Source organism: Moschus berezovskii, chromosome 6, assembly GCF_049115385.1.
Source record: "Moschus berezovskii isolate FMDL1 chromosome 6, NW_MosBer_1.0, whole genome shotgun sequence".
In the NCBI taxonomy this organism is placed as follows: domain Eukaryota; kingdom Metazoa; phylum Chordata; class Mammalia; order Artiodactyla; family Moschidae; genus Moschus; species Moschus berezovskii.
The window spans coordinates 108,471,135-108,615,313 of record NC_142465.1 but is presented as its reverse complement, the minus strand read 5'-3'; the positions used below and the strand labels follow the sequence as shown (position 1 = coordinate 108,615,313).

Here is a 144,179-nt window from a genome sequence, read left to right as displayed (position 1 = left end):
AACTGGAAACCTCATACATTTTTGGCACAATGGTAATATGGTACAGTCAGCTTTAAAAATTGTTTGTCAGTGCCTCAAAAAGATAAACACAAATTTACCATATGATCCAAAAATTCCACTCCTGGAGAAATGAAAACATATGCCCACACAAAAACTTGTATACAAATGTTCATAACAGTATTACTCATAATCGAGAAAAAGTGGAAATGGAGACACTCAAATGTCAATCAATCAAAGAATGGATAAACAAAATGTCATATATCCATGCAGTAGAATCATTTTCAGCTAGGAACAGGAATGCAGTACCGATACACGATACATAGAGGAACTTTGAAAGCATGATTCTAAGTGAAAGAACTGGACACACAGCACCACATATGGTACGATTCCATTTGCCCACAATGTCTAGAATAGACAGCTTTATAGAGAAAGGAGATAACTGATCACCAGGGTCTGGGAGGAGAGGCAAGTGAGGAGTGATAGTGAGCACGGGATTTTGCTTTGGGGTGATGAAAACAGACTAGAATCAGATAGTGGTGATGGTCGCACAACTGTGTACACTTAAAACCCCTTCATTGTACAAATTCACTCTTCAAATATCCTATGTATTTAAAATACCTTCTTTCTATTTTGAAAGAATGTTCTATCAATGAAGTAGGACTCTTTGGATTACAAGTAACAGAAAATCCATTAACTTACTTAACCAATAAAAGGTCCATAATTTGTCAGCTCATAGAACAAAGGGCTAGGGCTTCAAGAGTGACTTATCTCGAGTGATTCTGGCAGGGCTACTGCTCCCGTTGCGTTGGTTTCATTCTTAAATCTTGTTAGCAACAGCCTCGGGTTCAGGTCTCTAGGGGAAATTTCCCTGCCTCTCTCAAAAATCCTAGGAAAGGAACTTCCCTGGCTGTCCAGTGGTCAAGAATTTGCTTTCCAATGCAGAGGACCGATCCCTGGCAGGGTAACTAAGATCCCACACGCCTCGGGGCAACTATGCCTGCATGTCACATTGAAAGATCCCTCATGCCACAACAAAAAACTGACACAGGCAAAAATAAATAAGATTTTTAAAAAAATCCTAGCAAAAATCTCATATGACTGATTGAGTCATATGTTCATCTCTAATCCAATCACTTTAGCCAATGAAACACATGATTGGTCATCCTATGACATGTGTGTCACCCATGTACCAAGGAGGGGGCCCCACTAGGAGCTTCCCATCTGAGAGAGGAAATTCCCAATACCGTTACCAAATGGAAGAAAAGAGATGAAATGGATACTGAGGAGCCATACAAGAAGGATCTACTATGAACAGTTAGAAAAAATATTGCCAAAATAGGAAATCAGTCTGAGGGCAGCTCATAATCTCAGTGGGAAAGATCCCCTGGAGGAAATGGGAACCCACTCCAGTATTCTTGCCTGGGAAATCTCATGGACCGAGGAGCCTGGCGGGCTATAGTCCATGGGGTCACAAAGTGTATGACACAGTTTAGTGATTGAACAACAGCAACTATAATCTTCATAGAGCAAGTACTCCAAAACACATAGCCTCTCTCAGTTTTAGCTCTTTATCTTTAGAATCCAAATCCTGTTTGAGTTACCATCTACATTCAATGCTTAAATTCGCTATTCAAAACATGAAGATTAATCTTTTACCATAACATTCTATTAGCTCACCCTCGGTGCTATGGATATTAAATTAAATAAAAACAATAGTCCTGTAAATTATTTAAAAATTTTTGAGGCAGAGCACCTCAGTTAAATTTCCTTTGGGTGATTTTAGTTTCTGACAATCCCATTCCCAAACATGTATAGAGTAGATCATAAAAGTATAGGATTTTAGCTTTGGAATAAGAATCCTATGTGTTAAGGCTTCAAATATTTTCTCTTTAAGAAAAAAAAAACTCTTCTTTTTGAAAAAAAAGAAAAAACATCTGACAGTAATTACAAGTGACAATGAGATTCAGGATGAGGTCTGGACATACAAGGCTGAAGCAGAGTGGACCCAGTGGGTCACGGTTTCTCAGCCCACCTAGTATCTTCAGAAGTCACTGAAGGGCCAAAGAAGCGTGTAGTTGCCGCAGAGTGAGATTCCCAGAGTACCAGGTCAGGGGCTCTGAGGTCCCGCAGAGGGACAGGCAGGCCAAAGCTGAGGGTTGTTCCAAGAGAGGTGTGGGAGACCGTATCCCAGGATCCTCTCACCTGGGACTCACCTATGGCACCTCCCTGCTCTGCAGTCAAACTGTGAGTTCCATCAGAGGAAATCCTCCCATCTGATCACAAGGTAACAGAACCACTTTATCTCAACCCATCCCTGTTGAAGGAAAAACATGTTCATTTCATGAAAATGCTCCCCAGAACCATCTCAAGGATTTCTGTGTCCCATTCCAGCAACTGATAGAGCCAGGATTTCAACTCAGATTCCTTTGACTCAAAGAGAAGACTTCCAAGCAGCTGAAAATGATGGACAACAAGGAAGCATACAACATAGATAGCTTAGGATCCTTCTGGCGATAGGTTCAAGAGCTGGGAGGAGGCTTATAAGAAAGGACAAACACTTCTTCCAGGAAAATCTCAGAGTGGAAGGCTTGTACAGACAGGCTCAGTGGCCAAGTAATCACCATTTTCTGAGAACTTTCCTTAGAAAACCCAGAGGGGGGAGGGGCCACAGTTTCCAAGATTACAAAATGCATTTCTTACTGAGTCCAAGCTTGTTCTGCTTGCCACTTGTCACATAACAGGCCAATGAATCCGATAGACCAGGTGTTGAGGCAAGGTACACAACTTGATTCAGAAAGTTGAATAAATAGCCATTTTGTTGGGGTCCGGATGCCAGGAGCTCTTTTGGATCAGAGATGGGGGCAGGGAGGTGAGGAAATAAAGTAAAAAGGCTCTTTACTCTTGCAAGTATCTCCTAGGATGGCAAGCCTCGGGCAGAGGGATGTGTTAATTTCTTCCTTCCTGCCATCTTCAGGTGGACAGTGTTCTTAACAAAGGCACTTTAACAGTCAGCCAGAGGGGCAGGATTCTCTGAGGCAGGCCATCAAGTGTGATTCCCTGATGGCTCAGCAGTGAAGAATCCATGGGCAGTGCTGGAGACACAGGAGATGCAAGTTCAATCCCTGGCCCAGGAAGATCCCTTAGAGTAGGAAATGGCAACCCACTCCAGTATTCTTGCCTGGGAAATGCCATGGACAGAGGAGCCTGGCAGGCTACAGTCCATGGGGCTGCAAAGAGTTGGACATGACTGGGCACAAACAGGCAATAATAACAAAAGCAACGTCAAAGAAACTGTTATAACACGGAGTCAGAATTGACTTCTCCTTGTAAGAATTTCAGTGAAAGAAACAGAAAACTCCTTCTAAGGTAACAATAGTTGCTCAGTCCTGCCTGACAGGAAGGTAACTGGCTAAACGTGGATAGTTTTACTGGTGACCAAGAAAATCGGGAAGACCCAGAACTTAGATGGCTCTATCCCACCCCATAGATGCCCCCAGAGCCTACCTCTCCCTCATCTGCACACAAAGACACCTGCAAAAGATCGTCTATAGGGCCGGGAGTCCACGGAGACCCAGGCAGAGTTCTTGCCAATGACTTGCAAACCTGTTCTCTGAAGCAGGATCATTTTCAGGAGCCAGAATAAATCCTTCCCATGACAATGAATAATTTTTATGGTCTTTCTACAGCCATCTAACTAATTGCATATCTCACATTTCATCATTTTGCCTCCCCCAATGGTACAAGAGTAGTAGTTAGCGATGACCTTGACCTCTTCTTCCTCAAAACCTATTCAAAATTGTGAGAAGTGGGGGAAATGTAGCTGGAGGCTACAGAGTGCTTTCTCCTTTTTTTTCCCCCTCGTCCTGTGTGGTTTAATCAGCCAATGTGGGTTAAGACTATACGCATTCTCTGAAATGGAGAAGGGAATGGCTACCCACTTCAGTATTCTTGCCTGGAGAATCCCCATGGACCGAAGAGCCTGGCAGGCTACAGTCCATAAGCTGGACATGACTGAGATGCCTGGGCTCTATCAGAGGCACAGTTAGCCTTTCCCCACCCTCAACTCTGATGTTGCCCTTTTCAAAATTCGTTTCAGCAAATTTCCATAAGCAGACCAGATTTTTTAACTTTTTATTTTATAGTGGAGTATAACTGATTAACAATGTTGTGATTGTTTCAGGTGGACAGTGAAGGGACTCAGCCATACGTATACATGTATCCATTCTCCCCCAAACTCTATTGCCGTACACACTGGCACATAAAATTGAGCAGAGTTCCTTGTGCTATACAGTAGGTCCTTGTTGGTTATCCATTTAAATATCAGAGTGTGTAAATGTCCATCCCAAGCTCTCTAATTATGCCTTCCACCTTGGTGACCATAAGTTCCTTCTCTAAGTCTGTGAGTCTGTTTCTGTTTTGTAAATAAGTTCTTTTGTATTCTTTCTTTTTAGATTCTGCATATAAGGGATGTCACACTAAGTGGGCCAGGTTTGAAGGATGTAGAAATTCAGACTTGGGAGTGAGAGGGAAAGACACACTCATAAACAAATAAATGCCTATTGATGAGATGAATATAACTCAGAGACCATGGAGGTCAGTGGGGACCAAAAAGAGAAGGATGTCTTTAGCCTCCCAGTGGTCAAGGGAGGTGATTTTGAGTTGAGTCTTGAAATTGAGTAGAAATTCTCCAGGGAGAAAAAGCCATGGAACAGAGTATGCAATGGTTTTCAATGGTTCTGTGAGTTTCAGTTCAGTTCAGTTCATTTCAGTTGCTCAGTCGTGTCCGACTCTTTGCAACAACCCCATGAATCACAGCACGTCAGGCCTCCCTGTCCATCACCAACTCCCGGAGTTCACTTGGGGACCACAAACACTGAAAATGGTACTGCTAGTTGACAGGGATCTGGGGTGGGCAGTCAGCAGAGCACAGTTCCTGAAGACATTATAGTCCGTCCAGGGTAGTTGGGAGTTTAACCTGAAGTCAATGGGAAAAGTTCAAGGTTATTTTTTTTCTTTTTTTGTAATGAGGAAGCAACATAGTATTTTGGAAGACAACTGCCTGCAATGTGGAGGAGGGGCAAACCAGAAGGAGGCTGTTTCATAGATAAAGGCTGAAAGGATAGAGAAGAGGAACAAATCTCAGAGAATTCCAAGTGTGAGAGTCAACCGAATTTAGCAGTTAATTCATTTGTGTGAAGGAGAGAAGAGGACATGGCATGAGTGCCCAGGTGAAGAGTGGGACCATTCATCAAGAAAAGGAGATCTGGTGAAGACGATATTAAAAATAAGTTCAGAAGTGTGAAGTGGGAAGTGTTGCTAAGACAACCTGCTTATTAAAAAAGTAATTAATTAAATGAGTTCACCTTCATTCATTGCTGGTAGGAATGGAAAATGGTAGAACTGCTTGGAAGATTGTTTGGCGGTTTCTTACAAAGCTTAACATACTCTTAAGAATGTGCTTCAGCGCATTTGGTGTTTACCCAAATGAGATGAGAACTTAGGTCCACGCCGAAAACCACTATTGCTACTGAAACCATGTACACCTTCCCACGTCCTCATCTTTCAAAGTAAAACGCTGACCCAAGAGGTAATGATCGGGAAACGCGAAACACGAAGAGGCAGAAACAAAGAATAGATGTTGGGCTGTGAAACTGGTAACAATTTAGCCTGGAATTCTGCCACATAGCAGAATCGCTGATCTCCCAGTTCCCTGAAAGATATAGATAAAAGCCTGATACACCCCTCCAGATGAAAACTGCTGATTGCAAGAAGGTAGACCCTAGGCTGGCTGAAACCAGAAGGCTGATGATGCTTGCAACTTCATCTTGATGCCAACCAATCTGAGAATTGTCCATGAGCAGATCACACCTTGTTCCTTGAATGCTATAAAACTCCTCACTGCCCCCTCCAGGGTGGGTCACAAAGTCTTGAGGGCATTAGCCCACTGTGGCCCCCTTTGCCTGGAAGTGTAATAAAAGCCATTCTTCCACTTCACCCAAAACCCTGTCTCCAAATTTCTATTCAGCACTGGTGAACAAAGGCTGAGTTTTGGCAACACGACTAATCAGGACTTGGTTTATCATATTTTTGACTATCTAGATTTAACAAAGTGATGGAGAAAATGTTACTAACGAAAGCTAAATTAGGAGTGTATGGTGTGTGTAACTGTTACCTTGTGACACACACACAGAGATACAAACCCTGAGTATTTGAAAATGGTTTCCAACTCAGCAAAGAAGCACCTCATGTCATGGAGGAACACATGAGACTGTGGCGTGTCTTTGTTGTTTCACTTTCATTTTATTCATTTAAAGATCAATCAGAATTCATATCAGAACAACACGTTTGTCACCTGTAGTCATAGTTTGTCTATAGATATAAGAGTCTGGCGAACATCAATGAAAGTGTTTCATGATCATCAAGTACGTAAAACTTACAGTTCAGTTCAGTTCAGTTCAGTCACTCAGTCATGTCCGACTCTTTGTGACCCCATGAACCACAGCATACCAGGCCTCCCTGTCCATCACCAACTCCTGGAGTTCACCCAAACCCACTTCCATTGAGCCGGTGATGCCATCCAACCATCTCATCTTCTGTCGTCCCCTTCTCCTCCTGCCCTCAATCTTTCCCAGCATCAGGGTCTTATCGAACAAGTCAGCTCTTCACATCAGGTGGCCAAAGTATTGGAGTTTCAGCTTAAGTATCAGTCCTTCCAATGAATATTCAGGACTGATTTCCTTTAGGATGGACTGGTTGTATCTCCTTGCAGTCCAAGGGACTCTCAAGAGTCTTCTCCAACACCACAGTTCAAAAGCATCAATTCTTCGGAATTCAACTTTCTTTATAGTCCAACTCTCACATCCATACATGATCACTGGAAAAACCGTAGCCTTGACTAGATGGACCTTTGTTAACAAAGTAATGTCTCTTCTTTTCAATATGCTATTTAGGTTGGTCATGAAAAGAGTATTATGTATTTTATTATTACATGTAAACTGTGTACTACCCATTCTTCATATCAGTAAAAAGTTTAATAAGCTCATGTATGTGGTGAGCATCCTTAGTTCCCACTCATGGAGAACTTGTTCCTAAATGCCTACCGTCCTACCACTGGATTCAGAGAAGGGAGACTTTAGAAAAACTGGAATAGGTACTTACCTGGAGGTCCAGTGGTTAAGAATCTGCATTGCAGTGCAGGGAACGCGGGGTCGATCCCAGGTCAGGGAACTAAGAACTCACATGTGTGGGGCAGCTAAGCCCACGCACTATGTACCACAACTAGAGAGTCTGTGCACCCCAATGAAAGATCCCACAGGTGGCAACTAAGACCCAATGCAGCCAAATAAATAATTTTATAAAAAGGAAAGAAAGGACCAGAGTGGTCAGGAAAGGCACATTTATGGAAGAGGTGGGACTTTGATGGGAGGGGAAACAGCACCATATTCCTGTTTTCAGTCAAGACTCTACGCCTGAGCTTCACCTAGTCCCCTACAATATAACAGCAGGAGCAAAGGCACAGCAGTAGGGAAGGCTGGGTCTGAGCAGGAAGCAGTGAGGAGGCTGGGCTGCTGGAAGGAACGAGATCATGCTGGAGTGGCTGGGACGGACTGAGTTCTGAGAGTTGATGCAAGTGAGGCAGAGAAGCCGGCTTTGATTTAGCAGGCAATAGGGAGTCCCCTCCGACTCCTTAGAAGGGGAGTGATGAGAAGTGAGCCATGATTTAGGAGGACAGATGGGATCGTGGTGCTCAGGACGGATGGGAAGAGGGAAAACCTGGCCCCGTCCCTCTGGAAAGCAGAACAGAGACTGCAAAGAAATTCAGGACCACAGGGATGAGGTAATGTAGCCCTCAGCCTCCTTCCCCACCAATTTCTCTCCTCCTTTCTCCCTGCCAAGCTCAGCCACATCTCCCTCCCCCGGGCTTCCCCTCCAGACTCCCATTTTCTCTGGGGTCTATGATTAATTCTCTCTTTAAAGTATCTGGTGATAGATCCAAGGGGGCATTTCATAAATTCTGCTTCATTATGTGATGCCTAGTTTAAAAACTTCCTTTTGTCTGGATCAATGATGATATCATAAAATCTGACCTGAACCTAAGCCTGCATCTTTTCTTTCTCAGAGAAAAGTGTTCAGCAATGATCAAAAAAATCCAAAGAAGGAGAAAATTTGATTCTGTAGTCACGAGAGCCCAAGAAGTTAAGTAGCTTGATTAGCATTTTTGAACGTTCTTCAAGATCAATTGTAGGGATTTCTTCTCTATTCAGTGTTCGCGTTTGTGTGTTCCACGTCACACACATACACAAGATGACACATGTACTCAGAGCTCATGTGAGAATGGTCATTCCTAGAATCTTAGTATTTTGGTTTATTCTCTGTATATTCATGTTGCACTTACTGAGTGCTAGGTGGCACTTCATGACCAGGAGACATAGTCCCTACCCCTAGGGAGCCACAGGTCAATTTCTCCAAAACTACACATTACAAAAGAGGAAACTAAAGGCCAGAGGGGATGAGTATTATAACGTAATCAAGGCCATGACACTAATTGCTGGCAGAGTTAGAACCAGAATGACTATCACATCTATACTCTGGGGTTCTGAATAAACCGTGAACTTGGGTTCATTAGATTTGGGTTCCCCTCCTGGGTGCCCACACACCTCCACCTTCTCAGATCCTGGGCTTTGTGTCTGTGTCCAGGAGTGAACCAGGTGAGCCCGCTGCCGCTGTGGACGTCTGCTTTGTGAGCGCGAGAGTATTTCACGGAGATGTTTCCCCTGACAGGTTTATGGTGGGTGTTGGCTCAGTGCCTTGAAAACACTCATCATGTGATGAAACAAGAATGTCATCCTGCCAACTGTCGATAAACCCCACCATGCTTCCCCTCCCTCCACCCCACTCTCCCTACCAAATCCCTTCACATCCCCAGATCATCTTGTTAGGAAGTGACGCCCAGCAGGATTCATTGCTTCTGATCAGAAACATGGCCAGAGCTTGTCTTACAGATGCTGAGGCTTTGTGTTAAATGCTGGAATTTGGAAATGGTAGGATACACGTCTAAAGGGAACCCAGGGAGCATGTTTGAGTTCAGGCTAGAAAACCCACAGAATGGCCATCAGAGAATTGTTAACAGGCCCTAGAACAACAAATCTCATGTCTTGCCTGAAAATGTATATCATTGACTTGAAAGAGGCCTGGTCTCTGCATTCCAACCCAGGTGACTCATCCTGGGACTTCCCTACATGGAGGCAGAGTGGGTTTCCCTGAAGAAACTGCATGTGGGCTTGAGTTCCTGGGATGCAGAGTGAAGTGACTGCCCCTGGGCTGAATTCTGACTGTAATCCCAAGAGATACTGGACAGGAGCTAAAGATTCCACAGAGGCACCCAGGAGTGTATCTGAGTACTGTTCCAGACCCTCCATAAGTGTCACATCCACCCCTTCCCACCCACTCACCTATTCCCCTTGTCTAGGACACTGGCCCTTCTAGAGAGGGAGAGAAGTGTAATTCCTGAGGAAGCAGGAAAAGGATAAAACAGGAAGGTATTAAATAGATAAAATACAAAGTGAGAAAATGGAGCTGAAACCAATTTCCAGTTTAAGTAAGCGATGGGGGTGTATGCACAGCATGGCCACTGTATTAATAATACTGTATTATACATGTGTACCTTGTTGAGAGAATAGATTCTAAAAGTCCCCGACACAGGAAAAAAGGAGGTAGCTACATATGGTGATGGATGTTAACTAGACCTATTGTGAAAAGTGAAAGTGAAGTCGCTCAGTTGTGTCCAACTCTTTGTGACCCCATGGACTATACCCTGCCAGGCTCCTCTGTCCATGGGATTTTCCAGGCAAGGATACTGGAGTGGGTTGCTATTTCCTTCTCCAGGAGATCTTCCCAACCCAGGGATCGAACCCAGGTCTCCCGCATTGTAGGCAGATGCTTTACCATCTGAGCCACCAGGGAAGACATATTGTGGTGATGATTTTGTAAATAAAAGCAGATATTGAATCATTATTGCACACCTGAAAGTAATACAATGTTATCTTATATGTCAGTGAAATTGTTACTTGCTCAGTCATGTCTGACTCTTTGTCATCCCATAGACGATAACCCACCAGGCTCCTCTGTCCATTGGATTCTCCAGGCAAGAGTACTGGAGTGGGTAGCCATTACCTCCACCAGGGGATCTTCCCAATCCAGGGATCGAATCCCAGTCTTCTGCACTGCAAGTGGTCTCCTGCACTGCAGGCAGATTCTTTACCATCTGAGCCACCAGGGAAACCCCATTATGTCAATCATATCTCAGTAGGGACTTCCCCGGTGGTCCAGTGGTTAAGACTCCATGCTCCCAATGCAGGGGAGCCAGGTTCCATCTCTGGTCAGGGAATTAGATCCCACATGCCACGACTAAGAGTTTCCATGCCACTAAGACCTGGCAAAACAAATAAAAAAATTAAAATATTTTAAAAATCATACCTCAATAAAAAATGAGACAAAAGTTTTTTAAATTAAAAAAATATAAGCATGGAGACCTCTCGGAAAATCATTGTATACAAATATTGTTGTTAAACCACATGCTGTTACATGTGATAATCACTGTGCTTTTTATTTTGTAATTATTGGGTAGTTGTAATAAGAAAGGATACTATTGTATACCTACATTTGTCTATTACCTGTCTGCATTAGAGTTACTAAGTAATCAAATGTATTCCCACCTTCACCTTTTTATTAGTAAGATGCTCTATGATACAAAAGCAATAAAATTATATTTAATACAAAAAAAAGGCTATATAGCACAGGGAACTATATTCTATATCTTATAATAGCCTATAATGGAAAAGAATCTTAATATATATAATATATTATATATATTATATAAACAATATAATATATTATTATATTGGAGCTTTCACAATGACTCAGCGAGTAAAGAATCCACCTTCAATGCAGAAGACACAGGAGATTCGAGTTCGATCCTTAGGTTGGGAAGATCCCCTAGAGAAGGAAATGACAACCGCCCCCCAGTATTCTTGACTGGGAAATCCCATGGATAGAGAAGCCTGGTGGGCTATAGTTCGAAAAGTCACAAAGAATTGGACATGACTAAGCAACTAAGCATATTATTATATTAATAAGATCATTTATTATTAGGAATGACTATATTATTTATAATATAAATATATAACATGTCATAGACTATATAAATATAATAAAATCATATTAATATGTATAATATATACTATATATAATATATGTAACTGAACCACTTTGCTGTACATCTGAACCATTGTAAATCAACTCTACTTCAATAAAATAAAAAGACAATAAAGCACATTCACACCCAGGAAAGAAAAAAGACAACAGTATCTTCCAGACAGGGAGCAGTGAAATGTTGAGTGGTTGACAGAGGCTGAAAGAACAGTAAAGCCAGGAGACACCAAGATCATGAAATCGCCAATACTGTTCTGAGCTAGGACTCAAGCCACACTCCCTCCTCACGGAGCAAATGAGGAGGTTTCCCATTCTGAAAACCCCGACCTAACGGCCACAACAGCAATGGCAGAGTGGTATGAAAAAGACTCTGAACTGGGAAATAAAGGAGGAGGTCTGGACGCCCAGTTCCCCACTCTGTTTCCTTGGGCAACTTGCTTCACTTCTCAGGGTGTTGATCCAACACCTGGGGATAACAGTACAACTCCCATGATGAGTTTGAAGCAAATAAAATGATAGATTTGGGAGGAGCCTCATTCCCTGTAGAACACTGTCCAAGTTGCTGTCACTGGTTATTTCCTGCCCTTTTCCATCTATTTGATCTCATTGCTGAAACTGTGGTTGTTTAGATTCCACGCTCTTCGCAGGGCCCAAGGGGGCTTGCATTTCCCTTTGTCTACTGGGTGCTCACTGGAAGTTTCTGAATGAAGGAGTAGCGAATAAGCGATGAGCAGTCACTGATTCCTGTCCCCTGCCTGCCATCGCCAGGACCCGGGAGCCTGTATCAGCACAGATCTGGCTGACCGATCGGATGGGGTCATGCCGGGCTAGAGTCCAGCAGAATGTCTTTGCTCTGACTGTCCATCTGTTCTGTCACTGGAGCCAGCACTAAACTTAGCCGAAGTGACTCATGAACACAGAGCCGTCCCAGGCCCCACAAGTCATCTCAACAAGCCACGTGACTGCAGTCAGTATCTCTCCCCATCCCCTCATCCCTTCAGCAAGCTCCCTGGGCCAGTCCCTGGGATGCACAGCTGAGAGACAGAGAGCCTGCAGGGGTGGCCTTCCATGTGGACACTCCCCTCTCCCAATCCATGGTGCCCAAAGCAGAGGCTATTTCAAAACTCATTAAGCAAATGTTCAGTGGCTCCCTTGGAGAGCCATTCCTCAGGTGAATGGCATCCTTAGGGGGATTGCGGTGCTGATTCAGCCACACTGAGATGGAGGAGGTGGGGGAATCTGGAGTACGGAGGAAACCGCTTAACACACATCGTCCATTTGTCCATTCAGTGGTTCAGTCCTGTGATCAGCACGTCTTCTCAACACTCCTCAGTGCCTGCAGGGCTTCATAGCAAAATCTCAAATAAAGCGAGGCTGTGACTTCATCAGCGGGCAGCCAGAGATGTCCAGGCACATTCTTTCTGACCTGATTTATTATGCAGTGAATCAGAGCTTCAGCACTTCGTAGGTTTGCATGAAGCATGCAGAAAGGGCTGGAGGTAGTGGTCTGTCCTGGGTGTAGGCGGTAAGGGGACACACTGCAGACAGAGGATTTAAAATTAATCATAAAATATATCAAAAGTCGATCTGCTTTTTATTATCACCATGAACTAAGCAATCAAAAAAGCTCAGCGATACACTCCGCTATGTTTAAAATGGATAACCAGCAAGGACCTACTGCATAGCACAGGTCAATATTATGCTCAGTATTATGTAATAACCTAAATGAGAAAAGAATTTGAAACAGAATAGATACAAGTATATGCATAACTGAATCACTTTGCTGTACACCTGAAACCAACACATCGTTAATCAACTATACTCCAGGATAAAATTAAAAGGTTAAAAAAAAAGGGGGGGAATTCCCTGGCAGCCCAGTGGTTAAGACTCCAGGTTTCCATTGCAGGAGGCAAGGGTTCAATTCCTAGTCTGGGAACTAAGATCCCACATGCTTTGAGGCCTGGCCAAAAGACCAAAATAAATGAATGAAAAGAGATTAAAAAAAAAGGTTCTTGTTGGAGTGGGTGTCTTCCCCCATTCCCCACCTCACCTCAAGACGTCTCTGAACCACATTCTTCAAGAAGTCATCCTTTGATCAGTGCACTCAGCCAGTCAGTGATTAATACAAACACTTTAGGAGCATATACAGGAGAAAGACATGGTGCTTGATGCTGCGGACACAGAAACGGCTGGGACACAGTGCCGGTTCTTGGTGGGCTCACAGGATGGGGGAGATGGTCAAGGCTATCAACGGCTATGACAGAAAACATCCACGTCCCTGGCCCCACCAGCCTTGGAGGGGAGAGTCACTCTTCAGTTCAATACTGAAGTACCGTATTTCGTCAATTCTGAGTGACACGTTTATTCACACGTTTAAGATGTCTGAAATCAGAATCCACCATACAGTTGATGTCTTACCACTGTAATCGGCAGCATTTTTCTTTCCTAGTGGTGCACAGAGCTGTGGTCCTCTTGCAATCATTCGGCTTTTTACAGTCCAGGTAGGATGGTAACAGGCTTCCCAGGTGGCACAGAGGTAAACAATTTACCTGTCAATTCAAGAGAAGCAGGTTCAATTGAACAATCCCCCTGTCAATGCAAGAGTTTCAGGTTCGATCCTTGGGTTGGGAAGATCCCCTGGAGAAGGAAATGGCAACCCACTCCAGTATTCTTGCCTGGAGAACCCCACGGCCAGAGAACTGGAGAGTTACAGTCCATGGGGTCACAGGACTGAGCACGCGTGCACTAGGATGGTAACACAGCCCAGCTCTAGGCTATGTGTCTGTGGGAATCCAGGATTTGTCAGGTCCCCTTCCTGAGGGTTTCTGGAACCCCCCAGGGATCAGGCAGCCAGCTTGCCACCTCTGTCAGGGTTCTCTCTGCCCACTGGGGGCTCAGTGTTGTTTATCAGCTTGCTACTCCTTCCTCCCCACTTTGCCCTTCATGCCCCAAGTGAGATCTGACTTGGGGGTTTAACAGACATGTCCAGAGGGTGGAGCAGAAATGGACAGCATGATGTCAATAGCAGTGACCACACCCGCTCAAGTGTATCCACCATCCCCTCCAGTCCTAGGCTGTGACTTCCCACCTTGGTCACCCCTTTTCCGCCCTTTTTAGCCCAGGACCCTAAATCCCCAGAGAAGCAACACTTCACCGGTATGATCATGTCTGTGCCTCTGGACAATCCCTGCTAAACAGTTCAGCTCACGGACATCATTTTTCCATTCCTGAATAGGATCTGGCCTATAACCGGAGATGTGTTAAGGAGTTTTTCTTAACAGAATCACAGTCTTCCAGGACTTCCCTGGACCCCTGTTCCAGGAGTTCTGTTATAGCCTAGAGAGTTGTTGTTGTTGTCGTCTAGTCTCAAAGTCGTGTCCGACTCCCAGGTTCCTTTGTCCATGGGGATTTTCCAGGCAAGAATAATGGAGTGGATTGCCACACCCTCCTTCAAGGGATCTTCCTGACTCTGGGACTGAACCTGTATCTCCTATATTGGCGGGCAGGTTCTTTACCATCAGTGCCACCTGTGAAGCCTCTTATGACTTCATTCAACCTTAATTACCTCCTAAACGCCGTGTCTCCAAATACAGCCCCGTTGATAATTAAGACTATAGATTCCTAAAACTTATTTGTGACATAGACCCCTCTGGGAGTTTGATGAACCTCTGAACTCAGAAAAAAACTTTAAATGCATATATTACATGGGATTTAACATTTCTAAGTGCATACAACACATGGGTTTTATTGAGATACAGTTGTCAAAATAATTTTAAAAAACCAAATGCGTGATACAATAATAGATGTGCTTTTTTTTTTTAAATAACACATTAAATAACATGATCTACAGCCAGGTCTAAAAATTACTACAATTTTGAAGTAGTGAAGAATGTAAAGCGTCTTTCCAGATATCTGCAAAATCTGTAATATACATAAAAATATCTTATGGATGGCAATGTCACAGTTACTGCTAATTCTACCTTGGCTTTTTGCCTATTTCATAATTGAAGGAAATGCTAAATTTCAACTAGAGTTTAGTGAAAGCAAAGAATGTCATTTTTTACCAACTCAAGTTCACTGATCCCCTGAATTCCATCAGGGAAGATTATGAACTTCTACCCTAGAGGAGAAGGCACTAAATACTGGTAGTTGGACTTCCCTGGTGACACAGTGGATAAGAATCCGCCTGCCAATGCAGGGTACACAGGTTCGATCCCTGGTCCGGGAAGATTTCACACGTAATTAAGCCCATGTGCCACAACTACTGAGCCCGTGCTCTAGAGCCTGTGCTCCACAGCAAAAGAAGCCCCTGCTCACCACAACTAGAGAAAGCCCGCCCACAGCAGTGAAGACCCAGCACATCCAAAAGTTGATTAATTAATTTAAAAAACCTGGCAGCTTGAGGATGCCATTTCTCAGTGCAAACTGCTACCTGTATGCGTGCAGTGATAGAAGGAAACAGGAGCTGCTTGGTGTGCTGTGGAGCCTCTCTTTGCCCCTCCAGATCCACTCTCTGCCCTCTATTGTAGCATCACCTAGCTTCCCAGGTGGCACTAGTGGTGAAGAATCTGCCTGCCAATGCAGGACCCACGGGAGATGTGGGTTCCTCCTGGGTCAGGAAGATTCCCTGGTGCAGGAAACGGAAACCCATTCCAATATCCTTACCTGGAGAATTCCAAGGACAGAGGAGCCTGGCGGGCGACAGTCCATGGGGTCGCAAAGAGTCAGACACGACTGAGTGACTAAACCACCATCAGTGGATACAGAAGGCAAACTCGGGGAAGGCTTCAGGCCCTTGTGCAGGAGAGGAGCCAAGAGGCCCAGAGAGGGCAGAGCTGTCTCCTCTACCCTCCTTATCTCTTGAAGCTGCCTTGTGTAATTGAGAAACTGAATCGAGGGATGAACTATGGCCCATTCTTCTTGCTGACAGCAGTGACCTGCTTCTGCCCAGTGCTCTAACTGGCTGTTGGAGAACCAGAGGGGAAGATAGCAGACTGACTCTACTACCTCTGAGACCCTGTCCTACAGCTGTCCAGGCGAAGTTACGCTAAATTGTGTGGGGGACCAAGGGAAAACTCCACTGGCCAGCCAGCCTCACTGTTGACTTGAAATGTCTAGGAGCAGAGGGAGGGGACAGAGAGATAAGGATGGAAAGACAACGCCTCTTGCTACAGGCCCAGGGGTCAGTACCAAACGGAAGCAGCCTGGCCTCCTGAAATAACTTCTCGGTGATTCCTTGCATTTCACACTTTCTCTAGGCCATCCATTCTACCAGTTCAGATGAATCTTCCCTAAAAAACCCTTCCAACACACCACTGAATGGTTTAGATGCCTCCTCTTTATCATCCGTGAGAGGAGGCTTCTAATCTATCCTCTTTCCTTTTACAGAGGAAACTGAGGTTGAGAGATCCCAACATTGGTTCAAGATCATGTGGGTGGTTAGGACAGAGGAAGTCCAGACTCTTCGGCCTAAGATACCAACTCCTTGAACTATTTCTGGCTTTCCGTCCACCTCTCAGTGTGTTCCAGCACACTAGGCTCTTTACTGTCCCGCTCACAACACAACATTGTCATCCTATAGGTCTTCTCTTTTTCATCCTCTCATAGGCTGGTTAACTAGATTAAAGTACAACTCCCTGGGTAGATACTTCTACAATGGGAATAGAAGAAGCAGTGGAAATTGCCACCCCTGGGAATGGTCTGCACAGGCCCTCAGTGACATGGGACCATCTCACCACATTTTAAACGTGTATGAACAGTGTCTTGGAGGAGTTCAGGATGGCCTCCGGGAAAAAAATGTCAAACTATAGGGGCAGAAAATGCATTTGACCAAAGACCATAGGAAGTTGCTTGGTAACAGCCAGCAACAGGTGCAGGAACAAATATTTCCTTTCTAAGTCAAAGAAAAATTTTATGGGGTAACTGGGTTTAATAACAATGGTGTGCTTCAGCCTCCTGATGGGATTGGGGTTTTGGGCTTTTTTAATGATCTCCAGTTGTTTTACACACACACAGGACCAAAACAATAGTTATGATTCAGGATTAACGCTTGGATAAGGGTCTGCAAATCCAGAGTAAGCACGAAGTGGAATATATTGAATATTGAGCAAATATTCAATATTCTGAACACTCGACACTGCTATCTGCGCATTCATTGGATGCAGGAGCAGGACAGTCAGCAGTTGAGGCTTACCCGGCTCCTGTGCGTGCTCAGTCGCTCCCGTCGTGTCTGACTCTCTGCCACCCCATGGACTGTAGCCCACAAGGCTCCTTTGTCTATGGGATTCTCCAGGCAAGAATACTGGAGTGGATTGCCATGCCCTCCTCCAGGGTATCTTCCCAATCCAGGGATCAAACCCACATCTCTTGCATTGGCAGGCAGATTCTTCACGGACTGAGCCACTTGGGAAGCCCTTTCAGGGCTTATTGATTGACAATAGAAGAGAAAAAGATTTTCTGTAATACAGAGATAAATTCATGCCTACCCTTGAAAAACTTCATACCTAGAACAGAAGTCAGTTGACAGAGTGAATCCTGGATCCTGTCTCTCCAGGAAGAATTGGCCTTTGTGCCCCCAAGGAAGCTTGCATCCATGTCACCCCTGCAGCACTCGATGGTGTGTGTTTCTCTGACCCGTCTTCCCCCTTCACAGAGCACACATGAGCTCCTGGAGAGTGGATGCTGGTCTCCTCGACCTTGACCCCATCCTCGGTGCCATGCTTGATGTAGTAGAAACTTAGAAACTCCTTAAATAAATGAATGATTGAATGAGAATAAACTTCAGTAGCTCTTCTGGTTATTTGATAGGAAGATTATCTGGAACTGTGATCTTTCTTCCCTCAATTTTCTAACCATCTTTGAGATCGTTTGTTTGTTTCTTTGTCTCTTTGTAAGGGGAATGGGAACTGAGAAAAACTATAACCCGTCTGTTTCTATCTGTTCACAGCTCATTGAAGCTACAGGGAGAGGTAAGTGCCCATGGTCATATCGTCTTATGGTGATGAGATTACTGGTGAGTTTTAGGTTTACAATATGCCTTTTCCCTTCCTCCATTTATTTATTTATTATTATTATTGGCCTCGCTGCATAGCATGTGGGATCTTAGTTCCTTGACCATGGACTGTACCCAAGCCCCTGCAGTAGAAGCACAGAGTCTTAACCATTAGACCAACAAGGAAGTCCCCTCTTCCTTAATTTAGTAACAAATAATTATCTTTTCTGTTGGGAACCATCTCACACTGTACACATGACCAGATATTCAAGTAGGTTCATTTTGGTCAATATTCTATCTAAAATTTCAGATACATAGAATGGTCATAGCCAGGTTTTTGCTTAGTCCTGTGAAATAAGAAGCGATATTCAGAAGAATATCTTTAGGGTTATCAGTTCAGTTCAGTCGCTCCGTCGTGTCCGACTCTTCGCGACCCCATGAATCACAGCACGCCAGGCCTCCCTGTCTATCACCAACTCCCGGAGTTCACTCAAACTCATGTCCACCGAGTCGGTGATGCCATCCAGCCACCTCATTCTCCGTCGTCCCCTTCTCCTCCCGCCCCCAACCTTTCCCAGCATCAGAGTCTTTTCCAGTGAGTCAACCCATCGCATGAGGTGGCCAAAGTATTGGAGTTTTAGCTTTAGCATCAGTCCTTCCAGTGAACACCCAGGATTGATCTCCTTTAGGATGGACTGGTTGGATCTCCTTGCAGTCCAAGGGACTCTCAAGAGTCTTCTCCAACACCACGGTTCAAAAGCATCAATTCTTCGGCGATCAGCTTTCTTCACAGTCCAACTCTCACATCCATACATGACCATGGGAAAAACCATAGCCTTGACTAGATGGACCTTTGTTGGCAAAGTAATGTCTCTACTTTTTAATATACTATCTAGGTTGGTCATAACTTTCCTTCCAAGGAGTAAGCGTCTTTTAATTTCATATTTAGGGTTATAGTAAGGCCTTTTTTACTCATCAAATAAACTTTTAACTATTTTAGTATAATTTTAAGTTTTATTATTTTCTCTCATGGTCCGTTAAATAATATAATCTAACTAAAGGAACCCAGCACTGTGCCTGACACATGATGATTGCTCAAACAATGATGGTTGAAGCAAACAATGTGGGGTGAATGGCAGCATTTAAACCTGTAGATTAATGGATTTCAAACTAAGGAGCATCAGAATCACCTGGAGAGATTATTAAGAAGCCAACCGCTTGTTAATTAATTATGAATCATTGATGCTGGAGCTGAAGCTCCAATACTTTGGCCACCTGATGGGAAGAGCCAACTCATTGAAAAAGACCTTGATAATGGGAAAGATTGAAGGCAAAAGAAGAGGGTGGCAGAGGATGAGATGGTTAGATAGTATCACCTATTCAATGGACATGAATGTGGGCAAACTCTGGGAAATAGTGAAGGATAGTGAAGGGGAGCCTGGCATGCTGCAGTCCATGGGTCACAAAGAGCCGGATACGACTGAGTGACTGAACAACAACAAAACTATCCTCAGGGTTTCTGATTTAGTAGGTCGAAGGCAGAGCCCAAGAGCTTGCATTTCCAACAAGTTCACAAGTGATGTTGAAGCTACTGATTTGGTGGCCACACTTTTAAATCCACTGCTATTGACTCTTCTGGACTATATGAAAGACTGTCTACATTTGGCTTCTATGGTAGACACTCCTGATTGCTTATCCAATATCCATTTCCTCTTTTACTTACAGACTCTGATTTTATTCCAGGCAGCAATGCAAATGCTATCTTTCCCAGGTTCACTGCTGCTAAATGCAGCCAATAATACAGAAGCAGAAGTTGTCTGAATGGACTTGTAGGAGTATATCTAAAAGCACTGCAATGTCTAAAAGCAGTGTCATCTAAAAGATGACACAAGTATTTTTGCCCTTCCCTCTTTCTTTCTTTAAAGCAATGTGGACATGACAGTTGGAGCTCCAGCAGCCATCTTGGACCATGAGGCAAACTTTAACAGGGAATCCATGTAATACAAACATTTATGGAACAGATAATATAAACATTATGGAACAGGGCTTCCCTGATAGCTCAGTTGGTTAAAAAATACGCCTGCAATTGTGGAGACCTGGATTCGATCCCTAGGTTGGGAAGATCCCCTGGAGAAGGGAAAGGCTACCCACTCCAGTATTCTGGCCTGGAGAATTCCATAGACTCTGTAGTCCATGGGGGTGCAAAAGAGTCGGACACGACTGAGCAACTTTCACTTTCACTTATGGAACAGAAGCACAGAATGAGCCAGAGCCTTGATGAAAACACGAAGCAGCCGCATCAGCCAATTGTTTATCTCAGATTTCTCCTCTATGAAAGAAAAACATCTCTAAAATTTTAAACCATTGTTATTCTGGTTTTCCATTTTATCCAACAAACCTAATCATATCACGTCTGATTCAACTTCCAATGAACTGTAGCACTCTTTGTCCCCAAGCTTCTCAAATTACCCCCTTTTGATCCCACCTCCTCCTCCTTCTTCTCCTTCTTATCTTCTCCAATTTCTCTTCTCTTTAACGTCCTTTTTTTTTTGCCTTTAAACCATAGCTTATCTAAAGATCTGACCTCCCCACTCCTTTCTTTTCTACTCCATTCTTCTCCTCTTCTTTCCCTAGACTTGTTTTTGACAAACTAGCCAGGTTGATTGCTCTAATTAGAATCTCTTCTGCAGACTCTTGGTTCTGAAACGTCAGCCTCACAATTACAGAAAAAAGAGCTGCAACGCATCCCCACTTCCATAGCCCAGTGGGCTGACACAGTCACTATTTCCAAGACTGAACATCTGATCTTCCCTCCAAAATCACTGCTCCATTGCAACCCAACTGTCCTTCAGGGAGGCACTTGCGTGCTCTGAAATGATCGATGTCTTTTGAAGACTTCCGGATGCTTACTGGAGAGCAAACCCCCTCTCAGCTTCACTGCAACAGGGAAGGGAGAAGTTAAGAGCAAAAAATCACAAGCTAGGATGCAGGAACTGTATGGTACACAGAGTGGAATTGGAGATCATATCCTCTTCTTCAGCTTCATGGACAAGCGGGCTTCCTAGGTGGCATGGTGGTAGAGAATCTGCCTGCCAATGTAGGAGATACAAGAGACGTGGGTACAATCCCTGGGTCAGAAGACCCCCTGGAGTAGGAAATGGCAACCCACTCCAGTATTCTTGCTGGAGAATCCCATGGACAGAGCCTGGTGGGCTACAGCCCATGGAGTCACAAAGAGTTGGTTAGGCTTGAGAGACTGAGTACACACATCCCTTGCTTGGCACCTACCCCCAACCCCCAGAGACCATACAGGTGGATTTTCTGTCTCCTCCCAGGAGCACAGAGACAATCCTGTATAGGCAGGAACACACACTTACTGTTCTGGATCCAAAATTCTATTTTACCATGATGCTATTAGTGGAACTTTTGGGTCTCAGTTTTCTTATATGAATATAATCTGCATGGAAGACCCTAGTTTACTTTCCTTAAATAGTCCTTAAGATGCCACTTAAGGACTATTTTATTTATGTTTTTTCCAGTTGGTTCAGTCTGAGGGCAAATACTTCTTGACACCCAATAATCTGTGAAGAGGGTATAGCTTATACCTGTTAGATGACCAGAGGATTGGGGTGGGGAGGGGAGGGAGTTCTGGACAATGCTTGAGGGCAGAGGGAGAAAAATGAGGGCAAAAGGCGGTTCTCTGCACTCTGACAATTTTTCCCTAGGAAGGATCTGAAAGTAGTGTGTCATCCCATGATGAGGATTAATGTTGTTCCCAAGACTCTTGTCGGGTCTTCGTGAGAAATCTGTGTTCGTTTCATGTTGCTAGCAAGATACCGATCTTCACCTTCTTTTGAGGAGCCCCTTCCTCAACCTGTGTTTTACCATGTGACTGCATCATATTCAGTGACAAGGAAGAGTGTCTTTCCCAGATCGTTTCTCTTGAATGCTCCAGCTCCATCTGTGATCGTGGCAGGGGAAGGGGAGACCCTCTTCATCCATCCACATAGATACATAGCTCTGGGCTTTAGGTGGTGGGTTACAAACCTGTGAAGTAGCGCCCTGCATTGTTAATGAGCTTCCAGGTGACATGGAAGAGGCCCACCTCTGGTCAGTGCTCAGAGAGCATGGATAGAATGGGTTCCTCCACCATCTGATGGGGACCAGAGGCTGCAGGTTCTGCCTGGGTCATTCCAAGTTTCAATGAGCGTGTATTTCCCCATGGTCACTATTACAGACCAGACTCTGTACATACTCAGGGTAGTTTACAGAAAACTGTTAAGCTGATAGGGCTTCCCTGTGACTCAGATGGTAAAGAATCTGCCTGCAAAGCAGGAAACCCAGGTTCAGTCCCTGAGTCAGAAAGATCCCCTGGAGAAAGGAATGGCAACCTACTCCAGTATTCTTGCCTGGAGAAGCTCACAGACAGAGGAACCTGGGGCCTGGTGGGCTACAGTCCATGGGGTCACAAAGAGTCAGACAGGACTTAGTGACTAACACACACACACATACATTAAACTGATCATTATTCAGACATTTTCCAAGCATCTCCAAGGGCCTACCATGTGCCAGAATATTTAACCTGATTTCTCGAGCAGTGTAGGCAGTGAGGGTCATTCATGATGAGACAGGCAGTGTGGACTAGAGTGTTTAGGGAAATCTTCCGAACACAGTGGGAACTGAGAGTCTGTCCAGAAGAGGGTAAACTTCATTTCCCCAAAGTCATCAAGAGCCTAGCACTGAAGAACCAGGCATATTTATCTTTTGTCAGTTTCAGTCCTGAAACAACACCCTGTTGGATGTTTTTCTGGCTTCAGACTATGAAGGAGAGACAGCTGGACTATGACGATGACAGTCCGTCCTAGCTGTGGACCCGGCTCTGCACTGGCCAGCACGTCACTGCCAGGCAGATGCTTACACTCCTCCAACACACGTCAAGAGTCAAATCCAGGGCTTCCCTGGTGGCTCAGTGGCAAAGAGTCCTCCTGCCACAGCAGGAGACATGGGTTCCATCCCTGATCCGGGAAGAACCCACATGCTGTGGGGCAACAGCCTGTGAGCCACGACTACTGAGCCTGTGGTCTAGACCCTGGGAGCCACAACTACTGAAGCCCAAGTGCCTAGAGAAAAGCCACCGTGGTGAGAAGCCTGCGCACGGCAGCTAGAGATTAGCCCCTGCTCGCTGCAGCTAGGGAAGCCTGAGCAGAGCAATGACAACCCGCACAGCCAAAAATGAAATAAAGAAGTAATTAAAAAAAAAAAAAGCCAAACCCAAGGACCTATTGATTCCATCCCAAGATTTTATCCTAAGGCATGTTTTTCCAGTCACATCACTATTGACATTTTGGACCAGAAAGCATTAGCTGTGGAAAGATGCCCCGTAAGTAGGAAGTTTAGCAGCATCCCTAGCCTCTAGCTGACATGTCTCCCAACAACTGATTGTTAAAGTCTTCAGACCTTGCCGAATGTCTCACCCCCGGTTGAGAATTACTGTTACTGCAGTGAAAAGGAAAAAAGAGGAATGAGGGATTTTACTTTTCTTTCCTGAGAACAAAGAAGATGACAGTGAGAAAGGCTGATCACTCCTAGCTTTTATGGAAGCCTGGCATGCTGCAGTCCATAGGACTGAGAAGAGTCGGACACGACTGAACATCTGAACACCAATCAATGAAAGTGCTAGTCGCTCAGTTGTGTTCGACTCTTTGCAACTCCATGGACCATAGCCTGCCAGGCTCCTCTGTCCATGGGATTCTCTGGGCAAGAGGACTGGAGTGGGTTGCCATCCCCTTCTCCAGGGGATCTTCCCAACTCACAGATCCAGGGAACCCAGATCTCCTGCACTTCTGGCAGATTCTTTACCATCTGAGCCACCAGCTGAAGCATCTTGTAGCCTGTAACTAAGTTTGCTTTTCTGCTCCTAACTCCGCAGGAACTACATTCTGCGCCTATAATCCTTTGACTCTGTCTTAATCACATCCTGTGTCTGGTGCTCACCTTTACCGCACTCTCTTTGCACACCAGCCCTTGTAGCTTTTTTCTGTTTTTGCATTATAGAAAGAAGGCCACAGTACAATACATGGAAGACAGCGGACCCAGCTATGGGCTACCGGACTGCCAGACCCAGTTTACCTGGCTACCTGATGCCAGCCTATGACTGTTTTTGAAACAGTGTAAGAGGAAGAACAATACAAGATCCTGACACCTTTGTTCCTCATCACCGACCCCTGATTGAGAGCCTTCATCTTATAGAAGCCCTTATAATCCTCATGGGAGGGGTCACAGTTCTGGAGGCATTAGCCTACTGTGTTTCTCCCCTCTGTCAGCTGAGGATTAAAGCCACCTTTCTATTTCCTCCAAACTCTGTCTCTGTATTTTTTTATTTGGCTTCACTGGGCTGAGAAAGCCAAGGTTTTGGCTGCAACACTGTCAAAGGACATCAAATGAAAAATAGTTGCTTGACTAGGGAGGTCTGCAGTGACATTATTTATAATAGTAAAAAATATTTAAATCATTTGCATCATCAGTATGAAAATGTTAGGAAATGGTGATACTTTCATTTGATGGCATATTAAGTAGTCATTACAGACAAATAAGTGAAATTGTATGTGTAGCCTATAAAATTATATTAAATATAAAAGCCAAATGTTAAATTATAAGCACATAATGCAGTTGAGTAAAACCCTCTGAGTTATAAAATCTGAGAATTAGAAAGAACCCTGAACACAGCCAAATGACCCGCTTATGTATTTTTATTTATTTTGCCCATGGCATGCGACATGTGGGATATTAGTTCCCAGACTAGGGATCGAACGCTTGCCCCTGGATTGGAAACCTGGAGTCTTAACCACTGGACTGCCAGAGAATCCATGATCTCGTTTTCTGATTCTCAGATTCCTTTGGAGACATCCTTACTAGTGGGGCACAATGCTCTGCTTAAACACCCTGTGTTAGTTTCCTATAGCTGCTGCAAGAAGTCACCACAATCTCAGAAATTTTAAACAACAGAAATGTGTACGCTCACAGCCTGGAGCCCCAAGTCTGAAATCAAGGTCTTGGCCAGCAGATCCTCTCTCCCTCAGAGGTTATGTCCTTGTGAAGATGGAGGCAGAGATGTCAGGGATGCTGCATGAGCCATGGAATTTCTGGAGCCACAGGAAGACTCTCCCCTAGAATCTGAAGAGAGAAAGTGTACTTCTAGCCTCCAGAGCCGTAAGAGAATCTACTGAGTCTGCGGTCATACATATGATGGCCCTTAGATTCCCTGGTGGCTCAGATTGTAAAGAATCTGCCTGCAATGTGGGAAACCTGGGTTCGATTCATGGGTCAGGAGAAGAAAATGGCAACCTACTCCAGCATTTTTGCTTGGAGAATTCCATGGACAGAGGAGCCTGGAGGGCTACAGTCCCTGGAGTTGCAAAGAGTTGACAACACTGAGACTAACACTTTCACTTTTACTTTCAAGATGCTCACGTAGAAAACCTGGCATGTTGGAGAATTCAAGTCTCACTAAAACCCATCAACATGTTGTCATTGAAAGGTACAGATATGGGTTTCAGATAGACCCGGATTCAAATCTCATCGCTCCTGTTTTGCAGCTGAATGTCTTGGGCAGGTATACAGCCTCTGAAGTCACAAGGTCTTTAGCAGCAGAAAGCAGATGGTAAGACCTCCCCTTGGGGATGTCCGTGCATGCATGCTCAGTCGCTTCAGTCATGTCTGACTCTTTGCAACCCTCTGGACTGTAGCCCGCCAGGCTCCTCTGTCCATGGGATTCTCCAGGCATGAATACTGGAGTGGGTTGTCATGCCTTCCTCCAAGGAATCTTTGAGGAGCAGCAGCTGAGATCAGGCCCCTGGGCTAATTTTCTTCACCCTCCCCTTCAGCCACTTCTCTTCTTCCCCTGCTCAGAAAGGACTGGTGGTTCCTTCCAGTGATCTGTAGAATCAAGCCCAAACTCCATGGTATATGTTGAAGATCTTTCCTATTTTGGCTACTTCTCACCCATCTGCCAAATCAACTTCTCCCTTAAAACCTCCACTCTTGGCATTAACTTGTCCCTAAACGAGTCTCCTTGTAACCAGGCAGGACCCTATGAAGGCTTCTTGGGAGAGAACTTCCCCCACAACCTCTGTTTTAACTCCTCTCTTAAGTGTTTGATGCAAATTTCCTGAGTTGTTTCGCAGATGTGAAAACCCCCCACCAAATGGATGATGTTAACTACTTGATGACCTAGAGCACGCAGTTCCAGGCCTCCTGGAGCCTAAGGACTGATAATGTTCACCCCTGTGACACCACCCTGCTCCCTCACCATCATCCCAGCAGAGAACTCTGCAGGAGCTGATCACAGACCCTGTGGACCCCACCCCCTTCACCTGGCTTTTAAAAATGCTTCGCCAAAGACTTTGGGGAATTTTGAGGCTTTTTAGGGCATGAACCACCTGTCTCTTTGCGCGTTGTTCTTGTTTGGTCACTCAGTCGTGTCCAACTCTTTTGTGACTCCGTGGACTGTAACCCACCAGGCTCCTCTGTCCATGGGATTTCCCAGGTTGACATTTTCTTCTCCAGGGGATCTTCCCCATCCAGAGATCAAACCCTCGTCTCTTGTGCTGCAGGTGGGTGCTCTACCATTGATGGGTAAGGACAGGGAAGTCTGGCTTGCTGCAGTTCATGGGGTCGCAAAAAGTCAGACATGACTTAGCGACTGAACAACAACGCTGGGAAAACCTCTCTCTGTTCCAAACTGTGAAGTTTTGTTTGTTTGACCTCACTGTGCATCAGGCACACAAACTTGCGTTACCATTTGCCTAGCTCCCCAAATCCTCACATGCTCTCCGCCATGCCCCCCCACCTCCACCCATGCTCTGCCTTCCTCAAGCTTCCTTCCCGAACCCCTTCCTGTGTTTCTGGGGCAGGACCCTGAACCCCCCAGATTCAGCCACAGAGCACTAAGCTAGGAGTGATAGAGACCACAGTGATATTTTTCTGGGTCCTCAACCCTAATTCACTCCTTCTCAGCCTCCTCTCATAGCCCCTACCTTGCTTTCTCCAGGTATAAATTTCCCCCCTCCCCACCACACCATCTCACAGCTCATTTACACTGAGGTGTCAAACAGTGACCACAGCTTAAATTATTGTCTCCCATGGAGGGACTCAAAATCCTAAACCTAAGTAATGAATTTCATGCATCATCAAACATGGAGATGCAAGATCCACGGGGAGAGAGGAAGGCCTTTCTTAAATCACACTGCCTGCCTCCACCCTTGGCTGTACCTGGTGCTGGGGTATGCGGGCTGCTGGGATGCCCCCAACCCCACCCCACCTCCATCTCTGCTCCTCTGTGTATCTGCCTTATTCTGAGATCTGAACATCACCAGCGCTTTCTCTCCATGCTTCCCTTTCTCCGTCCCCACCCAGGCTTTTCCTTCCTCTTTCTTTCTGCTACTTCAACTTCTAATTGCTCCCTGGGTGGAGGCGGGAAGGGGCGGGGAGTGGACCATCCATCTTGTTCACAAGGTATTCAATTAGAGCAGGCCTCAGCCGCCCATCTCCCTCCCCCATTGCCCACCCCCTCCCTCCCACCCTGCCCGCCCCCAGTGTCACCCTGCAGGAAGCAATATATAACACTCTCCATCCACCACTGGCTCTCCGCCATCTCAGCCTGCGTCCCCATTAACTCCGCCAAGGCAAATGAATAAATAAATCTCTAAGGGGGAAAGGGAGAGGAGGAAGAGCTTGATTCAGAGCTAATGAAGGTCATTCCCAGCCAAGTCTCCCACTCCCACTTCTGTGAAAGGAGCCCTGGACCGGGGACGGACGGGAGCTGCCTGCTCAGACGAGAAGCCGGCGCGTGTGTCTGCCGGCAGTGTGCGTGCCCCGGCTCAATTCCAGGAGCTCAGGGCAGCATCAGAGCGCTGCTGTCCCTGTGCACCCTATTCTAGGTCTTCAGACACCTCAAGAGCTCGGGGACAGAAAGGGGCAGTGCCTCCCGTCCAGCTCAGCTCATGAGTGAAACGACCCCTGTGTACTTGACACAAGGTTGGCCTCTACACAATGGGCAGATAGACAGTATTATCATCGCTCGAGGGATGGGAACCATCTTGCCCAAGACCGGAGATGACGGGGAAGCCAGATCCACTGGTTCCTGTTCTGATTTTTATTCATGTACAGTCATATTTCTCAGAACGGGAGACACATACCTCTGAAACAGCCTGGCTGTATGCCAGGTGGTCCATGAAACCAACATATAAATGAGACATTTTTTCCTGGATGGTCAATTTCACTTGACTGTGGGTCATTCGAAACATCATTTAATATTAATAATATTAATCTCGTTACATATACACATACACGTATCTTACACATAAATACAAGTACATATTAATATTATGGAATAAAAATATTCACATTAGCTTTCCTGAGACAACAAAAGACAAAGTAATTTCAAGACTGTTTTCCCCATTGCATGGGCCCCCTGGGATACCCTATCAATCTCCTGGAACTTAGGGTCGGTCCTGACCAGCATAGCTTGAGCATCTCTGGATTGATCTTGTGAACTGACTTCCATCCCGAAGAACCCCTCATTGAGGAATTTGCAAGGTGCATGTGTAACCTGCATGCAGAAAGCTCACTCAGAGTGGGTCTGACCTCATTTTGTTGCCTTGCAGCCGCTACCCTTGTTTCCAAATCTTTGCAAAGCCCACTCCGCTAATCACCTTAATTCATCATCTTCAGCTGGTGCTTCTCTCTGTCTCAGCAACATGTACCATCATCCGCCAAGTCCTTCAACCAGAAACCTTGGAGAGCCGTTCCTTCTTAAATCAGGACCCCGTCCACCCTGCCGTCTGCAATCCAATCTATCACTCAACCCCAAATGGGTTCCAGTCCACACCTTCCACCCTCATTCCCCACTCCCTCACCCAAACCACCATCCTTTCCCATCAGAACCACTGCAAACAGTTTCTTTAAAGTTTATTTTCAGCTGTGCTGAGTATTCATTGCTGGATGGACTTTTCTCTAGTTGCCGCAAGTAAAAGCTACTCTTCGCTGCTGTGCATGAGCTTCTCATTATAGTGGCTTTTCTTATTGAGGAGGACGGGCTACAAAGGCACAGGCTTCAGTAGTTGTGGCTCCTGGGCTCTAGAGCACAGGCTTAATAGTTGACAAGCACAGGTTTAGTGGTTTTGCAGAATGTGGGATCTTCCCAGGCCAGGAACCAAACCTGAGTCTCCTGCTTTGGCAGGCTGATTCTTTACCACTGAGCCACCAGGGAAGGCCTACAATAGCTTCAAAACCTTCATTCCTTTTTCTCTCTTATCATCCCCGTTCTCTTTTCCAGACATCAGCAATGAGGTCTTAGTAATATGTAAGTAGATCATTTCTCTCCTGCCAGTGTCCTGAGTGAGCAAGACAAAGCTCCAATCTCCCTAAGACAGCCTCCAAGGCTCTCCCTGGCCTGACCTGGGCCGTCTAGAACATCCTCATCTCCTATAGGTTTTCCCTACTCATCAAGCTCCAGCTAAGCTGGTCCCCTCCCCACGCCTTGATCATGCCAAGTTTCCTCCTGCCTCCAGCCTTTGCCCAGGCTGGTCCCTCTCCCTGGAGACTTCACATTCTCATCGTGTTCCCGCTCATATTTCATAGCGCAACTGAGATGATGCTTCTTCAGGGATGTCTGCTCAGGGCACTCAGTCTAAAATAAGTGCCTCTTCCCAGTGTTTTCTCTTGTGGCGGTACTACACGCGTGTGTGAGTGCCTGCTAAGTCGCCTCAGTCATGTTCAACTCTTTGCAATGCCTGCCAGGCTCCTCTGTCTGCCGGATTCTCCAGGCAAGAATACTGGAGTGGGTTGCCATGCCCTCCTCCAGGGAATCTTCCCGACCCAGAGACTGAACTTGCGTCTCTTATGTCTCTTGCATGGGCAGGCAGGTTCTTTACCACTAGTGCCACCTGGGAAAACTTCGGCGCTGACAGTAGCATCTCTGTGGCTCTAGCATTCAGGGTTTCCTTGATTTTCTCAGTTCTCTGCCCACCGCTGAGTCTTGAAGTTACACGTTCAAGCAAGTCAGTTCCCTTTAGCCGCAGGCAACATCCAATCAACCAACACAATCTGTGTGTGTGTGTGTGTGTGTGTATGTGTGTGTATATAGGCATAAGATGGAAGTAGGAAAAACTAGGTCATCTCATTCATTCATCCATGCAAGCATTTGCGGGACATCTACAAGCATCAGATGCTAAGTCAGGCAGTTCCACCTTGAAAAAAAGGCTTTCTGAACTTGGTCAAAATGTATATATACTAACAAGTATAAGTTGGAAGCCCTCACAAGACTATGCAAGTGAATGTGTTGTGAGGATACAGGTAGAAGAATCTCACCAGAGGTGGGAAAGACTGAAGGCAAAAAGAAAAAGGGGCAGCAGAGGATGAGATAGATAGCATCATCAGCTCTACGGACGTGAAGTTGAGCAAACTGCAGGAGATAGTGGAGGACAGAGGAGCCTGGCATGCTACAGTCCATGGGGTCGCAAAGAGCCGGACACCACTTAGTGACTGAATAACGACGACGGCAACAAGAGGGTGAAATGGGAACATTAACCCCAGAAGACAGTCTGGAAATGTTGTCATTTGAGGAGGAAGAGAAGGAAAAGGTCAGGCCGGGTATAACTTGGCTCCAACGTTAATTTTCCCTCAAGTAGAAAAGCAGTTGGCTCAGTGAGAAGCAGAGTCCGCACTCTTCCCCTATAAATGGGCTACGATCTTTCGCCAAAGCGCAATTATGCATCGGACATTCTCTTACTATATTTATATGGGAAAGAAAGAAAGCAGTTCACAGCCTCCCGGGTTCTTTTTCTTGCAGCTCTCCATTTGTCTTTGTTGCTGGCATGTTATTTCACTGAAGAGGAATGTCCTATTTTTAAGAGGTAGAAGGCAGTATGTGGGGTGGAGGTTAGACTAATAAAGTTTGACATGGAAGAAAGAAAGGAGACCTTCTCTTGTCATCTTATGATAAAGGGAAAACCAAGTCAACAATCTGGCAACTCACCATCATCCCCAAGGGATAGGAAGGTCTTCAGGAGGGAAGCCATGTCTTCAGAGGGTCCCTGAGCACCCGCCTGGCTGGTGATGTGAAGTGATCAAAGTTGCCCTGAACCCTTCTCATGTTCCTTACGGCCCTGCACTCCTGGGAACTCCCTGGTCTCTCTGCAGCTGAATATGCCCTCTCCCCTAGAATGTGGGACTTCCATCCAAGCTCTGCCAGATGATGCCAATCGCAGATGCTTTCTGCCCTTTGATATACCTTTACTGATTACCTGCTATGTTCCAAGAAGCTTTAAGTACTCAGAATTTAAAGCATTCCTAGATGAATAAGAACAATTTGCTTGTTATAAGTATATATTTTTGCTAGGACTCACATTACAAAATGCCACAGACTGGGGGTTTCAAACAACAGACATTTGTTTTCTCACTGTTCTGGAGGCTAGAAGTCCAAGATCAGGGTGTCATGATTCTTTTTTTTTTTTTTACTGAGTCAAGTCCCCTCGGCTTGCAGACTACCGTCTTCTCGTTGTGTTCTCACATGGCCTCTCCTCTGTGTGCGTGCACTCCTGGTATCTGTCTGTGTGTCCAAATTTCCTCTTCTTATAAGGACACTTGCCTCGTTTTTAACTTAACCATCACTTTAAAGGTCCTATCTTTAAATATAGTCACGTCTGAAGTCTTGGGAATTGGGGCTTCAATGTATGAATCTGGTTTATAATAGCAATTGTTGTTTAGTTTTGCTAACTCATGTCCAACTCGTTGCAGTCCCGTGGACAGCAGCACACCAGGCTTTCCTGTCCTACACTATCTCGCAGTGTGTGCAAACTCATGTCCACTGAGTCAGTGCTGCGATCCAACCATCTCATCCTCTGCCACTCCCTTCTCCTTTAGTGCCTCCAGTCTTTCCCAGCATCAGGGTCTTTTCCAGTGAGTCAGCTCTTCAGATCAAGTGACCAAAGTATTGGAGCTTCAGCTTCAGCATCAGTCTTTCCAATGAATATTCAGGGTTGACCTCCCTTAGGGTTGACTGGTTGGATCTTCTTGCAGTCCAAGGGACTCTCAAGAGTCTTCTCCAGCACCACAGTTCAAATATATACAGTGGATACCTTATCTGAACCTGTGAGCTAAGGGGACCACAGAAGAAGAGCCACACCCAAGTGATGGCCACCCTGAAGCATCCAAAGTTGTTCATGGTGTGATGATTTACCAGGATGCTGGGGTCAGATGTATGGTTCATTGGCCTATATGGGTACCAGGAATTCCCTGGTAATTAATTAGTTAATTAATTGGATTAAGGTCTATTTACATCTTAGAATGTTGTTACTCTAATGATATCCTAATATTTCAGCTCAATCACTTAAAATAACTGTTCATGTAAATGAGATGGAAAGACCTATGACTGAGAGTCCATTAGTCATTCAGACATTTACCAGCCACCGCTTACCTCACATGTGCTAGATTTGGGTACCACAGGGGGATGCAGAAAGGGGAGAGAGGGAAGCGAGTGGGGGAGTTCGCCTCTGTGGACTGCCAGGCCTTACCCCGGTAATTTGGTGTGTGCTCCATCACTTATTTTTGAAACAAAGATGTCACTACTATCGCTATTGTACAGGTCAAAGTATGGGTGACGTGAATTGCCCAAGTTGACACAGACTGCAATGGGCATTGTCACTGTCATTCTGAAACAGGAGGGAATCGGGCAAGACACAATCTTAAAAAAAAAACTGACATAGCCCAAGGACCCAGCATAAACTGGTTAGAAACAAATGGGCCCAAGATGGTGTGGTGTTTGGCTTCTAGTGGGCTTTGAGCCTCACCACATGCTCTCACCAGCATAAGCTCAGTGACTCATTCATAAGCATCATCACAACTCCAAATGTGTGTGTGCTTAGTCGCTCAGTCATGGCCAACCTTTTGTGATTCCGTGGACTGTAGCCCACCAGGCTCCTCTGCCTATGGGGGTTCTCCAGGCAAGAACACTAGAGTAGGTTGCAATTTCCTCCTCCAGGGGCTCTTCCCAACCCACAGATTGAACCCAGGTCTCCTGCACTGCAGGCAGGTTCTTTACCATCTGAGCCACCAGGGAAGCCCAATTCCAAAGCCAACCATCAAAGGCCTAAAAGAAGGCAGTGGCCCAATTCTTGGAAATCTTGGCCTTTACCCCCAAATAGTTGTAATAGTCCTCCCACTCACTAGCCTGTGAAATTACCCAGCCCATAAAAATTAACTTTGCCATATTCTGAGGCCATTCTAACCTTCTGAGATGACCCCCGCTCTGTCTGTGGAACGTGTTTCTCTCTAAATAAATCCACCTCTTATCTATCACTTTCTCTCTCACAAAATTCTTTCTGTGATGAGACATCAAGAACCTGAGGTTCATTAAGTCCTGAGACCAGGTAGTGATCTCAGTTAAAAGACCATGGATTTCGAGTTCCAATCTGGCTTTTGGTTTTTTCTTGAGTCCCAACTGCATGGATTCAAGTCTCGATCAGAGGTGCAGTTTCAATTCTAAAGCCCATGTCCAATGCATCACACTCTTAGGTATTCTAGCAACAGTGCTAGGGGTATATTTCATAAGAAGAGGAAAGGGGAGAGGGAAAAACCCTGGTGTGAAATGAAGCAGCAGCCTGGGTATCCAAGTGGGAGGGGACATTCATTGCAAATCTCATCATGGCCTGATTTTTCCAGTGCAGAGCTCAAAGCACACACAGAAATATGTCTGAACACTGCTGCCTCTGTGGTCTTCCTAGGTCAGTATTACCCACTGCTGCACACACATATATTTTGCACATGTCTGCCACTATTTTTCAGAGGGATGTGCATGTTAAGATTATCAAAAATAAACATCCCTTTGAAAAAACGGTTGAATTTATATCTTTCTGTCATCATGAATATTCTCAGTTAATGGATCCTAGACGAGCAGGCACTGTTCTGTGTAGGGTATGATGACATTTGTGTTTCTTGGCATCAAACCAGGGTCCTCATTTTAGAACAGGTTACGTGTCAAAGAACTAGAGAAACTGTACATTTCCCTCTGGTGAAGATCTATCAAGGTCAGAGATCCTACAGGCTGCAGACACTATGATAAGAACTCTGTACATCGTCTTGCTTGAGCTTCACAGCTGCTCTGTGCATATATGCTCAGTCGCTCAGTCATGTCCGACTCTCTGTGACCCCATAGACTGAACCCCGGCAGGTTCCTCTGTCTGTGGGATTCTCCAGGCAAGAATATTGGAATAGGTTGCCATTGCCTGCCTCCAGGGGATCTTTCTTACCCAAGGATCGAACGTGCATCTCCTGTGGCTCCTGCATTGTAGGCAGATTCTTTACCCACTGACCCACCTGGGAAGGCTAGTATTGTCATCCCTGTTTAACATAAGAGAATATCAAAGCTCAGAGATTTCAAGGTCACAAATCTGTTAAGTTCTTTTTTAAAGCTTTTTTTTTTTTTAATACCTACTTATTTTTGGCTGCACCGAATGTTTGTTGCTGTGTGCAGGTGGGCTCTCGAGTGCAGGCTGAGTTGTGCATGGACTTAGTTGCCCCACAGCATGTAGAATCTTCTCAAATCACGGATCAAACCTGTGTCCCCTGCATTGGCAGGTGGATTGTTAACCACTGGACCACCAGGGAAGTCCACAGCTGTTAAGTTCTTGAACTGTAGTTTGGCTGTTACTGAACTTGACCCGCAGAGCCCAGCCCTTAACCACTCTCGCCCCTATTTGATAAACCAGGATTCTTCCTTCCTTCTTGATGCAATTTCAGACTCCGGACCAGGACTGCCTGCCTGAATTCAGCGTCATCTCCTGGGTGTGAAATAGACCCTCGAGCACATTCTCTGAGTGATAAAGCACTTTGCCTCTAAAAGCTCTTTTGAGCTGCTGCTAGAATGCTTTTAAACGGAACTATTCAATAAATTGGGAAATTTCAGGGGAGTTTATTTGTCATCCTAATGGGCTGGTGCTCTGGACATAATCATGTACAAGATAAACTATCCAGTGGAGAGAAAAGGAAATTCCTTGCACTCAGAGCCAGAAGGCACAGAGATGAAATGTTGCACAGAGACTCGCAGGATGCTTTGCTATCAGCTGAGAGGGACTTTGGATCCTGAGCATGTCTGCCAATTCCATCTCCTCTCTACCTCCAACTTGTCTGACCAGTTTCCCTGGGATTGTTGTTTAGTCACTAAGTCATGTCCGATTCTTTTGGCCCATGAACTGTAACCAGGCTTCTATGTCCATGGGATTTCCTGGGCAAAAATACTGGAGTGGATTTTCATTTTCTTCTCTAGGAGATCTGCCTAACCCAGGGATGGAACCTGTGTCTCCTGCACTGCCAGGTGGATTCTTTACACACTTAGCCACCAGGGAAGCCCTTTCCCTGGGCTTAGCTCCCTTGAAATGGAGCTAAACTCATTTAATGCAACCCGTGGTTGAATCACCATCTTGGTTCTGTGTTCTTCTGACCCTCCCACTCTAATCATCATGAACCACTCACTGTCAAGCCTGTCACTGAACTCCTATGCCTTCGCATTGAAATGCAGGACTTGATATTTTGTCCTTTCTCTTCCTTTTACATTTGATATTGTTAGTTTTCACTCAGCATTAGAGGTCTCAAAATTTTTTGAATATTATTTCTGCCATTGAAAATATTAGCAAATATTTCCAAGACTGGAGTAACCCATAAACTTGGAAAGCTTGAACACTTATCTTCTTCCCGGTCATTGATGGAAAGTATGGAACACAGACACAGTCCTCTGTTTATGTCTCCTGGGACTTCACTGCAGGTTGATCTCAAGGACTTCCTTAGTGGCTCAGTGGTAAAGAATCTGCCTGCCAGTGCAGGAGACATGGGTTCGAACCCTGGGTTGAAGATACCCTGGAGAAGAAAATAGCAACCCACTCCAGTATTCTTGCCTGGAAAATCCCATAGGCAGAGGAGCCTGACAGTTTCAGTCCATGGGGTTGCAAAGAGTCAGACATGACTTTGAGACTAAACAACAACAGCTCAACCCACGGAGACAGCCTATTTTCTTGATGACCAGCCCAGCTTCTGTGCCACTCTTTCAGTGAATCTCTCTTAGATCCTAGAGACTGTCTCCTTCCAGTCTAAGAACTGGGAGCCATCAATTTAATAGTCTTCTCTAGAATTTCAGTTGCATCTGTAGAGTCCTGAATCCTCTTTCTCACCTATTTTGAAAATAAAGACATTTGTCCATTTCAGTATCTAGTCTCTTTTTCCATGAATCTCTAATGTGATAAACAACTGTCTAAGATCATAAATGCTAATTCACTTCATATGCTAATATGTAGTTTAGCGAAGCCAGATTTGAATTCAAAGTGACTGAGTGTCCTCTTTTTGTCTCTTTGTCTCTTCCCCCCATGAGGGTTCCAAATAGATTTGGAATCTATTTATTTCCCCTGTATACACACAGGAACACCTCTCCTGTTATCTGTTTATCAAGGAGAATAGAAAATGCTAGTTATTCACCCAAGACCCAAGATGAGAAATGGAAAAGATGCCCCATGAGGTCAGCTGGTCACACCATCATCAGGTCATGACGTGTTCCAAACACATCCATCATCTCAGAGTTTGAAACTGATCAGTAAATTGAAAGGGAAGCTCAGGTCGCTCAGTGTAAAGAACTCACCGGCCAGTGCAGGAGATGAGAGAGATGTGGGTTTAATTCCTGGGTTGGGAAGATCCCCTGGGGAAGGAAATGGAGACCCGCTCCAGTATTCTTGCCTAGAGAATCCCATGCACAGAGGAACCTGGTGGGCTACAGTCTATGAGGTTGCAAAAAGGGTGGTAAAACTTTAGAACCCAGAGGAAATTTGAGGACCGTCTAACACAGCCCCTCATCTTGCAGATAAAAGTGACCCTCACAGCGGGTGGGGTGGATAAGGGAATGGCCTATTGAGTATGCTCCTGGTGGAGATAAGCTTAAAAGTTCTAACTTCTGACCTCTAATCTGAAGCTCTTTCCATGACACAGGATCACTTGTCTAAGTGGCTTTTCAGAGGAGACAGTTATCAATGGGGCAACTGATTCTGGCAAAACAGAAGCAGAACGTTAAGCAAGTTTATGAAAGGACTCTGTGAGTAGGGTACCAGAAATAGAGGCAGACATGACTCTTGCAGAAATTCCTTAGAATGGTCCTTATACCTCCTCCCGCCGTCCTTTACAAGCCCCGCCCACCATCTCCCTTTCATGAAATGGAGGCACAGGGAAAGTTCAATAATTTTTTTAAATCTGCAGAACAGCTAAGGGATTTGAATATAAACAGAGGGGCTCTAGAATTAGTGTTCTTAACCATTAGACAAAGCTCTCTCTCCGACTCACTGATGGTTCCTAGGGGTACACCAACCGTGCTGTCCCCCTAAGAGGGGTAGCTGTTCCTTTCAGGCAGAAAGTACCTTCCTTACCTGACCCAGCTGATCTGATGCCCTGATAAGTGCCAATGAGCCCAAAGGAGCACAAATGGTCCCTCTCAATTTGTACTTTGTCATGGAGATCTCCTGGAGATGATGTCTTTGCATGAACTTACCTCGGCAAATACTTTTGGAGTACGGGCCCCAGAAGGGGATCTGTGAAAGAGTTTCTCAGGAGAGTTTAACCTTGCCCTTGTCCTCATCAGCTGGGCGTGTGATGAATAATAATGCCCCATGCCTGAGATGCACAACACGAGATCACTTCCTCCCGCTTCATCCCTGACTGATGCATCGGACGCTGAGTGAGGCAAAACCCGTTAATTCTGCAGTGCCTGCGTCCTAGGCGCTGCGCCAGGGGCCTCACATACGTTATCCTGCTTAATCATCATCGCAGATGAGGAAACGCTGGCTCGGAGAAGCAATTACAAGTTAATGATCCTGACCAGGTTCTCCAGCTAGAAAGTGGCTAAAAAAGCTGGGATTCAAAACAACTTTGGTTCTAAAGCCCTCGCTTTGCTTTTCCTTTTCTTTCCTCTTTTCTTTTTTCCTCTTCCTTCCTTCCTCCCGTGCTCTCTTTCCTTCCTTTTTTCTTTCTTTTCTTCCTCTCTTCCTTTCTTTCTTTCTCCCTTGAATTATCCTATGGTCTCTCACCTATATAAGCCCTTTTAGGATGGAGATCATCCAGGATGGACTGATGAAGGGATATCACAGAAGCAGGATGGAGGCACATGTCAAATTCACTAAGCGTTATTGAAATTTGAGCGGAATGAAGGCTGGACTAGCAACTGGAGATGTTACATAGTTTAAAACATCCACTGTTGCTTAATATTAGGGGAATCAGACAAGGCACTCACTCAAGTGTAATGTGGCCGTGAGGGCAGCAGAAGAGTGAGGGGCTGGAAATACCTAGAGTCAGGACAGTCTGTCTTTTCCTCCTCGATCTAATCAGGTACCAAAAAAAAAAAGATGAGAAATGCAGAATGTAGGTTGCCACAAGTTCAAAATTTCCCAAATGTCTGTCTTTTGCAAGCCACATAATGATTTTCCCATATATGCATATCACTAAAGTTATTAGAAACTTATTTTTTCTTTAATTAACTAGTGTATTTTACTTAAAGAGAGGGATTCCCTGATAGCTCAGTTGGTAAAGAGGCCACCTTCAATGCAGGAGACCCCGGTTTGATTCCTGGGTCAGGAAGATCCACTGGAGAAGGGATAGGTTACCTACTCCAGTATTCTTGGGCTTCCCTGGTGGCTCAGCTGGTAAAGAAAGTGAAAGTTGCTCAGTCATGTCCGACTCTTTGTGACCCCATGGACTTTACAGGTCATGGAATTCTCCAGGCCAGAATGCTAGATAGGGTAGCCTTTCCTTTCCCCAGGGGATCTTCCCAACCCAGGGATCGAACCCAGGTCTCCTGCATTGCAGGCGGATTCTTTACCAGCTGAGCCACCAGGGAAGCCCAAGAATACTGGAGTGGGTAGCCTATCCCTTCTCTAGAGGATCTTCCTGAACCAGGAATCGAACTGGGGTCTCCTGCATTGCAGATGGATTCTTCACCAACTGAGCTATTAGGGAAGCCAGCTGGTAAAGAATCCGCCTGCAATGCAGGAGACCTGGGTTCAATCCCTGGGTTGGGAAGATCCCCTGGAGAAGGGAAAGGCCACCCACTCCAGTATTCTGGCCTGGAGAATTCCATGGACTATATAGCCCATGGGGTCACAAAGAGTCAGACACGACTGAGCAACTTCAGTTCACTTAAAGAGAATTTTTTTTTTTCTTCAAAATAGTACTGAACTATAATAGCTCAGATGGTAAAGCGTCTGCCTACAATGCTGGAGACCTGGGTTCAATCCCTGGGTCGGAAGATCCCCTGGAGAAGGAAATGGCAACCCACTCCAGTACTCTTGCCTGGAAAATCCCATGGACTGAGGACCCTGGTAGGCCACAGTCCATGGGCTCGCAAAGAGTTGGACACGATTGAGCGACTTCACTTCACTTCATAATAGTCATGCAGAAGTGCCCTGATGATAAATACATGACTTGATAAATTTTTGAAAAGGGCTTCCCTCATAGCTCAGTTGGTAAAGAATCTGCCTGCAGTGAAGGAGACCCCAGTTCGATTCCTGGGTCAGGAAGATCCCCTGGAGAAGGAAATGGAGACCTACTCCAGTATTCTTGCCTGGAGAATCCCATGGACAGAGGAGCCTGGCAGGTTACAGTCCACGGGGTCGCAAGAGTCGGACATGACAGCGACTAAACCACCTAAATCACCACCAAACAGTCATGTAATTATCATCCAAAGCAAGAGATGATCAGCCATACTCCAGACCATCATTCTGCCTCTCTCTAAGCACTACATTTTTTTTTTCCTTCAAGACAATCACTATCCTAACTGCAAAATACACAAATTAGTCTGGCTTCTTTCAGAAATTTATTGAAGATGAAATTAGATACCGTGCAATCTTACATATATTTTGCTTGTTTGTTCAACATTTTGGCAGTCAGTTTGTTGCATGCAGGAGTAATTCATCAAATTTCATTTTCTATAGAGTATTTCATTGTACAAGTACACTGCTACTGCTACTGCTACTGCTAAGTCACTTCAGTCGTGTCCGACTCTGTGTGACCCCATAGACGGAAGCCCACCAGGCTCCCCCGTCCCTGGGATTCTCCAGGCAAGAACACTGGAGTGGGTTGCCATTTCCTTCTCCAAGGCGTGAAAGTGAAAAGTGAAAGTGAAGCTGCTCAGTCGTGTCCGACCCCTAGCGACCCCACGGACTGCAGCCTACCAGGCTCCTCCATCCATGGGATTTTCTAGGCAAGAGTACTGGAGTACACTACGGTTGGTTTATTCCTCTATTTGAGGGGCATTTAGGTTGTTTCTAAAATATTGCTACTACATTTTTGTGCATGTTTTGGGGGCCATATTGCAACAAGTTTCTGAGGAGTTTATACTTTAGAGCGAAATTGCTGGGCCAAAGATAATTATGTGTTCAACTTCTATAAACATTTACATGATAGTTTCTTAAAATGATTATACCTACTTATGTTACCTAGATTTTACTAGCATTATTTTTGGATATAAATGTTTTTATTCTATTGAAATGGTATTTTTTTAGATTTCATTTTCTAATCATTTGCTAATAAATAAATGGATTTGTGTGTGTGGCATCCTTGTGACTACTGACCTTATTAGTAAGATTAGTAAGTTTAGACTTACTTTTGAATATAAATTATCTAGAGTTTCTTCTGAAATTTATACATGCACAATAATATTGTCCATGAATAATGACAAGTTTATTTCTTCCTTTTCAACCTTTATATTTTATTTATTTGTTTACCATCCTGAGTAGGATTTCCAACTAAGCAGACAATGTTGTCCTGTTTATGGTTTCAAAGTGAAAATCTTTCCATTTTTCACCATTAAATATGTTGTTTGCTGTAGGTTTGTAAGGGGGTGTGTGTGTGTGTATAGATGCCTTTTTATCTTAGTCAAGAGATTTCCTGCTATTCTTAGCTTTCTGGGATGTAGTCAGAGAAAATACTCTGGATAATTTTAAACCTCACAAACTTTTTGAGACTTACTTTATGAATCAGCATGTTTTTAATGCTGTTTATTGCTACACGTGTGCTATGCTTGGGAAAAATTATAGGGTGCAGAGTTTTAATTATTTGTTGTCAATAAGTTTGAGTTTGTTTAATATGTTACACAAATCTTTTATAAACTTGTTAAATTTTTGTCTATTTGATCTACCAACTATGGAGATAGATGAATTAAAATCTCTCACTATGATTGTGGTTATGTCTATTTCTCCATTGTGTGTGTGTGTGTGTGTGTTATATTGTTTATACAATATATACATGATACCAAGTGCATGAAATTTTAGTGTACAGAAACTTAATGTTATAAAATGTCCCTCTTTATTTTCAATAATGAGTCTTGACTTAATCTTTTTTATGTTATATTAATGCAGTTACATCATTTCATTTTGAAAATATTTTCATGGTCTTGCTTTCCCTGGTGGCTCTGATGGTAAAGAATCTGCCTGCAATGCAGAAGACCTGAGTTCAATACCTGCCTGGGTCAGGAAGATTCCCCTGCAGACAGGAATTGGCTACCCACTCCAATATTCTTATCTGGAGAATTCCATGGACAGAGAAGTCTGGCAGGCTCCAATCCATAGGGTCACAAACAGTTGAACACAACTGAACAACTAACACTTGCATGTAATTGCCATGTAATTTTTTATTTAAAAATTCAGTTATTCTCCTTTAATTGAGGTAGTTGCTTTCTTTCAATATATTCATCCATAAATATATAAATACATATATTTGTGTTTAATTTCCTATTGTTGTTTAGTCGCTAAGTCATGTCTGACTCTTTTGCAACCCCACAGACTGTAACCCACCAGGCTCCTCTGTACATGGAATTTTCCAGACAAGAATACTGGAATGGGTTACCATTTCCTTCTCCAGGGGATCTTCTTGACCCAGAGATCAAACCTATGTCTCCTGCTTGGCAGGCAAATTCTTTACCACTGAGCCACCTGGGAAACCCACTGAAAAATAGAATTGGTCTAATTAATCCTGTATGTTCAGAAAAATTGATCTTATTGTCATCCAAATAGGAAAGTATCCATTTCACTTTTTTTTAACTTTTTTTTTTTTTGATGTGGACCATTTTTAAAGTCTTCATTGAATTTGCTACAGTATTGCTTCTGCTTTACACTTTCGTTCCTTGATCCCGGGGCATGTGGGGTCTTAGTTCCCTGACCAGGAATCGAACCTGCACCCCCCTGCATAGCAAATGTGAAGACTGGATCAACAGGGAAGTTCCTTCCATTTCACGTTTGAAGCTGTCCTTTAACCTCTCCATGATTAAAACTCTTTTCCATGTCCTTCTAAAAACTTGCCTTCTGCATGTTAAGTTAATTTTCTCTTTTCTTGCCAATAGTGCTCAATGGGAACAAAAATAAGATAATGAAATATTAGAATAAGTTGAAGTAAATAAAAAAGAAAAGGTTGGGAATTAAAGGGGGAAAATGGGGGCATTTCCAGAAGGAAAGCAGTAATTGTGTCTATTTCCTAGGGATTGTATAGACAGAGCAGGCAAAGAGCCATGTCCTAGGAGTCAGGAGCGTGGGGTCCACACTCTCACTGACAAGCCTCAGTTTTTGCATGCCCCTTGGCTGCTCCCCTCATTACCCTGAGTCTTAATAACGTCCTCTGTGAAATGAATGATTTCACTAGAGGAATCTCAGGCACCTTCCAACTCTGAAAGAATTTAAGTCAGTCACGCATTGATTCCACATTGCAGCCAGTCTGTTTTCCAGTTTGAGATACACAGTGTGGACCAGTGATTCTAAATCTATCAATAAGCCTCTTACCAGTAATGGTTCCGTTTCCATCTTGACCATGGACTCCCTGCTAAACCCTGGGAAGATATACTGGGTTAGGGGTTTATCAGTATCCACGTATTGGTTATTTCCAACTTTGTTTTGAATCTCTTTTATTAACCTTATTTTGAAGATGTCCATAAAGTCAGTGGGGCAAGATGGATACAGGTGGAAAGATAATCACTGTCATTATTTGCAAAGTTATTCTTTCTCTCTGCGCCACAGGGGCTAATGTCTAACTTTGGGACTCATTGTTGAAAACTGTTGGCAAGAGACCTTGGAAGCAGTGGGAGAAGGACTGGTGGAAGTCTCTTATCCTTGTTTGGAGGAAGAGAGGCTGGACGTGGTGGAACAGTAAAATAGAAATCTGAAGCCTCATGGTGACTGTCTTGGCAGCAGCTCCGGATTTGAAAGCTCATTCAAAGGCAGGTTTGGACTGCTGGCTGGCCCGTTGTGTCTGAGTGCTCAGTGGCATTCAAGTCTCAGTCTAAGCTAAAGGAGGAGACATTTGCATGAGTGTACATTTGTGACTGGATGGGATTCAAAAGAAACAGGTAACAATACATCAGTTGTCCACAATGTTATAAACCAGTGTTCCACAGTTTTGGAGTAAGCATTTACAGACCTAAGACTTAGTAGAGATTAAAGGCTCAACTTTTTTTCTCTGTTTGTCTTGATGCTGCCAAGGCTAGTAGTTTGGATTAGAGGCCTTTTTTAAATCTTTGGAGCAAAGCCAATGGTCTGCCCCCTTGGAAGAATTTCTTAGCAACCCAGCACTGCGTGGTTTTCTCCTGCCTGCTTGTGGGACTTCTCTTAACCAGGACTTGCATGTTGTTATCTAGGCTGTGTCCTGGCAAAGAGACCTGCTGAGGAGCTGGGAGGGTGCTGAAATCAGTCTTTCTTCCATGTACCATGTCCTTGCTCTGGAAGAAGGGTCCTCCATCTACAAAGGCTCTACAAAAGACTTGACCCTACTCTACCCCATCATCCATCTCCTTTCTTCTCTCATCACCCTAGGATGACCTTGAGGCCTGGAGAATTGACGCTACGAATATTACAACCCACTACTGCTGGTCTTAGCGCTGAACCAGAGGCAGGAGACCTCACTCCCATCTGAGCTCCTCTGGGTGATCTTAAACAATTCGCTTGTCCCCTCCTAGGCCTGCTCCCTCACCTGTAAAAATAGCACCCTCTCAAGGTTGGACGGAGTAGAGCTAACACGTGCTGAGGGTCCAGATCTCTATTTTGCAACTCTTTCACTGCCGAGGTATCCTTGAGAAAGTTATTCTCTACACCTGAACACTTGAAATCAATAAAGTGGAGATGATAGCCATATCTACCTATACATTGTTTAATTGTCAGAAAATCCTACAAGTTGGTGCTATTATTATCTCTACTTGCCAGATTTTTTTAAAAATGAAGACTAGGAAGGGATAAATAACTTGCGCTTCCCTGGTGGCTCAGAGGTTAAAGCGTCTGCCTCCAATGCGGGAGACCCGGGTTCGATCCCTGGGTCGGGAAGATCCCCTGGAGAAGGAAACGGTAACCCACTCCAGTATTCTTGCCTGGAGAATCCCATGGACGGAGAAGCCTGGTAGGCTACAGTCCACGGGGTCGCATAGAGTCGGACACGACTGAGCGACGGATCGGAACGGAAGGTCACACAGGAGCTCAGACATGAACCAGGCTTTCTGCGTCCAGTTCTGGGAGATATATATATAGTGTGTGTATATATATGAATCTATAGCATATAACATATGCATATATGGTAGAACATGTGCACATACATGTGTGTACATATATATATATGTGTGTGTGTGTATCTATCCATGTATATAGATACACACACACAAATACACACCCATGGTGCTTAAAAAGTGCCTGGCATATAATGCTAATATTATTAATAATACCTAGCACCCATTAAGCACTCAATAAATGCTATCTATTATTAATATGGGCTTCCCAGGTGGCACTAGTGGTGAAAACTCCACCTGCCAACGCAGGAGAGGTAAGAGCCACAGGTTCTATCCCTGGGTGGGGAAGGTCCCCTAGAGGAGGAAACGGCAACCCACTCCAACGTTCCTGCCTGGGGAATCCCATGGACAGAGGAGCCTGGTGGACTACAGTCCACAGGGTTGCAGAGAGTCAGACTGGGTGACTCTCACACACACACACACACACACTGTTAATATGATTAAGATGAAAATCTGTAAAGAAGTTTCCCGCCTGCTGCATTTAGGGTTCTCCAGGACCCCAGTTGGGGGTCCTCTTTGTGGCTGGAGCATTACTTGCATTCTGAATGGGGTCCTGAGGACAGCCTGCTCTCAGGGTGGGGACAGAGACAAATCTGCCCACGAATGGACTGGTAAATATAGCCAAGCTTCAGAGGGCGGCCTCAGGGTTGCGTCTGTATATATTTGCGTGCTTGGGGAGAGAAGTGGTGCCTACTTTAACTTGAACTCAGCTGTCCTTGGCCCCCAGGAACTGCTAACATCTCTTTCGAGTGCTTTGTGGGGAGTTTGAGCACAAGATCTTCAAAGGAGAGAACTTGATGATTACTTCCCTGTTCTTAGTGTTTTTAGACTGCTGGTGGCCTTCCCAGGTGGCTCAGTGGGTAAAGAATCTGCCTGCAATGCAGGAGACACAGGAGATTCGGGTTCAATCCCTGGGTCAGGAAGATCCCCTGGAGAAGGAAACAGCAACCCACTCCAGTATTCTTGCCTGGAGAATCCCCATGAACAGAGGAATCTGCCAGGCTATGCTTCATGGGGTTGCAAAAAGTCGGACCTGACCGAAGCAACTGAACATACACACATGGAGGAAAGAAAATTTTTAAGGAGACGTGGACAATGGGAGGAGACTTCTTGGCTCCCCACCCCACACACCCTGCACAATTAAAGCAGGTCTCTTGGGTGGTGAGGAAGGATTGGTATTGGGGGCAGAAGAACAGATTAGGTGGCCTTTGTCAGTGCCCTTCACCTGGGATTCTGAGGAGGACGGTACCAGAGGAGAGGACGCATGAGACATTCATTGTGTATGCTGTCAAACTCATGGCTGGACCGGATGGGGCTCTTCATTAAGAGTAAGGAGACCTGGGATCCTGCCCTGCTGCTGCTGAGTCACTTCAGTCGTGTTCGACTCTGTGTGACCCCATAGACGGCAGCCCACCAGGCTCCCCCGTCCCTGGGATTCTCCAGGCAAGAACACTGGAGTGGGTTGCCATTTCCTCCTCCAATGTGTGAAAGTGAAAAGTGAAAGTGAAGTCGCTCAGTCATGCCTGCCCTACTTTTCCTTAAGTCCCTGGGAAAGCTGCACCTTTGGATTGCTACAGATTCACCTCCCAGACTTTCCTCGCCCCTGACTACCCAATAAGGGCAGTGAAGGAAGGGAAGGGTGTAGTCAGAGACTTGTCTAATCCTGAATCCATCCCAAGTCCCTAAACAGAGGTAAATCCCCAAGTGACTTCAACAACCCAGTGGAAGGGGTTGTGTGATGGAAAGGGTTCTGATTTTCTAGTTGACTATTTCTCCAAGAACTTGCATTTTGGGATTTCCCTGGTGGTCCAGCAGTTAAGACTCCAAGCTCCCAGTGCAGGGGGTGGGGGTTCAGTCCCTGGTGGGGGAATTAAGATCCCCATGGTGCAGCCAAAAGTGAAAACAACAACAACAAAAAAAAGAATGAACTTGCATCTTGTGTCCTTTTGCCAGCAAGCCACAGAAAGTGCAAAAGTCAAGCTTCATCCTAAGCTGCAGTAATGGGTAGGAACTCTCCAGCCATCGGGAATCAACAACTCACCGAGTTGCACAGAGAAGTCACGTGGCTGTGGCTTGGAAACAGCCTCAGTCTCACTGTCACTCGAATTCCTTTAGATGGAGGAGAGCAGATGATATAAAACTCCCAAGTGTACCCCAATCAGCGTGTTTCTTTATTTTCTTATTTATATTCCCCGGGATACAAGAAAATGAGGCCAAGTCCCTTTTATATGAGGTAAAACCAAAGAGCTGAAAAGTTCAGTAAATTCTCTGGGCTCACAAAGCCAGTGATGAGGCTGTTTTCTCTCCAGTGTTCCTGTTCTCTGAATCTCCTTCTCACTGGGTTCCTGGATTGCACTGCCTTTTAGGATGGCCCAACATTCTTCCAGTAGTCATATACGGATGGTTTTTCCGGTAGTCATGTATGGATGTGAGAGTTGGACCATAAAGAAGGCTGAGCGCTGAAGAATTGATCCTTCGGAACTATGGTGCTAGAGAACTCTTGAGAGTCCTTTGGACAGCAAGGAGATCAAACCAATCGATCCTAAAGGAAATCAGCCCGAATATTCATTGGAAGGACTGATGCTGAAGCTGAAGCTCCAATACTTTGGCAACTTGAGGTAAAGAGTCAACTCATTGGAATAGACCATGATGCTGAGAAAGAGTGAAGGCAAAAGGAGAAGCGGGCAGCAGAGGATGAGATGGTTGGATAGCATCATTGACTCAATGGACATGAGTTTGAGCCAACTCTGGGAGACAGTGAAAGACAGGGAGGCCTGGCATGCTGCAGTCCATGGGGTCACAAAGAGTCGGACATGACTGAGCGACTGAACAACAATGTTCTTAAAGCATAAGTGGAAACCTAAGCTCCTCCTACAATCTTCCATGTACTCCTAAGCATTCATGGGCTCTTTAGCATCCAGACCCTTTCCCAGATGAAGGAAGCCACAGTGAAAAGACCACCAGACTGGAGATTTGGAAATCGGACACGGACCCTGTCTGTTCAACACCAACCCAGGGAATGTTCCCCTGAGGCTAACAGCCCTGCTCCAGTGAGCTCAGCATCTATATGATCGCATGCATCTGAATCTCTTGAGCCATCCAGATGGACAGTTTTCACTCTCAGCACTTGGTGATGTCTAAATATGACTGGATGGCATCACCAACTCGATGGACATGAATCTGAGTGAACTCCGGGAGTTGGTGATGGATAGGGAGGCCTGGCGTGCTGTGATTCATGGGGTCACAAAGAGTTGGACACGACTGAGTGACTGAACTGAACTGAACTGAACTGAAGTATCCCTTGCGGAGAAGGCAATGGCAACCCACTCCAGTACTCTTGTCTGGAAAATCCCATGATGGAGGAGCCTGGTAGGCTGCGATCCATGGGGTCGCCAAGAGTTGGACATGACTGAGCGACTTCGCTTTCACTTTTCACTTTCACACATTGGAGAAGGAAATGGCAACCCACTTCAGTGTTCTTGCCTGGAGAATCCCAGGGACGGGGGAGCCTGGTGGGCTGCCGTCTATGGGGTCACACAGAGTTGGACATGACTGAAGCGACTTAGCAACAGCAGGAAATATCCCTTGAAGCCCTCAAGAAACAGCTGGTTGGTGAGTGGACACAGCTCAGCAGATGAACAGTTACTCTCAACATCTGTAACTCTGAGCCTGGACCAGGAGATGCTGGCACACGTGATTGGAGAGGTGGGGGTGGGGGGACCCTAGAAAGTCTTTTATTGTCCGAAGATGGAATTAATGGTGGTGCCACAGCTATGTTGAACCCAGCTAATAAAACTTTATGAGTTCTTACCCATGAAATATTTTGTTTATGTCACATGGGTCTAAGCGAATGTTTTTTTTTTTTCCTTTTTCTTCACTTCCCCACCCCCACCCCTTTCCTTACCCCCTTTGTCTCCTGAGGCCTATGCCCTCTGGAAATGCATTAGTTACCTAGGAAACCTTAATGTCATTTTTTTTATGAGTGGAGTTTGGTGCAACGTAAAGCTAATTTATAGGGTGGTGAGGAATTCATGTCATGACTGGTGAAATAGGAGACTTTATTAGGATTTCTATATCCACCTGTGTGGTAGGAATACATACCGTCCCTCTATTATTCTGGGTATTTTCTTGAAACCTAATTATGAATCTGTATGCTATTTCACAAAATGAGTTGATCCATCATTGTTCAGTGTAACTCTAGATTGTTCAATGTGAGCTCTAGAACATAATTAGCAACAACAACAAATGGAGAATATACTGGACAAGTTGCTAAGAGTTAAAGGACACGATGGAATTTCCTAAAAAAAAAAAAAAAATGAGGTGGTTCTGCCTTAGAGAACAAATGAAAGAATGAATAAGATGAGATCTTGAAATCCTTCAACTATGTCTTCCAGGCTCTTTGAGGTCCATATTAGGAAGCTCTAAAGATTCTAAATATGTCCACTACCTCATCCTGCTGATTTCTTTCTGTCTTTGTCCAAAGAGGAAAATAAACCCATGGAGTTACATTAATGAAATATTTAAGACTGCTAACAAACAACAGACATGACAGTCTTTCTAAAGGCTGATCCCCTTCCAGTGGGATGGCAGGATTTCACTACAAGTGCCTTTAGACTGGGAGTCAAGGCTTCCATGGTGCCAGGCACTGTGCTGAGTGTTTTAAATAAATAAATTCATTTGATCCTCATAACACTCCTGTGGACTTCTTTGGTGGCTCAGTTGGTAAAGAACCCACCTGCAATGCAGGAAATCGACTGTAATGCAGGAGACTCAGGTTTGATCCCTGGGTCGGGAAGATCCTCTAGAGAAGGGAATGGCAATCCACTCCAGCTTTCTTGCCTGGGAAAGCGCATGAGAAACCTGGCGGGCTACAGTCCATGGGTTCTCAAAGACTCAGACATGAGTGAGCGACTAAACCACCGCCACCAACACTCCTATGAGGCTGGCACTCAGAAGCTCAGAGCCTGTCCAAAGACACACAGCTTCGAAGTGATGATGGTTGCATGAAACCTGGGTTGGGATGACTCCAGAAGTCTCTCTTTCAATGAGCCCTACCTCCTGATCTGTTACTAGGCTTTTTCTGTTTCCCTGGGGAAAGTCACTGTCCAGTTGGAACCTCAGTTTCATCAACTATTCAATGCAGAGTGAGGACACAGAGGCTCAGTGAACTTGACCTCTGAGATCCCTGCTCGGTCAGAGACCAGTGCTGATAAAGATGACAGAAATTTTAGGGAAGACCTGGGGACACAGTCTCTGTGGACATTGCACCCATCTTGGGGGGCAATAAAAAGAATCCCCAGGAGTCCCTAGGGCCTTTGGAAGGGGCTGCTAATGGGTGTGATATTCAAGTGACTGTTGGTTAATAACTCTTTTGGACCTGTGCAGTGATAGGTGGGCAGTCAGTAATCTCTTGAGCACCAGGAAGCACGGGAGTGCATGGTCCTCCCGTAACCCCTAAATTCCCAGTCCCTGGGCAAACACCTTTTGCCTTCACTTCATTGTGTCAGAAACATAGACTTTGAGGCTCCATTGGCAGAGCAGCAGTCTGAATGACTGGGGGTGGGGAGAGACAGGCTAGGACCCAAGAAAGGAACTGTGGCCACTCCGCCAAACTTCTCCACCATGCTTTCCAGCCACGGAAGATGCAACGTGCAAATATTTGAGGATCAGCTAAGATGCAGAGGAGCAACCTCTGAGCAGAAAGAAAAGCAAACAAATGAAACAAAACAAAAAAAATGAGAGAAGCAAATGTTCAAGACTAGCTAACTTTTCATGGGGAAAATCACCTCGCTCGTCTTTGCCATGTTTGGTCACAGAGGAGAGGGTCCTCCGAGACCACTCAGCCCACCTCTCTCATTTCCTGGGTCAATACGTCACAATGAATTAACCGCAGGCAGCTAGAACACAGGACCACACGCTGAGCATCACTCCCCACTCCCACCACCACCACCAACCCACAGTCCATTAAACTCAAACGTCAATCCCAGAAATGCTGCTTTTTACAAGGGAAAGGCACGCTTCAGGCCAACCTTTCCATTCTGTTTCTGTTCAGTGTTTCAACCACAGAGTGGTGCTATTGCAAAAGACAAGGGTGGGCGGCAGAAATTTGCTTTTAGGAACGAGTTTTCAAACAGGTCTCCAAACACCAGATCCAGTCCCCCTCTCACACAAACCCACAAGCCGCTTTCAGGAGGAGGGTCTTCCAGATGTAGCAAGGAGAAAAAGAAAGTTCATCAACCTAAAAATACAGCCAACAGATGGACACCAAGGTCAAGACTGCGACCAGAGAAAGCAATCCAAAAAGACCTAGTCTTCATGGACTCCAGCAGGACCCAGCTCTGCCTTGGGGCAGGAACCACCCAGTTTACTTCCCAACTCTCTTCTTTGCTTTAGCAATCTGCAACCACTCAGATCAGTCTCTATTCAGAAAAATGGATTTGCTCAGAAGTCACAATGTTCCACAGTTCTAAGTGAGTCCATAAGACATGCTACAGTCTTTTAGTTTATCTTTAAAGAAATACACCTTCGTACTTCTTTTTCTGGCCACCCTGTTTCCTGGTTACCTTGTCCCTCTCCTGGGAGTCAGAAGGAAGACTCAAGCAGCAGTATTTGGAGGGGGAACGAGAACAAATAGCTCTCAAGTGGAAAGAACAGCAGTCAAGGAAAAGGCAGCTTGCTGGCTCAGGGAAGATTGTCTGAAAGGGGCCTTCAGCAAGGGAAAGGGCCAGGGGTCCTCCGTTTGGGAGACAGTAAGCAATGGCTCCAATGCGGGAGAGGTAGATGCGATACCTGAATGGGGAAGATCCCCTGGAGAAGGAAATGACAACCCACTCCACTGCTCTTGCCTGGAGAATCCCATGGACAGAGCGGCCTGGTGGGCTGCATACAGTCCATGGGGTAGCAAAGGTGTGAGACTCGACCTAGCGACTAAAGAGCAGTGGCAAAGTGCATCCTTCTCACCCTGCCTCTGCCTGGTCCCGTCCTCTTCCTATCCCCTCCCTCAGTCCCTCCCTCCCTTCCTGCCCCCTCCTCCCCAAGGCACCACGCATATTTGGCAAGATTAAGGTGTCACCTCTCATATTACAAGGCGTGTTGATTGCACGTAAAGACAGACCCACTAGCTCAGGACAAAACCCCCCTCCAGTTGGGAAAAGGCACAAACTTTTCCCGAGGTCGCCTAGGTCCTGGCAAAACGAGGCAGTCACCCAGCGCCGGGCATCTGCAGAACAAATCGGTTTTAAACTCACGCTGCCTCCTCTTTTTCTTTTTTCTTCTGATTTTTTTTTTTTTTTTTTCCAAATTTAAGTTTGCCCCCTTCTCCCTTCCCCTCCTCCCTCCAGACTGCGGGTGACCGAGGTGCGGCAGGCGGAACAGCCAGGACTTGTTTTTAACCCATTCCTCGCTGCAGCGGGAGCCAGTCACCTCTCTTCTGGCCATCTTCGGGGTCACGGACGACCTGGAGCTCCAGCGAAGAGCCCATAGAACTTGGCCAGTGGAACTGGATCTGGGACCCGAATCCCGCCTTTGACTGCTCGGCAGCCGAGGTGGGGGTGGGGTGGGGGGTGCAAGTGCGGGAAGTGGGGGCGGGCAGGGGGGCGGGCCAGAGCCGAGGGAGAAAACCCGGACCCAGCAGCGCACGCCCAGTCCAGACCTTCATGGTGCCGCGCGCCGGCTGGAGGGGACAGCTCGGCAGCCTAGTCTGGCCCGGAGGAGGACCCGATCCTATTGGCGCGAGGGAGGCACTGAAGCGAGACCCTCCCCTCCCCAGGGACCGCGCGAGGTGACGCCCCTGGGCCTCAGTGGGCGCTTCCGGCCGTTTTCGATGTGGCAGCCTTCTGCAGCCAACAAAATGATGAGGCAGGTACAATCTATCTAGTACGCAGACCCCAGGCTCCCCATCCCTTCCCGTCTCCCCTCGGACCGGCGGCCTCACTCCGCGGCGGGTTCGGCCTGATCTGGTAGGTGCAGGGCCCTTCGTACTTCTTGGTGTCTGACCAAATGCTCCAACAAGTCAAAGGAATTTGGAGATAGATATATATATATGGGAACCTGGACCCCAGCGGAAACGTAGCGTGTGCTGCTTAAGGCAGGGCTCGGGGAGAAGTGATACCTACTGACTCCCCTCCCCCAGTGGCGCGCGAGTCCAGAGGTCCTGGCAAGAGATGGGGTGAGGGGTCGCGAAGATGGCACGGAGGAAGAAGTGGGGGGACATGGAGATAAGGATCCCCACGCCACGACCCGGGGACTGGAGGGCGAAACACTGAGACTCTGCGTTAACTCATTGACCCCTAAGTGACATTTACCCGCCCCCCCCCACCACTACTTCTCTTGATGGCAAATGGGCCAAAGCAAGACGACTTAAGTTGGTAAATTTAGAGACCGAGCTCGCCGCAAGCGGGGTCTAATGGGCAGCTAAAATTATCTCGAAATAAGAGACTTTTGCCCCCTGTCCTTCCATTCCTCGAATAATCGCCGGGTGGGGAAGTGGACGTCACTGCTTTCGGAGCGCTTAGAAAAGTCGGTCTGTCGCTGGTCTTCCCGCGCGGTCCCCGCCTGCAGATCGGTGGGTGCTGGAAGGGCGCAAGGCTGCAGGGGCAGACCCTCGTTTGGATGGAAGGGACTTAGGAGGAACTGAAGGCTTCGTGGAGTGGGAGCCTCCGATTCATCCCCCCCTCCCTTCCAAGCTCAGGCTCGCACAAACACACACGGGCGCACCCACAACCGACCGTCCCTGGGTCCCCTGACTCCCACCCAACACCTCTATGGCTTGATCTCCCTGCACCGCCGGCTGCTCCCTAGGAGCTGGTCCCGAGCGGCGAGCACCCTGGGGAGCGGTACCTGGGGCACGCTCGGGTGGCGGGGAGGGGGTAGGACCCACCGGTGGGCTTGGTAACGGGTGGGAAGAGGTCTGGAGCGGGAGGTTCTGAGGGGTTTGCACATTAGACCCCCAGCCGCCTTGGGGAAAGGGGCAAGAAAGATCCTTCCGCTTTGTAAAGAAAAACCTTAAATAAAAAGCAAAAAGAAGTTCAAAAAGAATTTTTTTCAAGAAAAGGAACAAATAAGACAGGCTGAAGGCATGAACGTGTAAAGTGCAGTGAAAAGTTGAATATCTCGTTTTTGTTTCTTTCCTGGATCTCTAGAAGGGAGATCGAGGGGGCAAACCGAAGCACACATCCCTGGGAAGTCGGGGGTATTTTTCTTTAGGAGCGGCTATGGGAAATGACCCGGTCCCCCCACTGGCCCCGGACCCCAACCGGAGGGGCGCTGGGGCGCAGGCGTGCGCGGCGCGCGGGGGCGGGCGGCGCGGCGCCGAAGGGGTTAAGGCGCTGAGCGCGGAGCCATCTGGCCGGGTTGGCTGGTTATAACCGCGCAGATTATGTTCGCGGGACTCAGAGTTGAAGGCTCCTCTCCCTACCGAGCAGCTCCGCGCGCAGCCCCCGAGAGAGCCCGGCGCAACTACTTTCTTCCCTTGCCTTTCTTTCTCCTGCTCTTTTTGTCCCCTGCTGGGGGGAGGCGGCGGCGGAGTGGGGGAGACTTTGGATGACCGAGCTCGCGTCCCCCTTTCTCTTCATGTCGACGTCCCTGGAAACAGTCACACGGATGCCATGGTTACTTCTGCCACGGTAAGGGGAGGCGGGCGCGCTGGGTGGGCAGGTTCAGGGGCCCGGGGGCCCGGTAAGGGGATGGACCTGGGGACCCGCGCGGGGCCCCGGCTCTGCACCCCGCCCCCACCCCATCGCGCTGCGCTCCTGCACTTTCCCTGGCTCTTGTCTTCCCGAAGTTTACGCCGGGATCTGCTCAGGCCATGGCGAGATCACAGCTACCCCTGCGCGCACACACACATGCACACACTCAAACACACACACACACACACACACACACACGCACGCACTCTTCCCCACCTCCTCTCTCCCGTCCCTCGGCTGCCGCCGGAGAAACCGCCCAATATCTGGGAAAGTGATCAGGTTTAAGGGACCAGGATTGGAAATGGGGGGCGGAGGAGAGGGGAAAGGGAGACGACGGAAGGGCAAGGAAGGGCTTCGGCAGAACCGCCAGCCCCTCATCATCACACCCGTCTGTTCGCGCAGAGGAGCTCCCCGCGCACCCCGTAACAAAGGGGGTGGCAGGCGGATCCGGGGAGGCTAGGGAGCCGCCGCCGCTCCCCGCACGCGCCCCCGGCGCCGGGTTCGCCGCGGCGCAGGGCTCTCGACTCTCCTCCCCCTCTGGGCCCCGGCGGGGCTGGGGGAGGGGATGTGGAGCTCCGGACCTGGAGAGACGCTTCCCAGTTTGGGGAGTTGAGACTCCTCGAGGCGCGGCTACCTGCCGGAGTCCCCCTACCTCCGCTCAGAGCTTCCTGGGAAACAAGCCTACACCCCGAGGCTCGTGCAGGCCGGTGGCCACCCCACCCTGGGTCTTTGAGCCGCCGATGTCGGAGCTGCGCGCGCGCCCCGCGACTCTGGGTCCCCTCCGGGGAGCGGCGGGCGCGGGGGGCCTAACGATCCCTGGGGAGTCCGTCCGGTTCCTCCGGGCCAGCTCTAGGAATCGGAGGTGCGGGGAGGCTGGGAGGCCCGGGGCGCGACGCATCTAGGTCGGACTTCAGACCCCCCCACCCCCCACCCCGCCAAGGACCAAAGTTCTCCGTGGCCCCAGAGCTCCAAGTCACACTCCGAAGGAAATTTGGGAAGTTTGGGAGTTGAAGGTTCGGGAAAAGAGGGGCTGGGTGGGGGAGGAGACAGTCCTGGTGGCTTTCGGGCGCGAGTCGTTGCACGGAGACCCTGCTTCTTTGGGGGAGTTGGGCGGCTGCGTTCCTCAAAGGCACGCGCGCCGAACTGGGAGGGGGCTGCTGACTAGTTAGGATCCCTCTCGCTGGATCCCCGGCTGGGAGCTTCCAGGTGCAGGAAACTCCGAACTAGGCAGCCTGGTCTCGACCTCTGGCGGCAGGTTAAGAGGTCTGAGTGCAGGCAGCTACCCTGAGGCAGCCAGAGCGCAGGGCTCGGAGCTGGAGAGCTGGCGTCTGCGCGCCTTGGACTTGTTTATGTGCCGACGAGCAGGGGGCGGGAGCTCGGAGGTGGGGTGGGGTGGGGTGGGGGCGGGCTAAAAGGGGGTGGGTGTCACCCCAGGACTCAGCCGCTTACCGACTGTGCTGGGAGACCTGCTTTTTACTAAAGAGATACCCCCTCCCACCCTGCAGAACCTAGAGCCCTATCTCAGCCCACCGTTCCAAACGTCAGGATGGAGAAAGTTGTAACGCGAGGGAACTTTGCCGTCGGTTCTGTTTTCCCAGCGCTCAGAAATTCACCGACGTCCTCAGCCTGTCCCCGCTTAACGCCCACCACCCCCCCTACACAAAGAAGGTGGAGGGGTAGGATTCAGGGGAGAAAATCCAACAGCCTCTGCGCTGGCCTTTAACGCTCAGGCCTGGGTATGGCGTTAGAAGAGGGGGAGATGATAAGAAAGGGGACTCTGAATAGTGTTGAGGGACAGAAGGAAGTCTGCAGGGCTGCAGTAGGAGCGCGGACGGGTTTGTGTAGCTGTGGACTGTTTTGTAGCTGAAAGTGGAGGGTTTGGCTCTGGGCTAACAGGATCTGGGTCCTATGGAGGGCCATCGCGGACCCCTGGGCGCTGGTTGGTCAGGGAAGGAGGTTGTTTGGAAAATCAGAGTGCTGGCGCTCCCTCTGCTCAGTGTGCAGGTGGAGATATTTGTTTCTGAGGGTCTCTTTCACGGGCACACAGCTGCCAAGCAGCAGGTGAGAGCATGTGGGCACATAGGTGTACTAATGAGAAATCTGTGCCCGCTAAGGGTGTCAGAGCAGAAGGAGAGGTACGGTGTGTTACAGCAGATGGCTTCTGCGTGCCTGCGCAGACACACGGAGTGGGTGTGGTATGGAGGGCGGCCGGGGTGGGGGGGAGGTGGGACGTGTGTGGAAGGTTGGGCTCCGCGCTTTCCGGTTACCAAAGGGATGGGGAGGGGGTTTTATCTGCGAATATCAGAGTGTGAACTTTGTGAATGAGTTCTGGGGAATTTGGCTGGAATGGCACTGGGGTCTGTGGGGAACAGGAAAGTGTGGGCTCAGACACTAATTCTAGAGAGATGGGGCATCTGCAGAAAAAGATGCTGAAGTGGTTTTCGCTTTCTCCTCCTCTGCATCCCTCACCCCAGAGAGGAGGGGACTGGAGAAGGCTTAGGGTGAGGGATGCACATTTAAGGGGAAAAGTCTTCTGTGTGTTGGCACAGGGTGGGGATGTGCAAGATTGGAGTGAGCAGAGAAATGTGCTTTGCATGCCTAGTGGTGGGGATGTATTGTATGATGGTTATAATAGGTTTTTCAATTTAATAAAGGAATTCACCATCACCAATTATTATTGATCATCAGTTAAAATGTATGAAATGCCCGCTGGAGGCTCAGCCCATTCCTGGGCTCTGGGGCATGGCATGGTGCCCTATAAAAATTCTTCCCAGGGCTCATCCAACTCCTGCAGTTTTGCCAAGAGGAACCAGGAGAGCTCGGTGCTAGAGGTTTCTTCAAGAACTGTAATTCAGTTTCGAGAGATGTTTATGGATCTCAGAGGTGAAAGGGAAGCTGACTTGAAATATATCTGTGGTTTTGTAGAAAGATAGGGGTGATGGATAGTTTTGTGTGTTGAGGAGGGAGCTGAGGGCTGTTACTATTTCTTGCAGGGAATGTGGGCTGGGAATGGGAGGGGGCAGCAAGCCGGGTCAGAATGCAGGTCCTGATACACCTGAGGGTGGAGTTTCTGAGAGCACAGCAGGGATGAGGCTTCCTGTGTAGGGCTTCGTAAGGGTGAGGCAGTGATCAGGAGGAAGATGCAGCTTGGGAGTGTTAGTCTCGGATGACTTCTGAGCTGAGTGGAAATCTGACATGTGTGCACACACCCTGCAGGGCTGGAGTGAAGAACCTGGGAGGAGGCTAGCCTGGAGAACCAGAGGGGTGTATGTTCTGGCTCTGGTGGGGGTGGTGGGATGTATGTTTTTGCAGGAATTCTTTGGGTCCGAGGAAGGATGCAAATCATCTTGGACGCTCAGATGTGTATGATGTGGATCAGAGTTTGAAAGGTACAGTTAGAAGAAGGGTTGCAGGCTTTTGGAAGCATTTAGTGGAGAAGGAAATGGCAACCCACTCCAGTGTTCTTGCCTGGAGAATCCCAGGGACGGGGGAGCCTGGTGGGCTTCCGTCTGTGGGGTCACACAGAGTCGGACACGACTGAAGTGACTTAGCAGCAGCAGCAGCAGCAGGGAGGGAGGGGAGTGTGATGTTGGTTGGGTTCATACCAGCAGGAGCTGGGGAGGTAACTGGGATGGAGCAGGGTGAGGGGTGTGCTCTGGCTGCACACCTGCTGACCTAGGACCTCCTTTTTAATGTCTGTTGCTAAAAGGGCATAAACAAACCTCTTGATTTGACTCAAGACATTTTTGAATTCCTGAAATGACAGGTGTGCCACTTTGAGGTTCTACCTTATCTGTAGAGGAAATTCCTCTTTGAAAGAGGGTTGATACAGGGTCTGAGCCTTGGGCAAAGGCTCTCGCAGTGGTGAGAGGATGGTGTGGTGGAGATGGAAGGCTTCCCATTGGGAATGCCTCAGTTCCAATCCAGTTCTGCCACTTTGGAGCAGGGTGATTTCAGGAAAGTTCTCTAATCTCTCTGATCCTTTCTTATTTCTTTTTGTGTAAAATGATACTGTCTGCTATGACTCGATGAGAGGAAAGTTCACTCTGCTCCCACAACCCCCCCCCATCCCCAGTCAAACCTTGGTGTGTTCAGCAGTATCGAGTCTTACTCCGAGATGACACCGATTTGAACGCAGGCGCTAGCATGGGTGTGAGCCATTGCAAAGATGGGTCCTGAGCCTCTTTCTCTACAGTACATGTTGTGTCCACTGAGCATCTGCTGCTCATCCACGGTGCAAACAGAACCTTCTGTGGCTGCCTCAGTTTACTCATCCATAAAATGGAGATAGCCAAGCCTAGAAGATTACTGACAGAGATCTGTATTCCTAAAAGGTCTTTGGAGGATTCAGAAGAAAGGCGGTCCACGAATCAACGTTAGTAATGATATGAGACAGACGTTTTCCTTTGCTGTGGACCGTGACGCCAAAAGAAATGCGATTTTGAGAACAGAGAAAGTAGTCATTGTTTTTTAGCATGTTAGAATTAAAGAGGCGCAAAGTCCAGGCATCCTGTGTTGCCATGAAGGGCGGTTTTTCTCTGGGCTGTGGATCCTGAGGGGCACGGGCTGTGGATCTGTGATATGGCAGACACCCAGTGCAGCAAGTTGGCGTGGCCCACTTTCCCAAGAGACAAAAATGGAGACCAGAGAAAGAGGGGCCAGAAAACCCACTCAAGCCTCCGAGTCCTCCCAGAAGTCAGCACATGCTGTCAACTGCTGGCGCAGAGTCAGGCTCCCATCCTTGAGTTCAGTGGCCATAAATAGTCAGGAGCTAAGCTATTTCCATGAGGCACTAAACCAATTCCGTTGCTTTTCTTGGCGAGATTGGGCCAATTAAGTTGATTGGAAGAGGTCACTGCTGATGGCGCTCACATTCCCCAGGCGGGACAGGGCCAGCAGAGTTTAATTACATAACATTTCCCATCTCCGCGGCTCCCCTCCCCAATGGATCAGATGTGCAGGCCTCCCCCTTAGCCCCTCCATCCAGGAGGGCTAATGGAGCAGGCGGTTTCTGCTCCAGCTTCTCCAGACCCTTCCCTGAGCAGTTAAAGCACTCCCTCCCTAACTGCGAGGAATGTAAATCCACGTGTTGACTACAATGAACCCACCACCCTGCTTCCCAACCTTCCCCAGCTGCTGTTTTACTCTTTAATGAGGCAGGCAGTTTCTGGCAGTGGGAACTGGGGATGTTGAGCTAGTGATTGTTACTAGGGTTTTTGATTTAGCGTTCTTTAAAATTGGGTCTGTTGGAGAAGGACCAGATCGACTGGAGACCAGCCTAAGACCCAAGGGGGCTGATGATACCTGAGGGGGCTGTGGATGTACTTTGTGAGTGGATAGGCATGAGCAGAAAGACAGGAGGATGGGGCTGTGTGTGGAGTGGGGGCATGGGGGCATAGGAGGGTCCTGGGTGGGCAGGAAGCATTCCTAGAGCTTGTGACGTGGGTGGCAGGTGTGTGGGTGCCTGGCTCAGATTGAATGGGCATCGTATTGTGTCTTGCAGAAGAGCCAGCTTGTGGAAGAAGCTGGGAGCAGCTTTACTTTTCTTTCCCGATCATTTGTATCTGGGGATGGAGGATGTGTGAGCTTCTAGGAAGTATGAGGTTGGTGCAGATGGAGCCTCATTCGTGCCTGAACAGATTTCTATTAAGATCGAGTTTGGACAAAGGAAGTCTTCCAGAAGACTCGCTTAAAAACCTATGAAAGCGCATGTAGATGGACCAAGATCTTAAAAGTCTTTTCTTGTGTTGCTGAGAGCTTTCCATACATCAGCCTTTCCTTCCACCTAAAAACACCAAGGGACTAAGTGTGCAGCCACCCCTGGGTGGTGAGAATGCACGGGCTGTTTTGTGTCCACATCTTTGTCGTGGTCCTTCTCAAGCAGGCTTAACTGGAAACCCCCAGAGGCTGCCTGTCTCTGGGCATCCTCCAAGGACTGATCTCTGGCTGGCTGTGTGGTTTCCCTGAAGAAGGATCTTGAAGTGAAATTTGGTGTGGTCTGTTGTGATGACTCGCTTTTCAGCAGCATCTCCAGAAAAGGTGTCTGTTGAGTCCCAGACCTCCTGCAGGTTTGTTTGGTCGGGAATTTTTGAAAGCATTGAGGTTCTTGCTCATCTAAGACCATACTGATCTCAAAAGACTCCCAGGCCAAGGTCATCTTAAGCAGCCCGGGGCAGCAGAAAGCCTGCTGACTTGGAGATAGGGGACCAGCTTGCTGCCAGTCACTAATGAGCTGTTGCTTTGTGACTCAGGCCTGGATGTACCCATCTGTCAATGGAGAGCTTGAACTAGAGGATCTCAAAGTCCATCCCAGCTGTACCATCAGAGGATTTTACAGTAGCTTCAATCTCTTCCTTGATCAGCACTAATGTGCTTTGGTTAGAGTGCATCTTGGCATATCCTCAATAAGATCCCTTTTTTTTTTTTTAATCTTTGGGAAATGGCTGAGTCAAAGGCAGAAAAGCTTGCAGAGAATTTGTCATAGCATTTTGTTTTGGCCAAGAACATTCTTAAAGTTGGCTCTGCCTGTGCAGTGTGTACAGAGCTGGAAGGGGTGGCGCTTGGCTTTCTGGTAGACCCGATGCTACTCGTCCAGCATCCATGTGAATGCCTGTTCGAATCAGTGTTTCTGACTGTGAGAAGTACCCACTTTGAAAATGATTGATGAGGGCTATAGTTAATGTTTAAGTACCTTCTGGACACCAGGCGTTACTGCAAATATCGCATGGTGTTATCTCAGAGCCCAAAATAATCTCTTTTGCTGCTAGGGAGACTGAGGTTATGTGAGGTTAAGGGGTCCGCTTAAGATCTCCATGTGCTGACTTTGTAGCCTGAAACCCATGGCCATTCCAAGTCCGTCACCTGCAGTCAGATTCTGTTTCTGCATTCCATGATGTCATCCAGGTGGGGGTTGCTTGATATCCCCTGCAAAGCCTGTCATCCCACAGGGTAGCCTGCTCCACCAGAAGGTTCATTTTCACCTGCAAGACAAATGTTGAGGCTTTCTAGCCACCTGCTGGAAAGCACGTGTCAGGTCTGTCTGAGCTCCTTTTGCCCTTCCCCTGCACTTCCCATCCTGCTGACAAGGGAATCTGCCCTTCCAGAATAGGGGTATTGATTTAAGCCACAATTGCCTCCTTGTAAACTCTATAAGATTGGAGTCAGACATCTGGTTTTGATCCGCTCGCCAATGAGAGGTGGTGGGTCCCAGCGTCCTTGAGACCTGTGATGAGGGTTACACAAAGTCAGAGTGAAAGAGAATAAAGAACAACGGGAGGGCTTTTCAGAATTTGGAGACCCCACAGTCCTTGAAGGTCTGGGGAATTCCCTCCATGTATACTGGGGCCAAACATAGATTTCTTGTTGAGAGGTTGAAGGCAGGAGTTGCTGCCAAAGACTGGGGTCCCCAGGCTCTGCTTGATGCAAAGCAGAGCAGTTGTAGGGTCCCCCATCCCTGGCACTTGCTTGCTGTATGCCCTTCTCTGGGCAGTCACAAAAGTAGGGGAGCCAAAGAGGTTCTCAGGGTGCATATTGCCATCCCTGGAGGGTGTGACTTCAGGCTCTTGTCTTTTCTCCCTCCACTGACTTTCCCATCACCATTACCATACACACATTTTCAAAGTGATGAATGAGAATGACTTTGTTCTGTTACTGAAAGATATTTGCAATGTGCTTGTAAATATACAACATTCACCTAATGCCTGTGCAATTGTGTGCTCAAAAGATTCGTGTTCCCTTTGTTTAAGATGACGTTCCATGTGTAGGGGGATGCTTTCTTCTTTGTAATAGCCCTATTATTATCACTTTTATGATAGAGAGCTGGGTCTTGTGCCCCCTCCCCCTCTCCATGTTCTCTCTGTTTTTAGGTCTGAACCCCTGGCATTTAAAAATATCCTCCCCCTCTGGCTCCAGATCATCCCTTAGGGAATAAAGTTCAAGTTCCTAGTCTGGGATTATTTCCATTCTGTGTCTAGTGGACCTCCTCCTGATGGGGCTCTTCCATCCCGTACTTTCACTGGATCCAGGAGGGAAAATACAGCTCTCGGAACCACTTGGTTCCCAACACGTGTGTCCCAGGATAGGAAGGACCCCAGCCCTCCTGACGCCCACCTTGTTCCTCCTTGAACAGCTCCTGTCACCTCTTGTTGCCTGCAGCTCCATCACGTCCGAATCTCACATCTGACTCCGTGTGACTGCATGTACTGTAGCCCACCAGGCTTCTCTGTCTGTGGGATTTTCCCAGGCTAGAATACTGAAGTAGGGTGCCATTTCCTCCTCCAGGGCACCTCTCCTTGAGAAGGACTCAAACTAACCGTGCGACCTTGAGCAAACCATGCTCCCTCCATGGGCCTCTGTTTCCTCTTGCAGAAAAAGGAGTTAGATTCACTGGAAGGTCAAAAGGCCCCTGCCCATCTTGACAGTTCACACGTTCCATGACTCTGCTGCTCCTCAAGCCTCCCTGTGGCCCTTGCCTGGGGATTTCCAGGTATCCCTGGTGCTCTTGGAGGACTTATGTGCAGAGCTGCGGAGGGGGTGGAGGAGGAAATTAAGTTATGTGATGCCAGATAAGTTTTTGAACATATGGAGGAGTGCATGTTTATAAAGTGCTGAAGAAGCAAGCTTGCCAGATTTGTGGCAGGTCTTGGATTGGGAGTTGGAAGTGTCAGGAGAGGTTTATGTGGGATAAAATGGGCAGCTGATTTCGGTGAGCAAAATCGGAAAGATCCTGAACCTTGAGCAGGGACCCCACACTCCGCCTCTGACCGTTTGGGGAGTCTCTGCTCTACATCAGGTCCCACTTTCCTCCTGTGCTCTGTGGAGACTGAAGGGCTCCCGGAGGCTTTGGTGATCCTCTAAACCTTTCCTGGCACATCACTAATTATGGGAACTGAGGTTTAGTAGAAAGGCCTGGATGGATGAATTAATGAGGAATATGGCTTCAATGTAGAAGGAAATGTCCTCAGATCACAAGAGGATACAGGTGGCAGAAATAAACCTCTGTTCTTGAATTTGCGATGGCCTTGGATGGCCAACATTCTGTGTGTGTGTTGGACTTAGAAGGCTCTCCCTTCCCCACCAGGGATATTGAAAGCATCTTTCAACCTTTCACTTTTTGAGCGACTAACACTTTCACTCTGGGGCTTCCCTGGTGGTTCAGACTGTGTAAAGAATCTGCCTGCAATGCAGGAGACCTGGGTTCAATCCCTGGGTTGGGAAGAGCCCCTGGAGAAGGGAAGGGCAGCCCTCTCAGGTATTCTTGCCTGAAGAATCCTATGGAGCCTGGTGGGCTACAGTCCACGGGGTTGCAAAGAGTCAGACATGACTGAACGACTAACACGGACACTTCTCGTATCTTTGATTCACCGTCCGTTCTCCTAGCATCCTTCCTACACCCCTGTCTTCTCACTAGACGATGAGCACTGCAAAGAAAGGCATCTGATCTTTTCATCCCTGTGTCCCCAACCCCTGTAGTGAATGCACAGCTGGTCATCAGGGAGTCCAGCGGTGAGAGGCCAGGCTCAGAGAGGTGACGTGCCTTTCCATGGGTCCAGAGTTGTGTCCTGTGTCCCATTTTGGCCTGTCCTGAGGCTGAGATCGGGAAGCTTACGCCCTGCCCACCAGGAAGGGCTGTTCTTGCTCTCTTCAGAGACCCCCTCCTCACCTCCCCTGTCTTAGTCTGCCAAATCCTTCTGCAAATACAGGTTTTCAAGACAGAAGAACTGGGTGTCACTGCACATGAGTTAAGGGGCTTCCCAGGTGGCTCACCCATAAAGAACCTGCCTGCCAATGCAGGAGACTTAGGGTCAATCCCTGGGTTGAGAAGATCCCTTGGAGAAGGAAATGGCAACCCACTCCATTATTCTTTCCCAGAGACTTCCATGGACAGAGGAGCCTGGTGGGCTACAGTCCCTGGGATCACAAAGAGTTGGAATTTGTGACTAAACAACAACAACGTCTCTAGACTTAATGAAAACACATGTTCAAAGATTATTCATGGCAGAAGCCAATGCAGTATTGTAAAGCAATTGTCCTCCAATTAAAAGTAAACTTTAAAAAAGAGGTTATTCATTGAACAACCTGTTGTTGGCTGACAAGTCTCAGGCCGTGTGCTCAGTGCTGGAGAAGGTGCAGAGATGAACACTGCAGCTCTGAGCTCCAGGGTCTGGGAGCTGCTGAGGGCAATGGACCACGTGCCATATACTAAACATATTTTGGCTCATATCACTGAGTTCCAAGGAGGGGCGGGCTGAGCATGGACATTCAAATGCAGGGCTCCTGGCTGGAGTGTTGTTTGTTGATGTGAACAATGATAGGGAATCCTCTTGAGCAGCAGCAGGCTGGAGAATCCATGAGGGCCTTCTCTTCTGCTGTAGGACAGTGGTTTTCTCTTCCCTGAGTTCCCCAAGCCAGACCAAGCCTCAGGTGAGGGATGCTCAGAGCTGGGTGTGATGGGAGCTCTTGGTTCTTCCCAGTGAGAGCTTGCTGAAGGTGCATGTTGTACAAGGCGTTGGGTCTGGGCGGATGTATAGGTGTGTGTGTTCACGAGTGTGCTTTCCAGTAGTCGCCCTGCTCTTGGCTGTCGTTGGCTCAAGCAGGGGAAGTGCATCCGCCGGAAGCTCTTCAGAGCCTCTTCTCAAGGCTGCGCTCTGTCCTGTCTGTGGCCACTGTTGACACAGGGACAGACTGCCACCTACTGTCCACTCCTGTCCTCTAGGAGTCCCTCCTGCTCAATGAGCTCCTCGGCACTTTTTTTTTGTTTTTCACATCCTGTTTTTAATCGGTCCAGATACCAGCAGAAAGAGAACAGACATCAGGTCCTTAGTAAGTGACTTCTTTTGGAATTTAGAAGGGGTTTTTTAAAAAACATAACACATCTGTTGGATATTTTTCTTATCTGCTTAAGAAAAAAGTTATTTGAAGGGGGCCTTCTGCCTCTCCTTAATGACCCTGTTGGGTACCTGGGTGCCTGGAGATTCCCGAGAGGAGGAAGGCTAGGCCCTGCCTTCAGGAGCCTTGCAGTCTAGCTGGGAGTCGGGACAGATCTGCGAAGAAACAGGCCACAGGGTGGGGCAAGATATGTTTGGTACTTGGCATGTGAGTGGCTGGGACCACAGAGGCTTTGGGGGTTTGGGGGAATGAGGAGTCCTTGTAGGCGGGGTGATGGGGGAAAAGCGAGTGTAGACAGCTTGAGCAGGTCTGCTTTAGCAAGCCCAGGGTTTGGTGAGTGGCTCCTGAGATCGCTGCTGACAGGCTCTGCTCGGGGATCTAGCAGCTCCCTGTGACTGCGGGTTGTCAGTTTTGATGACACCTGGCAGCGCCTCCCACGTTTGCAAACAGTGGGAGATGGCTCCTTGTCTCCACCTTGTCAAGGACCAGTGGAGCCAGAGTGCCTCTTGCATCTGCTGCAGGGAGGATGTCTCAAGGTGTGGTCCTGTCCTGACAGCCCCACACACGGTGAGAGGGTGAGAACGTCCCCAGAGTCACGACAGGTGCTGTATGAGGAGGTGATCGGCTTTCAGGAGGCTTCTGCCCGCTGCTTCTCTCCTGGGCCATCCTTCCAAAGACACATCTGCACAGTGCTTGAGTTGAGGAGTTTTTCCAAAAGAAACTACATTAGTTTTCTCATGTAGGTCATAGCTCAGATCTAAGATTCTTTCATGGTAGAATTCATTCTACCATTGCCTTTATGGAGTTGTTTTTAAAGTATCTTAGACTTTTTTTTCCCTTCTTTTTTCTTTCTATTTTCAATTTTATTTGTTTACATATTATATCACATAAAAGGATACACAAATCCATTAGCTTTTAGCCAAATCAGAACTGCAGTTTTTCAGATTTTAAAAGGTCACCCATTTGTATAGATTTATAGAGAAAAAATAATTGTGACTTTCTTTGAATTACTCAGCTTTATGTAGTCATATTGGAGAAGGAAACGGCAACCCACTCTAGTATTCTTGTCTGGAAAATCCCATGGGCGGAGGAGCCTGGTGGGCTGCAGTCCATGGGGTCGCTACGAGTCGGACACGACTGAGCAACTTCACTTCACTGTGTAGTCAAGTATAATTTATTTAGTCATATCATATGACTTAATTTATATAGTCATATCAATTTTAGCAAATAGAAAACATTCAGACTTGGTAATAATTTTAAAAGTTTCTAACAAGATTAACTATTTTTCTGCTCAATAAAATACCAAGTGATAAGTCTAGTTGGGGACAGTCCAGTGAAAAAAACACTGGCGCAATATAAAGTATCTAAGACTTTTGATGCCTGCAGATTAAAATGGGGGGAAAGTCGCTTTTCATAACTCACTCTCCCATCCTTTCTTTTTCTCTTTCTTTCTTAGCATGCCAGTGATCATCCAGGAAACCTTCGGTGCATTTATTCCATGTTCTTGTCTCCCGGTGTGTCTGTGTGTGAGAGAGAGAACAGAGAGAAAGATATTTTAGATTGTGGTCTATTAGAAAGTCTAGGAAATCAAGTTGGATTGGGGTTGAGTTACTGGTAGGGAGACCTGAGCTTGTCACTCTAATCCTCTGGCGTTTCCCGCTAACATTTTGGCTCTCTATGAATCAGGACTCTCTCTTCCCAGCCCCCCAGCAGTGTTTACATCTGCTTTGGGGACTGCTGTATTACGTTACTGTCTGTCTGCAGAAAGTCTTCTGAGTTCTTGGGGGACCTTTCAACAGAGGCACAGTCAAGGATGGAGCCATAGCGCGGGTCTGAGTTTTGACTGTGAAGGGAAAAAAGCTGGGGGCTTTAGCAGTTGGAGAAGAATTGCCATTGTTTATCATGTGTTTTCCGTGGCACAGCGGTGCCCGTGACTCTGACCTGAAGAGAGAGAGTGAGCAGAAACTGAGCTCGAAGTTGAAAGGGAGATTCTTCCAAGAGCCGCCAGTAGGGAGGGAGAGGCTTGCTCAGGCCCAGCCTGAACATGGGAGGTTTTCTGATGGTCTGTGGTGTGATTTGTAATCATGACTGAAAGAAGGAGGAGATGGGGGGAGGGGAGACTTCCAGGTGAGGAGGCAGGTGGAAAGAGGCCCCAGGTGAGGGAAGAAAGTGAAAGTGAAAGGGCTCAGCCATGTCCAGCTCTTTGCAACCCCATGGACTGTAGCCCGCCAGGCTCCCAGTCCATGGGATTCTCCAGGCAAGAATACTGGAATGGATTGCCATTCCCTTCTCTAGGGGATCTTCCCATCCCAGGGATCAAGCCTGGGTCTCCTGCATTGCAAGTGAATTCTTTACCATCTGAGCCACAGGTGAGGGAAACCAGGGACTAAAAGAGCTGAAAGCAGTCCAGGTCCTAGGGCACACCGGAGCAGCACGGGGCGATGTGTCAAGGGAGGGAGGCGGTAGGACGGAATGCCAGCACTGAGCTTCCTCCTGACCCCAAGCACAATGGAGCCAGTGGAGGTGGCCCAAGGGAGGGTAGGGTTAGCCTTTTGTTTTTGAAAAAGATCACTCTGGTGCCATATGGGGGATGGCTCTTCATAAAGAGTTGTTCGGTGGAAGAAGGATCACTCTGGTGCAATATGGGGGATGGCTCTTCATAAAGAGTTGTTCAGTGGAAGAAAGATCACTCTGGTGCCATATGGGGGATGGCTCTTCATAAAGAGTTGTTCGGTGGAAGAAAGATCACTCTGGTGCCATATGGGGGATGGCTCTTCATAAAGAGTTGTTCGGTGGAAGAAGGATCACTCTGGTGCCATATGGGAGGTGGTTCTTCATAAAGAGTTGTTCGGTGGAAGAAGGATCACTCTGGTGCCATATGGGGGATGGCTCTTCATAAAGAGTTGTTCGGTGGAAGAGGATCACTCTGGTGCCATATGGGGGATGGCTCTTCATAAAGAGTTGTTCGGTGGAAGAAGGCTGGTGGTCGGATTGATGGAGGAATGAATGAATGGGTGAATAAGTGAAGGAAAGGCAGAGGGGGCATCAAGCTAGACGTGGCCACTGGTCACTCTGACCACTGCCGGCTCCTGGGGAGGTGAATGGCTGGGAGGAGAGGGGACAGGTCACGGATCAGCGTGGCTCTGACTCCAGGGAAATGGGTACCAGTACAGTAACAATACTGAGAGGTCAGTGGGCCATGGAGGTTCTCCCGACCTTTTTGGTTTTCTTACATTTCTGTCCTAGTTGATTTCATTCCCGATCAGGAAAGAAAGTGGCTTTTTGAGTGGTACCCCAGAAAATCTGAAACTGTAATAGTGACTTTCTCTGGAGGGGGTTGTTGGCCCTGCAGACTTTTCATAGGATTGGAGGAGCAGGTGGACCTTTGGTGCAATTTCTGGGATGTCTAGAGAGTCCTAGATTCTGGACATCAGATCCATCTATTGATGTTTCCTATGGATTAGTGTGTGTGTGTGTGTGTGTGTGTGTGTGTATTTCAATCTCCTAAATACCCAATTCCACAAAGCCTCTTTTGCTCACAGTGGATCCATATAGAGAATCACTTGTGATCATGTTGGTTACCACAGAGAAGGAAAGTATTTATGACAGTGACCCAGACAGACACTTGGCATGCCATCCAGTGACTTGGCCTGCGATAATGCAGGAATGCCCCTTGGTGAAGGCGAGGGAACCAAAGAGACGCTCCTGTGTTACCTTGAAAGACTTTGCTCAACAAAGACTCTCCCTTGTGCTTACTGTCCTATTCTTGCTTCACACTTTGCTATTTTATAACTTTGGCCAACTCAAGTTGATTGTCTAGGAACAGGACAGAGGCATCAGTACTTTTAAAAGCTCATCAAGAGAACCAACTCATTGGAAAAAACCCTGATGCTGGGAAGGATTGAAGGCAGGAGGAGAAGGGGACAACACAGGGTGAGATGGTTGGATGGCATCACCAACTCGATGGACATGAGTTTGAACAAGCTCCGGGAGTTGGTGACGGGCAGGTAAGCCTGGTGTGCTGTAGTCTATGGGGTTGCAAAGAGTTGGACATGACTGAGTGACTGAACTGAACTGAACTGGAAAGTTTCAACATGCAGCCAAGTTTGAGAACCACTCGCTCAGAGTAGGACTCCCTCTGCCCCACCCCTGCCCCTCTGAAGCTTCACTGTGGCATCTGTTCCATTCAGTGAGGTCCCCATGAATCCATTATAAGTTGAAAATGTAGTAGTTTGAAAATGCACTGAATAATACACCTCAGCTATCAAACATCACAGTTTAGCCCCGTCTACTTGAAGCGTACTCAAAACACTTCCATCAGCTTGTGTGCGTGCGTGTGTATTCAGTCGCTCAGTCATGTCCGACTCTTTATGACCCCATGGACTGTTGGCTTCTCTGTCCATGGGATTTTCCAGGCAAGAATACCGGAGTGGGTTGCCATGCCCTTCTCCAGGGAATCTTCCCGACCCATGGATCAAACCTGAGTCTTCTGTCTTGCAGGTGGATTCTTTACCACTGAACCACCAGGGAAACCCCATTGAATACTGCACTGCAAGTGAAAAGTTGGATAGATGCTGGATAGAGAATGGCTGAAAGTATTTCGTCATTGAGGGGTAGCATTATGAGAGAGGAACTATGCATACTGTCAGCCTGGGTAAAAGAGATAAAAATTCAAAAGTACGGTTTCTGCTGAATGCATATCACTTTCATGTCCTCTTAAAGTCCAAAAATTCTAAGTCGAACTGTCCTAAGTCAGGAGTTTGTTGTCTTATTGAAGGATGTTCAGATCATTAGAGTTGAGCTCTCCTACTCCCTGCTCATCTGACATCCGCTTCAGAAAGTGGAGCTCAGAAGGGCAGATTACAGGGCCCAGCCATTCCCAAAATGCCCCAACCCTGTCTTCTGAAGGGGATGTTGAGGGTTAGGCTGGGGAGCAGAGAGAAAGAGAAGAGACTGGCGTTCCTAGCGCCCAAGAGCTGTGCCAATACCTTCGTGCTCATCATCTGGTTCATTCCCGCAACTGCCCCTCAGAGGCAGCTCTCACCCCACGCTGGAGGGCGTAGTGTCCACAGTGCATCCAGAGCACAGAATGGTTTGTGGTCACTGAACGGTCAGATTTCCTGCCCTGCTTCTCCCTGGCAACTTGCACATCAGTCAGAGGCCCCACTTGGTATAATCATGGAGCAGGGCTGGCGATTCCAGCATCGGTGGCTCAGCGAGAAAGTTAGCACCTCTGTCCCCACTTGGGCCTGTGGGATCCACCCACATGCCAGGCTTAGGATGATGGTGCTCCCAAGAGGTCCACCCTGAGGACCAGCTTTAACCCACAGGCCTCCTGGTCAGAAGGCAATAGTTCTCTTGCCATTTTCCCATGAGGAAAGATGTGAGGAGGGCAAGGGAGTGGAGGGTCAGAGAAGGAAGCTAAAATTCAAGGTCTGAAATGCAGAATGAGTTTACGCTTCCAAAGACATGTTCCTGAATTGTTAGGTGGACCATGTAGAGTGGTAGCCATCCTGAGGTTTCTAGTTTTCAAGAAGCGCTACCTATGTCTGCTGGCAGGCAAGGTGGGGCTGGATGTCCAGCGCCAATGGCTAAATGCGTGCTTCTCTAAGCCTCTGGCTTTGGAATTCTCCAGTCCAGACGGCTGAGCTCTGGGTTGTAAAATCATTGTGGATGGTGACTGCAGCCATGAAATTTGAAAGCTATGACAAACCTAGACAGCATATTGAAAAGCAGTGGCATCACTTTGCCAACAAAGGTCCATCTAGTCAAAGCTTTGGTTTTTCCAGTAGTCATGACAGATTTGAAAGTTGGACCATAAAGAAGGCTGAGTGCTAAAGGATTGATGCTTTTGAACTGTGGTGCTGGAGAAGACCATTGAGAATCACTTGGAAAGCAAGGAGGTCAAACCAGTCAGTCCTAAAGGAAATCAGTCCTAAATATTCATTGGAAGGACCAATGCTCAAGCTGAAGCTCCAACACGTTGGCTACCTGATACAAAGAGCCGACTCGTTGGGAAAGACCCTGATGCTGGGAAAGATTGAAGGCAGAAGGAAGAGAGGGCGGCAGAGGGTGAGACAGTTGGATGGCATCACTGATTCAGTGGACATGAAGTTGGGCAAACTCCAGGAGATAGTGGAGGACAGAGGAGCCTGGAGTGTGCAGTCCATGGGGTCACAAAGAGTTGGGCATAGCTCAGCGGCTGAACAACAACAAGACTGCCGAGTGAGCCTGAGTGTAGTTGGGACTTTGATGGAGTGAGCTGCACCGACCAGATGTTGGGCCCGGGAACGTGGTTCCTGGGAGGAGGCTAGATGGTGGTAGTGGAATCGGGATCTGCAGCAGAGGGTGAAGAAGGTGTAGGCAGGTGAGGGATCACGTTCTACATGAGGCACTGCTAGGGAATTGCCCATCAGAGACAGAGACGAGCCCTGCAAAAAAAACACAACGGAAGCAGAAAGCCACAGGGCTCTCTGTGTCTATCCTGCGGGTGGAACTGAAGTCATTCTTGGCAGTGGGCAGCTTCCACTGCCTCCACCGCCCCCCGCCCCAACACACACACCCCACCCCGCATCACACAACCATCACCCTCGGCAATGGCTTTCTGTTTTTAAATCCAGGGACAGTGATGTTTCGAAGGGGAGGCAAGATATGAGCTGAAACATTTATATCTGGGTTTTTATTGAAATGCAGTTGATCTATAATGCTGCTCGCTTCAGGCGGACAGCAAAGTGACTCAGTTGTACATATGGTACCTCGTTGTTGTTGTTGTAGCTGATCAGTTGTGTCTGACTCTGCGACCCCATGAACTGTAGCTCGCAGGCTCCTCTGCCCATGGAATTCTTCAGGCAAGAATCCTGGAGTGGGTTGTCATTTTCTTCTTCAGGGAATCTCCCCAACCCAGGGATCGAACCCATGTCTCCTGCATTGGCAGGCAGATTCATTCTTTACCACTGAGCCGCCTGGGAAGCCCCAGAGATCGTGGTGAAGGAATGCAGACTTCATGACAGTGAGCTATATGGAGAACTGATACTTAAGCAAGAGAATCCAGGTTCTAGTCACTCATGGTCACAACCTCCTGGAGCCTTGGTATCCTCTTTGGTAAACTAGGATTATAAACCCCAGGGATTTAGCATATTAGGGTAAAGTTTCAGATGAGATAATGCATAGGAAAGTGCTTTGCAAGCTGTAAATTCCTTTACAAACACATGTTGCGGTTGAGACTGGTGTATTCTGATGTTAATAACATATTGTTCTTTTTGGTAGGCAACTTTCCTCCAAGTCAGCCTGGGAAAATAGTCCTTAAAGGAGATGCTGCAGCACTGAAAGCTGGGGAGAGAGCCTTCAGGGGCTCCATAAGAAATGGGAAGAAGTGTTACCACTGTGTCTTGGAAGCATCAATGTTATTCCTTGACAACTTTCTGATGGTGTCATTTGGGGTGTAAGTTCGGTGAAAGTGGACATGTTAGTCACTCAGTTCTGTCCGACTCTTTGCGATCCCACCAGGCTCCTCTGGACATGGAGTTTCCAGAATACTGGAGTGGGTTGCCATTCCATTCTCCAGGGGCTCCTCCTGACCCAGGGATTGAACCTGGGTCCCCTGCCTTGTGGGCAGATCCTTTACCGTCTGAGCCACCAAGGAAGCCTGTAATCTCAGCGGGCTGGCATTCGGGAGGGACAGATGGAAGTGCCCATTGGAAACGGACAAGCTTGTGGCAGTTGACATGTGGTCCAGGAAACTTGAGTTCATGTCGTGTGGGATCTTCTTCCCTTCTGCAAGGCCATTCCCTGAGTCTGTCCCCAGCTGCTGCTCCTCGTCATCCTCTCTGCAGTGTTATCTCTGCACCCTTGAGACAGAACTTCCGTTCCAGCAGCATCATGGGTCTGGTCTCAAAGTTCCTAGATGACTTGCCCTGCCTTTTTGTTTATTGTTTCATCAATATGAAAACCCCCTCGAGACATCCCTGCTCTCGCTTTGTGGAGGAGCCGCCTTGTATCTGTGAGATTATGAAATATTCAAGGTCCTTTTCTCTTTGCCCTTTTAGCTGCCTCCAGGGGGTTGAGTTTTTCCGGTAGTAGAGTTTGTTGTTTCTTTTCATGGTGCCGGCTTTCCTTGGAGAGTGGTTGGTTACTCTTATCGCCGGGCTATCTTACATTGCAGATTCTTCTACCTTCATTGCATGTGGATTCAGTGCTTGGTATCAGCTTCTAGATGCTCTGTGGCTTTTTGAACGTGTGCCTTCTTTTAGAGATTCCTTAACAGTTCCTGGTCAATGAAAATCTCCCTTCTTCTTTCCAAGCCTAGACAGTTATAAATGTATTTTTAATGTGTTTTCTGTTATTGTATGGACTTGATACAATAACACCTGGACCACACCTCAACTGCCCCATGCTTGTCCGCTTCCAACAGGCAGTTCCATCCACCCTTCCCGAATGGCAGAATGCTGAGATTACAGGCTCAGATGGTAAAGAATCTGCCCTCAAGACAGGGTGATTGCAGTGGGTATGCAATCTGCCATCTTAAAATAGGAATCCCTTCAAAGTTCTTAAGAATCTTAAGTGGAATGTTTAAGCCAAAGTGGAGATAACAGTGATAAAATTTCGACTGCTTTGCACAGAGCTTATTGTAGATAGACAAAGCTGTTGTGTTAGCTGTGCATTATTATAATCAAAATAGAGCATCAGCTGGAACTTCCCTGGTGGTCCAATGGTTAAGAATCCTACCTTCCAATGCAGGGGATGTGGCTTTGATCACATGGGTTTAATCCCTAATTGGGGAACTAAGATCCCACATGCTGCAGGGCAACTGAGTCAGTGCGCCCTAATCAGAGAGAAGCCCATAAGCTGCAACTAAGACCCAATACAGCCAAAAATAAATAAATGAATAAATTTTTAAAAATAAAATAGAGCATCAGCCTGGTTTTACCATCTCCAATTGTTAGCTATGAGTTATTGACAATAGTGCTAATATTGTCAGTTTCCTTAAGTGTAAAAGGATATTACTTTCTTAAAAAGACTAAATAAGTTATAGTAGGTAGACTCAGAAAGTCTGGAACATAGTCAAGTTTCAATACATGCTAGCTATTTTTTATCATGATATTATTAATTAACCCAAAGGGGTAAATAACCACATACATTGCTATCTTAGGGAATCCATGGGCAGGAACCTACACACCTTTCTGCAAGAAACACAGTTTCATTGGTGAAATTCTTCTCTTGTTGTCCTTTCATCTAATTGTTAGATTCATTTTTGAGTTAACTTTACATATTTAATTCGTTTTCATGAGCAACCCTGATTTTTAAGAATATTTTCTTCATTATCACACAAAATGAAAGTTGGAAATTCCAAAACCAGTGTAGAAACTGGGTTGCCTCTTACTCTTGTCTTTGTTTCCTGCATTATCTGGGATTTTTGTGGATGGACAGTTTTGTGGCTCACAGAGACAGGGTGAATGCACCCACACTGCCCAGCAGGTGTGGGATTGAACAAGCTTTGTGGGAGGCTCTCTGTCCCCCGTCAAGCAAAGCCCATGACACACTTGACCCCATGACCCACTCTCCCTTCCCCCCATGTTAGGCTTGAGTATCCTGCCTCCATTCACGTTATTCTCAAAGCTCAGGACCTCTCTCCTGACTCTGTCTGCCTGGTTGACCATTACAACTGCTCACTCAGGAAACCTTCCTGAAGGCCAGAAACACACCTCTGGTGCATCATTTGCTACATTATAGATCCTGTTGGGTCTGTCTCCCCCATGAGTCTGTCCACCCTTTGTAGGTTAGGGCCTTATTATGTGTTCGTGCTTGCTAAGTCACTTCAGTTGTGTCTGACCCTTTGTGATGCTGTGGACTATAGCCTGCCAGGCTCCTCTATCCATGGGATTCTCCAGGAGTGGGTTGCCATGCCCTCCTCCAGGGAAATTTCCTGACCCAGGGAATGAACACACATCTCTTATGTCTCCTGCACTGGCAGGCAGGTTCTTTACCACTGACACCACCTGGGAAGCCCATTATAATTATATCCGCCAGCAATTAATACAGCTCATAAGAAATGTTGGTTACACTGAAGTGAACTACAACAGCACAAGGGTGTCCCAGAAATTGGCAAGACTTCTCCAGCACTGATGAATCTATCTTCGTTGAGTGTATGTTTGTGGTTGTCTTAAAAGCTTTCTTTTTTCCATGGGAAATTTAAACTGGATAACTTAGAAAAAGCAACCGCTTCATTCCTGGCCAGGGCTATAAAATCTTGGCTCTGCTGGTAGGTGATTCCTACATTAGTGTCCAAAAAAGAGTCTCTGTCCAGAAATATTTAGTAACCTCCTGCTATGTACTGGGACACGGTTCTAGGTGCAGGAGACAGAGCACAGAGTGAAAAAGGCCAATCTTCTGTTCTCAAAGAGCTTAGATTCCAGTGCAAACAATGTCTGAATGCAGAAATGAATAAGCAGATAGATGAAAAGAAAGGAAGGGACGAAGGAGGAAAGAAAGGGAGAAAGAAAGAATTTCCCTGTGGGCATTAGTGTCAGGATGGATAATAAAGCCAAGTGATGTGATACACAGTGGGAGAGGGTATTTTATTTTATTTTGCTTTCCAGGCTGTGAGCCATGCAAGATCTTAGTTTCCTGACCAGGAATTGAACCTATGTCCTTTGCTGTGGAAGCATGGAGTCCTATCCACTGGACCACTAGAGAATTCACAGAAGATATTTTAGATCTCTATGTTCAAGACACAGCAGAAGGCTCGAGCGGCTGGGACAGAGTGAGAGAGGCCGGCTGGATCCTGTAGGGTTTCATGGGTCAGTACAAAGTTTATATTTCGTCACAAGCAGAGGTCTGTAGTTAGAAACCACGCCCCCTCCAAATATGGTGGGAAGCCAGAGTCTTTTGCAAGAATGATGGGAAGTCACTGGAGGCTTTGGAGCAGGAAATAATGTCATCTGCTTAACATTTGTAGATGGTCGCTCGGCCTGTTTTGTGAGGGACAGGCCTCAGAGGCAGTGCGACAGTGGGCAAGTGCGGATGGTGGCCTGACTTGGGTGGTCTCGAGAGGCATGTTCAGGAACCAGAAGACTTCGGATCTGATTTGGAAGTAAGGCTGGAAGGACCCGATGGTCCAGTGAGAGAAGAGAGTATGAGAGGAAGAAACCTGTCAGTGGAAGAAGGAACAAGTCCAAGTTTGGGCATGGAGATGCACCATCAACGATGTGGGAGTCCTAAAACCCCCAGAAAAGCTGACTTTCCAGCCTGAGCATTGTGTGTGTGTTGTGGCAAGGTACACAAGAGAGAAAAAAACGGAACATTCACTATGCTTCATTTATTTCATCTGGAAGATGAACTCTGCTGGGTGATCTGTTGGGTATAAACTCTGGTGCTGAGAAGCCCGCTCATCCAGGCGCTGGCTCCTGAGTGCCTGGTGCAGTGAGACGTGTGTCCTTGCTGGTGGGAAGTAACAAAAAATGCCTGATTCCTCACCTTCGTGAACTCACAGTGTAGCTGGGGAGGTGAGACATCCTTGGATAAACATCCCTCATGCTAGAAATGATTAAGGTCATGGGACTGTTACCCACAGAAAGCAGTTGGAGTTCCAAAGAGACTGCTGGTGGGTGATAAGGAGACCCCTGGATCAGGCAAGACAACTAGGGGCCTAGCTCTGGATGGGGTTTCCCAGGTGGCTCAGTGGTGAAGAATCTGCCTGCCGATGCAGGAGATGCCAGAGATGCAGGTTCGATCCCTGGGTCAGGAAGATCCTCTGGAATAGGACATGGCAACCCACTCCAGTATTCTTGCCTGGAAAATCCCATGGAAGAAGAGCCTGGCGGGCTACAGTCCACGGGGTCGCAGAGTCGGGCGTGACTGAGCAGGCATGCGCACTGGATGGCGCAGATGGCGGCATGGAGGTGTGAAGGGCATGGAGTGTTTGGGGCTTGACTGATGCTTGGAAGGTAGGCTGTCTATGCAGCACTAGAAGTTGCATCTCAGAGCAGCATCTTCATTCCCTTCCTCCACTGCCCAGGGCATCGTGGTTTGGGGAAAAGGTCCTGTTATATCCCCATGTGGCTCCTCTTCCCCTTTGCCATTTTTGGTTTGCATTATTTCCCCCTTGGAGTGTTCTTTGAACTTTCTGGAAGCCCCTCTTGGGGGTCTCCATATCTGTTCCTGGTTTAACCCTTTGCTCCATCTCCTGGGTTCTGCTCTGGAGATTGTAGCGTTTGAGATGCTGCCTTCCAGAGCATCAGGTACCTGTTTCGGTGTTTTGTTGCCCTCCCATTACTGGGGAAAGGAAGGACTCCTTTGGGTGTAGGAGCGGAGCTTAGGAGGAAAAACTAACACTTCCAGCTCCTGAACTTTCAGGACTCTGCCAAACCTGGCTTTACCCAGAGGAGTAAAAGCCTCACAAGTGATCTTCTCAGGTGTCAAGTGCAGACAAACCCTTGAGCCCCTCTGCGGGGTGCCTCGAATAAACCACTGGTTTGTGAAATCCCAGGATAATCTGTCTGATTAAAGCCCTGAAACCCATTACTTAAAACATGCTTGCATATGCATTGGTGAGTACATACTCATACAAACTCACAAGTCTATCTCTTCACGTCCTTTTCTAGCCTCCAATGACTTCTCTCCTCTCCAGGGGGCTGGAGTCCAAGGCTTATAAAGTGTGATTTCTGGAAAGCTATTCTTTTTGCCTGCCAAGATGTCATCGCTTTCCATCTTCCCCTGGGGACTCATTGGCCATCAGACTGTGGTTGAGGCATGGATTGGACATGTCCTCGACTGGTAGGGTTTTATCCCAAAAGCTTGGGTGGGAGGTTGTGCTGTAGTCTGTCACCTGGCTTTGGGAGAACCATACTTTACTTGAGTCTTTATTTTATCCCATGGCTCCCAAATGGCCCTGGGAACTGTGGGCTTAGAGGAGCAGCCAAGCACCTTTCAAGGACAGTTTGCTATGGCAGTACTTTGGCCACCTGATGCAAAGAGCTGACTCATTGGAAAAGACCCTGATGCTGGAAAAGACCGAAGGCAAAAGTAGAAGAGGGCATCAGAGGAAGAGAAGGTCAGATAGCATCACCGACTCCATGGACATGAATTTGAGCAAACTCCTGGAGATAGTGGAGGACAGAAGAGCCTGGCCTGCTGCAGTCTGTGGGGCCACAAAGAGTCAGACATGACTTAGCTACTGAAACACAGCAACAACAATCCTTAGGAGATTTGAGATCAGGGGAAACTGCCCAGTTCTTGTGTCTTTCTTAAACTCCATCCTAAAGTAAGAGAAAATCAAAGAGCAGATGTTAACCTTATCAAAAGAAATGAGCAGGGATTCTTCTGATTTCTAAATGAGGCTGGATACACCCCAAGATGAGGAAGATTTTGCTCTTTGTTTTTAGCCACAAGGAAACCCAAAACCACAGTGTTGTTGGTTTAATTTTCTCTCATCACATGGAGTTGAACCCTCTTCAACTGCGATTTCTGAATGGTTGCAACCCCTTCTCATAATATCCTTGTGTCATCACTCAGATTCGTAGAGTAGCCCTGACTCTTTTAATCTCAAAATAATGCTGGCTGTTAATATTTATTGAAGTGGGATACACGTTCAGTACTATATGTGTAATCTCAGGAAATCTCCCAACTATTTGAGGAAATAGCTATTTTATTCCCATTTTGCAGACAAGGCAACTGAGGCTTGGATGAGTTTTTCTACACTGCTTCTAAGATCAACTGAGAAAGTGTATGTTTCAGGTGTTTTTCTGTTGTATGTTCCTATTCTCCTGTTCATAAACAACGTGTGTTGGCGGGGGGCTGGAAGGCTTTTTTGTATCCTGGCTGTGCTGTAACTCTGGCACCTGAGATGCCCTGTGGCACGTGGTACTGGCCCAAGTTAGTATCTGGAGAATCACCATGTAAGTTATGTAAGGTTGAAGGGTTAAGGAAGTGGTGGCCGAGCTTGGAATCACTCTTTGCTGATTACAGACTCTGTGTTCCTCACCACTGCCCCACACTGCCCTCTTGTTTATTTATAAATGATTCCTCTTCTCCCACTCTATGCCTCTTTTCCATGCTTCTCACCCTTCTTGCTGGAATTGAAGGGCACGGTTGTCATTTACGACACACACTCTGCCTGGTATGCTCCCATGGTTCCCCTGAACATGGTCCTACTTCATCCCCTCTTAGTTCAACAGACTTAGTTCACTTATCTGGTTGTTTTGTCTAACCCGAAATGAAAAGCGTGTGCCTCCTTAATCCAAGAGTTTGGGCTTTTCCTAGGTTAAGATCAGCACCAAAGAAGCACCATGTGACTGGCTGGGGTTACGCAAAGGCTCCCCTTTCCTGCATCTGGTCACCGGGAAATGGAAAAGATGACAGCTGAAACTTTGGAGGTCCTTTCAGAAGTAGTTATAACATACAGCATGGCTATACAATCATGAAATAAATAGCTGTTCTAAGTGTGTCCATAGTGGAGAATTAGCAAAATACCAGAATCAATAGAAGACCGTTACCGGAAATCCCATCCATATTTTAGAGAATAGCCCCTGATGTTCTTTCTCTGTATGTGTGTTTGCACATGTACACGTGTGTGCTTCCGTTTTTATTTAATTTATCTTGTCTGTGCTGGGTCTTTGTTGCGGTGTATGGACTCTCTAGTTGTATCACGGGCGCTCAGTAGTTGCAGCATGTGGGCTTGGTTGCCTCATGGCATGGCATCTTAGTTCCCCGACCAGGGATCGAACCTGCATACCCTGGATTGCAAGGCAGATTCTTATCCACTGGACCACCAGGGAAGGCTCTGTTTCCTATTTTAAAATAAGGGGACTAAGCACAGCACATCATATTGATGAATGATTTTTAACTGAAATTTTCCACATAGTATTGTTTCGTATGTCTGGCTCCATGTCTTTAAGTTTTCTTGCATAAGATCACTTTCACTGCATAATGTTCCATCATGCTGCTGCTAAGTCACTTCAGTCGTGTCTGACTCTATACGACCCCATGGACTGCAGCCTACCAGGCTCCTCCTTCCGTGGGATTTTCCAGGCAAGAGTACTGGAGTGGGTTGCCATTGCCTTCTCCGATTCCATCATGTGCCACCTTTTAGCTGTGTCTTGATCATGGAGCGCTTGCATTATGGCCACTGTCTTTGTAAACATGAATGTTTATCACAGATGTGATTACTTTCTTAGAGGAGATTTCTAGAAGGTGGCTTTCAGCAAAGTGCATGTCTAACATGTCCAGTGGGAGAGCTCTTGGGTGTGGGAGCCAGGCCAGCTTGGCTTTGAATCCCAGTTCCTCCGCTTGCTAGTGGGATGACCTTGAGTCGGTTTTCTCGGATCCTCAGACCCCTGTGCTAGTGCTCGTGCTCAGTCGCTCAGTCGTGTCCGATTCTTTGTGACCTCCTGGATTGTAGCCCGCCAGGCTTCTCTGTCCATGGGATTCTCTGGGCAAGAATGCTGGAATGGGTTACCATTTCCTACTCCAGGGGATCTTCCCATCCCAGGGATCGAATGAACCCGCGTCTCCTGCCTCTGTAGATGGATTCTTTACCACCAAGTCACTGGGAAGCCCAGATTCCTGTGACATGGGAATAAAAATCTAACTCATAAACTGTATGGGAATGAAATGATCAAACCGTGCAGAATGCTTTAAACAGTGCGTGGCACATGGGAAACTTTTAATAAAAGGCAGCTTTAAGGAAATACATTTTCAAGTGGATAAATCAATAACAGATTATTATGATTCTTATCTGTATTCACATTGTTTTGACATCTAAGATCTGCTACACGGGTGGCAGCACTCTGGTGTGTGTGGACTTTCTGGTCGGGCGTTTCCTCCATTCCAGGACCAGCCCTCTCCCCCTTGCTTGTCCTCCTGATCCTCCCCTCTCCCCTTCCCTGAGACATTGCTGTTTTTTAAAGCGTGGCTTTTTGTCAGGCTCCTTGCTCTTCCCACGTGCGCTCGCTTTGCTCTCATCCCTCTCAGACTTTCCCTCCTTGTCAGTTTATTAATTCCATTCAGGAGGACTTGGAGCGCGGCCTCAGCTTCTCCAATTTGCTTGATCCATTTGCTGCATCATCAGACCATTCTCTCTGTGACTTCAAAATGTCTTTAATCCATGTCAAGCTGGTATGTGTGCTCCTAACAGATGTTTGGGGTGGTTGCAGGATTGTCTTCTCCCATTGCCCTGGCCTCCTGCCCCTTCAAGCTGCCTTGTTTGTTTGGGATCTTCACTTGGCTGACCGCAGACCAGGGCCATTTATCCTGAAGGTCTTCTTTGCCAGGCAACATCAGGAGTAGTGTGATAACTGAGACTTCCCGGGGTGCCTGCTTACAGGGAGGAAGTGGGGTCCTGCAGGGTAGGGTTTGAGTTTCTAGACATGGTCCAGGAGCTTGGGGATCTTTGATCCCTAAGATACATGACACATAACAAGCTCCGTGGCTTGTTAACAAAGCTCATCCTTCCATCATTGCACTGGACACTGTGTGAGACGTCGGGAGTGTGTGGCAGATAGCCCAGGGAAGACCATGGGGGTGGGGAAGCCTGTGAATTTCCTGGGGTTTCCGCCACAACCTGGGTGGGTGAAAACAACAGGAATTTGTTGTCTCACCTTTCGGGACACCAGAGGTCCAAGATCGAGGTGTTGGCAGGACTGAGCTCCACCAGAGCACTCTAGGGAAGAAGTCATCCCATGCCTTTCTCCCGGCTGCTGGTCGCTTGAGGTGTTACTTGGCTTGTAGACGAATCTCTATAACCTGCCACCTTCACACAGCGCCCTCCCGGAGTGCTTTCACATCGTCTTCCCTCTGCGCCTGTCTGTCTTGGCCTAAATTTCCCCTTTTCCTAAGGACACCACTCGTACAGGATTGGGACTCACCCTAAGGACCTCATTTTAACTTGATCATCTCTGTAAAGATTCGATGTCCAAGTCAGATCACTTTCTGAGGTCCTAGAGGCATTAGAACATCAACAAACCTTTTCTGGGGAGATGTGATTCAACCCAGGACAGGAAGGAAGAACGTGGGGGTCTGTTACCCCTCCCCACCCCACCCGGGGCACTTCAGGCTATGTGCCGATATTCAGTCACCTCGTTTCAGGGTTGAGGCCAAGACCCCTGAGTGACGTCTCCGCCCGAGGAGGATGGTGTCCTGCCCGCTTGCCTCAGCTCTGCCTGCCTCTCTCTCCCAACACAGTGGGAGTTTCCGGGATCCTGGGATCCAGAGAGAAACCAGCCCAGCCGAAGGCCAGCTGATTGGGAAGGGAGGGAAGGGGTGGCCATCTGGGAGGGTGGAGAGTGGAAGGGGTGGCGGGATCAGGAAGAGACGTGCCCGAGCCCCAGGGTGGCAGGAGGCTGCAGAGGCCTCCTCAGCCCCTGCCCTGCCCCAGGCTGTGCGCTTAGCCTCTCCAAACCTCAGCTCCTCCGTGGGTGAGGCTGGGAAGCTGATGGCTGCTCTCTAGGACCCCTTTCCCACCAGAAGAGAATTAACAGCGCTCCCGATGTGTGGAGCACAGAGGAGCCCAGGGGCCCGGCCCCTTGCAGGGAGCGCAGCCCCTCTCCCTGTGGAAACATCTTCCTCGGGGTCGCCCTGCCCAGGGTCGCCCAGCACACATCTGGCGCCCCACCTGCCCGGCTTTAAACGACTCCCGCCTCCACCTCCCAACTCCCATCTCTTCCCACATGGAAGCCGGCTACTCCTTTTCATGATCCCCATTATTCTAGCTGCGCACATCTGTCTTCTATTGTTGTCAGCCCAGGAGGCTATGCCAAGCTTCTTGAACACAGCCCAAGCCTGCCCTGGCTGGACTCGTGTTGGAGCCAGGCTCGGACACTCGGAGTGCTGCCCTCCCAGTGACATGACCTTTGGGTTGTGATCACCCACAATCACCTTAACACCATACATACACACAGAGAGAGATTCACAAAATTCAGACATACACACTCCCCCATATTTAAAGGAACCCCGAGCCTTGTTCATGCCATCTGGTTTAGCCTGCTTGCCTGCTTGCACCCTGGACAGTGGAGGCCCAAGTCTACATCCTGTTTAAGGGGATGATGAGGAAGGGGAGGGTGGGCGTGGCTCAGAGAGGTGAAGTCTCCCTCAGAGCACACCCCAGCTAATTTGGGAGCAGTCTGCCGACAGAGATGCGGACAGGCAAGAGGCTGGAGATCAGGGGTCAGGTGTGAAGCTGGAGATCACAGTGACCCATCCCAGGCCGGATAACGCTCATTGTTACGGAGGTCAGCGGAGGAAAAGAGGGTGGCCTAGGGCAGACAAGCTATTTGCTTATCAGTGACCAATGATAACTTCCTTCAAGCATCCTGCGAATTCCACAGTCACTGGGTGGGCTCAGGTCTTCAGGTAATGCTGCCTTTTTCTTAGCAGGGCAACTGTGGTCATTTGCACAGGACAGTTCTTAAGAGGGTGAGATGCACTGCAGGCGTTACAACTTCCAATCGCCTCTTCCGGGTCAGTCACCATGACAACCATGGTGCCTTTTACGATGGCCTTTAGAGGGGCAGTGCATGCGTGCCGGCGTGCTCTCGCTTCAGTTGTGTCAGACTCTTGGCCATCCCATGGACTGTAGCCCACCATGCTCCTCTGTCCATTGGATTCTCCAGGCAAGAATACTGGAGTGCCATGACCTCCTCCAGGGGATCTTCCCAACCCAGGGATCAAACCTGCATCTCTTAAGTCTCCTGCATTGGCGGGTGGGTTCTTTCCCACCACTTGGGAAGCCCTTTAGAGGGGCAGTACCAGCCATTTTTGAGAATCCCCTAGACCCACGTTGATTAAACAAGTCAAGAATGAATGAAGATATTCTCCTTTTGTGATTTTGCAACAAACTCATTCTAGAAATATACAGGGAACCTTGACCTCTCCAGCCCCAGGTGGAGCCTGGCCAGCAGTATTGAATCCACATCTCCCTGCTGTGGGGACAAAGGGCACCCAGCTGCCCCAGGCGGGTTGTGCATGCTGTTCAGAGAGCTCGCTAGCTGAGCAGAGGTGTTCCTTCTGCTTCATCATTGGTCTGGGAGCTCTGGGAGCCCATCCCCACCCCTCCCTCTTGGAGTGATGATTCAGGGTCCGAGCCGCAGCATCGTTGTGCTAATTAAGCGTCTGGCTATCGGAGGAGAGGATTGTGTGCGATTCCCTTTCAGCAACTCCGCACAGATGGGTTGACAGGGACCAGATTCAGTTTCTGACATTCACCAGGAGTTTTACCAGGCTTCCTGGAACAGATCGGGAAACAGAGTGAGTTCCTTTAGGTCAAGTGATTTGAGCCCAAGTTCCCCCCGACCCGAGTCCTCAAATGACTCTGTTAGTAGCTGAATGTTTCGGGCATCCCTGAGGCTGCTGATCTGAGGCACGGGTGCAGGGGAAAAGCTAGGGGGCGGCAGCGGCAGAACCAAGCTGCCTTCCAGCCCTGCCACACACAGGTCTCCACTGCCTGGGTTTGTTGCTGTTTAATCGCTAAGTGGTATCCAATTCTTTTGCTACCCCATGGGCTGTCCTTAGGATTTCCTAAGCAAGAATACTGGAGTGGGTTAGCCATTTCCTTCTCCAGGGGATCTTCCCGACCCAGGAATCGAACCCACCACTCCTGCCACATCTCTTGCATTGCAGGCAGGTTCGTTACTGCTGAAGCCCAAAAAGTTGTTTGTTGTTTAGTCGCTGAGTGTTGCCCAGCTCCCCCTGGGTTTGCTCACCTGCAAAATGGGAAGAGTGATCATCTTGCTGCCTTAGCTCCACCGGCATGGAATGGGAGGCGGGAGGCAGTATTACTCATGAGAACGTGTTCTGAACTCCAGCGGGAACAGGCGCTGTGCACACCCGTGGCGCGATAGGATTTGACGCAGGCGCAGTCAGAAGGTGGAAACACCTAATCCAGCCGTGCGTGCCGTTGTCAGGAAGACCCAGCCGTCTGTGAACCAGAGGCCAAGTGGCGTCCCTCTCGCCATCCTGGGAGGCCTCCCTTCCTTGACCCTCTGTCCTCCTCACGACCAAACTTTTCTCATGAGACACCATCTCTGCAGTGTCCCTGCAAGGTTCAGGTGCCTTGCAGCCCAGCCCCCACCACCCGCATGCCCCGGAGCTTCCTCCACCCGCAGCCTTGTCACTGAAGCCACTGAGGCCAGCCTCCTTCTGCTCAGCTTCTGAGCACCCTTACATCGTTGTCATCTTCCTGAAATGCTCTCTTGCCTGGCTCTCCCACACGGTCCTGCTCTCTGCCCTGCCTCTGGCCATCTCTTCCCACTGTTTTGAGCTGGCCTCTCCTCTGCCTTGGACTCTGCCATCTCCACGCTCTCCTTTCCAATGTCAGGTATTCCAGTGGCGTCGTATCCCAAGCATACAGGGACTGTATCATGAGCTGCAGACCCATCTTCCCCGCTGCCCAGTAGACACCCCACCCAGATGTCTGTGGGCACCAAAAGCTCAGTGTGTCCTGACTCCACATGGGGTTCACTCTGGGCCACAAACTGCTCTCCTGCCAGGGAGTGTGCCCCGTGATTCCCCCCCACCTGCTGCCCCATTTGGTCACACAGAACCTGGGTGCCATCCTCAGGTTGGCCCACTGATGGCCCCCATGATCAGGCAGCCTCCATGTCATCGGAATTCTAACCTCTTTAGTTCATCTAAGCCCTTCATCTCTACTGCCACTACCCTTATCAAAACCACCTTCATCTCTCACCCCCACTCAGGTCATTTTTCCTACCTGAAATATTATCACGTTTTCCCTTGACATGACCTGCACCCTCCCTGTACTTCCTTCTCTCCAGCTCCAATCCTCTCCCCACCACCTCTCTCTCCTCCAGCCTTCCTAGATTGTGCAATGGTTTCTGAGGACATGCCACGCACCGACTTGCCTCTGAGCCTGGGGACTTGAGCTGTGGTTCCTGCCATCTGGAACAGTCTACCTGCCGCCCCGTTGCTCTTGCTTTGCTGTTGGCTTCAGCATCCCTTCCTCTGGGAGGTTGTCCCTAATCGCTGGTTTGTCACAAGGGCTCCCTGCTCCCAAAGCACCCTTGACTTTCCCTAACACCCCAGGTTTCTTATTCTGACTCCTGTTTCCACACTTTTTTGGTAGACTACAGACTCCCTGAGGGCAGGAAATCTTCATAGCATCATTTCCATCCATGCCAAACCCAGGGCTTGACTTCAAATGAACAGTCAATACGCAGTTGTCAAAAGAAGGATGAGTGAATGAACGGTGTTTGCCCAGCAGAAACCTGGAAGGGGATCAGAGAGCAGGCCCGGGATTTAAGGCACCAACTTCCTCAGGCTGGCATTAGGAATTCCCAGCACAGGGGACTAACCCCATTCACTCTGGGAACAGTGCCTCCATGCACACAGCCAGGTAAAAAACTGAATGAGGTTTAATCCCTTCCCACAAGGAGCTTATTCCTTTTTGTGAAAGACTTAAGCTCTGAAATGATTTTGGCAGTAGATGGACTGGTTCCTTCTTTCTCTGTGGCCAATGATGTAGCGAAAGGAACGTGTAGTACACACACACACACACACACAGATACATACAGGTGTTGTGCCCGCACATGTGGACATGCCAAAACCCTTCCTCTCTTTGATGAAATGGTGCTCATTTTTCTGATTGGGCTCTTGGCATTCTCAGGCACAGCCCATCAGCCTGAGAGCTGGGAAGCAGGTGTGGCCTGTGAGGCTCTTGCTTGGGTTTTCTGGCTCGATACATGGCCCCCCAGTCCTCATCTGGTGAGCACTGCTCTTACACTGTCTTTCTCCCCGAAATTAGCACTTGATTTAGTGCCTCCCAGGTGGCACAGTGGTAAAGAATCCACCTGCCAATGCAGGAGATACGGCTTCGATTCCGAGTCAGGAAGCTCCCCTGGAGAAGGAAATGGCAACCCACTCCAGTATTCTTGCTTGGGAAATCCCATGGACAGAGGAGCCTGGTGGGCTCTAGGCCATGGGGTCCCAAAGAGTCGGACATGACTGAGCACATAATCACATTAGCTCCCCCCCAAACTGGCTTTATCCTTTCTGTGCTTAGAATTAGCCTTCGCTTCCTCTTTTGGATTCTCAGTTGGGATGAAGTCAGAGGATGGAGACTGACCACGCCCTTCCTCCTTGACCCCTGTAAAATTTCTTGGAGGCTCCCCAGAGTCAGCCAGTTCCTGCTGGTGGAGGAGCATCTGACAAGAAGCCCTGGGAAGCCCCCAGGCCTTTTCAGGATGCGCCTGTTCTTCACTGTCCAAGACTTTTGCTGTTATCCCCTGGCTCGAGTGACACCAGGCTCTGGTTCCTGCCTTTCACACCCCAGCAAGCGGCTATTTCCCAGAGGTCTTAGAAGTGATTCCATCCTCTTTGGGGCTGTTTCGTATTTCAATTATCTTCAGGGAGGAGCATATGTCTGGGATCTTTGCCTGGCTGTGAAATTTCATTTCCATTTCTTTACACCTGCAGTTGCAGCGTGAGTGAAAGACAGAGCCCTGCTGATGTCCCAGACCCAGGTTATCAAGATGCTTTAAGCTGTTGTTTCCCAGAAGGGGCTGGGGCCCTAGAGCAGATTTCATCAGCTAGGGCTTTGTGGGGCCATCATTTTTTTTTTTCCCCTCTCTCTCTCTCTTTTATGTGTGTGCATGGTAAGTCACTCAGTCATGTCCATCTCTTTGCAATCTTGTGAATTGTAGCCCGCCATGCTCCTCTGTCCAAGGGATTTTCCAGGAAAGAATGCTGGAGTGGGTTGCCATGCCCTCCTCCGGGGATCTTCCTGACCCAAGGATAGAACCGGAGTCTCTCTACATCTCCTGCACTGGCCGGCAGATTCTTTACCACTAGCGCCAGTGGGATGCCCCTCTCTTTTGTTTCTCAGCCTCGAATTCTTTCTCCTGTGCAGGCATGAGCTCTTGGTTTCCATCTTTAAGGCTGATGTTGAAAGATATTTGTTGTTCCAGATGCTCATTTCAATTTGCAGTTTGTCCTGAGGGGCCAGCTTATCCTCTGACTTTTTCCCTTTTCCTTATCCCACCTGTCAGCCCCCCCTTGGGACCTCCCAAAAGCAAGAGCTTGTCTCCGTTTTGTTCTTTTGTCACAGCAAAGCCAATGATCCAAGGGATTTCTCCAGCTTTGTGTGTTCCTTTCTCCCTCCCCGTGGCCCAGGGCCTGGCACAAAGCAGATGCACATTTAGTGGTCACCACCTGGGCCCCCTTCGTAGGGACGACACGAGAGGGCAAGGTGGATCCCAATGCCCTAATTCGGGTTTAACCTCATTCTCCCCTCTTTCTGGATCAGTACCAACAGCCCTGTAGGAGTACATTTCTTTGCCTCAAAACCAGGCCCTGGAGACCATTTGATTCTTTGGCAGAGAGGCACAGGCTTAATTAATTTTTCTCTTTCCCCCTTTGAACCTCTTGGAATACACACGCATACTCACATTCATGCACAATTGGGTGCAGAAGAATTTTAATGGCAGGTGGTGTTAGCAGTTCTTTTCCTCCTGATGCAGACCAGGGTTTTTCCATCTGGACTTTTTAGCAGGACCTAAGAATATTGACTTTCTAACCACTTGGATTTGGGTGGAGTGAGCAGAAAGGGAATGGGGGAGAAGGTTCAAGGGGGAAATACGTTTAATATATAAATCACATGTGAAGGCAGTTTTGAAGTCATTATTGCTTCAGGATGTGTGAACCATAATTATTTTTTAAGGTCTTGATTTGCCCAATGAGCATTTCCCAGGGTTGCCGCTCCAAGCATGACGTCTTTGCTGTCAGGGGGTCCGGCTGGGTCTGATAGGAGTTTAATCGCTTTAAAAGAGGCCCCTGGTGGGATCTGGTTTCTCCCGGTTCTCAGCTGCGGTCAGTTCTGCCTGCAGCGTGATGTCCACATGACTTCAGCAATTAAGACAATGGCGTTAAAATGAAGAAGAGACGTTTCCCTCTTCTCTTTTCCTCCTGATGTTTTTTAATGGTTAGCTGCAAAAGGCAGTAAATCATCCTAGGCTGTGTGGCTATTTGTTGTTAAACTTGCCCTCTGCCCTCATCAGCTCCCTGCTCAAAACAGACCCTGCCGTTTTGCCTAAACCCTGAAAGTCACTTTTCCACTGCCCATGTTCAGTCTTTTGACCCCCGAGGCTGATCCTGCCTTCTCACCACCCCCTCCCCCTTCTCCATCTGCACACCCACTTTCCAGCCTCAATCCCTCATGTCCTGGCAGCTGCAGCCCTGCATCAGTAACAGTCGTCCTGGGGAATAGTTGTCAAGGGTCATGTAAAACATCCCCCCTCTGTGTGTTGAGAATGTTTTCCATCCCCAAAGGGCCTTTCTAGATAATGAGGAAGGTCAAACTGGGGCAGCATACAGGAAGAAGCCCAGGAAAGGGAAATCTGTGTCCATAAGCCATGCTGATCCAAGACTTATCTGGGGGGCTGGTCATGTAAAGAGAAATGTGGAGACTTGGGAAAAGAAAATTGAGAGAATGGTGGAAATGTTTGAGGGGTATGCGTGCAGAAACATTTTAAAGGCTGTGGTGGAGAATTAGATTTGTGATAAAACTTTATAACAGGGTAACCTGTTCTTTCACTGAAGTGTACTTTGGTGCGATGGTGACAAATTCAGCACACGTGCTACCATTCTTTGCTTTGCCCACAGCAGGCATCACTAATCAACCGCAGCACTCCTTCCCACTGTCACTTCTTTGGGCATACTAGACATCGTTAATCAATCGTAACACTCCTTCCTGCTGCCACTTCTTTGCCCATAGTAGACATCATTAAGCAATCATAACACTCATTCCCACTGTCACTTCTTTGCTCACAGCAGACACCACTAATCAATCACAGCACTCCTTTCCACTGTCACATCTTGGCACATAGTAGACATCCCTAATCAGTCATAACACTCATTCCCACTGAGCTTCACAAGGCCCTTTAATCCTCAGCACAGGTCTCTAGGGAGCCATATATCAATCAGTTGGATTTGGAACTTAGATTGAAACCCATTTGGCATCTCTATTTTGTTGGAAAGAATAGTAGGCTTAGAGTCAGAATGCCTGAATTCTAGTCTCCAACCTACTAGTCATTAATGCCTAATTATTCATAATGATTATCTAATTTCAATTTATTCTTCTCTAGTAAGAGAACAATGGTTACCACAAGGTTTGAAGTAAGGGTTAAGTAAAGTGAAAGTGTTAGTCACTCAGTCACATCTGACTCTTCGCAATACCATGGACTATAACGTGCCTGTTACAATCCATGGAATTTTCTGGGCAGGAATACTGGAGTGGGTAGCCATTCTCTTCTCCAGGGGATCTTCCCCACCCAGGGATTGAATCTGGGTCTCCTGTATTGCAGGCAGATTCTTTACCATCTGAGCCACCAGGGAAACCACGGGTTATAAGGAAGATAACATGTAACATAGCATTTATGGTTGTCTAGGACAGAGCTTGGCAAGGGATGACCAAATATGCATTTGCAGTGGCACACCCCACCCACGCGTATAACAGTAGATAGTTCTTCTCCCACCCTGCTACTTTTAATGTCCTCAGCGAAGGCAGATGGAGACCAGCTGGGGCTGTGTCTGCCTCATTTTAACTTCATGGTGTTAAGACTCTTATTAAAATCTCCCTTTCACAAACTAAAAAAAAATGGTCCCTTGCTACCCTGGGAAGACACAGAGTTCACACCCACATGTCGGGACCTGACATACTGCGTGTATAGCCACGTGCAGATATCAGGCTGCATTAGACCTTAGCTGTGCAGGGCAACTTCACCATGACTAAGGAAAGCCCTGGAAGAGATCTTGGTTGAGATTTTGTACAGCTCATTGTCCTAGTGGTCCGGCTGGTGGTGATAACAGAGAACTGGGGACCCATGGAGGCGGTGGAACAGGCTTTTTTGAAAGAGGTTTCACTGTACTTCACCCATTTCAAGGTCAGGAGACTGAGGAGGGGTGTGTGGGGTGTCCCAAGGGCCACCTTCTCCAACGTGTCGTCACACTGGCATTGGATACTACCTTCAGACTGGGGAGGAATTCTTTTCAGAGCAGCAGCCTCAGGGGACATTCTTTGAGCAAATCGAACCCCTGGGGTCATAAATTCACACATCTTGAGATGTCAATGACTTCCAAATGCCTTTCTCATTATATATATATTACACATAGTGCATTTTACTTCCTGTTCTACTGATCTGCAGTGAAAATAGATCTCTTCCATGTGGCTTCAAATTCTCTTCGGACTTTTCCTTGTTTATCTTTCCACTCAAATGTGGGCAGTTCATACCAAAAATTAATCAAGGCCCTTATGTCCTTTTTTTTTTTTTTTTCTGGAATGAAAGGGGCAGAACCCAGATCAGTGCCTCAGGGAAAGATTCATTGTAATTCAACAAGTAGGTATTGACTACCTGCTTGTGTGTGAGGCAGTATGGGAGGCATTGAAAAGGGTAAAACATAGTCCTTGCCTTTATACAACTTAAAAATGCATGACAGCTAAAGAAATACACAAAGGATATGGCAAAATAGAAAATCATGAAAATGCCCTGGGAGTGCGAAGGAGGCAGATCCCCAGAGACTTCGTGGAGGAGGTGGCAAATGTAGCCCGTTGAGATCAGTCCTGCATCAGCTGCAGATGGATGGGCTGGGATGGGGCAAGGGTGGGACAGCAGAAGTGACAGTAGGACTTAGGAGCCGCCAGAGTGAGGATGTGGAGGAAAGAGCCCTGAAGAGTGCAGGCCGTAGTGAGGAGAGCTTTATGTAAGAAGCATGGCCTGAGAAACAAGACTCTTGATCTTGAGGAGGTTGGGTTTCAGAAGCAGAAGTCTTGTGCGTTCCTAAGGCACTAGGACAAGTCCCATGTGGTATCTTGGCAGGTCTGCGGATACTTGAATAATTGCAGTCCTGGCTCAGTCAACTTTCCATTATGCCACCCTTCTGCCCAAACTGAAGCTCCAATACTTTGGCCACTTGATGTGAAGAGCCGACTCACTGGAAAAAATCCTGATGCTGGGAAAGACTGAAGGCAGAAGGAGAACAGGGCGACAGAGGAGGAGATGGTTAGATAGCATCCCCAACTTAATGGACTTGAATTTGAGCAAACTCTAGGAGACAGCAGAGGACAGAAGAGCCTGGCGTGCTGTAGTCCATGGGGTTGCAAAGAGTCGGACACGACTGAGTGACCGAGTAACAACAACATCTGCTATGAGGACTTGTCAGGCCACTGCCTTTCTCTGGGCTTCAGTTTCTACACTCGGGAAGGTTTTTGCTTGTGCTATTGTTTGCCTACAGAAGCATTTTTTAATTTGATGTAAGTTTGAATAAGAAGATATGTCCAGTGGATTTCATTAAGGAAAAACAGAAGATTGCAATGAATTCCTGAGACACATGGCACGTTGATTTTCTTTGGGTCATCCACTTTCCAGGAGGAAAAGGGAAATGTATACCTAAGTGACCAGATTTCACATCCAAAAAATGTTATTATATTATTTCTTCAGTACTATTTTAAACATTTTTATTGGAGTATAGTTGGTTTACAATGTTGTGTTAGTTTCTACTGTACAACAAAGTGAATCACCTGTGTGTGTGTGTGTGTGTGTGCGTGTTAGTTGCACAATCATGTCTGAGTCTTTGCAACCCCATGGACTATAACCTGCCAAGCTCCTCTGTGCATGGAATATTCCAGGTAAGAATACTGGAGTGAGTTGCTGTTTCCTTCTGCAGGGAATGTTCCCAACCCAGGGATCGAACCCAGGTCTCTTGCATTGCAGGCAGATTCTTTACTGTCTGAGCTATCAGTTCAGTTCAATTCAGTTCAGTCGCTCAGTCGTGTCCGACTCTCCGCGACCCCATGAATCACAGCACGCCAGGCCTCCCTGTCCATCACCAACTCCCGGAGTTCACTCAAATTCAGGTCCACAGAGTTGGTGATGCCATCCAGCCATCTCATTCTCTGTCGTCCCCTTCTCCTCCCGCCCCCAACCTTTCCTAGCATCAGAGTCTTTTCCAGTGAGTCAACTCGTCGCATGAGGTGGCCAAAGTATTGCAGTTTCAGCTTTAGCATCAGTCCTTCCAATGAACACCCAGGATTGATCTCCTTTAGAATGGACTGGTTGGATCTCCTTGCAGTCCAAGGGACTCTCAAGAGTCTTCTCCAACACCACAGTTCAAAAGCATCAATTCTTAGGCTATCAGCTTTCTTCACAGTCCAACTCTCACATCCATACATGTCTGCTGCTATACGCATACATATATTCCCTCTTTTTTAGATTTCCTTCCAATTTAGGTCACCACAGAGCACTGAGTAGAGTTCCCTGTGCTCTACAGTAAGTTTTCATTAGTCATCTATTTTATGAATTAACCAATTCTAGGTCTGACATCTTTGATTTTGTGATGATGATGGAAGGGCTCTGGGAGTATCTTTCCTTTCTTCCTTCCTTCCTTCACTCCTTCATCTATCTCTCCTCTTTTAGATGGGAGTGGAAACAAAGTGACATCCATTTCTGCAGGGAAGCCAGGGGTCCAGTTCTGGGCCTACTCTGTTTTCTGCTCTGACACAGGTAGTCAGCATGGTTGCTCCTTCCCAACATGAGATCCCAACAGGCTCCGTATTGCAGACCCATCAATTTGGAACTTCTGCTTAGTTCAGCAGACTCTTTCTGACCACTTCCCCGGCTCAGTGTTGTGTGGAGTTGAGTAGGGTAGAGACTCCTGCTGCTCTCAAGGCAGAAGCGTCAACCTGGAGGGAACAGTGGGCTCCAGACCTCGTGCTTATCAGAGCCATCATGGAGGAGTTTTTTTTTAAGTGGAAATTCTTGGATACATTCATTAATGATGTTGCCTCGGCAAGCCTGGGGTAGACTGACTGCTCCCAGATGACTTTGACCCTGGCCCACGTTTAGGGAACTCTGATCAAAGGAAGATCAGTGACTGTTGTTGTTGGTCAGTCACCTTGTGTCTGACTCTGCAATTGCATGGACTGAATGAAACACGCCAGGCCTCCCTGTCCCTTACCATCTCCCAGAGTTTGCCCAAGTTCGTGTCCTTTGAATCGGTGATGCCATCCAGCCATCTAATCCTCTGTCACCCTCTTCTCCTTCTGCCTTCAGTCTTTCCCATCATCTGGGTCTTTTCTAATGAGTTGGCTTTTCGCATCAGGTGGCCAAAGAATTGGAGCTTCAGCATCAGTCCTTCCAATGAATATTCAGGGTTGATTTTCTTTAGGATTGACTGGTTTGATCTCCTTGCTGTCCAAAGGACTCTCAGGCGTATTCTCTAGTGCTACAGTTAGAAAGCATCAATTCTGCAGCACTTGGCCTTCTTTATGGTCCAACTCTCACATCCGTACATGACTACTGGAAAGATCATAGCTTTGACTAGACGGACCTTTGTGGGCAAAGTGATATCTTCACTTTTTAATGCACTGTCTAGGTTTGTCATAGCTTTCCTTTCAAGAAGCAGTCGTCTTCTAATTTCATGGCTGCAGTCACCATCTGCAGTGATTTTGGAGCCTAAGAAGAGGAGATTTGTCACTACTGTAATTGTATTTGTTTGGATGTATTGAGTATTTGTTGGCTTTTTTCTCTATGTGCTTGATATAGACCTCTATTTCCCAGAGGTGGGAGATCCAGGAGGACCCCCTAAGCTGTAATATTATGAGACTCCCACTTTTGAGCATGTCCACAGTGGACGACCTCATTAGCGGGCAGATCATCCACATGAAGTGATGCCCTCATTCATGACTCCTACCTGCACCATTCTCTTGGGTTTTCATTTAAAACTCGCATCGTATCAGCTGAGATTGGAAAGAGCTCCCTAAGGTGGACAGGTCAGCTGTTTATCTCTCTTTCCTTTTGGATATGGAGATCAAGGCTCCGAGAGAGGAATCCATATTTTCAAACTCACAGAAGTAGCAAGTGGAAGACCCAAGACGCAAAGCTCAACTCTTCCGTGAGTTCATTGCCACTCCCCCGTCCCCACAGAGAAGCATCCTCGTCCCCCAGAGCCTTGGGACCTTGGAGCTGGGGGAGGCCAGCCTGGGCTGGGAAGGCTGGGGAGAGCTTCATAGAGAGCTGATTCAAGGTGGCAGAGGACCACAGCTGGAGCCCATCCCAGGAGCAGGACGGCTGCCACCACTTTGATCTGGGATAATCCTGTCTGCTGAGAATGACAGCTCCTTACATCTGCCTTGTAAGGCAGTAACGCCATGACAACCTATGTTTATGTTATTTCATCTGCATGGAATTCACGTGAGGCAGAAAGAAGGCAGAGCTGATCACCCCGTTTACCAGTGGGAGAATTTAAGTTGAAGGTAGGAATTTTCCTCAGTGAACGGAAAGACTCTTTATCCCACGCCTGCCATGTGCCAGGCAGCGTGCCCTCTGCAAGTATGTCATGTGATACCTCATTGATTCCCCTAACTGCTCTGTGGGGTAGGCATCATCAGCCTGATTTTACGGTTGGAAAAATGGAGGCTTACAGAAAGTGTGTGATTTACTCACAGACAGACGGGGGAAGTGGCAGAGCTAGACTGTGGGTCTATCTGAACTCCCAGACCACTCTCTTGCCCCAAAGCCCACTCTGCGCTGATCACTGAGTGGAACTGCTCTGAGTCCCCAGTCAGTGGCCCCAGTCAGCTGCTCCATCAAGCAAACCCTCAAGAGAGCAACTTCATCAAATGCCTGCTATGTCGTTCACACTGGCGTTCCTGCTTATCTATACATTAGGAACTATGCATCAGGTGGGGCTGCTCAAGAAGCCTTGTCCCAAGAAACTTAAGCTTAACTCCCTGTTGAGATGACTCAAGTTGCTCAAGACCATCTAGCTTATAAGTGGCAGGGCTGGGACTAAAAGGCATGTCCCTGACTCAACAGTCCGTCCACCGAATGTGGCTCAGTCTCCCTGAAGGATGTTGAGCATCCCAGGCTGTCTTCCGGCCAGAGTGGCCAGAAGTGGGGTCTGGCAGGGATCTGTGGGTGTCATCCAGGGTCGTGCCCCAGTCTCCAGACTGAGCTGCCTCTAGCGCAGTCCGGGCAGGGGTCGATACTAGAGCTTTTAAGCATGTTCTTCTGACTGTCTGGCCCAGCTCTGTCCTGCTGCGGCCAGAGGTGAGAGGCATATGGTGAGGCCAGCTCCAGGTATTCTTCCCCGCGGCCCCTTCTGTGCCTCAGAACCCACCCTGCAAGGATGACACCCGAAGAATGCACCACCAGCCCCAGGGGTGTCTTTGCAACAATTTCTGTTTCCCTTGTGGTTCTTCTGACAAATTCTCCTTTTGATCAGGACTTTCTTAGCCATCCGTTCATTCCAGAAGTGATGTGTGTCCACTCATACATGCTCAAGGGGGATCTGGGAGAGGGGCCGAGAGGAAACAGGAGCTCTAAGTCCACTCAGATGCGGTAGAGACCTATCCACAGAGCGCTGACTGCTCACCGGAATGTTGCCTTATTTTGTTTGTTTCCTTTGTAGAATCTCTTGTTCAAACTTGTACATGGAAATTCCTTTGCTTCAAAATGAGCAGAGGAGAATAGCTACAGGTTGGGATTTCCCGGGAGGACTGGCAGCCTTCTGTCCGCCCTGGGACAGAACAGGGGAACTTGCACTCTCTGTGCTTGTTCAAGTCCATGGGAAGGGTGGGGGCATGGAAGGAGCAGCAGGACCAGAACCCCCCCTGCACTTTTCCTCTGTGTCCTTGAGCGGGGCTGCGGGACACGGAGAACCAGGCTCCTCTTTATGGAGCATTGGGAAGGGCTGGCCTGGATTTGGGTTCTGTGATCTGCCTCATATCTTGTCTTCTGTCCTTCCCGGTGATGAGAATGGCAGCATCACAGCGAAAGAGAAGACCGTTGTTCTACAAATGTCAGCATCCTAATGCCTGGGAAGAAGCAGCCTTTCATGTGCTGGTGGGTCTGCTCCACATTTAACTCATCTATTCTTACGCTGTATTCCCTTGAGTGTCTTTTATGAGTTAATCAATCTATAGAGGGCTGCAAAGTTGTCACAAGAGCAGCACAAAATTTTGGGAAAAAACTAAAAAAAAAAGCATAGAAACATCTAATTGGGATCACAGACCCCAGCTTATACTCCACCATAAACTTGGGCAGCTGGCAACACCTTGACCTTGGTGTTTTCACCTGTAAAATGGTCTTTTTTTTTTTCATCTGTAAAATGAAGTCTGGGGGCTTAAATGATTTCCAAGTTCCTCTGAGAGCTGAAATCTTCCTCTTAAAGATTTTTTCTTAAATGTCACCATCCCATTTTAAAGCATGTATTTGGGGCGATCCCCCAGGTGAGGATGGCCCTGTGTCGTTCCGAGGGAGTTTGTCCTTCGGTCTGACTGTGGTCACCTGCCATTACTGACTAGGGCCTTTCCTCCTTTGGAAGGTAGAATTTTGAATTCTCCAAGGAACTGGCCCGATGCCAGACTCTTACCCCCTCCTGCCTCTTATCCCCTCCCCCAAATGTTCAATCTAAAAAGATTCTTTTGAAGCTTCCTGCTAGACCTGTCCATTAATCTTGCTTCTTTCAAACCTCCACGTGATGAATGTCCATCCTTGAATTCCGACAGTTCAAGATGAGGTATGTTTCACTGTTCAATCACCAAATTGGAGTGAATTTATTTCCCAGCGCACGAGGCCGTGGAGGGACAGACGGCTGGTCCTAATTGGCTGAGTTTCCAGCCCTCCCCCTCCCACACTGCCCAGACTTCCTTTGTCCACCACCCTCTCTGCAGTCTCCATCATACCAGGTACCCCATACCCCGTGAAAGTGGAGAAAATGCCTCTTCCTTTCCCACTCTTCCAAACTCTGCACCCTCCTTCCACCTCTGCCCACCTTCCCTGTCCCCCCCGCCCCATGATTTTCCTCTGATGAGATTTCCTCTCAGAGGGAATATTTTGGTCCTGTTCTCTGTTCCCAAACAAATTCCCCTGGTTCTTTCAATCTGGTTTCAATCAACATAATCACAGTCTGTTCGGTGATATCAACTCTGCCTTGATTTGTTCATGTAATTCACGCTCTAGCCTCCACCCCTCGGGCTGTTTTATATACACACACTCAAATGCCTATATGTGTGTATATATTACATGTAATGTATGGATATTGTGTATTGAAAGAAGGATACGCTTTCCATCATGCCTGTAATTTCTTTTCATCTTCCTCCAAGTCAGTATCTTAATGCACGTCACCTCCACTGGGCTCATTGTGAGAAATCTTGGGGCTCTCTTTATTTTTTTAAGAACAGCTATGTAAATCTGGGTCACAAAGGAGTTATAAACTGTGGGCAGACTTCTTTTATCTCCCAGTGTAAATCCCATCCATGTAATGGAGTTGTGCAGAGTGAGGTGGGCGATTTGTCTGTTTGACACATGCCTTACCCATGCCGTGGAGAATTTTCTCCCTGGTCTTCATTCATTTTCTAAGTCCTTTGTTTTATCTGGAGGAAGAGACATGAGGTAGCCCTGGGAAGCCCACAGGTAGGAGGTCAAGGTTGGCAGATCAGTGGTAGAATCTCAGTAACCTCCACACACGGAAGACTGTTGTTGTTTAATTGCTCAGTCCTGTCTTGACTCTTTGCAACTCCATGAACTGTAGCCTGTCAGGCTCCTCTGTTCGTGGAATTCTCCAGGCAAGAATATTGGAGTGGGTTGCCATTTCCTATTCCAGGGGATCTTCCTGACCCAGGGATCGAACCTGCTTCTCCTGCATTGGTAGGTGGATTCTTTACCTCCGAGCCACCAGGGAAGCCCACACTGAATTCTACTAGCCAGTAATTACACTGCCCTGTTTATGCCAGGATACAGCAAAGCAGGACACTTGTCCACGTCATGGTGAAGCCCTTCCCCCCACCCAAAACAAAACAAAACCTATTGAGTCATTAACACTCATCACCTTAGAGAAGAGGGTGAAGGTCCCCTAGAAAAGAGAAGTCAGCTGAACTACTGAATTGATATTGTAAATCCGTAACAGACAGTTCCGGCAAGGTGTAGATTTCCTGGCCAGAGCAGGCACTTAAGAGAGAAATATTTTCTTGAATTCCAAAATTTTCACTTTACCCTTTTAGAGCCACAGTTCAGAGGACTCGGAGCACAAGGACCTCAGAGTTGCCTTCTCAGACAGCAGGCTGGGAGGGGAGGGACCCGGTTTAGGAGGGAAAGGGCTGGAGTGGACAGAGTCCTGGGGAGAGAGGAAGGATTCACCATGGTGGGGTCAGCAATGTTCCCAGGTGCAGCGGTTCTCTTACAGTGCAGAGGACAAGGAGAACCTCGTGCCTCTTCCCTGGGATATGCAGGAACCTAGAATTAGAAGGGATTTTACAACTAGTCCTGAACGAACCCTGACCAGCAAGGCAAAATGTAGAAACATTGGCCACCCTACCTTGATGGTCACAAATCTTATTGAATGCATGCCTCTTTCACATTCCAGAATAATATAAAAATAATTTTGGCACCTTGCATTTAATTTTTCTCTCAATTTTGATGTAATTTTAGACCTGAGTCATCCATTATGTTTTTAATTATCCCTGTCTTTGATTTAGTGAGATCCTCGGCAGTTAAAGGGCTTCCCAGATGGCGCTAGTGGTAAAGAACCTGCCTGCCAATGCAGAAGACGCAAGAGATGCCCGTTCGAACCCTGAGTTGGAAAGATCCTCTAGGGGAGGACATCGCAACCCACACCAGTATTCTTGCCTGAAAAATCCCGTGGACAGGGGAGCCTGGCAGGCTGTGATCCAAAGCGTTGCAAAGAGTCAGACACAACTGAAGTGACTTAACACCCATGCATGCCAGTATTTAGAAACCAGAATGAGAAGAACCTCATTTCCCTTTGGCATTGTCACTGATTCACAAGTTCATTTTAAGGGAGACTCGAGTCATAAAGTTTTCATGGGGAGAATCATAGGGTTGGAATGGTGACCCTCCTCTGAATCCAGGACAGGTCAGGTCAGTTCAGTTTGGTCCCTCAGTCATGTCTGACTCTTTGCGACCCCATGGACTGCAGCACACCAGACCTCCCTGTCCATCACCAACTCCCAAGGTTTACTCAAACTCATGTCCACTGAGTCAGTGATGACATCCAGCCATCTCATCCTCTGTCTTCCCCTTCTCCTCCCGCCTTCAATCTTTCCCAGCATCAGGGTCTTTTCACGTGAGCCAGTTCTTCACATCAGGTGGCCAAAGTATTGGAGTTTCAGCTTCAGCATCAGTCCTTCCAATGAACATTCAGGATTGATTTCCTTTAGGATGAACTTGTTGGATCTCCTTGCAGTCCAAGGGATTCTCAAGAGTCTTCTCCAACACCACAGTTCAAAAGCATCAATTCTTTGGTGCTCAGCTTTCTTTATAGTCCAACTCTCACATCCATACATAATTACTGATTGGGGACAGGACCTCTTTCTTATTTCTGCTGAGAGAGGGGAGCTGGATGAAGGGCCACAGACTCCAAGCAGGTGTGACAGCATGCCCACCTTCTAAGTCTAGTGCATTCTAGTTTTTCAGCAGGAAAACACACCCTTAGCTTGAAGTTTAATTCCTAAATCCTCTGCCACAGTGTGGATGCTGAGGTGGAAATGAGGATGTCCATGTTTCCCGGGCATTCTTCTTGGTGCCCAAGTGACCATTTGTGCAGGTGGTAAACCTACATCACCCACCCACGTTCCCTTGGCTGCAGGGCAGGGGCTATGCCCTCCTCTTTCCTTCCCTCCCTTGAGAGCATGCTTTGCCTTCTCCAGGGTCCCCGATAGGATGGCTGTAGAAGGGGGACCCAGGACCAGAGATGCCATTTTGACACCGTCCTTCCTTCCTCTGCCTCTGCCCACCCCTACTGGTCCAGCAGGGCTGCGAGATCAGAAGCCTTGTCTTTCCTTCCCATGCAAAGCCCCAAGCACCCTGTGGGCATGCCACCCAGCCCAGAGGCTTCTTCCCCATCAGGTCTGGCTGTGGGATGAGCGTGTCGCCCAGATGACTTCCAATAAAGGCTATTATTTTGAAATGTACGGTGTCTGTCTCCCGCCACTGCTGTTCACAGAAGCTGGGCATGTTGTCAACACCTGCTTGGAGCCGCTTCCCGTCCCCACCCTTCCTTCTGGCAACGCAGACTGCGGTTCATTTCCTCCATCACAGGCTCCTCTCCTCCCCGTGACTACACAGTGGATATTTAAATAGTTTATTCGTCCACCAGTGTAGTCTGTGTGAAGACTCATGGACTTGAAAGCACTAAAACTCCCTCTGGTTTTTATAGACTGTTTCACGGGCTATTAATGTGGAGCAGACGGCCTCGGCAAACAGCCATTCCCAAGGGTTCAGGACACCTGGCTTCATCCACCAGGGAGTGAACTTGAATGAGTCGCCTTTCTCTTTGGGCCTCCTCATCCATCACACTATGTGAGTTTGGGAAACTTGTGCAATAGTGTATGGAAATTAGTCGGTCGTCCTGAAACACAGAGGCGTGATCTTGTGGGCGCTCTGTACCCACCAAGAGCATGCCCAGGGACTTCCGTAGTGGTCCAGTGGTTAAGAATCTGCCTCTCAATGTGGGAGACAAGAGTTCGATCCCTGATCGGGGAACTAAGATCCCACATGCCAGGGGTCAACTATACCCGCCCACCTCAATTAGAGAAAGCCTGCATACTCCAACAAAGACCCAGCACAGCCAAAAAAAAAATACCAAAAAAAAAAAAAGACCCAAATAAACAAAAAACTATACCCAAAAGAAAGGGGATTGAAAGTCATAGTACGAAGATTTGGGGTAGACAGCAGGGGATGGGTATGGTGTATGGGGTGCAGACAGCTAATGAGAGCTGTCGCTCTTCCCAGATGCCTTTCAGAAAGGTCAGCTTTGGTATCAGCTGCTTATTACATGATCTTCTGTGGCTGATCTGCTCAGTAACTCTTCTTGGGGACATGGAAGGGGGTCTGGTGGGGGCCAGTGAAAAAGAGCAGAAAGTTTGCATGAAGAGGCATTGGAGAGAAGGGGAGAGCTTTGCACGAGACTTGGATTTGTTCCTCTAGAGCAGGGGTCCCCGACCTCTGGGATCTAATGCCTGATGATCTGAGGTGCATACAGGCGTGCTCAGTTGCTTACATAGTATCTGACTCTTTGAGACATCATGGACTCTAGCCCGCCAGGCTCCTCTGTCCATTGGATTCTCCAGGCACGAATACTGGAGTGGGTTGCCATTCCCTTCTCCAACGGACCTTCCCAACCCAGGGATCCAACTCAGGTCTCCTGCACTGCAGGCAGATTCTTTATTATCTGAGCCATCAGGGGAGCCATCAATCTGAGGTGGAGCTGATGAAATAATAATAGAAATAAAATGCACAGTAAAGGTAATGTGTTTGAATCATCCTGAAACCATCCCATCTCTTCCCTTTCCGTGGAAACATTGTCTTCCATGAAACCAGTGCCTGGTGCCAAAAACCTTGGGGACTGCTGCTCTATAGAATTAAAAATTGGACGTCTTGCTGGGAAAGTCTCTGCTTTCTATGGGAAGGAAAAGTGGGTGTTAGCATCCTGTGGGCTGTGTCTTGGTTAATGGTAGGAAGCTCAAGACAGATGAGGGACCCCACTCGCCAATGTGGTACATGGATCCCGCAAGTCTGGTGCAGGAATGTGTTGTGTACAAGACAGGAAACCGAGTTGCGTATTGTTGGTGTTCACCTGGTTTCATTTTGATAGATGTGATCTCTGAGATCTGGTCCAGAAAGCATCACCCGGCAAGAGGGATGGGATTGAGTTAAGAGTCAGGTTTCCATCTATATGGAATCTGGCACCAAAGCGGGAATAACTTGAAATTAGTTTTTAATATCATGTAATAGGTTAGAATTCCAGGACGGTGTGGATGAAAAAAGGGCTCGGGGTTGGTGTGGTGGGGAAAATAGGATCAGGCGTGGAGTGTGTGTAAGTATTGCTGTTGTCATTCAGTCGCTAAATTGTGTCTGACTCTTTGCAACCCCATGGACTATAGCCTTTCAGGCTCCTCTGTCCATGGGGTTTTCCAGGCAAGAATACTGGAGTGAGTTGCCATTTCCTTCTCTAGGAGATCTTCCTGACCCAGGGATCGAACCCACGTCTTCTCCATTGGCAGGTGGGTTCTTTACCACTGAGCCACCAGGGAAGCCTAGGCATGAGTACTGAGTTGGCCAAAAAGTTCATTCAGGTGTTTTCCATAGCATCTTACAGAAAAATCCAAAGAAACTTTTTGGCCAACTGAATATTTAGGAAAAAGATTAAGCATCGGTGGGTGGAGGTGGAGGTCTAGCTCTGTCACTGAGTGGCTTTCTGCCACTGGACAAATCATTTCCTCTTCCCAGGATTCAGTTTTCTTAAACATAAAATAAATATTGGTCCTTATATCTCATGGAGCTACCATAACGATCAATTCAAAAATAGACCGAACAGTGTACGTTAGGAATTATCATGGTGACACTGGGAGACACGACTGCCACCACCCTCACTTTCCCGCTTCAGTGGTTGCTTGTTTTCTGTCCTTTCTGGTCAGTTCATCTGCCCCAATCGTTTGAACCTGCCTGGATTGGGGAGGGATGTGCTGATCTTCCAGGCTGCCCAGCGACTGGGCAGGTTTTCAAGGCTTCACCCTCATCACTGGACTGTTTTCTCATCCACACCTATCTTTTCCCTGCTGGTGCCCGGTTGCTGGGATGCTGAGGGGGAAAGCCATGGCAGTGGCAGGATCAGAGACCAGGAACTGGTCTCAGAAGTGGGCTTTTTGTTATTGTAGAGTAAAGTAAGTCAGAAAGAGAAAAACAAGTATCATATATTAATGCATATATATAGAGAGAGAATCTAGAAAAATGGTACTGATGAAGCTGTTTTCAGGGAAGGAATGGAGACGCAGATATAGAGAACAGACTTGTGGACACAGCGGGGGAAGGGAGAGGGTGGGACGAATTAAGAAAATAGCGTTGAGGTACATACACTCTCATGAGTGAAACAGATAGCTAGTGGGAAGTTGCTGTATAACACAGGGAGCCCAGCCTGGTGCTCTGTGATGACCTGCAGGGGTGGGCTGGTGGAAGGGGAGGGAGGCTCAAGAAGGAGGTGACATATGTTTAATTATGGCTGATTTACGTTGTTGAACAGCAGAATCCAACATGACATTGTAAAGCAATTTTCCTCCACTTAAAAAATGAAAAAATATAAAGTGGGAGTGATTTAAAAAAAAGAAGTAGGCTTTTGCATTCTGTTCTAGAAGATCAGGGATCAGTGACCTTAGATTTCCATGCTGACGCCTGTGTTAATTTACCCCCCAGATCTGTTATACAGTGAACTTGCTGCTGCTGCTAAGTCACTTCAGTCGTGTCCAACTCTGTGTGACCCCATAGACGGCAGCCCACCAGGCTCCCCCGTCCCTGGGATTCTCCAGGCAAGAACACTGGAGTGGGTTGCCATTTCCTTCTCCAATGTGTGAAAGTGAAAAGTGAAAGTGAAGTCGCTCAGTCATGTCCGACCCTTAGCGACCCCACAGACTACAGCCAACCAGGCTCCTCCATCCACGGGATTTTCTAGGCAAGAGTACTGGAGTGGCTTGCCATTGCCTTCTCCACAGACAGTGAACTTAAGGGTAAAAAAAATTCTCCAGCGTTATTTGTCTTTGGGTGGGGAGAGCACTGTGTCTGAGGACCACCTGTCAGCTGTGTGTATTCCTGGGAGTATCCAGCAGAGATCCTGGCCCATTTGATTCAAATATAGCCTCCGCTCCCCCTCAGAGCTCTTGCTGAAGACGTGACCCCGAACCTTCTTTCTGTCACCAAGTTAAGACTTCTTCCTCTTTACTTTTTACCTGCTCAGCTCTTCCCAGATGCTTGTCCGTCTCCTGGGAGTAAGTTCCTTCTGATCCACACACGGCACCCTGCAGCCCACGTTGTTCCAGACTCTATGTTAGGCACTGAGGCTGCAGGGCTGAGGGAGACGGGCCTTGCCCTCTGGCACATGCAAGCCAGTGGTCATCTAGAGCCGCTCAGGGGCCCTGGCCTGGCAGGAGGGTTCCATGTCTGGCCCAGGAAGATTCCATGTGCTGCGAGGCAACTAAGCATGTACGCCACAACTCCTGAGCCCACAAGCCTAGAGCCCGCGCTCTGCGGAAAGGGAAGCTGCTGCAATGAGAAGCCTGCACACCAGAACTGGACAAAGCCCGTGTATAGCCACGAAGACCCAGCACATTCAAAAATAGTAAATAAATAAATTTGTTTTTTTAAAAAAGAGAATGTGCTGAAAGGCAGTTTAAGGAGATGGTGTACGGTCAAGGTCAGAGGACCAGCTAGTTAAAGTGCGGGGGTGGGATACTGCACCAGGGAGTCATCAGGGACCCTTGAAGAGGTGGAAGTACTTGGTGGGTTTGTAGAATCTCAGCCCCTCCTGTTGAGAGCGGTACCCAAGGCTGGACCAGGAAGGGCCTCGTGCCAAGTGGAGGAGGTTGGGCTTCACCGTGACGGCTTTATTAATAGAAGAGAACAGACATTTCTCCATCACGGGAGTGACCCAGTAAGGCTCCACTTTAGAAAGATTCTTCAGTTTCAGTGTGGAAAGGAAATGAGAAGGAATCTGGGAAAGAGTGGAAGCAGGGTCTCAGAAACCAACTAAGAGCCCACAGGAGTAACTCCGGCAGGATAGAGAGCCTGGACTGTAGGGAAAAAAGGTGTGGATTGTCATGAGGCAGAATCAACTGAAATGGATTAGTGTGTTATGAGTCAGGAAGCTCCCCTGGAGGAGGGTATGGCAACTCACTCTAGGTTTCTTGCCTGGAGAATCCCATGGACAGAAGAGCCTGGCGGGCTACAGCCCACAGGGTCACAAAGAGTCCAACATGACTGAAAGGACTTAGCACGCATGCACGTGCTCTGGGGGGTGGTGTAGGAAAGACCAGGGACTCAAGCATCATCTCTGGTGAATAGTGATACCCTTACTTACCCTAGAGCACACAGAGGCGCCGGAAGAAGAAGAGGAGCGGTGAGGCTAGGGTGATGGTGACTTCAGCTTGGGATACGTTGCCCCTCAGATGCCCTTGAAACAGTCAAGTAGGGATGTCCAAGAGGAGGTTGGATCTACGGGTTTGGAGTTTAGGAGGGAGGTCTGTGCTGGGGCTGTGAACGTGGACGTGACCCCCACACGAACAGGTGCAGAGCCCGAGGCACGTAGGCGAGCCAGGGACAGGATTTGAGGAAACAACACTGAGAGAGTGCACAGGAAAACACTGGTAACGACTGGAAACCATGGGAGATTCAGAGGCTGGAGGAGGCGGGTCGGGAGGCTACAGACGGAGGAGCTGCAAGACTTCTGCCTGATTTTCAAGTGAAGTCCCCAGGGCTGTTCTGGGAGGGCGCTGGAGGCAAGGATGGACGGAGGGGACCCTGCCCGAGGCCATGGCACGTGGAGGGGGTGGAGGTGACTGGTGCAGGTGCTTCTGAATGAATCTGGGCTGGGGCCAGCTGAGGCAAGAACTGTGTCCATTTCCGTGTTTAAGTTGGCAACACATGAGCATTACGGGCACACCTTGTTCTATGGTGTTGTGCTTTATCACCCTTCCCAGACCTTTTTTTTTTTAAACAAATTGAAGGTTTGTGGCAGCCCTACTTAGAGGAAGTCTATCAGTGCCATTTTTTTCCAATTGCATTTGCTCACTTCATGTCACTGTGTCACGTTTGGGTCATTCTGTCTTCTTACTATATTTGTGATGGTGATCTGTGATCAGTGATCTTTGATGTGACTGAAGGCTCGGGTGATAGCATTTTTTAGGAATAAGGTATTTTCTAACTAAAGCATGTGCATTTTTTTTTTGTTGTTGTTTGGATTTTTTATTAATTGGGGTATAGTTAGTTGCTTTACAGTGTTGTGCAACAGAGTGAATCAGCTACATGGATACATATACCCCTCCCTGAGCCTCCCTGCCCATCCCCGCATCCCACCCCACTAGGTCATTACCCAGCACCAAGCTGAGTGCCCTGTGCCGCACAGCGGCTTCCCGCTGGCCTTCTAGTTAATACCTGGCGGTGTGTACACGCCGGTGCTGTCTCAGTCCATCCCCCTCTCCCCTTTCACCCTGTGTCCACAAGTCTGCTCTCTACGTTTGCGTCTCTATTCCTGCCCTGCAAAGAGGTTCATCTGTACCATTTTCTAGATTGTGTATAAGTCTGCTTCATCTAGATTTTCTAGATGAAGTAGGCAGTAACATTGTGTCTAGAATATGTTTTTTTTTTTCATAGACACAATACTACTGCCTACTACGTGGACTTAACAGTATAGTGTAAACATCTTTTATATGCACTGGGTAGGCAAAAAATTTGCGTGACTTTCTTTACTGTCATATTCGCTTTGTTGCACGTGATTTGAAACTGAACAGACAGTGTCTCTGTGCTCGGCCTGAGTCTTCCTAGGAGAGGAAATCTGCAGGGAGGCTGGGTGATGATAAGGCTGGGAGGGAGGCCCTGATGCAAGGAGGATTGTGAGGGAAACGAACAGAGTGGGACCAATGATGTCACTGAAGATGCCGTTAGAAAGGAAATGTGACAAGGACTGCTCAGACACTCAGAGGAAAGTGTGGCTGGACTCAGGGTGAGCATGGGTCCTGGTTGACCCAGGGAAGGCCTGCAGTGCCACGATTACCCCAAACAAATGATGACTAGTGTCCCTTTTCACTTGAGAAAGTTGACTGTTTGATTGATTAAAGCATCTGGTCACTTCAGCTGTGTGCATTCAGGGAGACAAAAAGTGAAAGTGAAAGTCATTCTTTGTGACCCCATGGACTCTACAGTCCATGGAATTCTCCAGCCAAGAATACAGGGAAACCCGGGGGGTGCAAAGTGAGGGATTCCTATCTGGGGGACCCTTTTTTATATTTCTTTGAAGTAGGAAACAAGCTTTTCTGTGCTCAAGACTTCAAAATATAAATTCGCTCTTTAAAATTATTTTTGGGGGGGTACAGTCGCTTTGCGATGTTGTGCAAGTGTCTGCTGTGCAGCAAAGTGAATCAGTTGTATGTATACACGTATCCCCTCTTTTTTGGATTTCCTTTCCGTTCAGGTCACCGCAGAGCATCGAATAGGGTTCCCTGAGCTACACAGTGGGTTCTCAGTAGCAATCTATTTTACAGACAGTACCAACCGTGTATCCGTGTCAATCCAGATTCCCGATTCGTCCCATCCCACCTTCCCTGCTTGGCATCCTGTGTTTGAGCTCTACGTATGTGTCTCTATTTCTGCTTTGCAGATGAGTTCTTCTATGCATTCTTCCAGATTCCACATATAAGTGATATTATACAATATCTGTCTTTCTCTTTCTGACTTTCTTCACTCTGTGTAATAGGCTCTAGGTTCACGTACCTCATTAGAACTGACTCGAATGTGTCCCTTTTTCAGGCTGAGTAATACTCCCTTGTATATATGCGCCGCATCTTCTTTATCCATTCCTCTGCCGATGGACATTAGATTGTTTCCACGTCCTGACTATGGTCAATAGTGCTGCCATGAGCATTGGGGCTCATGCATCCTTTCAAATTCTGGTATATCTGGATAAATGCAGTTCTGAAAGAGCTGTTGTGAGGAACAGAAGAAAGACCTGATGCAGGAAGAATAGCAACAAACCTGATCTATAGCAAGGGCTAAGCTAAACCTGAGAACATGAATTTGCTCAGCACCAAAGAGTGCCCAAGCCGCCCTTCCCCTTTCCCCCCAGCCTAAATGATGGCTGGAGAAATAGATGCTTGACTGACCTGAGGTTGAGGATGTGCAGGGCAGATGTGACCAGGGAGGGAGTAGGAGAGGGACTGAAGCAGAGGGACATGGGGAAAACTCAGACCCATGGTCAGCTCTGTGCAGGAAGACGTGTATTGAAGCATTATTTACGAGAAGGCATGTGTGCTTCAGTCGTGTCCGACTCTTTGCAACACCACAGACTGTAGCCCTCCAGGCTCCTCTGTCCATGGGATTCTCCAGGCAAGAATACTGGGGTGGGTTGCCATGCCCTCCTCCAGGGGAATCTTCCCAACGTAGAGATTGAACCCAAGTCTCTTATATCTGGCCTGCGTGGCAGGCAGGTTCTTCACCACTAATGCCACCTGGGAAGTCCCATTTACTGGAATGCACGCATCCTTAGTTGATTCAGTCATGTCCAACTCTTTGCGACCCCATAGACTGCAGCCCAGCAGACTCCACTGTCCATGAAATTTCCCCGGCAAGAATACTGGAGTGGGTTGCCATTTCCTTCTCCATTTATGAGAATGGAGACTTGGAGATTATAAACTTCCTACAAAGAGGATTTAATCCAGTGAATTGTGTCACATTCCTAGAATGGAATATTATGCAGCCATCAAAACTTTGTTTAGGTAGAATTTTAATATGATGATAGAATGCTCAGATTATAAGATTAAGTAAGAAAGCCAAAGAACAATGTACATTCAATAGTCTCAACTTTGTGATGCGTAAAAAAATTTTGCATGTGTTTAGAAGAGAGTGGTTTGAATAGTCTATCATGATATTTGTGGGAAATGATAGGTTTCTGTATGTATTTTTATATTTTTAGAATGTCCTCCAATATGCTCTTAGGACTTTTATAACGTGGGAAAAGAATCTCTCTAGGGAAATTTGTTCAAGGAAAAAATTCTTTAAACGTAGAAAGAGTGTATGCAACCATGGATTAATTTGGTCTCTGCTTTCTCTTGGTCTCTTTGATGGGAAACATCACCCAGAAAATGGCGTGGCGTTTGAGAAGTGGGTTGCGGTGTCAGACATACCTGGCTTTAAATCCCAGCTCTAGTATGTCTGTGGTGTGATCTCAGGCAAGTTGTTCTCTCTGGGGCCCTGTTTCTCTATTTAGGGCTTCCCAGATGGCTCAGTGGTATAGAATCTGCCTGCCAATGAAGGAGACCCAAAAGATACAGTTTCAATCCCTGGGTCAGGAAGATCCCCTAGAGGAGGGCATGGCAACACACCCACCCCAGTATTTTTGCCTGGAAAATTCCATGGACTAGGAGCCTGGTGGGCTACAGTCCATGGGGTCACAAAGAGTCAGACATGAATGAGCCTGGCACAGTTTCTTTATTTACCAAATAGAGAGAATAATGCATGCCCTCAGTCTCTTTACAATTCCCAAACCCACCAAGCTCTGAAAACCCAGAGTCCTTTCTTAAGGTTTCAGCAGATTCGTTTGGCTGCAAAATATGACCTGAATTGACATCATCTTTATTTCCTTTATTTTCTTTAAGTGAGTATTTATAATTTTGCAACAGAAATACCACCTTGTTTAATCATGGGTGCTGTCACAGACCCATTTGAGAGTGTTAGGTAATATGCAGTACTATACAAAGTTCCAGAAGAGACACTGTTGACTATGGGACCTGCTTCAGGGTTATCGCAGAATTAAATCAGATTGTACAGAATTCAGTCAGTGCAGTTTGAGGCAGGAGCCAATGCTCAGTGAGGCTAGCTATCATCTTTATTGATATAATTATTCTTGAGCCTTCACTATGTACATAATGTGTGATTTCTTTTCCTTGCATTCCTTTCATTATTGGGACCTTTGAGAAGAAGACAGAACTGTCATTTATTTTGGGCAGTTGTTCAGTCACTAAGTTGTGTCTGACTCTTTGCGACCCGATAGACTGCAGCATGCCAGGCTTCCCTGTCCTTCATCATCTCCCAGGGTGTGCTCACTCACGCCCATTAAGTCAGTGATGCCATCCAACCATCTCATCCTCTGTCACCCCCTTCTCCTCCTGCCCTCAATCTTTCCCATCATCAGGGTCTTTTCCAATGTGTCAGCTCTTTACATCAGGTGGCCAAAGTATTGGGGCTTCAGCTTCAGCATCAGTCCTTCCAGTGAATATTCAGGGTTGATTTTCAAACAGGATTGACTGTTTGATCTCCTTGCTGTCCAGGGGGATTCTCAAGAGTCTTCTCCAGCACCACAGTTCGAAAGCATCAATTCTTCAGCACTCAGCCTTCTTTATGGTCCAACTCTCATATCCATACATGACTAGTGGAAAAACCATGGCTTTGACTAGACAGACCTTTGTCAGCAAAGTGATGGCTCTGCTTTTTAATACACTGTCTAGGTTTGTCATAGTTTTTCTTTGGGGCACTTAGGTTGACATTGTTTAAAGCACAGGAGTGGAAAATATGGGAACTTTCAGCAGAAAACTCTCCTGCCTCTTTTCTTCCCAGTTTTTAGTTTCCTAAAGAATAAGCCATAGGGAATCATGCATGTTAACAGGGCACCCAGATAGTTGAAGATCTAATCAAAGAATAAGTCTTATTCCCTTGGTGAAGAATTATATTTCAAAGCACAGGTGTTCATTGTGGAATTGTAGCATATTTACAGCATACTTGCTCTACATTTAAAGATGCACTTTGCTTCAAGCTAAAAGTAGTTAAATGCATGTGTGTGTGTGTGTACATATTTGATGAGAAAGTAGTTATTTACTGCTTTCCATAGGAATTCACAATATGATTTTTTTGTTGCAAACCCTCCTAGTATCTTTAACATATAATTCAATTCACAGAAATGTGATTTGCACTCAACCTTTTCAGAGGCGCAAGTAGGATACAAACTGAGGTCATTCCTTCCTGTTCTTGGATGAGTCCTTGCTTCATAAATTCTGTCAGTGTGGCACTAGCCAACTGTGTTATTAACATCACCAAGGGGAATTTAGACGTATCATGTTGTAGGATCAAAAGTTCCACATTCTGAATCAGTGCCAGTGGGTTTCCAGACCCTTCAGTTTGACCAGAGTCTGCAGCCTTTCCCTCTCCCACCATATGACTCACCCACTTCAGGGTGGAGGGCGCTGGCTGCTCCCACACATCTCCATGGCCCCATCAATGTCCCCAACAGTTGTGGAGTGTTTTGCCTTCATGTTTTGCCTTCCAGAGCCTCAGGTCTGGAAAGAACTGTTTTGCAATACTCTCTATTAAATCCAGCTAAGCTGGTCATTTCTACTGCATGCCTGGAAACTCACTAGAACATTCTTTCTAGTAAACCAAAATAGATCTCCCCAAAGTAGAAGGCCTGTAATGCTTTGCAGATTGGTCCAGAGGCAGAAGAGCTGATGCCTTGGCCAGGAATGACCTCCTGTCATAAAGCCCTGACCTTCTCCCACTTCAGCTCACCAGGTCCTTGGTGGCCCTTCTACTCTGTGCCCAGCACAGGGTTAGGACTCACATTCCTGCACATTCTTGGGTTCCAACTTCCCCTCTCTGTTAATCCGTTCATTAGCACCAAATTGCAGGGTTCCTTGCCAAACCCATCAAGCATAATTGGAGCTTCTGAAGTCAGATCCCCCAATTACGTTCGTTCGGGTGTCTCATTAGCCTCGTGTATCATCCAAGCCCATCCTCAGACATGTTTTCGTTCACGATTGTTGTCATTTTCTTAATGCAGGTATTGTTGAGAAAGATTGTTTTTAACAAATACTTTTGCTTAGCCAGTTGTTTGATCTCCAGAGTACAATAAATCCTCAGATGAAATGGAGCTGGGAATGGGGGAAGAGGGAGACTGAGGGAGGCTTAGAGAAAAGTAGGTGGAGAACTTGAGCCAAGGACCAGCCCTGTCCATCTGCCCCCACACAATGATGTTCCTGCGCTTAGAAATGGCCCGACTTGAGAAATAATCCACTTTGTGTAAATGGGTGCATCAAAGAGGCAGCAAGCCTAGAGCAAAGTACAGTGTGCATTTCGTAGCTATAGAGATTTTCTTATTAAAGTTCACTGAGAAATGGAGGAGCTCGGACTTCCCTAATGGTCCAGTGGTTAAGAATCCTCCTGCCTATGCAGGGGCTGCAAGTTCGGTCCCTGATCCGGGAAGATTCTACATGCCGCAGAGCAGCTAAGAGCGACAGCCACTGAGCCTGCACTCTAGAGCCTGTGCTCCAAACCCAGAGAAGCCTGCACACTACAACTAGAGAGTAACCCCTGCTGGCTGGAACCAGAGAAAGCCTGGTGTGCAGCGACAAAGACCCAGCATAGCCAAAACTACGTTAATTTTTTTTAAAGACATGGAGGTTTTCTACTTCCTGGACAACTGTAGGCATGTGCTCTGTCTTCTGGATTCTTCAAGACTTTGAGAATAGAGAGGGTTATCTATTCAAGACTGCAGGATCAGAAGTCAGAGAGCAGGTTTCTGGTTCCGGCTCTGATAGCTTTGAACCCATTGCTTACCTCCTCTTATCCCCTAAATTTCTCAGCTTTAAAATAGCAATGTGTGCTAAGTTGCTTCAGTCGTGTCTGATTCTTTGCAATCACATGGACTGTAGCCCACGAGGGTCCTCTCTCCATGGGATTCTCCAGGAGAATGGGTTGCCATGCCCTCTTCCAGGGGATCTTCCCCACCCAGAGATCAAATCCTCCTCTCTCATGTCTCCTGTCTTGGCAGGAGGGTTCTTTACCACTGGCACCACCTGGGAACCCCATTAAAATAGTAATACCCTCTCTTTATAATTTTCCGAATTTCACCTCTACCCAAAAAGCTACAAATGGTAGGATGTAAGTTCTGAACTGCAGTCCTTGGCATATATAGTCTGTACTCCATGTAGCATCCTTCCTTCTTTAAGAGAACAGGTGGCTCTGCCATGTACCCAGTTTCTCTGCCTGCCACCTGTGTCTGTTTTGAAACCCCTTCAGCTTCTTGATGGATGCTTTGCCCACTTCTCCTGTCTGTGTTGGTTGGATTAGGGGTTGCCTCGCTGCCTGCCTCACGGCAGCCTCTGCTTGCTCTCCCAAGCACCCATGGAGACCTGGAGCCTTTAAGTGTCATTGTGCTTTTGAGGAAGAGGCGCTCCACACAGTTCTGTCCCTGAACCTATTCAAGGTCATCTTCAACCCTTCCAACTCAACCCCTCCAGAGCAACAAAAACTTATCTTCTTGGGTCTTTTGGGAAATCCAGCAAAGCTAGTGTGAAGCTGTGCATTGCATTTTTCAAGAGTCAAGCTCAGTCCACATAGGATGCAGAGGATGGGGGCAGGGGCGTGGGGTAGAGGTCAGGGAAGGAGAGATGGAAGGTCTGCTCGTGTCTCCCCCCAAAGCATTGGAAGTTGTGTTGGAAAAATCTTCAGCCTTTATTTACCATGGTGGGTAGCCACAGGAGGAGGGGCGGGCGTGTGAGAGAGGAGAACAATAGGGGCTGTGTGCCTTGTGCTCAGCCAGCAACGTGGTGAGCTGGGTCAGTGCAGCTCAGTTGGCCCTGGCGCTTTAAAGGAGGGTCTCCTGCAGCTGTTGGAGGTGGTGGGCTGGGGCCAAGGCAGGCGCTCCCCCGGGCACCGGGAGGCAAAGTGGCAGAAACGCCCTGGTTCCACGGGCTCCAATCCAATGGAAACCCTCACTGCCTCTTGTGCTATCGAGGGAGAGGCTTGAGGGGGGACCACAGAGGAGGTGACCGGGAAAGGGAGCGTGCGTCTCCTGCGGAGAGTGACCGACATATGGAACGTGTTATCCAGAAGGGTTACAGGCTGGGGGAAAGCTCCTAGGCTTTTCCAGGGTGGGATGGGGGAGGGGCCGCCTTCGGAAACTCAAGGAGGTTTCTAAACAAAAGGAATTTGAGAAGGGTTGGAGAAATAATGAGAAATGCAAACTTGACCCAGAGTTTCTCTTTTCTGTCTCCCCAGCCTGTCCTTACATGTTTCTAATTCCCAGGGAACCCCAGAGAGCCCCTGGGGCCATGTGCCTTCCTCCCTACATGCAGCGGGTCAGTAGGACCCCAGAGCCATCTCCCACCCTCTGTGTCCATGGGGACCAGAGGAGAGCAGGGAGCCCAGAGCCTTAGTCTCAGCCTCCAAGGGTGGGCAGAGCACAGGCCCTGCAAAGATTTATCCTGATTCCCTCACTTTATGGAAGAGCCCTCTGGCTCTGCATCGCCCCTTTGCAGTCAGAGCCTCAGCTGGCTGAGCGCTCGCTCGCCTGTTCTTCGTGGTTCAGGTTATGATCCTGGAGCTCCGGTTTAGATCCGCCCTCCAGGAATGTTCTCAGACACTTCTGAGCAAACGGTGAAGTGTCATCAGTGACACCGAAAGATGCCACCGCTTGGCCTCTGTGCTTTTCCCATCATCTTTCACTGTGTAACAAACCACCCTAAGCTTGACAGCATAAAAAAAACAACTCACCATTGTATCATTTCTTATGATGTCTTGGGTCAGGGATTTGATTAGAGCTGGGTTGGAGAATCTTCTGTGTCAGGTGGCCTTGACAGGTTGACTGATGGCTTGGCATGGACCACCAAGGCCAGTCCACCTGCAAGATGATTGAGTGCCTTGGCGAGACTAGCTGGAAGACCATGGTAGAAGGTGGGTCTCTAGCATGGGTGGGTCTCCTTGACTGTCAGTGACTCCCATGGTGGCTTGGGGCCCCCAAGAACAGACAGAAGCCACTTGGCCACTTACTTCCTAGCCTTGGAAGTCGGGAAACCAGAGGATAGAAAAGGATGGAAGAGCCATCAGGTTGGAGGTAAAGTCATCCAGAGTGCTGGCAGGGCCAGAGATGGAAGGGAAGCTGCATGAAATCCCAAAGCTCTTGAGGCGTGCGGATGTCACTAGACAATGGTGCTGACGCTACATAGATCTATGTAAGAAAAGGGGAAGGGTTCTACATTATGGGCTACCTCTTGGGCTCAGTCAGGCTGCAAGGGCTCCAGCCATCTCACAGTGTAGCATTTCATATGTTACATTGATCCTGATTCCCCTGTGCCTCCCAGAGGAAGTCCTGCTGGTGCTCACACCTTGTTGGCAGTTTTCCCCCTGAGTATCCTTATATTTACTTTTCTGGTTTGTTCCAGATGGGCAGCACAGCTCTGGGCCTCTGGAGAGCTGGCTCTGGTTCTGACTCCTTCACTAATTTATTACCACATATGGGGCAGGTTGTTTACCTACTATAACCTTCACATTATTTGAGATGCTGGTAAATGAGGATGCCAGTGCTTGGCTCAGTAGCTTTAAAAGAACATAGAGAAGCAGGAAGGACCAGAAAGTGAGATCAGTACTGAGGAGGATTTGACTGGTGAATAAATGGCTCAGGGTTGGCAGAAGGTCCTAGAAGCTCAGGGTATTAGAAGCTTTGAAAAACTCTTTAGTTCAAGAATTCTTCACCTAGGATCTGTGGGTCTCGGATTAGCTTTGGGGAGCCTGTCAACTGCCTGGAATATTTTATGCAAACTGTCTCCTGTTTGCGCACTTGTATTTTTTTAGGGGACAGTTTCTTTCATTTTTTATCACATTCTAAAAAGGTCAAAAATGGCTGAGGACCACTTTAGTCCACCAGCATTCTGTTATGTGATTCTTAACCAGGAGAGATAAGGCCTCCCCAGATGGTATTTGGGAAAGTGTGAGAGCTTTTTTTTGGGGTTGTCACCATGTCTGAGGGACATGATTGACATTTAGTAGGTGGGGGGCAGAACTTCATGAGTGAGAGACAGAACCGAACAATGAAGAACTAACTGTCCTGCCCAAAATACCAGCATTAGCCTTGTGGAAAAAGCTTGTTAGAAATTGAGACACCGGGATGAGCAGTAACTATGGCTCCCCAGTAGCCACAAAGCTGGTCAGTGGCAGAGTTGCTTTTTATTCATAAAGAGTGCCAAGCAAGGGTCCATATTTTTTTTTAGATTTTTTTTAAGTGGTCCATTTTTAAAGTCTTGATTGAATTTGTTACAATATTGCTTCTGCTTTATGGTTTGGTTTTCCGGCCTCAAAGCATGTGGGATCTTAGATTCCCAGCCAGGGACTGAACCCATACCCCCTGCACTGGAAGGTCACATCTTCACCGCTGGACCAGCAGAGAAGTCCTGAGTCCACAGTATTTCACTTCTCCTTGTCAATACGCTAAAATCTATGAAAACCAAATAATCAGAAATCTGTGTTAACTTCCAAAATCCAACAATTTTTTTTTTTTTAAAGTCCCTGGGTTCTTGGTTTTCTTTACCATCCAGTAAGGATGGAGGAAAGGAATGTGTAATATTTGGGGAAACTAAAAGCACAAATAAGTGAGCCCACCAGCCTGGCATTGCACAGATAGGCTTCTCAATCACTGTGAACTGGTGATGCCCAGCCTTAGACGGGGTAATAACCCCTTGCGTTTCAGAGGACCCGTCTTGGAGGTCTCTTTCTCTGAATAAAGAAAGAAGCATTAGGGTACCAGCATGGGGCTCCCCGCCTTGCTCCCTGCAAGCAAGTGGCAGGTGCCTTAGCCTCTGTGGAACGGGTTTGGAGGTGGTCTGCCATACTGACTAAAAATACAGCCTGAGGGTCACCCAGGGCTCTGCATCCTGGCTCCGCCTCTTGGTTGATGTGTGATCTCAGAAACAACAACTTAATCTGTCTGAACCTCAGTTTCCTGAGCTGACAAGTGAGGTTGATCATTGTATCTGTGAAGATGAATTAACATAATCCACGTAGTGTCTCTCAAAGTCCCCAGCATATGGTGGGGCTCAGTAAATACTAGCTGTTTATGAACAATTATGAGGACTGTGTCCATGATGAAAAACAGCTTTGGGTCCAGAGTGTTGGTGCCAAAATTGCTTTCAGAGGGCAAGCTCTGGATTGGTTTCTGGTCTTGTCCAGCTGCCCAGAACCTGAGTCGGTCGACAATTTGGGACTGGATCATAACATTTTTGAAGTGCCTGCCACACACCTGGGTTTGGATGGAAGGTGGATTTTCTTCCTGTGTGTTCATCCCAGCCTCCCTTAACACATGGGCACAGAGAGCCTCATGAACCCTCCATGCAGGCACCTCTCCTGTCCTGGTTTCTGGACCTGGCAGGTAGTTCAGGTGAATGATGGTGGCCAGGCGAGCCATGGAAGGGACGCCCAGCAGCGTGGAAGGAGGCCTTGGCCCTCCAAGTCCCCAGACAGCGTGGTTTCCTATAACAGGCATCCGGACCAAAGACAGATGAGGACCATGTGCCAGTTCTTCATCCTGAACGGAGGCTGGCTGTGGGCCGGGGTTTATATTTGACACAAGCCCCATCGCCAAGCCTGGAGGAAACAGTCTACCCTCTGACCACACTCACTGCAGCCAAGTCCTCATGGGACCAAACCATGATGGTTTGGGTTGACCCTGGCCTTGCTGCTGCTGCTCTGGTGGGTGTGGTCATAGGTCTGGGCCTTCCAAGCCAGCTGTGGTCTTGGTTTGGAAGAGGCATCCCGAGAGCAAAGGGGAGTCCTGCATTGGGATTTCCCTTCGCTCCCAGCTCTCAGAATGAAGCCGACTTCCTTAATCCTGCCATTTTGAGACCCACCCTTGGCTGGTTAGACAAAGTAGATAATTGATCATCATCATGATTATAATGATTAAAGACTGATAGTCAGAAGCCTTCCAATACGGTTAACTTACAGCTGGGTGTGTTATGCGTATGCTTGACACAGAAACCCAGCTCAGACGCGAGGCGAACATCTAGAACAGGAAGTTTCACTTGCTTGGGGTGATTACTCTCTGACGCTAAGAGTTTCACGCCAGCCATACCCCCAGCTGTCTATGTAACGGAAGCAACCTCCCCTGTGTGTTCCCTCACTTGGAAAAATGGAGTTAACCCAGATGCAGAAAATGAAACTGAAATCAAGATGTCTCAGCATATGAAAGGATGCAGGAATTTGGAAATAACTCGACTGTAACCTATCCTATCTTGGGAAGCTACAGTGTGTGGGTGTGTGTGTGTGTGGGGGTGTGTGTGCGTGTGCACACACGCACAAGCCCACACACGCACATTTCTGAGCACAGTGGCAGATGAGTATTAGTACCCAGAACAAAGAAAACAGAATTTCCTATAATCTCCATTATGGCCAGTAGCTGGATGGATTCAGACGTTCTCTGCACACCTTTCCGTGTTCACCCTCCGGCCATGAATAAGAGTTGGTAGGACATAGAGGATAAGGTGAATCTAGGCTTCCTGGGGCTTGTGTCGGCATCCCAAGCTCCTTTCAGATCTCTCTGCCAAGACGGGGCCAAGCCAGAGGGTTCCCCGCCCGGGGAGTAACCACGCTACCTTCCACTCAGCGCAGCAGTGCGCTTTGTTTTGACATGTGCCATACCTTCCGTCTCTCATGGCCTTGGGGCCCAAGGAGGGGGTGCTTTGCATGATATAAAATTCCTCTTCCAGTAGCTGTGCCAAAGCAATTCCCAGCTCTCGACTGACTTCCAGCTCAGGGGGAAGTTGCTTTTGGAGGTGGTTGCTTTTGGGGGAGGTTGGTTCCTCGTCCCATTCAGAGGTCTCCAGTCTTCACTTACGGGCTTCCCTGGTGGCTCAGTTGGTAAAGAATCTGCCTGCAATGCAGGAGACCCAGGTTCAGTCCCTGGGTGTGCAAGATCCCCTGGAGAAGGAAACAGAAACTCACTCCAGTATTCTTGCCTGCAAAATCCCATGGATAGAGGAGCCTGGCAGGCTACAGTCCATGGAGGTGCAAAGAGTCAGACACGACTTAGCAACTAAACCACCACAAGTCCTCACCTTCTGGCCTCCAACAGGGACCAGTTTCAGCAATTCCTTTCTGAGGGAGGTGTCACCCTTCTCGGGTCTCTATTTCATCTTCCCTCATCCTAGAACACGCCTTCCCTATTGACTGCATGTCTTGTTTCCACCAGGAAGCCAGTATCCCCTGAAATCTGAGGGCCTTGTCTTCCTTTAGATACTGGCCAAGGGTTGTCTGTGCCAGTGGGTTTCGGAATCTGGGTTCAGGGAGTTTCAATAAGAGGAACTATGCAGAGTGTATGCTCAGAATCGCTCAGCGACCCCACAGACTATAGCCCACCAGGCTTCTCTGTCCATGAGATTCTCCAGGCAAGAATACTGAAGCAGGTTGCCATTTCTGCCTCCAGGTATGCAGAATAAGCCGCTCTTAAAGAACTGGGTAGGAATCCATCTCCCTGCCTCTGCTGTCACACTGTATTGAGACTGTGAGTTGGTGATGGACAGGGAGGCCTGGCGTGCTGTGATTCATGGGGTCGCGGAGAGTCGGACACGACTGAGCAACTGAACTGAACTGAACTGATGCACACCTACCCAGCTATCAGGGGTCTCACATGTAGTCTCACCAAATACAGCAGATAGGTGAGTCTTTTTGGTTTGGGGGGGATTTAGACCATGCTCGCCAGCATCTTTGCTGAGAGTTGTGAACTAGTTCTCTGACCTCAGCTCTGTTTCTCACCCTCTCTAGAGCTCGATTTATGTATTTTTGCCCAATGGCTCAGCAGGCAAAGAATCTGCCTGCAATGCAGGAGACACAGGATATGCGGGTTCGATCCCTGGGTCAGGAAGATACCCTGGAGGAGGGCACAGCAACCCTCTCCAGTATTCTTGCCTGGAGAATCCCATGGACAGAGGAGCCTAGTAGGCTGCAATCCATAGAGTCGCAAAGAGTTGGACACAACTGAAAATGCACACATGTGCTTCCTAAGACAGGGAGTGGTCGGGGTGGCCACCCTCGGAGATGTGCTAAGAGTGAGCGAGGTGGGTCTGAGGGACACACGTGGAGCCATCGGGGAAATGGGGCCCCAGACACCCGCCCGGTCTGTCCTCGTGAGTTCATTTCTCAGCCAACCCTTCCAGCTATCCCAAGTCGCTCCTTCCCTCCATCCTTCCACAAGTGTTTCCCTCTGTTGGTTCTGGATTCATCTCGCCCCCAGCGAGTTAACCTAAGTGTTTCCAGGCTAATCTCATCCTGCTCCTTCCAGGTCGCCAGCCCCTTGGGGGGCCGGGAAGTAATTGGTTTGTCCTCACCCGTGTTTGTAGCGCCTTCCCCCTACGCGTCATCTGTGTGTTTTAATTAATCTGCCACTTTTTCCTCTCTCCTGCTTCCGGATCATTAATAAAGAGATTAAGCCAAACCAGACAGATCCCCAGTGGAGGCTCCACTGGGACCCCTCTCTCCCAGCTCCCAGCCTTGTCAGGGGTCAGAACACCTTCATGTGGTCCCAGCCGACTCATTTTGAGGCCTTGGGACCCGTGTTCAGAACAAAGCCAATTTGAATTAATTTTGCAATTAAGATAGGGGAACGAGCCTAGCCGGTCCTTTTATATAAAGGCCTTAGTTTAATATTTCCACCACATTCCTTTCGCTTTTGTCATTCGGCTTTAAATCTCTCGCCTTCCCACCTCTCTCATCTTCCACTCGCTGAACAAGATATAAGGATTATCTGGCAGGATGTGGTCTTTGGAGCCCTTGGCATTCATCAGAGACCAGGTCGTCGCTGCAACAAGTCTCCAGGGAATGAGGTCCTTCTGGCCGCAGCTGGCCAATGTGCTGGTTCACCCCAGCCAGAAAGCACTCTCATCCCAGACAGATGTGGCTGCCCTGGATGTAATGAAACCTCTTGAATTCGCATATACAACACTTGGCACATTAAAAAGCATTTCCACCTTTGATCTCACGCCTCCTGCCCAGGGAAAGCCAGAACAGAGCCTCTGGGCCTTCTGTGTAAGTCACACCCCGAGTTCCAGCACTGGGACCAAACCCAGGGTCTGAGGTGGTACATTCACGCCCCACGATGCAAAGCATGCGACAAGCACCTGCAGGAGAGGCGGGAGGAGACCACCGGGTTTTGTTTCATTCCCTAGGGAACACTTTGCTAGGGTATGTGGCAGGAGGAAACAGGAGTGGTGGCCCCAAACCCCTGGAAACTCTGCGGAGAGCTGCCTGGAAGCTTCTTGGAGAGGTGATCAGCTTGCCGGGTTGAGTTGTCCTGACTCCAGGCTTGGAACCTGAGCAGCCTCTGGAAGGTGTAAGAGCCAGGACAGACAGACAGACAGACAGCACAAGACCTCTGCTGCAGAGCCAGACAGCCATCCCATCTGAGCTCTGCTGCTTGTTAGCTAATTATTAAACCTCTGCGTGCCTCGTTTTTTCCCCATCATTAGTACCTACCTCCGAGGGGTTATTACCAAGATGATAGATGCCGCGTCAGTACCCACCTGGGGCGTTTTTATGTTTGGTGCTCCCAGTGCCCAGGCTACAAATTCACGCCCTGCAATTGCAGCATGTGGCACTAGTGGTAAAGAACTCATCTGCCAATGCAGGAGTTCGTAAGAGGCACGGCTTCAGCCCCTGGGTGGGGAAGATCCCTTGGAGGAAGGCATGGCAACCCACTCCAGTATTCTTGCCTGGAAAGTCCCACGGACAGAGGAGCTGGTGAGCTACAGTCTATGAGGGCACAGAGTCGGACTGAAGCGACTGAGCACACATACACAGGTGCAAAAAGCAAGGTCTTCAGGCTCGTGACCGGGAGGTGGCGCGCCGTGCCAGGGAGCTAGTCGTGGAGTGGTGACATGGAACCCAGCAGCGACAGCCACCGTCTGCCGCGTGTGGCCCAAAAGACCCGGGTTTCTGTAGCCTCAGACCCTGTACCTCTGTCCTCACCAGCTTCTCTTCCATTTCATCTGCTTCTTGCAGATCCCAAACCCTCTGTGTGTGTTGTACGCTGAGCCAGAAAGGAGGAATCAGAAATTGCTCTCTTTTGAGTATTTTGAGGGATGGTGAAACCTTGTAGGAATGTTGCTCCGGGGACTGGGAAAACACCATATGTGGGAAAGCATTTCTGAGTGAGGAAAATAGCATCTGCGAGTTGGTTGGGATCTTGGAAAAGTCTGAGCGGGGAAAAGGGGCACTGGGGAGAGTGCAGGAAGGGGGCTTGCCGGGGTCTTTAACAGGTCTTTTTCCAATTATAGCCGAGAAGAGCCTGGGGACCCTGGCCTGCTGCAGAGCCAGGCCCGTATTTTCTTTGGGAGAAGAAGGCAGAGTTGATTGGCTTCCAAACCAGGCCTGGCAGAAGCCCAGACAGCATCCCAGGCCAGGAAGTCTTGTCTTGGTAGGTCTTGCCTGCTGTAGACGCTCATTCAGTAAACAGACCTGGAGACTCCATGACAGTGCAACCCTGGGCCGGACAAGGGGACTGGGGTATGAGAAGGGTGTGGCTGTGTCGTCCAAGAGGTGACATGCAGATGAGGATAACGCAAGTAGGATCATTGCTTGAATGGGGCGTCTCTGTATCTTGCAGTCACCACTCGCAAAGGAGCATGGAAGTCTCTCTGAATCAAAACCTTCACTGATGTGCTTTGCCAAGCACTGTCTTTCCTTCTCCACTCCCCACGCCAGGAAGCTAGACCTCTGGTACCCAGTGTGTGCGCGTGGAGGGCAAAGATGCAGCCTCTCTGCTGCCACCAATAACTCGGGTTCATATTGATCCAGCATGTCCAATGGATCACTCTGTGCCAGGCACAGTGCTGAGAGCTTTCCTAGCAATGTCATGATCCACCCCGACAGTGACCTTGATCATGCTTGAGCCTTGTGATCTCTGCTGCACTTAAGAACCAAGTCTTGAGCGTCCCTAGTGCTGCAGTGGTTAAGAATCTGCCTGCCAATGCAGGCAACGTGGGTTCGATCCCTGGTCTGGGAAGATCTCACAAGCTTCAGGGCAGCTAAGCCCATGCGCCACAACTACTGAGCCTGTGCCCTAGAGCCCAGGAGCAATACCTGCTGAACCCTTGTGTCCTAGAGCCCATCCTCCACACCAAGAGAAGCCACTGCAATGAGAAGCCAGAGCATCTTAACAAAGAGTAGCCGGGAGTTGGTGATGGACAGAGAGGCCTAGCGTTTTATGATTCATGGGGTCACAAAGAGTCAGACACGACTGAGCGACTGAACTGAACTGAACTGAGCCTCAGCTCACTGCAACTAGGGAAAGCCTGAGCAGCAATGAAGGCCCAGCATAGCCAAAAATAAATAAACTAAAATTTCAAATAATTTTTTAAAAAAGAGCCAAATCTCCCCTGTCCATCTCTGCGTCATGTATCTGTGTGACCCTTACACAGCTCACTTTACACCATACTGGGTTTCAGCATCCTTAATGGTAAACATGAGATGGTTATCTACAGCCCCTTCCGGCTTCAACATCTGTGTTTGGGCGCATTTTATTAGCAGCATTCTTGGGCTTGCTCTGTGCGAAAAAGCTGAAAGCAGATTATCAAAGTGAAGTCTGCAGGAAGCCTGCTGGGTTTTAATGCAGCCTTGCAAATAATCTAGAAACACTTATCAACCTGCAACTGATTCCAGAGTATCATGACAAGGTTTTTGGACTTGATAGAAAGAGACAGTCTAGATCCAGAAATGGGTAGGACCTATGCCGAGGGGCATTTGGGAGTTTTTCTATCATTCATTATGTTCTTCTGTCCGTCCCCCCACCTTCACCAGTGCTGACCAGATGTTTCTGCAGAATTTGTGTGCCTGGAACCCGAGGGGGTGACAGGGTTTGCCTTGGGGCTCCCAGAGGTAGATGGGATGGTAGAAACAGTGCAGCCTGCATAAATCTCTGTAGAAAATTGAAAAGCAACAAATCAACTGCAAGTCAGTCTGCTTTGTACGATCTGATCACGGGTTAGGCAGTTGTTTGCAGTGTTGGTGATGAAATCTTCCTCCCTGACGACCCTGACCTCCCCCCCACCGACCCCTGTTGCCAAGGAGAGCAAAGAAGATGGTCTCAGGGGCCTTTCACATGGTCCACAGCCCCAGGCCCTCCCAGCCAGGTGGCACTAACACCGCAGCTCCTGCCCACAGCCCCGCTCGCGCCGCCCTGCCTCACGGTGCCCTGTGGCCTCTGCGCATCTTGACCATCAGTGACTGTCCACACCTTTGCTGTTGTTCAGTCGCTCCGTCGTGTCCGACTGTTTGTGACCCCACTGACTGCAGCACGCCAAGCTTCCCTGTCCTTCACTGTCTCCTGGAGTCTGCTCAAACTCATGTCCGTCGAGTCAGTGATGCCACCAACCATCTCATCCTCTGTCGTCCCCTTCTCCTCCCGTCTTCAATCTCTCCCAGCATCAGGGTCTTTTCCAGTGAGTCAGGTTTTCACATCAGGTGGCCAAAGTATTGGAGCTTCAGCATCAGTCCTTCCAATGAATATTCAGGGTTGATTTCCTTTAGGATTGACTGGTTGGATCTCCTTGCAATCCAAGGGATTCTCAAGAGTCTTCTCCAACACCACAGTTCTACGGCATCAATTCTTCAGTGCTCAGCTTTCTTTATGGTCCTACTCTCACATATGTACATGACTACTGGAAAAACCATAGCTTTGACTATACGGACCTTTGGCGGCAAAGTGATGTCTCTGCTTTTTAATACACTGTCTAGTTTTGCCCTAGTTTCTCTTCCAAGGAGCAAGCACCGTTTAATTTCATGGCTGCTATCACCGTCCACAGTGATTTTGGAGCCCAGGAAAATAAAGTCTGTCACTGTTTCCATTTTCCCCCATCTATTACGTTCACACAATTTCATCAAGACAAACCATCTTAGTTCCTACAGCCAGGTCATCACACAGGGGCCCACACCCAGAAAGGGGACCTTGAACTCAAAGTGTAACACTCTGTGGTTACCATCTTGAAATTCTGCAGAATTTTATCTTTGTGGGTTTTGTAAGTGAAGCCACATGGAACCGTGGAACATGCGCCTGGGGGTTCGGAGCGTGGCTTCCTACGTGGTCACACCTCCTGCCGCCACTCTGCCTCTGAGAAATGTTTGCTCTCGGCCCTGCAGCCTCAGGAGCTGGTTCTGCCTTCAGCCACCCTCGGTCCTTCTCTGACTCACTGCACCCACTTTGTATTCGCTGTGGTGTGGACTCAGGGGAGAGGAGGACACAGGCAAGAAGGAGGGGCCCCTGGGCTTGGAGGACAGAGTCTAGTGAGTGAACCGCATCGTGCCGAGAGGGCTGTGACACGTGCCACCACGACATGGGCATGCAGAGGGGGTTGGGCTGCTGCTGTCGGGGGAGCATGATGGAAAAGTTAGCTCTGAACTGGGTGCTAAAGAGTGAGCAACATTTCAGCAGAAGAGGAGGTGCTGAGAGTGTGCAAGCGGAAGGGTCACATGGGTCATAAAGCTTATTTAAGTGGCTGCTGAACAGTGGGCTGGGCTGCGGATGGGGCATGGGAGCCCAGTCATGATGTGATGTGAAGGAACACTGGTCTCGGACTGCGGAGACCCGCCTCCCCCGCCCCCGCTTCCTGTGTCTCTCCTCTTCTTTAAACTGCAGTTTGGGGTTTCCTCATCTGTAAAATAAAGTGAAAAGTGAAAGTGTTAGTCGCTCAGTCTTGTCTGACTCTTTGCAACCCCATGGACTGTAGCCGCCAGGCTCCTCTGTCTGTGAGATTCTCCAGGCAAGAATGCTAGAATAGGTTTCCATGCCCTTCTCCAGGGGATCTTCCAGAACCAGGGATCGAACCCCAGTTTCATGCTTTACAGGTGGATTCTTTACCATCTGAGCCACCAGAGAAGCCCATATAAAATAAAGGAGCTGGAGTAAATGCCTTTCTGCTTCTAACACCCTTTGGTTCCATACACAGGCCCCATAAAGCAGCCCAATCCATCAAGGTTCTTCCTTCCAGCTCACCCTTGCAGTGACCTTACCAATCTAGACATGGACTCTTATTCCACCTGGGACCTCCCTCCACTCACCCCACTTGTTCAGTTTCCGTATGAGCAGGTAACCTGCATATTCTTAGTTGATGGTGATGGGGTTTGGGTGGGGTAGGGGGGTGGTTCATAAATTGTTTTTTGATAGCCTCTTCATCCCAAATTATTTCATGGCATCTGTCTTCTTTTTTGGAAGGGAGAAGGCAGTATAATTCTAGTTGCATGGACACCATATTTTTTGTGTTGTTCAAGTTTCATTTTGTTGGGCCTGCAAGATTGAAGGGAAAAATCACTTTTATGTGGAGTTGGGGTGGGGAGATTAGTTATTCCATGGGAACCATTTTCCCAGGATCATGCTGTTCCTGGGAGGGGCATCTCTAGGTGGGGGCAGCAAAGCTAGAATCCTTCACTCAGCCTTGACCTTGAAAGAATCAGTTGTCCAGAGAGTGGTTCCCGTGGAAGGAAGATGCTTCCCTTATCAGAGAAACAGGCCGGGAGCCAGGAGGAGGAAGCTGGAGGAAAGCGACAGCAGCATTGCTGGCCTCTGGGGACACCAGAGCAGCTCTTCAGGCAAGATGTGGAAAGAACACATCTGTGAGTCCTAGGAGCGAGTTAGCTTGGGCGGGCTCAAACACAGACAGGTTCTGAGCCATGGGTAAGCAGGATGGATTTTCTCCTCTTTTTTTTAATTGCTATTTATTTTTATTTATTTGTTTGGCTGGGCAGGGTTACAGCACACAGGGTCTTCTAGTTATGGCACGCAGAATCTTTAGTTGTGACATGTAAACTTTTAGTTGCGGCGTGTGGAATCTAGTTCCCTTACCAGGGATCGAACCTGGGCCCCCTGCGTCAGGAGTGCAGAATCCTAGCCACTGGACCAGCCGGGAAGTCCCAGGACTGATTTTCTGGGTCTTGTGCCACCTTTGTTTATTTCCCTTCTCTTCTTCCCCTGGGTTTTGTAGTCTTTCTGGAAATGCCCAAGGTGAGCCAAGGGAAGGATTTGATTTTCCATGCTTAGAGCTTTAAAGAGGAAACGACAGAGCCCCGGGGACGGTGAGGCTGCTGCAATGGTGGTAACAGAATGAGCGCTCGTGGCGGGTGGGGCCAAGTGCAGGGCACTGGGGAGGGTCTGAGGAGTGGCCACCCCTCCCGCACCAGAACCTTCTCCTTCCAGGGCTGTGCTTCCTGGGCTGTGCTCTAGGGAGGGAGTGACCAACATGAAGGTATGTGGAGATCAGCCCTCTAATTCCACACGGACTCGGCAGAAACCCCAAGTGGAGGCTCTACTATGGCAACAGAACGAAAGCGTTGATGGGTTAAGATGCCACTGAACCAAGGAGACGGCAGAGTTAGAAATAGAACCATTGAAAGAGGAGCGTTTCATAGTGGGAAACTTAAAACATCAGACAAGAGAAATCGACAGGGAATCTTGCACTTCGGGGCAAGTGCAGCCCATTCATTTGAGCTGAGTCTCCACCTTCGCAGGTGGTGCTTCAGGGGGTCTGCTGTCTTGGGAAGGGGGTGTCTGGGGATCAGGTGGGCACGTTGGCAAGCATGTCCATCGGAGAGCTTGTCAAAGAACCCTGACACTCAGGCTGTCTCACAGAGTGGGTCGTTACAGGGGCAGGGGGACTGCTCTCCCGGGCTGGCCAATGATGACCCCTCTCTGATGCTGCAGACTGAGGGGCAGCTGGCCTAATCCCCAGCCTCGGGTTATTCACTCCTTTCAGAGACCCCAGGGGCCGCAGTGAAGTGGGCAAGAGAACTCTGATTCTTGACACAATTGCAAGGCTGCCGCTGCTGATATTTTTTAATTAGAAACATAGTGTATGCACCTTTAGAATTTTCAGGTTCTGTTTCTTTGTAGTTTCATGAGGTGGAGCGAGAGGTGGTCTTTTCAGGCTCAAGGGACATTTAAAGAAACAGCAGGATGTCACGCTCACCCAGCAGAAGGCTACAGATGGTGGACCTCAGCTGCACAGGTGACAGGTGCTGTCCATCCGAAAAAGATCCAGGCTATAGCCCTTCAGTGATATTCTTTGTTTTTGTGAGACAGATTATTTTGCCTTCTCTCTCTTACACTCAACACACACACACACACACACACACACACCTCTTTCCCTCTCACCCAGCCACGCTGCTGGAAGAAGGACTGCTGGGGTGAAGGCACTTGGATATCCAGGAGAGTAAGAGGGGAAGGCTAGAGGAATAGACAGCCTGTCTGTGGCCATCACAGGGGCGTTTTGACGCTCTGCTTGGATGGCGGTACTCAGCTCTCCATCCTGCCTCACAGGGATTCCCAGGCTCAGGTATCTGGTCCCAGAATGACACGGACGCAGCCGCCACCACCTGCTAGTAACGCCCGTGTTTCCTTTTCAGATCTTACAGGTGAACAAGGTGATGTCCATCTTGTTTTATGTGATGCTTCTCGCTTATCTCCGTGGCGTCCAAGGGAACAGCATGGATCAGAGGAGTCTGCCGGAAGACTCACTCAATTCCCTGATTATCAAGCTGATCCAGGCAGATATTTTAAAAAACAAGCTCTCCAAGCAGACGGTGGACGTTAAGGAGAACTACCAGAGCACCCCGCCCAAAGCGGAGGCCCCGCCCCGAGAGCCGGCCAGGTCGGAATTCCAGCCGGTGACGGCCGTGGGCCCCGAACTGCTGCGGCACCAGAGGCGCTACAGCTCGCCGCGGGTCCTGCTGAGTGACAGCACCCCCCTGGAGCCCCCTCCCCTGTACCTCATGGAGGATTACGTGGGCAACCCCGCGGCGGCCAACAGAACGTCGCGGCGGAAGAGGTACGCGGAACACAAGAGCCACCGGGGCGAGTACTCCGTGTGCGACAGCGAGAGCCTGTGGGTGACCGACAAGTCGTCGGCCATCGACATTCGGGGACACCAGGTCACGGTGCTGGGGGAGATCAAGACCGGCAACTCCCCCGTCAAACAATATTTTTATGAGACGAGATGTAAGGAGGCCAGGCCTGTCAAGAACGGTTGCAGAGGCATTGATGACAAACACTGGAATTCGCAGTGCAAAACCTCCCAAACCTACGTCCGCGCGCTGACATCAGAAAACAACAAACTGGTCGGCTGGCGGTGGATACGGATAGACACATCCTGTGTGTGTGCCTTGTCGAGAAAGATCGGAAGAACATAACTTGGCATCTCTCCCCATATATAAATTATTACTTTAAATTATATGATATGCATGTAGCATATAAATGTTTATATTGTTTTTATATATTATAAGTTGACCTTTATTTATTAAACTTCGGCAACCCTTACAGTATATAAGCTTTTTTCTCAATAAAATCCGTGTGCTTGGCTTCCCTCAAGCCTTCTCCCATCTGTTAAACCTGATTCTGTAACCCGGCTCCCGGGAGCTGCCCTGTAAAGTCTGTGTACACCACTATTTTGCATTCAGTATTGTCAAAGGCCGTGACTGTCGTTTTAGTAAACTTGTTCAAATCGGCTGATGTCAGAGTTGTGTGTAGACACAGTTCCGTACCCCCTTTCAGGATGCATCATAATTGATTCATTAATTAAGAGAACTGGTACCACTTCCGCCACAGGGATGCTCATCGGCTCTTAATTCTGGCCGGCAAGCTCACTGTCCAAGAACCTCCTCGCCTGCCTCTGCTGTCAGTTTTTACCAATTAGAATTATGATCTACTCTGATGTTATGGTCCCAGAACAATAACAACAAATCTGGCAGTTTTCGTTTTGGAAGTTTCTTTTCAGCTCATTTGTTGTTTGGGGGTTTGAGATTGTTAAGGGTTGAATTTCTTTTTTTTTTCTTTTCTTGGCTTCGGTTTTGTTTTGCTCTGCGTAAAAGTGGTTTTCATCTTCGGAGGCACATAGGAAAATGTTTTTTAACTATTTGTAACAGAAATAATTGTAGAGTTACCCAGGAGCAGAAGAGGATGGTGAGTCATCTGTGCACGGAAGAGAAATGTGGTCCTGATAGATTCTCCAGGAGTTTCTTCTGCGTCCCCATCCTCTGCTGACTCTTCCTGCAGCCCCAGGGGGAACTGATGATAAAGGCTGGTGCCGCAGGAGGGAGTCAGACCTGGGTTCAAATTCCAGCTCCTGCCCGTGACTGTGGGCAGGGCTTTGAAGGCACCCTGAGCCCAGGTTTCCTGGAGTCAGAGAGTCAGATGTGGGGCTTGCATACCCCACAGGCTGCCATGCTTAGGCCCCGTAATCACGGTAGGCATCTCAGAGTCCCAGCATGGTGTAGATATTCAAGAACAAAAGTTCCGTACCCTTCCCTCCTCTCCTTCTCCTTACTTAGGTATTGTGCTCCTCTGCATGGTTTTTGTTTTAGGGTTTTTAGGGTTTCATTTTGTTCTCCCCACCCCTAGCTTGACTGAGATGTAATTGACATGTAACGCTGTGTAAGTTCAAGGTGTGCGATGTGATGATTTGACACATGTACATGTTGTGAAATGTTTACCACCGTAAGCTTACTTAGCACATCCTTCACCTTGTGTAATTGCCATTGTTGTTACTGTGAAAACATTTAAAATCTACTGATCGCTACTTTCAAGTATACAGTACAGTACTGTCATCACGGTCACCTAGCTGTACATTCGCTCCCCCAAATCTTCTTCCTCTTAAAATTTGAAATTTGTACTCTCCTCCTCTTCCCCATCCCCAAACCCTGGCAACTGACATTCTGCTCTTTGCTTCTATGAGTTCAACTTTGTGGTGGTTTCGTTCAGTCGTGTCTCACTCATTTTCGACCCCACGGATTGTAGCCCACCAGGCTCCTCTGTTCATGGGATTCCCCAGGCCACAATACCAGGATGGGTTGCCTTTCCCTTCTCCAGGGTCTCTTCCTGACCTAGGGATGGAACCCAGGTCCTCTGCATTGCAGGTGGATTCTTTACCACTGAGCCACCAGCTTTTTAGTCTACTGTACTTGAGCTCTGTATCATTTTTGGTTGACTCATCACTTTGGATGTAAAAACCCCAACTGGAGGGAACCTTCCAGGTGTGTACTAATCCCAGGAGTGTCCACAATAGCCCAAGGGGTCATTTGGTGATGATCACACCTCTCCTCCCAAGGCAGACTCTAGTGATGTCCTTCAGGCACTTTTCCCCTGGGAAAACTAGGACATTCCCCCCACCAACCCCCTCCCCACAGAGGATGAACTGGGCAGCAGTTCGTCCCCTGGGGTCTGGAGCCTAAGGACTCCAGTCTCCAGTCTGGGCAGAGGTGCAAGGCACCCACCAACTCACCATGGACCCTGCATTTCCGGTCCTGAAACCCAGTCTGGTCACTCCCCTGGTTTGGCCTGCCTTCTGCTAAGGCCTGTGTGTACCCTCTACCTGAAGCAGCCTGCACCCCAAGATCTGGCTATTACATATACCAAATAGAGTCTGTGTCCTTTATGGAACATGAACCTCTTGCAACAGGCTCAGGAAACAGCAGTGGCTTTGATGAAGAGCATGGTCAGCCCACACTCAATTCTGGATGTCAAAACCTGAGGGCAGGAAGTGAAGAGCTGACTACGTGCCCGCCACGGGCTGGGCACTCTCAGACTCTGCCACCCCCGTGAGTTGTCACAAATGTATGGAGGTGGCGATTGTCATCTTGTGTTTACAGGTGATGAAACCGAGGCCTGAGGATTTAACCTGAGCAGGTAAGTGGCAGAGGGAAGACAGAGTCCCTGTTTGAGAGATGATGCAGCCCTGTTGGCTCAACACTGGTCCCCCTGCCCAATGCAGCCTTGCATTTTGGAATGAACAGCACAGTCCTAGGGAAATGGAAAGCTTGTTCTCTGCATGGAAACCTGCGGAAGCTCTTGCTTCAGGAGCCTATATCAAGAACACAGTAACCCTGCCCATAGGATTATTGTTGTTGCTGTTTAGAGGCTGTCATGTCCAACTCTTTGCAACCCCATGGGCCGTAGCCCACCAGGCTCCTTTGTCCATGAGCTTTCCCATGCGAGAACACTGGAGTGGGTTGCCATTTCCTTCTCCAGGAGATCTTCCTGACCCAGGGATCGAACCTGCATCTCTTGTATTTCCTGCATTGGCAGCTGGAGTCTTTACCACTGGGCCACCAGGGAAGCCCTCCAATAGGATCCTGCAGACTTGTAATTGGCCCATCTTGGGTCTCAGGTTGGAGTTAAGGAGCACTTAGGTTCCTATTCTGGAATGTCTACTGCACATGGGTTTAGGGCCTGTCTGGCTGCCTGGGAAGACGGGCTTGGGTGACAGAGACCCTGGAGTCCAGCCTGGGAAGACCTGGTCCCTAAATAACAGGGCTGAGTTCCCCTGGCCCTGCCTTAAAGGGAAGGAGTTTGCTTCAATGTCAAGAGCATGTCTGGAGCAGCCAGCTTCCAGGTTGAGTACACTCAGGGGCGAGAGTGAAGCCGAGGGTGATGAAAATCAGCCTCAGAGAAATTCCAGCTTCAAGCCATGCCGAGCTCTGCCCTCCTCATGCTCTGGGGCACAGTTCCTTCTCAGCAACTGTCCTGGCATCAGAGGACATCCAAGGTCAGCCAAGGCCAATGTGTTAGGTTCACAGGCCTGGGCAGATTCCTCCATAAGTCTGCAGGAGAACTTGTGCATCCGACGCACACCTCTGCCATTGTGATGGCTGATAGCTGAACTCATCTCTGAGACAAGAGGGCCATGGAGGGCAGGAGTCTGGCTCCTGGAGATGCCCTTGGTGTCCGTCATCCTCCCTGGCACCTGATTTCTGGCTGGAACTTTGTTAAGCAGAGAGGTGTGTTGCAGGGTGAGGAGCCTGGCTGGATGACAGGCAAGTTCTAGCCTGGCTTTGTTGTCAGTGGCTGGCTGCATGACCTTGGCTAACTCACCCGTCCCAAGAGGATTTCAGCATCTTGAGCTCCTAATGCAGAGAGGGCCAGCGTCCAGGATGTCAGTCCTCTCTTCCTTGATGGATGCTCAAAAGCTCTGTTGGCCACTGGTGGAGCCTTCTTTGTACACTTGCATAAGGTCCCCTCCTCTTCATGCTGTGTGAACTTGACCAAGTTACTTAATCTCTCTGAGCCTCTGTTCCCTTATCTTGAAAATGAGGGGAGTGCCTATATCATTAGATCGTTTTGCAACATCATGAAAACAGCCCGTTCCTGGCCTGTCAGAAGCCCCCTAAGAGTGACCCCCAGGTGATTAGCCTTGGGGAGACTTTTAGGAGCCTTCACTCTGGAATTCTAGGAGGAATTTCCCAACTTCACGGTGGACAATTGGTCTTAATTAAGAGCCTAAATCACCCACCCCCTTGGAGGCAGTCCCCAGGTTCATGTTCACCTGCTTCCCTTCCATGGGTCTCTTGAACTCTTTTCAGCAGAAATACAAGCAGCACAAGTGATTTTCTGAAGAGTCGGCGGGGAGGGGGGTTGGGGGTGTTCCTTCTTGGAAATTTATGGGACAGCTTTGTTTTCGTCTTGTGTGTCTGTCTGTCTCATGTCCAACAATGCTTTCTCCACGTTGGTGATCAGGGTTTGGCGTTTTTGGAGAACTTGATTGTTTTTCTCTCCCCAATCCATGCATGAGCCTGTGTGTATGTTTACATCTGCTTTTTAGTTCATTGAGTCTGTGTGGAAACCCTCCACTGAGGCTCAGAGAAACCATCTGCGTGATATGTTTATCACCTCCAAACATGTGTGCAGGAATGAGTTCGTGTCCTCAGCTCCCGGCTACCTGGAGACTTGTCTGACTTCACCAGGAAGACGGCTCCCCGGGCTTCCAGCTTGGATGGCCCCGGCGATGCAGAGCCTCCCGGGTTGCCTTACTAACAGCCTCAGCAGGCATCCTTGGAGGCCTAACAGGCAGCCAACTATCTGGAGCCCCCTGCCCACCCCACGACACAGCTCGAGGGTCCTAAAAGTGCTCTTTGCACAAACCCAGATGGAGCCACAACCCCGAAGACTGGTTCTCTGCCCCAGAACCTTTATCAGCCTAACCCCCTACCTCCAAGTTCCCACCCCCAGATCTAAGGAGACCCAAACCCTTTATATACATCTTCTTAAGTTACTCCTCCACGGGCTGCTCATGAGACACCCATATTTTCATGACAGACTGAAAGGCAAGTGCCTCTGGGTTGACCAGAAACCCTAGGCTTTTGTCTAGTTCCAGATGGAGGGTGGCCTGGCTTGGACAAGCAGAACCACAGGGAGGTCACAGGTGCTCTCAAGGGCCATGGGTTTGTTTCTTTCTGCCCTGGGCCTTGTATATATGGTACAAAAGGCAAACAGACCAAGCACGGATGGTCTGAGGTGGGGGCTAGGGGAAGGGAGGGCCCAGGAGATGGAGAGGCAAAGGTGCACACATATCAAGAGAATTTTCTAGAAGCTGGCTACCGCTGAGGCATTTGGCTGAGTTGAATTGGTGCAGGACTCAGTAATGACATTGTGTGTACAGTTACAGAAACCTCAGTGGCAAGAAAACATAAAAGTTTATTTGGAAATGTTGAAGCACAATTTAATGGGTTAGATGGCTTTTCACATGGAGATACAGGGAGATGGGTTGACGTGCATGCGTGTGTTTGCATGTATCCGTGTTTGTGTGTGTGTGTAGCTGCTTTGATTTCTCAACCATTGATGTATTGCATTTTTTTAAAGAAAGGTAATGCTTGAAAAGAATGTTCCGGAACATGAGTTTAACCTTTAGGAGACTGAGCTGGTAGCCAGCTGGGGAGCATATGGAACAAACATTCTTGGGACTAGAAAACAGGCGGGTTGGGATTGAGGATTTACAGGCAGAAAAGGCATCAGGCAGTTTCCAGCAGCCTAAACAGAAGGGGCTGAAGCTGTGTGCTTTCTGATTGGGCAGGGAAGTGCTGGAGACTGGTGCTGGGGTGAAGGGCTGAAAGGAAAGGTCAGCCTGAAGAATAAATAATCACAGTAGTGGTTATCACGTAGTGGCTGCTTCTTCCCTGTAAGACTCTGTGTGTACACTCCAGGAGTTTTAACTCTTTTGTGCCTTTGAGGACACAGGTTAAGGAAATTTAGGTAACTTAACCAGAGATGGTACGACTGGTAAGGGGACATGCCCAGAGGGGATCTTGAGAGGTCTGGAAGCACTTGCTCTGAAGACCGCAATGGAGAGAACGCTGAGTGCCTTAGGAGACCTTGACCTGAATTTTGACGTGAGTGAGATGAGTGGCAGGCATGTGGCACAAGGAATAATTAACAGGTCAACACGACAGGGATTTCCAGCAATTGTTCTACCCGAGGGAGACGCCAGACTTATCAGCACTGTGGCTCACAGCAGAGGAGACTTGAACTGGATCTAGAATCTTCATGCCCAATCCCAACAAACCATCTATCCCCCACCTGGTAACTTATCAATCACTCTACTAGCTGGAAAGTGATTGTACCTTTTCCCTGAAGGATGAAAAACAGCATGGCTGCAATATTTGGATCTGTTGCAAAAGGATAGAAGGAAGGAATTTCAAACTGGGACAGAATTTTTTATCCTCCCTTACAATCTTTTATCCATTCAATGCATTTTTTAAATCCTTTTGAACACCTTTTAGGCAGCAGGCAGCTTCCCTGATAGCTCAGTTGGTAAAGAATCCACCTGCAATGCAGGAGACCCCGGTTCGATTCCTGGATTAGGAAGATCCGTTGGATAAGCGATAGGCTACCCACTCCAGTATTCTTGGGCTTCCCTGGTGAGTCAGCTGGTAAAGAATCCGCCTGCAATGCAGGAGACCTGGGTTCAATCCCTAAGTTGGGAATATCCCCTGGAGAAGGGAAAGGCTACCCACTCCAGTATTCTGGCCTGGAGAAAAGAGTCAGACATAACTGAGTGACTTTCACTTCACTCACTAGGCGGCAGGCACCCTGTTCAACTGTATGGATTTGGCAAAAGAGATGTCATCTCGCCTGAAAGAACAGTGAATAAAAAGGATGGGACCTTCAAGTATAACCACTGCGAGTATCCTTGATAACATTCACGTCTTCTCCATTAGCACCTGCTCACAAAGAGTTGGTGCTATTTGGGGCGCTTCCCTGGTGGCTCAGATGGTAAAGGCTCTGCCTGCAGTGCAGAGACCCAGGGTTAATCCCTGGATCTCTGGAGATCCCCAAGATCCCCTGGAGGAGGGAATGGCAACCCAATCCAGTATTCTTGCCTGGAGAATCCCATGGACAGAGGAGCCATTCATGTCCTCTCCATGAGCACCTGCTCACAAGGAGTTGGTACTGTTTTAAAACAACTCTAATTATCTGATAGAAATCCACTCCCTACATTGAAGTCAAATCTATGATCAAACAGCTGGAACAAGATTGTCGACAAAAGGGGCTCCAGGAACCCAGAAAATGTGCAACTAAATGCTGCTGGGAGCAGTGAGGGAAGGCTTCCCTGAGGAGGCGGCTCTGAGTGGTCTCTGAGGGATGAGTAAGAGTTTGACAAAGAAGAATGTTTGTCACCCGGAGGGCCCGTCACCTGAGTCTCTGACTGATTAGGTCTGAGTGGGACCTGGGAATCTGCATTTCTAACAAGTTCCCTGAAGATGCTGCTGCACACTTTGAGAATCACCGGTTTATTAAGTAATGAGGAATCAAAAAGGGTATTCTTTTCTCTAATTTTTAAGGATATGATTTTGGTGGTAGGATAACTGGTGGGTGGACCTGAGGCAAATTGAGGGAGAGCTGGAAAATCAGCATCAAATTATACACAGGAGAACCCAGACTAGGATGAGGCAGAGGGAGCAAGCAGGAACTGGGGATGAGAGGAGAATTTTCAGGTGGCATCGATTGGATTTGGTACCCAGTTGGATGTGGAAGATGAGAGAGGAAGGCATACGGAAATGATCACTATGTTCTGGAGGCACAATGATTCTAGATCCAATTCGTAGACTGCAAGATGTATGGGTTTGAAGATGGGAATGATTGATAAGGAGTTTGAGGTCGAGATAGCCAATAGACAACTCACTGTCAAGATAGAAGCATGCTTGAAAAGATCAAAGCACAGCTGTTATTCATCTAGAAATAATCCAGCACAGGTAAACCTCTCAGTTTACAAGCGGGTCTAGCCGAAGCCCCATAGAAGCAAATGAGGGTATGGAATTTGTACCCCTGTAGGGATGTGGAGAAGGAAATGGCAACCCACTCCAGTGTTCTTGCCTGGAGAATCCCAGGGATGGGGGAGCCTGGTGGGCTTACGTCTATGGGGTCACACAGAGTCGGAGACGACTGAAGTGACTTAGCAGCAGCAGCAGCAGGGATGTGTGGTCAGACCTCCACTTCAGATGACCCAAAGGATGGTAACGGTCCAGGGCTTCTGTGTCTTCACACCAGCATGTCTTCAAGGGAGTGTGGCTTAGCTGTAAGCTTCCAGTGCACCTGTATGTATATGTCAGGTTACATTTGAAGGACAAATCATATGTTCGGAAACCAAACTCTAAAGATTCTGTTACAAAAGGACATAGTGTGGTTCTGTTTTCTGGGTTACAACCTTTCCTTGTTGTTGCCTTGACTCCTTGAAACTTTATTTGTCAATCAGGAAAATAAAAGATCGTTCTCTCTTGGGAAAATCCTGGAAGGAGCCAAGCTGTATTCTGCTCCTGGGCTTCCGTGGGTGTCATTCCCTCTTCTTGGGAGCTGGTCCTCTGTCCCCTGCCCCCTTCATGTGATTGCCTCCTCCTTGGTTTACAAATTCCTCTGTTTATAAATCCATACCCCAGGTCATCCACCCTCTTTCCTTGGGGGGACCTTTCCTGACACCTCCTCCTGAGTTCATTAGAGTCTAGCCTTCCCCATCTTTTCATGTGGTCCTGTCACCCGGCATTTATACCACATGACTCAGCTGAAATGGCAGCTGTCTGGGTGTTGGTGTGAGTCTTTGTTTGGTACATCGCCCCATTTGACTTTGATCTCTCTAGGGAGCAATCATGCTGATTTTGTCAGAATCATATCCCTAATGCTGGGCACTGAGCTCACAGTAGGCAGTCAGAGAATATTTTTACACAAATGGATGAATGAATCACCGTAGTAAACTGGACTGCACCAGAAAGGATTTGGGTCAAAGCTAAGGGAGAATGATGCTTTTGAACTGTGGTGTTCAAAACCACAGCTGGAGAAGACTCTTGAAAACCACTTGGACAGCAAGGAGATCAAACCAGTCAGTCCTAAAGGAAATCAGTCCTGAACGTTCTTTGGAAGGACTGATGCTGAAGCTGAAGCTCCAATACTTTGGTCACCTGATGCAAAGGACTGACTCATTGGAAAAGACCCTGATGCTGGGAAAGATTGAAGGCGGGAAGAGAAGGGGACGACAGAGGATAAGATGGTTGGATGGCATCACCGACTCGATGGAAATGAGTTTGTGTAAGCTCCGAGAGTTGGTGATGGACAGGGAAGCCTGGCATGCTGCAGTCCTTGGGGTTGCAAAGAGCCGGACACAACTGAGCGACTGAATTGAACTGAACTGAAGGGAGAATGGATCAGGATGGAAGGCTCTGTTGCCATTTAGTTATATAGATGGCTATGACGAGGTGGCGAATATTTCTGGGAGACGAGAAACAGTATAGAATCATAATGTCCTTTTCAGTGAAAGTTTCAGAGGCTCAGAGGGTAAAAAAAAATCTGTTTGCAATGCAGGAAACCTGGGTTGGATCCCTGGGTCAGGAAGATCCCCTGTAGAAGGAAATGGCAACCTACTCCAGTATTCTTGCCTGGAGAATCCATCAACTCAATGGACAAGAGTTTGAGCAAATTCCAGGAGATTGTGGAGGACAGGGAAGCGTGACATGCTGCAGTCCATGGGGTTGAAAAGAGTTGGACACGACTGAGCGACTGAACAACATTGTTCTTTTCAGTGCAAAGCTTTGCAATGTCATCACTGCATTGATAAAATCTTGGTGGGAGGACTTAAGTTGGAAGAAAACAGTATTTACATATAAATAAAGAGAAACAAAACACAAGGCCAGGAGCCAGGCTGTGTTTACACTTCTTAGATAAAGAACACCTTGTACTGTTGAGCATCTGTCCATCCATTCAAGTTCATGTTCATTCAATGCTGATAGAGACCTATGACGTGCCCACTCTCCTCCTAGACATGGACCAGTGTAGTGATAAAGGGAAAGGGGAGGTTTGTACCTTAATGGAGCTTCTTGTCTCGAGGATGTAACAGAAAGAAATAAGAAGGAAATTAGCAAATCTGCATATATAATAATTTCAGAGAGCATTACCCACTCAGAAGAAATCAATAGAAGACGGTGACAGGATGGAGAGGGAATGCAGAGGGTAAACAGGAGGCTGAGAGCAGGGCGGTGGGGGTGAGATACTATATATTTTCATGATTAAAATGCCTGCTGCTTATGAAAGTCAAGACATGAAATGTCAGCATTCCTAAGGAAAGTAAGACGCGTGTCCGTATACCCTGAGAGATGAATGGCCTAATTACCGCAGAGGATCTTAAAGCAACAATCTGATGTCAAGCTTTGCCAATAGAAGTGCAAACAGGGCCCAGTCCATGGACCATCCCTGTGCTTTCTGAAGCTTTCCCTTGGGACCTCAGGCCCCCTGCTCCCCCAAGAGGCCAGCATTTTGCAGTGTTGCTTCAGCAGCCTCCCCTCTCTCAGAGGGACCTTTCTCCTTGTCAGACCTGTTTCATTCCTGAGAAACCAGACTCCTCCCTCCTTCTGCCCCAGTCCCCCTCCAGATGCTAGAAGGCCTTGAGCGGGGCAGCAGTGGGCAGGACCACTGTCCGGAATTCCTGGTTGGGACTTCAACTTTCAATTTAGGGGGTGTGAGTTCAATCCCTGGTTGTGGAACTAAGATCCCACATGCCTCGCGGCCCAATAAACCTCAAAACATAAAAGAGGCAATATTGTAATAAATTCAAAAAGACTTTTAAAATCGTCGACATAAAAAAAAATCTTAAGAAAAAAAATCCCTAAACAGTTTCATAGTATCTGGGAGCAGACCCAACCTACCTTACAGATGTGACAGAGGGTTCAGCCTTGAGACAGTATGCGAGGAGAGGCAAGCAGGGTGGTCTCTGAGAAGCTCCAAGAGGCTATTAGAACTGCTTCCCACTCTGATACTAAAGTCAGCTAGACTCAGAGAGGTTAGGCAAACTAGCCAGCATCACACAGCTAACATGTAGGGCAGAATGGGAGTAAAGACCAGATCTTCCGTCATCAAGTCCAGAGCATCTTCCCTGACTCCACCCCACCTTCAAACCACGTTACCTGGCATCACGTGGGCAAGTTCCCTAATTTATTCAGTCCTGAGTTTCCTAAGAGCTCCCCTGGTGACCCAGACAGGAAGGAATCTATCTAAAATGCTGGAGACCTGGATCCAATCTCTGGGTCAGGATGATTCCCCTGAAGAAGGGGATGTCTACCCACTCCATTACTCTTGCCTGGATAATTCCATGGACAGAGGAGCTTGGTGGGCTACTGTCCATGGCTCACAGAGACGGACATGACTGAGTGACTAACACACACTTGATTTTCCTATAAAATGAAGTTGATATTAGGACCTACCTCTCTGGTTGATAGTGAAAATGTGTGTAGCTGAAACAGGGAGCATGGACCAGGGGAGAGTGGTCGGCTGGTGCAGGGTTATGGGGGCTCCTCTGGGCCTTCTTGAGTCGAAGCATATGGAGTTCCTATGGACCCCCAGAAAAGAGGATGGCAGTGGGACATCTCTCCAGGGCTTTGGACCACCACACTCATTAGTAACAGGCACAGCCATCGCCTGATATTTTAGCAAGAGTTCCAAGCCTGCCACCTGATCTGCCCAACTCACTGGGTGTCATCAGGATGGAAGGCAGTCGTGAAAGGCTCTAGGCAGTGCAGCCGACATCCCAAAAGCAGTCCTGAAACTGGCTCAGTCTCCCCTGAGAGGCGGGACCCAGTGAGCTGGCCCCACCACACAGACGCACACGCCTGGCCGCTCATCGTGACCCTCATTCAAGGAAAGAGTCTCTTTTTCTTGCCCAAATCCCTCACGCTACAGCCCAAACAGCCTCCCAGCGCTTTTGATTTTTAAGTACAGACCAAATCTGGAAGCTTTCTAAAGTCCTAGGCTCTAAAAGCACAGTCCAGTGGGATGGGAAAGGAGGTCGTGGAGGAGTCCTGAGGCATCGCCCTTCCTCGGTAGATACTCCAACAGACAGCGCCTCCGCTAGGCTCACTCCTGCCCCGGCTGTTGGTGAGCCTCTGCCCCATCGTGGTCCTTTCACTTTAGTAAGAGGCGAGAGAGATGGAGAGCAGAGAAGCAGAGCCCAGGTGCCTGCCAGGACCTGCGAGTAGGAACCCCGGAGTCCTGGTCCCCGCTGTGCAGCTCAGAAGGGCCATGTCCACTTCCCGCCTATCCTCTGCACCGGCTCCGCATTAGACCCCTGCCTGGAGATACAGACTCAGCACAGCGTCCTGGAGAGATGAGCCCAGACAGCTATGATGAATGTGCCCAGGGTTCGAGCAGCTTCCATGGCAGCTTATCATAGAACACAGATAGAGGGCTCTTTGGGCTTCCCTGGTAGGTCAGCCAGTAAAAAATCTGCCTGCGATGCAAGACTCTGATTCGATTGTTGGGTCTGGAGGTTCCCCTGAAGAAGGGATAGGCTACCCACTCCAGTATTCTTGGGCTTCCCTGGTAGCTCAGACAGTAAAGAATCAGCATGCAATTCATAAGACCTGGGTTCTATCCCTGGGTCAGCAGGTCCCCTGGAGGAGGGTATGGCAACCCACTCCAGTATTCTTGCCTGGAGAATCCCCATGGACAGAGGAGCCTGGCGGGCTCCAGTCCATGGGGTTTCAAAGAGTTGGACACGACTGAGTGACTAAGCACAGCACAGCACAGGGGGATCTTTGCCTCAGGCCAGCTAATAGGTTTGTGCTGTTGGGATATAAAGATTGAGGACAGCAAGGGCAAATCATGGCAGCTCACCCCAGCATACTTAGGAGCTTGACTTAGCCTTACAGAAGAGGGGAGCTTGTGTCCTGCGGGAGTTAGTCAGGAGAATGACCTCCACACTTGGGTTATCATGAGCCACAATGCTTCATCTGTCAAGAAGGACTCTGAGTATTGCCTCTGTCCATCCACCCTCTGGTGCCCTGCTCCCCTGGAGCACTTGCAGTAGCTGTCCTCTGCATCTGGGCAGACCCAGGTCTGCCTGAAGTGGGAGGAATGATGTGGCCATCCCTGCAGTGGCCTCAGTGTACACCCCAGGGTGCTCTGTTACATCATCTCTGGTGGATGGATTTAACTGTGAGTCACGCTGACAGGAAGACTTGAGGTTCGGGACATCCGTGCAGGTTGGGAAAAAGCAGATTTGAGACTCAGAACTCGGTGGGGTCACTTAATCACTCATCTGGGCTTGACCTGTCCTTCGGCAGTACCCTGCCCACTCCCTGGTCCTCTCGGCCTGGTGAGAGGGAGGACCACCTCTGGTCACTGCCCCTCTGGTTTTCTGCAGCTTGGAAGCCCAGATGCTGGGTCTCGGGCCCGAGATCACCGTGCTGTCCGCCTGGCTTCCTCTCCTCTTCATCCTGTCATCCCTCCTCCTGAACTTTTGACACAACCCTGCTTCATGTCAGTGTGATTGTCAGCCCGGAGGTGTCTGCCTGCTTGGGGTGGGCTCTGCAACCTTGTTCCTTCTCTGGAACCCGCATGCAGGCCCTGTTGCAGGCTGGAGACCCCAACTTCCCTTCTTACCCCAGGGTAGTTGGGCTGCAGAGCAGGGGGAGGAAGACAGAGCACAGCTCAGGTGACCTTGGGAGCACAAGTTTCCTGGCGGCCCCGTGGCAGGCCCTGTGCTGTGGAACAGACAAGGCAGGGTCTCACCCCAGCCTAAGGAGCAAAACTGACTCTCCTCTGGGATCCAGCCTTGAAAGGAGCTGTCTGGGAGTATTCCCAGACAGGAATTGTCATCAAATGCCACTTTCCTCTGGCCCCACCAGATGGTTCCAGGATTCCCCATCATCCAGAGTTCAAGCCCTTCTATGTTTGGAAATAGTATCTTTAATCCAATCTGACTGGTATCCTTAAAAGAAGAGGAGGTTAGGAGAAGGGGGTGGGGGAGAGAAAGAGAGAGAATGGACAATATGAAGACACAGGAGAAGGCAGCCTTCTACAAGCCAAGGAGAAAGGCTTGCAACAGATCATTCCCTCATGGCCCTTAGAAGAAATCAACCCAGCCAACACCTTGATCTTGGCCATCTAGACTTCAGGATTGTAAAACAACATATTCCTTAAGTTAAACCCTCCAGTCTAGCCCTTCCTTATGGCAGCTCTAGCAAATGAATACAGATACTTGTAAAAGGAAAATGTGTGCTGCATGCTAAATCACTAAGTTGTGTCCCACTCTTTGCAAACTCATGGACTGTAGCCCGCCAGGCTCCTCTGTCCATGGGATTCTCCAGGCAAGAATACTGGAGTGGTTTGCAATACCCTTCTCCAGGGGATCTTTCTAACCCAGGGATTGAACCCATGTCTCTTATGTCTCCTGCGTTGGCAAGTGGGCTCT

At 48.0% G+C, this 144,179-nt stretch overlaps 1 protein-coding gene across 1 annotated transcript; it reads left to right on the top strand.

Annotated features, from left to right (window-relative positions):
• Positions 1-54,306: 54,306 nt before the first annotated feature.
• Positions 54,307-132,234, top strand: NTF3 (neurotrophin 3). Its single transcript, XM_055395302.2, has 2 exons — positions 54,307-54,442; positions 129,091-132,234. The coding sequence occupies exons 1-2, from the start codon at positions 54,425-54,427 to the stop codon at positions 129,871-129,873; spliced, it is 801 nt and encodes a 266-aa protein (XP_055251277.1). The 5' UTR covers positions 54,307-54,424; the 3' UTR covers positions 129,874-132,234.
• The last annotated feature ends 11,945 nt before the right edge of the window (positions 132,235-144,179 follow it).